This window comes from Phalacrocorax carbo, chromosome 7, assembly GCF_963921805.1.
Source record: "Phalacrocorax carbo chromosome 7, bPhaCar2.1, whole genome shotgun sequence".
Classification (NCBI taxonomy): domain Eukaryota; kingdom Metazoa; phylum Chordata; class Aves; order Suliformes; family Phalacrocoracidae; genus Phalacrocorax; species Phalacrocorax carbo.
This window is the reverse complement of record NC_087519.1, coordinates 32,688,074-32,832,252: the sequence shown is the minus strand read 5'-3', so window position 1 is coordinate 32,832,252 and position 144,179 is coordinate 32,688,074. Positions and strand designations below refer to the sequence as shown.

The 144,179-nt window shown below is 39.8% G+C and overlaps 1 protein-coding gene and 1 long non-coding RNA gene across 2 annotated transcripts; one reads left to right on the top strand and one right to left on the bottom strand.

The window, feature by feature from the left end:
• Window positions 1-41,708: 41,708 nt before the first annotated feature.
• LOC135314197 (uncharacterized) lies at window positions 41,709-51,968 on the bottom strand. The gene is made up of 3 exons (XR_010373645.1): window positions 51,525-51,968; window positions 50,155-50,244; window positions 41,709-42,143 (listed from the first exon to the last, which is right to left on the bottom strand). It is a non-coding gene; the product is annotated as an uncharacterized LOC135314197 (long non-coding RNA).
• A 178-nt stretch (window positions 51,969-52,146) lies between these two features.
• Window positions 52,147-85,540, top strand: SLC25A36 (solute carrier family 25 member 36). The gene is made up of 7 exons (XM_064457353.1): window positions 52,147-52,329; window positions 62,603-62,773; window positions 67,330-67,407; window positions 70,193-70,293; window positions 77,734-77,800; window positions 80,335-80,624; window positions 81,263-85,540. Exons 1-7 carry the CDS (start codon window positions 52,289-52,291, stop codon window positions 81,454-81,456), a joined length of 942 nt encoding a protein of 313 aa, XP_064313423.1. The 5' UTR covers window positions 52,147-52,288; the 3' UTR covers window positions 81,457-85,540.
• Window positions 85,541-144,179: the final 58,639 nt, after the last annotated feature.

The window sequence follows — 144,179 nt, the reverse complement described above, 5'->3', positions numbered from 1 at the left end:
CATAGTCCTTTTTTAAGGCTCCCCTTCTTTCCTCTGAAAATACAATTTTGTAGCACTTCTTACATAGGGGGATAGTTCCACTACCTTCAAAAGAGTTACTGCTGATTTAAAGCCATATAAGTGATATCAGAAGATGACCTACTTACCTCAGGCTTTTGAAACCCTAGAGTCAAGTACCTTTGATACTGATGACTTCATTTGGTGCACAGCTCATTCATACTGCCTCTAAACTGCAGCTGCATACTGTGGGGCAGTGAAAGGGCAGGGAGCAATAACAGGGGCAGCAGGCAGGGGCCTCGCCACCCGGGGCCAGCTCACAGTACCAAGCCAGGGGAGCAGGGCAGACCCAGAGGCAGGGGCCAGCTTCAACAAACAGCCCAGGTCCTCAGGGGAGCTCGTGGTGAGGAAGCAGGTCAAGCCAGGAAGTAAATCCACAGATCAGAATCAGACCAACTGATTGACAGGTAGGTTCATAGTGACAAGACACACCCAAAGTCAAGCCAGAAAGTCAACCCACAGATCAGTGGTGTCCATAGCAAGGCAGACCTTAGCTGAACTAGAGACCAGCACAGTTCATGTCAGGCCTGAAGGTCCCAGACCGAGCTTAAATGGACTCCTGTGCCCACAGCCAGGGGTTTGGATGGGGCAGCAAGTGAGGCTGGTCAGGACCATTAAGGCTCGTTAGCGCCCTCAGGACCATAACACAGATTTCCTTTCCATATGAGACTCTGGCAACATTTCTTGTTTACACCTGTGCCCAGTGACACCTTCCTCGGTGAACTGTGTTGTGTATTAATCAGTTCTTTTAATATTCTGCAAATAGCATCGCTGTCTCTCAACAATCAGCTCTTCAGATATTTCCACCATCAGTTCAGATACACATGAAATGTGGCAAACATGGGCAAAAGAAGCAAAGGGCCAGGATACTAAGCTGAAATGCAATAGTAGTTCAGGAGAATGATTCCTTCCCGTGGCTGAAGATCTAGGACATGCAATGGATGGTAACAAAATCTACTTCAGTGCGTCTGACGATTGCTTGAAAAAGAACGGAGCTTTTGAAGTTCTCTGTAAAATGATAGATAATAAAAGGCCTACTTGGACATCATCCTTTATTGTATATGTTGTAAGAGGAAAGCTAATACTTTTATTTTTAGTATATTAAAGACAGCCTAATTTTTCTAGGTTAAACAAACAAATAACAGGCAAAATAATGGCCCTAGAGGTCACCACTATCTAGCATGAATGCAGACTGTGTCAGCATTCAGTGTTCATGAAGAGTGTCTGCCAGTATAAATCATTTGTCATTGTCACTCTGAGAACTCATGGGGGTTTGTTTGGTTTGGTTTTTTTTTTTCTTTTCAAAAAATCTATTACTTCTTTGTCTTGTTAGTTTTTGCATACAGCTAACAAGGATGTTTCAAGGGCAGGACAAGACCAAGAAAAGATGGGGGGGTACTGAGTCAGGAATGTGAGAGACAAATGAGTTATGCACTGTGTGATGATAAAAAAAGACCATTTGATAATAGTCACTGCAAAGAATACCTAAATAACACAGATTGTATGCACGAGCATCATATTGCCCATAATGGAAAGAATCAACCAAGCAACAGCCCAAATGCTTATTAGCTCAAGTACGTGTCTGAAAATAAACATATTCATATGAATGGAGCTGTCAGTAAGAAACTGATTAATCCCACGATCCCAAATGATGAGTGACCCAGCTGCAGCAGTCTTAAGAGCTTCATTTTCAGATATAGGAAAAATAGGAAGAATTTTACTACTGCTTCCCAGAAAAAGCTGCAGGCCCCCTCAAATATGCATTAGGGATCATACCTGAGGGATCACAAGTCCTACCTAGGGATCAAGGCCTGAGGGATCCATCAAGCTACTTATTTATGTATAGCAAGTAAGGAATACATGCCATGGACCTTACCAACCAGACAGACAGGCAGAACATGAACACTCTCAGTCTGTCACTTGTTCAAAGGCCTACAGACAGCTCCTGATCTGGAACCTCCTCTCCACATCTGTGATATGGGAGGACTGGGGTTCCAATCTGTATCCCAGCACCAAACATTTGTACACATTGTGAGCTGTAGCCCAAGTGTGGAGAAAACAGAGCACCTTGCCTCTCTCTCACTGATAGTCATTAAAGTGAGCTCTCTCTGCTTTCACAGCTGCAGGAAACCAGGGGGCTATTTTCCTGACAGCTTTCAAGTGAAAAGAGGTTTCTATTTTGAGACTTTCATTACCCTTCCCCACTTCCAATAGTTTGATGTTCCTCTCCAGAAGCTTGAAAATAATATTAGCCGCTGAAATTTATCCTTCATTTTTTTTCTCAGAAACTGATGTTCTAAAATTGAATTTGAAATTGAAACAGCATTTAAGTGATTTTTTTTTTCCTGTATGCAATGGCACTTTTAGTAGATTCTCAGAGCTTTTAAAGTAGCCTGTATTGGTTGTGCTTACTTTTTAGGCTGATTTCAGTTACACAGAGGACTCTGCCATTTCCTCAGTGACCCGGTGGGGTTATTTCAGGTTTACATCAGCATGACTAAGAGGAGAATTAGCCCTTTTTAAAAGTCAGATAGCAATGAATGCCTCTTGCCCACAGCCAAGTGCAAGTGCTGAATGAGGAAAGCATTCTTACATTTAATAGGTATTTGAGCTCCACTGAACTGCTGCTAATATTAGGTACATGATTAAAGACTGCTTAAAAAAACCAAATTTCCTTTAAATTGGTACGGATACAAAGCAAGCCGCCTCTTAAATTCTTATCTCAGCTACACTGGTGTCATGTCAGATTTACTTCACCTCCCTGCATGAGAAGTAAAACCAAGCGAGATGGGAATTATGAAGATGAGCTGAGGTGTGTCAAAGAAACAATCAAAACCAGACAGGCTAACTATGCCAGGTAACTCAGGTAAATCCTTTTAAGACTTTATGGCCCTTTAGGGGGGACCATGTGCAATTGGGGAAAAGGACAAGTAAAACCAGACCTACACAGGATGTTCTATGAAACTTAAATGTCTTTTTTTCCATCTGCCTGCTCTTAAAATAGTGAAACCACCATATAGGTCTCAGTCAGATCCATGGGTTAAACCTTCTGTGAGTAAAGTGAGATTTTACTGTTCATATGTGTTTGTTTATTTGATATCTTGCACGTGAGGAACAAATGCTTGTTTCTTAACAGATTATACAACAACCTGCGTTTCTCTCAGGGTACTGTCTAACTTTCACAGGCCCCTATTTATAATGCATTGAAAGTGTGTTTTCTTGTGGATTTTTCTACTCTGGCAAATTAGAAATCCCCTGCAGAGGGGAAAATATTTAACTGTAGACTTTTAGCATGCCTTCAAACCCTTACACTGAATAATTTCTTGATTAAGTGTAGTAGCCTTCAGCCTCTTAACAGCTTTCTTACTGAAAATGGTGAGTAGGCAGCAGAACTGGTAAAATATATCTTTTCCCAAAAAGTCTAGCACCAGCAGTCTTGGGCATATTTTTTCCTCTCTCTCAAGAACATAATTCCTTACTCTTATGACAAATGTGCAGTTCATAGTCCAGTCAGTATAGGGTTCGATAGACTTTAGGCCTTTGTGATACTGGCTCTCATAATACTCTCTTTTAAGATCTAATTCATCACAGCACTTGTCACAGCAGGCAATACTGTGTTAAGTCATGTTTTGTTCTCAGCCAATAGATGGGTGGGGTATTAAACCACATATAGATAAGAAAGTTAATTTAACACCCTGGGTGCTTAAACAAATAAGCTTATTAAAACAGACAATGATTTTGTATGGCTTTCCTACTGCTGATAAATAAAAAATGACAGCTTTCCTCTCTGGTTTTAAAGTTAAACATTTCAGTTCTGAACAAAGGAGGTGGGTAAACAAGTGGCTTTGAGGACAGGAGGAAAACACTGCTATTCTTTGCAATGAATGCCCTAAAGCGTGAAAGCAGAATACTCTGCATTGTATCTGTGATACTGCTGTCTCCCTAATGCACAAAGGGATGGCACATGGGCTCACACATCTTTGACTGCAGCAAAGTAGCAGCGATCCCAATGGTGTTCCCATGGAGCTTTCATTAGAAATGGAGACTCATGGTGTGTTTAATCTCATCCCTTGAAAGACTTTGCTATGTGTCAGCTGGCAGCAGTGCATAAAGATTAGAACAGCAGTCTGGCAAAGTGGGTTTAAAGTTGCACATTTTAGTGTAAACAAGCATCCCCACAAAAAAAAAACCAAACAGCACACACAAACACAAGAGAAATGGAAGAAGGACCAGACTTCAATCTACCAAATATAAAGAGTCTGGATTATGATGCCTCTGCCTTTCCTCAACATAACATTGTTATTACAGGACAAACTCCTGTTGGAGCTGCAGCCCATATGTCCCGTGTAATTATATACTGTTCTTGCCCTCAAAGTCAACAGCACCTAGGCACAAAGGCATTCATTAGTGAGCACCCCAGTAAAACACAGATGAAACTTCAGACCCGAATGAGCTGAAACAGTAGTTGTATATTGAGGAATTTCTTGCCTGAAGAGGAAGAGACAATGTCATTTTCTGTCTGCTCTAAAATCTGAAAATGATTAGGTCAGGCAGATCTACCCAAAGGTTGTTGTTTTATCTTATATGATCCCAAGTAGTGCCTCTGAAACAGCTGTTCTACAAATTTTCTCTCCAAAAAGGTGGTGTAAAAAAAAAGACTGCAACTAGTATCTCAGCCTTGCCCCCAATTATTTCTGTTTCTCTTTGTATGTTTCTCTCTTCTGATACAGGTTACAGGTATAGCTGAGAAATTATTTTGTTAACCCACAATCCTGCAGGGTTAGCAAACTCCCCGTAACTATGTCATCTTGCAGAGTGTGAATGGATGAAGAGCAGAAATATTACTTAGCATCAAATATGGGTTAGTTTGACTACTTCTTCAAGTTAAAGAGTATTTTAAGGAAAGAATTGAACTCAGTCTTTATTTCTGTATATTTTAAACATCTTTTAACACATTTGAGGGTGACAGAGCAGTGGAACAGGCTTCTCAGGGAGGTTGTGGAGTCTCCTTCCCTGGAGACATTCAAAACCTGCCTGGACGCGTTCCTGTGCCCCCTGCTCTAGGTGTCCCTGCTCAAGCAGGGGGGTTGGACAAGATGATCTCCAGAGGTCCCTTCCAACCCCTGCCATTCTGTGATAACCCAGTCTGGCGCCATACAGAGTTGTAACTTGAAGGCTTTTCAAATAAAAATGATGGCAAACGTGTTTCAGCTCTATAATTGCTTTCTCCTCTTTGTCAGAACTAGTGACAAGTCCCATATCTAATAATGCTGGTATTGAAATGTGCTGTAAAAAATTTTTTTAAGCTAATGATTCTTGTTAGTCTGGCAAGTGAATATTTCAGCATCAGTGAGTTATTCTGGCTCTGAGAAAAATGCTCAAAGGTTCCCTAAGTGTCCATAATGGTATAATATTCTCTGCTTTCAGTTTTTGCTTCTTCCTTTTTGTCTTTTGGACTTCCTTCATGAGACAATGGTATAAAGGATCATTTAGTATTACCAATTACAAAAATATTTTGTTTTCAGTCCACTGCTATATTTTATTTTGACGTTCTTTTCAATTATCTCAATATACATCTTTTGTTTGAAAAAAAAAAACATTAATATGTAGAATATGAGAAATCATTATTGGAAAGGGTTCTTCAGTCTTGAGTCCTTCAGTTTTAGCCAATGTTTTACATTTTATAATCTAAATGGTGTTCCCTGAACTTTGTACTCAAACTAAGCTCCACTGGGAAACTGCTAGTAAAGTAATCAGTGTCTTTTGTAGACTATATCTGCCTTGGTGATCTCATTACAAGGCTGAATAAGATACATGAACCTCTCTCAGATCTGCTGGCTTCTGGAATGTTGAAAGAGAAATCATAAAAGATCAGTAATTTTATTACCTGAGGTAATAAAATGGACTGTTCTGTGATGTAAATAAGTGGGGTGTACAACAGAAGTTCTGCTCATAACCTGAAGCAAGAAGATCAAAAACACAGCCATGCCAAAGATATTTTCCACTGCTTCCACTGGTTGATTTTCACAGAATCACAGAATGGTAGGGGTTGGAAGGGACCTCTGGAGATCATCTTGTCCAACCCCCCTGCTTGATCAGGGACACCCAGAGCAGGGGGCACAGGAACACGTCCAGGCGCATTTTTAATGTCTCCAGCGAAGGAGACTCCACACCCTCCCTGGGCAGCCTGTGCCGCTGCTATGTCACCCTCACAGGAAAGAAGTTTTTTCTCATGTTTAGCTGGAACTTCCTGTGTTCCAACTTGTACCCATTGCCCCTTGTCCTGTCACTGGGCACTATTGAAAAGAGCCTAGTCCCATCATCCTGATGCTCTCCCTTTAGATATGTATAGGTATTTATGAAATCCCCCTTTAGTCTTCTCCAGGCTAAACAAACCCAAGCCTCTCAGCCTTTCCTGATAAGGGAGATGCTCCAGTCCCCTGATCACCTTGGTAGCTCTCCGGTGGACTTGCTCAAGCAGTTCCCTGTCCTTCTTAAACTGGGGGCCCCGAAACTGGACACAGTACTCCAAATATGGTTTCATCAGGGCAGAGTAGAGGGGGAAGATAACCTCTCTCGATCTGCTGGCCACACTCCTTTTAATGCACCCTGGATGCCCTTGCCCCTCTTGGCCACAAGGGCACACTGCTGGCTCATGGCCAACTCACTGTCCACCAGCACTCCCTGGTGCTTCTCAACAGAGCCGCTTCCCAGTAGTTCAGCCCCCAGCCTGTGCAGGTGCATGGGGTTGTCCCTCCCCAGGTGCAGGACCTTGCACTTGCTTTTGTTGAATTCCATCAAGTTCCCCTCGGCCCAGCTCTCCAGCCTGTCCAGGTCTCGCTGGATGGCAGCCCAGCCTTCTGGTGTATCAGCCACTCCTCCCAGCTTGGTATCATCAGTGAACTTGCTGAGGTTACACTCTGTCCCTTTGTCCAGGTCATTGATGAATATGTTGAACAGGGCTGGACCCAGCACAGACCCCTGGGGAACACCACTAGTGACAGACCTCCATCCAGGTTCTGCCCCATTGATCATGACCCTCTGAGCTCTGTCGCTGAGCCAGATCTCTGTCCACCTCACTGTCCACTCATCCAGCCCACACTTCCTTAGCTTGCCTGTGAGGAGCTTATGGGAGAGAGTGTCGAATGCCTTACTGAGTCAAGATAGACAACATCTGCTGCTCTCCCTTTGTCGACCCAGCCAGTCATTTTGTTTGTTTTCTGCTGATTGATTTAAAGATCTTGTACTATCAGTCTTAATCCATTAAGGATATAATAGATATTAAATGAAATTGGTAACTTGATCAGCAGCTGTCAGGTTACAGCAGCCATTGTGTTTACAGTTTTACTTCTGGGAAAAATAGAGGAACTGCTGTGTCCTACTTCCCAAAAGTGGCAGAAGACAAGGTAGAACACCTTAATATCAGGCATGTGTAGGCTGGCTGCATTTGAACAGTTAAATAGCAACAGACAGAAGCAGCCATGGTGTTTCTATTCAGCAAAATAAGGATATCGTTACATTGGCACTTACCTTGCTGACTCTGCTATTGCTTGCCATGAAGATGTGGCATCCAGCTCTGAAAATAGCAAGCTCTAATATGGCTGCTGTTCTGTGCTGGAGAGCATGCCACCAAATCTCTGCTGCATTCTTACTGCTGTTAGCTACATGAAAGTTATCATGGATACAGCAGTCATGCCGTGATCACTGTAATATGTTTTACTATACTCTGAGAGTATGTGCAGAGAGAAATAACCCAGTACAAACAGCCCCTACGCACTGAATACTGGCCTAGACTTGATTTGCCAAAAACCAAGCTGAGTGCTTTGGGTATTATCTGAAAAGCCACATGAATATTGCCTCAGCTTTCAGTAATGTCTATAATAAAGGACACAGAGGAAAAGGTAGAATTGATCAGAAGTCCTCTCTGGTAACTGCCAGTTTACACATTTGCAGCGGAATCAAAACTTAAATTGCTCAAAGCACATACAGGGCTTTGATAATACCTATTTATGCTAAGTCTACCTGGTGGTCAGTAACTACTGGTCCCCTCAGGGATTATTGCTGGGATCAGTCTGATGTCTTCATGAACAATTTGGATGATGGGACAGAGTGCACTCTCAGCAAGTTTGCAGGCAACACAAAATTGGAAGGAGCTGTCAACATGCTGGATGGCAGGGCTGCTCCTCAAAGGGACCTGAACAGGCTAGCGATACAGGCTGACAGGAACTTTGGGGACTACAATAAAAGCAAATGCAAATTCCTGCATACGTGATGGAATAACCCCTGCAACCCAGGCCGGCTGGGGCCAACTCTTTGGGAAGCAGCTCTGCAGAATAAGATCTGTAGTTGCAGCTAGACAAGTTCATATGAACCAGCAGTGTACTCTTGGATCAAAGAAGGCTAGCTTCAACCTGGTCTGTATTAGCGTAGCCAGCAGGTCAAGGGAAGTAATCATTCCCTCTATTTGGCACTTGCGAGACCTCTCTGGGATATAATGTCAAGTACTGGGCTCTCCAGAACAAGAAAGACATTGACATACGTGAGTCAGTCCAGTGGGTGGCCACTGAGATGGTTAGGGCGCTGGAGAACATGATGTAAGAGGAAAGGCACAGAAAAGTGGGCCTGTTCAGCCTAGAAGAGAAAATGCTTGCAGGGAGTCCTTACTGCTGTCTATGGCTACGTTATGGGAGGGTACAGAGAAGATGGACCTAGATTCTTCTTGGAAGTGCACAGTGGTAGGACGATAGGCAACAGACACGAGTTGGAACATGAGAAAGTGATTAGGTGCAAAGAAAATATTTTTACCATGAAAGTGGTCAAATGCTGGTGCAGGCTGCCCAGGAGATTGTGAAATCTCCCTCCCTCCTTAGAGGTGTTTAAGACTCAACTGGACACATGCCAGCACAACCTGATTTTATTAGACGAGCTTTGAGCAGGGAGTTCGACTAGATGACCTCTTGAAGTCCCATGCAACCCAAATTATTGTATGACACTATGATCCTAGATATAGAAAGAAATGCTACAGGGAGCTGTTGACAGCTAAAACGCACATGGCTGGAAAATAACAGGAAGAAAAGCAATCTGAGGCTGTTGGTCTATCTGCAAAAGGTTTTAAGAATTTAGGATACATTTTAAAGGCAAGAAATACTGAAAACCAAGTGATGAATGGACACTGAGATAACATTCCATATCGGATTACCGGCCGCACATCCTTCAGGTTATCCTAGTATCTTCTTTGATAAGAAATTCCAGGTAGTTTAGACATGCTGTGTTTATATAGCACTTTATGTTGGAAGTTTTTCAGTCTGAGGAAAACATTTAGTACAATAAGTATAAACCAGCAAGGGATCTGATTATACTGAGGAACTGATAATTTGTGCCAAAAAGAGAAGGCTGAAAATTGGTCCCTAGCTGGTCTTTTCAAGGTCTGAAATTGGGACTACCTCTCTCTTTAATATTTAATTTTGCCATTGTCATTAAAAAGATGTGGGAGGTAATATTTGTCAATGTGAAAGATGAGCCATGTTATCAATATCAGAGGGGACTGAAATAACCTACAGAATGAAATGAAAGATCTTGGGGATGAGAGCATAGGAACTGGATGATATTTAATTACACTGCTTGCAAAGCCACGTATTTAAGGAATTGCAGACAGCTGGAAATGACTAAGGAAAAAGGCCTGGACATACTGGCAAATCACCCACGCTCTGTGTGGCGAGTCAAAGGGGTATGATGCAGCTGCACAAGAAATACAACTCAACAAAAGCCTGTAATTTTTGCTGACTCTTTTGATGTTTCTAGCTTTCCTACCAGAGAGTGACCCTGAATATTGTACAGTTTTTCAGAACCAGCTTTTGAATTTTTAGAAAACTTTTGGTTTCCCATACAGAGAACAGCAAATGAGAAGTGTGTGTGTGTGTACAGAAGGAACGTGATGGAAAAAGAGAAAAGACAGAGTAAACACTGACGCAAAGATATTATTTTTAGGGGCTGTGATTTTCTGTTGAATAAACAGCCATTAATTCCAGAAATATGTCCAAAGACTGCTTTTGAAAGCTTTTGGCAACATCAGGTCCACTAAGTAAGATACTACTACAATAAGTGATTTTAGAGGATATGAATGCAGAAATAACAGGTGATGTCTACCAGCTTCTTTTTTAGCAATGTTGTTATTTCTATGCTAGACCTCCAGCAAAAATTCTGCATGCTTCAAGTATTCAGACAATGTTATTCATAGGCTGTGAAAGCCAGAAGTAACAATTTTCTTAACCTGAATCATATTAATAAGTTCTCTTATTCTGCTCTGATAGTTTCTTATTTTATTATTGTATACATTATTAACTATGCTAGCAGCAGGACATAACAAATGCAAAATACTTGTTCAAGAACACTACTGTTTTCAGCAGGGAATAATTAAGAACACATTTCAATAACATTTAGGATTCTAATGAATAAAAGATAACTCATGCAGGCAACTCAGAGGCCTGCATAATTTTCTCCTAGGAGGTTAAAATGCATGATGAGTGTCTAATTCATAAGGAAGCACTTTTGGGTCATATATTTCAATAGCAGAAAAGATGTGATCAAGGTTTAGGTAACATATAGGTTTGAAATGTCGTCTTTCCTGCAGGAAGCCTTCAAAAGGATGTCAGAATTCTTCGGTGTAATTCACCTGAAAAGCCGAAAATACCTCCGAGAGGTGGAACTTTAGAGCTTCAGCACTTTGCAAACAGGACGTATATCAAAACCAGAAACTTTACTTCTCATTCATGGAAGCACTGATTGCATTTTCCCAGCTGGATCTGAGTTGGTAAACAAGCACTACACGCAACTGTGCTCCCATCCCCATAACAGCGACATAATGAAAGCAGTAAAGAATATGACCATCAAACTGACTTTCTTTCAGACCCTCCACCATTCCTCTAATTCTCCTAATTGCCAGATGCAGCTATTTAGTTTTGTATCCCAAAATTGCCTTGATTTTACTTCTTCTAGAAAAATAACAAAGGACAAAATGTGTTTATGTGGCTCAGTCCATTCAGACAGCCTGTCTAATGTGGTTTAAACTTTGCTGTCTACAGCAAGCGTAGGCTGTAGCAGTGTCATCTTAATCCTCTTGGATTCCACACCACAATACAGTAACAGCCCACCTAAATATCACTCCTACCTCTTTATTACTCTTCATTTCAGCTGCCATTCTGCATGCATTTTGGGTAGCAGGGGCCAAGATGGGGGCTGCAAGGGCTGCGATTGTACACAACCGAGGCTTTAGATAACCAGGACTGAAAAGGCAGGCATTTGTACATGGATCCACACAGAGTGCTGCCCTTAAAACAGCAGATCTGAAAATTATCGGAAATTTCTAACAAACAAACACAAACAAGATTAATTTGTTCACTTGGGAGTTTTTAGATGCCTGTTTCTCAGTCACTGATAAAAGCAAATGCTGAAGTTCTGTTGCTGTCTTTGTACTCTCTTGGCACAGCCTCCTCCCTTACGCAACTCCAGCTGAATGGTTTTTCTGATTTTTCAAAAATTCCTCTTAAAGCTGCACCAAACCTGGACAATATATTTTTTTTTCTGACAGGTTACAACTTCCCATCCCTATCAAGTGAGCAGACAGTAGCTCGGACTCCCTGTGAGGCACTCTGGGGTTTTCAGACTCACTTTAGCATCTGTGAGGTAACCAGGCACAGCCAGGCCCCTGGTGTAGACTGACACTGTTCAGGGCTGGTGCAAGTCATGCAGGAAGTAAGAGGCTTTGTGTGGCCAATTTTATTGCCTATAGAATGAGAACAAGGATTTTTCTGACTCTTATTGTCAGTGTTGTGCAAAATGCTTTTCAACTCATAAATCTGCTTGTCTGGCAGCCTGCTTTGTCTGTATACATGCAGAGATTGCAACTAACTAGGTTTTTTTTCATATTCCAAGTTGGGATAAGCTACCACAGAGCTAGATTTAAGGCAACTTTATCCTTCTACCTCTGTGCTGTTGCCAGGACTACAGAAGGCAGACTGGGTTTTGGCTAGGTTGGTCCCTATGATGGATGGGTACAATGAGAACTCTTCTGCCCCTCTGGGTGCTTCTTTCCCCTTTCAGCATAGCTCCCTCCCTAAATCAAGGCCTTGCCCTTAGTCTGCTATCATATCATATGTAAATAGCTTGTTTTCCTTTGTTTTATTCTTGCCAACCCATTTCTTTCTCTTTCAACCCAATTTCTTCCTGTTAAGATGAGACTAAATTTCTGTGTCTGATTCTGCAAGCTGTATTTTTCTAAAAGGTTATGACTATTTCATCCATGGGCGGTGATGTGAATTTGAGCTACTGATCTCCTTGTTCCAGATTTCTAGAGCTAGGTGATGCATTTCTAAACTTTTCAAGATTTCATGGATTTTCCAAGCAAAACTTGGAAACGTTATCATAGCAAACCCTATGCTTAAAAGCCAGAAAACAAGCCAAAATGGACTTACAAACATTAGTTTTAAACCCTCAATTGGTATGTTTGTTTAAAGTCAGTATTCTAGGTGCTGCTTGGCCACAGGAGATGTAATTAAAATCGTGTTTGTGAGAAGGAAAACAAAACCCTAGAAGTTGGTCTTCCTCTCCCACAGTCACTGACTGGAATGATTCAGCCCAAGGAGTATGTGGTGACCCTTTTACATCAGCGCTTTTGAGGGTAATTTTTAAAAAGCAAGCATGTGGTGGAGGCCTATCAGGCAATTTGACATTGTAATATTGTCTCATCTCCACCAGCCAGACTCTGCAACCAGCAGTGGGAAATGGGGCATCAGCTGGCCGCTCTAAGTTCATATTCTAAAGGCTGAGGTACATCTTGCAAGCCATCTGTGGCCTTGTCTCAGGGGGACAGAGAACACACAGGAGTGCTTTGAATTCTAATGTATGCATTGACTTCCCAGTGCCCTCTGCACTGGCACCCTATTTCCCTTCACATTCAATGTCATTTACCTCATACTTGCAAATATAGCCAAGGATCTACGCTAAGTCACCACAGTTCAGCTGAGGCACAGTGCTTTGTAATATCCTGATCATATATCTGCAACTCTCCCTTTTCCTCCTGTTCTCTGAGCAGACAGTTTCTTGCTTGGAAATAAGAATCTAATGAGGATGAGGAAGGAGCCTCTTTGCTAAAAATTGAGTTAGCTAGGCACAAGATAATATTTCTCCAGTTTCTGAGAAATGCTAAATAGCACAGATCTTGAGATATCGGATGCCAGAGGCCAAGCTATAACTTACTTGATGTATCTGTCTTTTCATTGTCCAATCTAGGGAAATCATGTGAGATTTGCCACTCACTGACCATTTCCTGGAGATATTTTCATGAGAAATTGTTACTATTCCTGATAAATGTTATGCAAATCCCAAACAGGGAGAGGATGACAAGAGAGAAGGTTCCGCTACAAGTAGAATACTTATATTAAAACTACTGTGGTGCAAAAGAAGTCAGTATTTGGCCCTAAGCCTTTATTTTAAGGTTGTAAGTCTAAATGTCTTTCTGAAAAGAGCAGTTACAGTACTTTCCAGCAAATTAGGCAACATTCCAGGGGTATACTTGAGTTTACTGGAAATTATCCTTTAATTCATGGTAAATGAAGGACTGAAAATTATGATCAGGTCAAGAGACAGAAGGTCTGAGATGCACTTCAGAATGTAGATCAATAGTCAAAAAAATCCAAAATAGACTCCCAGCTAAGTGTCAGTGCAGATTTTCCTCATGAAATTAATAAAGTGCTGCTCTATTGGCAACCTCATTATTCACTACTTAGCAGATGCAGTAATGACTTTAGGCAAATGTGAATATTGAACCTGAAAGGTCCTAGTACCATAAGCAGGAAATGAGCACAAATGACAGTTGCGTTATGTTGTGGCCCCTCAGAGGGCCAACAGAGCAGAAAACAAGAACTCAGAATTTGAGCAAACTGTTTTTCTAAAGCAGAGCTGCTCTGAGAGTAGAGGGATGGAAAGTGAAGCAGAAAACACCCCGTGAAGTTCCTTTCCTTGTTTAGCATGTCTTTCTTCCTTTGAGAGAGTAGGGGCCCTGTGAACATGACACATGTCTAGTAATACGCAGGGTTGGATGGATCGCATAGACTCCTACTTCCCTAGTACACCACTGATGGAGAAAAACATGAACCATAGCCTCCTCCATAGGAACGCCAAGCTAAGGAAGGAATAGAGTATGGGAAACACACATAGGAAGTCTGCATGAAACATGTATGTATATAACGGAAAATTGTATTTCATCAGCCGATGACCGCTATTTTAACAGCCTTCGTAGCTATCTAGGCAGAGCTGGGTTATTCCAAGAGGCAATGCGGTGCCTGCTCTGGTTCTGTCAGGTCAGAGCAGGTTCAAAGCTCCCCAGAAGAACAGACCAGACTAAATTGTGGGGGCCCAAAACCCCTTTGAGCAGCAAACCCTCGGTGCTGTGATAAAGTGGGTTTGAGGTGGTAGTGAGACAAGACCAATGGTATCTTGTGGAACAGAAATGTTCAGTAGGGTTTAAGAAGAAAGGGAAAATGACAAGGAGTCATTTGGGATCTTGGGATAAGCCCGAGGACAGTTGTGAATTGCAGAGTCAGTCAGTAACGTTTCAGAAAAGAGCTCTCACATCAGCAAGTTTTGGGAGCTTTGTAAAAGGCTTTGAAAGACTCGAGTAAGATAGCTGCTTCTCCTGGAGATGCAGCTCCTTGCTCTTCATTGCCAGTTCTGCGAGGAACAATAACTGCTCCACCAGCAATGCCCTGAGAGGAGCTGGGGCTTGCTCTGTAGGCTGAGAAAGAAACGGGCCTAGGAGGAAGATGCCTGCCCGTTTCCCAAAGTACCCTCTCCCTCAGCAGGGGCAAGGATTGTCTGTCTGGTTTGTGCTAATCCCAGTCTCCTTCAGTACAGGTACAGGAGACAATGTCCCACCACCTTACACTGCCAGCTAGTACTTTAAACTGTTGAAGTGGTAAATTACTCAGTCTGATACCCTCTCCTCTCCTCAAAAGTAGAAGCCATTCTGCTGTGTTTCAACCAAGAAAAATATTTCTCAGGAAGATGAGAATGTGAGTAACAGTTATTCTTTTTCAAGATTAGACGAAGGAAGGAGCAAGGTCTTTGTGAGGAAGCTGGCTCTGGAAGACACAGAAATGTCCTATTGCACTATGGATATTTTAATGAGCTGTATCACATATGTATAAAAGAGATGTCAGGATAAATTAGATGGGGCATATTGGTACTTTTTTAAGAAGACGAAGGCACCATTGTCCTTTTCCTTCAAGGAAAAAGAATAGACAAAGTGATAACAACTTGCACTTATTTGAGGCAGGTAACGAATGTCTCACCGTAACAAGGTGCAGTCTGTTTAAACGATTATGTACATGGTGCTTTTTCCTGCTCCTGAAAGCTTAGAAAGGGCTATTAAAATTACAGGATGTTATGAAGTTTAAGAATAACTATGGCTATGGTTAAGGATACTGCTGCGATTTAAAGTGCATGTGTATGACCAAAACCATTTTAGAGCTCCCAGAGTCTCAGATCTCTCTGCAGGGTAAATGCTACCTTTATAGTGATGAGGCAGTAGTTTGCTGTCTCGAACAATTGTCTTAAGCAGTTACTCAGGAAGCCATTTCAATCAATTGGCTCTAATATTTCAACCACCACCTAAAGTTTGTATAAAATTATCCTTAAATCTTTCCCACAAAAGTGGTAATTTATAAAGAATTCATAGCTTTTTGGATGTGGTGCCTAGTGCAGGCTGCGCTGTAACAAGATTGCAGGCTTCAATTAATTGGTGTTTCTTGTGGTTCCTTAGACCCTAACAAGACTCGGCTTGATTCTTTCACAAGATCATCTGGTAGTACTTACAGTTCTAATACTATCTAGGTTTCTTAAATCCCTCTGGCACCTTTGAAATGAATGTGATTGTAATAAACTGAGATTTATCTCACTATTTATTATATACTGAATACTCCACAAAGGGCTGGATGAAAGGGGAATGTAGTAGGCCAAGCTCTTCTTTAACAAGACCAGTTTGCATAGATAGAAACCCAGAAAAGGAAGTGAGAACTGGAATTCTGTCAATTTTCCTTACTATTTCTCTTCTCTGAAGTCGGAAAAAACTTTTTTTTTAGGAGTTGGCAAGTCTATGGACACTTAATGGCATTCATACTCATCAGACAAGGAAAGGTAAGGAAAACTCTTTTCTGAGGCCCTCTGCAATACACTGTTAATTCATTGTAAAATAAATGTTACTCACAAAACAACCCTATTTTATATTCTATGCCATAAACAAAAGTAGCTGTGAAGAAACATTTCTAGAATTAAATGATGCAGCATAGAAAGGCTTAAAATTACTATTTACTGTAAACATATATTGAAAAATCTACCAGTCAGTGTAAATTAATTTAGAAGAATAACATTAACTGGCTAGTGAGATAAAAATCTCAGTTCTTCAAGTGCCACAACTTGAGCATGTTATATTTCAAGCCTGGGAAAAAAGCGAACAATGAATTTCAATGGCATTAACATAGGTGGAAGGACCTGTCACAACCACCAGCACTGATTCTCAAAAGCAACTTTCCTCTGCCAAACACTTATGTATTCTCAGACCAACAAACAAATTAAAGCAGAAATTACAGCAGCTGAGGACCACTCCCAGTTCTGTCCAATTCTTACTTGGTTGCAAGTGAAAACCCTTGTTGCAATATGGTACAGAACTGTCCTCAGAAATGCTAGATGGAGGTGTGATTTCACAATAGATTGACGGAGGCTGCTCTGGAAAAAGCCGTTGGTTTTATGGCGTCTGATTTAGTGTCATGAACGGAATGTGTTACAGATCTTGGCTTGTGTTCAATTTAAAACTGGAAACACAAGGACTATAATTTAGCTAAGGGGAAGCCATAGTAAACTGTAACTTCTAAAAGTAGTATTTTGTATGATGTGTGAGGGTGAACCTTGCTGTTTGCTTCAACCCTCCTGAGCAGAGAGTTTCAAAAATGAAAAAAGCGCATGGGGAGGAACTCCCCGCAGCCTCCAGCTCCCTTTGTAATTGCCTATCCTTGCATGCAAAATTTAAATGCCTTTTGTAGGTCATGGCATGGAAATTACTAAATGGGGCTGCTTATGTAGTCTCCTAAAAACCATGATGTACATCACCATTGTTTCACCTGTGTCATTTCTTTTGCATGCCAGCTGTTCAGCTATGCTTAAAAAAGTCAAGCAACCCCACCCCATCTCTCACTGTTTCAGTGGACATCTGATCACTTTTTTACACCCTTTTTCTGTGTCTTTCTTACACGCACAAGCAATGTATGCCTTTAATAGGAGCAGGGGCGACGTTTTGCGTTTTTACGATGTAGTAAGTCCAGAAACTTGGCATTTGGAAAGGTTTCCCCGATAACTAAAGATTGCCTGCCCTGCCTCCCTGCGGTTAGTGCGCTCCATAGCACACCGCAGGGCTGAAGACCACGGCGTGTCCCGCGAACCCCTGCCAGGTTCAAAGCAAAACCCCTCCTGCAAGGGCTGCCCGACCAGCTTTTTTAAAAGGTTGCAGTTTTAGCTGCTCTGCTCTGTGCAAATGGCCCATGATTTCTTTGCAGATTCTCTTCAGGGAGGGCTGGCTTAGCAGGATCCGGTGCTGGATAGAGACAACTTGAACTGAACTAATGGCCTGTACACATCTTGAAAAGGCAGACACCTAACATGGCAATCAAGCTGCCAGGCCTGTAAATGGAAATTACTTACGTGACCGCATATGTGGTCCCCTACAACCACTTCATGCATTGTCAATGCTCCATCTGCACCCTTTCTTTTACACACTAGGGAGTGCTCAGCTGTGCATAAAAGCAGCACACATCATCCCACCGCCCCTGGCCCACCCCCCCACCCGCCCGCCATTTGTAAAGAGCTCTCTAGACACAGCTCCTCTCTCTATGCTGGCATGGCCCTACCAAGGGGCTGGGTAGCGGACAGCTTGCCAGCAGCTCAGCAACTCATTTCTCTGTCCTGTTTAAGCCTGAAAGCATTCTATGTGCTGTGGAAGTCAAAAGCATCATCAGTGGTGTATTAGGTTTGCACAGCAAGGTTTTGGCAGCAGGGGGACTACAGGCACAGCTTCTGTGAGAAGCTGCTAGAAGCTTCCCCCATGTCCAATAGAGGCATTGCCAGATGGCTCCAAGATGGACCCACTGCTGGCCAAGGCCAAGCCACTCAGCGACGGTGGTAGCGCCTTTGGGATAACATATTGAAGAAGGGGGAAAAAACCCTGCACAATGGAAACTGCAGCGAGAGAGAGACGTGAGAGTATGTGAGAGGAACAGCTCTGCAGACCTCAAGATCAGTGAAGAAGGAGGGGAGGAGGTGCTCCAGGCACCCAAGCAGATATCCCCCTGCAGCCCGTGGTGAAGACCATGGTGAGGCAGGCTGTCCCTCTGCAGCCCAGGGAGGTTAGCGGTGGAGCAGATATCCACCTGCAGCCCGTGGAGGACCCCATGGCAGAGCAGGTGGATGTGCCTGAAGGAGGCTGTGACCCCATGGGAAGCCCACACTGGAGCAGGCTCCTGGCAGGACCTGTGGATGCATGGAGAGAGGAGCTGACGCTGGAGCAGGTTTGCTGGCAGGACTTGTGACCCCATGGGGGACCCACACTGGAGCAGTCTGTTCCCAAAGGACTGCACCCTGTGGGAAGGCTCCACGTTGGAGAATTTTGTGGAGGACTGTCTCCCATGGGAGGCATCCCACGCTGGAGCAGGGAAAGAGTGTGAGGAGTCCTCCCCATGAGGAGGAAGGAGCGGCAGAGACAACGTGTGTTGAACTGACCACAACCCCCCTTCCCTGTCCCCCTGCCCTGCTTGAGGGAGGAGGTAGAGAAAATCAGGAGTGAAGTTGAGCCCAGGAAGAAGGGATTGGTTGGGGGGAAGGTGTTTTCAAGATTTGGTTTTATTTCTCATTATTCTACTCTGATTTGATGGGTAATAATTGTTTTTTTTTGTTCTCAGTCGAGTCTGTTTTGTCTGTGAGGGCGATTGGTGAGTGATCTCTCCCTGTCCTTATCTTGACCCACAAGCTGGTCATTATATTTTCTCTGCCCTGCCCATTTGAGGACGGGGAGTGATAGAGCGGCTTTGGTGGGTGCCTGGTGTTAAGCCAGGGTCAATCTTCCACAAGTGGTGAACTAGCATGTCAGTAATTCTGGAGTTTCTCCAATGCCTCTGTGATTCTGAAGAGATAATAAAAAATACCAAGTAAAATAAGACACATTCTAGTGTAAATTAGCTGAACTCTTGAGTTTGACCAAGTGAATTAAAATTATTCTAGATTAACATATTAATCTCACAGAGTCAGGCTTTTCAAATGAATCTTTCATAAATCTCTTGGCTAGAATTTGGTTAAAGTTCTCTTTTTTCCAGTGTGAAGCCTGATTATTACACTGGTATAGTATGTTTGTTTGCTTTCTGGAATAGGTTAAAGGGCATTTGTTATTATTGGCCTTTCCCTTTGTTTTACAGCAAAGAACACTAACGAAATTACTATGAATACTGAAACATTTGCTTGGACACTTTAAAACAATTTCCATTATTTGCACGAAATAATAACTTGTATTTGGAACATTTTCAAAAATCATTAATTCTGTTGGCTCACTGACCCTTGAAGCATAGCTCACAAAGGGTGATGATCTATGCCGCTGATTTTTCAGTGTTTAAATACTGCAGATTGCTTTTAATATTTTTAACAGCTCTTGGAAGGTCTGGGCCTAGTTTTACTTCTCTCCACCACTAGAGGGCGAGATAGTCTAATATAACTGCTTAACAAAAACCACAACAAAAACGTGTAAAAGACGTTCATTTTAAGGGTACATAAACTTTCCTGAAAACAAGAGGATTACACAAATAAGAAAAGGAAAGAACAAATATAGTCCCCAAAACTTAGACAATACTGAATTAAAAAAAAAAAAAAAGAATGTCTCTTGGGAGACTATATAATCTCTTCTTTAGCCTGAGATCCTGTTTGCATTTTTCAGTACTCTACAGTTATCAAACTAGAACAAAATTATTCTATAACTACAAATAAATAACAATTCCCTGTGGGATGTATGTCTGTGCCTGAACTTCAGGAAAATGGTTTTAGTATACTATTTTTTTATTCTTTAGTAATGAATTCATGCCCACAATATCAATAGGTCATGAAAAAACATCTTCTATGCACAACCTCCTATCTGTTAATGCAGTGTGATGAGTCTAACTCAGATCTGCGCAGATGTACGGAGATTGGTTTTTACCTATGTTTTTATTAAGCATCTGCTTAAAGGCCACAATAAATGAAGAAAAGGTTTTCCCCCACTCCAGATTCCCATACCCCCTGCCCTGCCCCAGTATTTGGACAACCTCACTTTCACCAAGCATCACCTTCAAGGGTTCTCTCACCACTGCAGTCTGAGAACGACTGTCCCCTGAACAAGCACTTTAAGGGTCTAACACTGTGAATGTCATATTGGTTTTGGTATTTGGGGATGTTTTGACGGACCTGTGCTGGCACCAGCTTGCTTATTCCAGTCCTTTCCATGTAGGAGCTATCAGCCAGCTACTTGCTCTGAGAGACAGGTGTCATTAGGATCACCATTTTCAGGTCTTTCCCAGAGGCCATTTTCTAGTGGATTGCCATTTTAAACCACAGTTAAAGTACAACACTTCCAGCAGACCCTCAGAGGAAAGGCAAGCAGGAAGACTGTGTCACAGACAGGTCTAAAGCACGCGCAGGCCGAAGTGCAACGTTGAGCCAAGGGGTACGCTTAGCACTGGGGGATGCATTCTGTTATTGGTCACGCCATTCTCTTGCATTGATGATCCTTCCCAGACAGAAGTTTTTAAAAACACTATTATCTCACTTCCAGAGAGATAATTTAATATTACTTCTCAGAATAAATCATACATACAGTTTCTGGGGAAAAGTGTTATCTCTGCTTTCATAACATTCTAGATAAATACTAGATGGCACTCAAAATTGCTGCAAAAAGTAACAAGTTGCAGAAAGTTTTTAAAACCAAAGAAACATTAGCTCACACAGTAATATCCTCACTGAACAGTTCTTCTATAAATTAGTAGGAAATGAATGAAATGTGGCATTTTTGTACTACATTACCTTCAGCACCGACTAGTTTTGAGTTTGTTTTCAATTAAAAAATGAACACAAAATGACAATATTTTTCTTTCTAGGACTTTATAATAATTTCCTAGAAACTGATTGCTTGCCACAGAATGATGAGGCTTAGACATCATAGCAAGGGACACAGTCTGAGAGCTGCAATAGAACCGGGAGATCTGAAACGTTTAACAATACTGACAAGTCTCAGTGGTGAATCTACTTTCCAGCTAGGGAAAGAGTCTGCTCTCCCCGGCAAAGCAGCTCGTTCCTACCATTTGTTTACGTATTTCACCTAAATTTTAATGTGTTAACCTGAACTCTGAAGCAGAAAATGTGAATGAAGACTGAGCAGTATAAGGATCTAAGTATAAGGATCTAAGGGTTTATTTTCAAGTAACTCAATTCAGAATCAATGAGAACAATTAGAAGTGCCACCCTTAAACAGTTCATAATCTGAGTCTATCTAGTAACCAAGTAAGACCAAGGGACTGCTTCAGTGTTTTGTATAAGGACTTGAGGACCCAGTAAGACATTCAAATATCTCTATATGCCCCTTATCACGTTTATGTCGGTAGTAGAAAAATAAAACAGATAGACTTTCTGTGTAGGACCATCTATACCATTAGTACAGATGGTGCAACTGGGAACTGACACGGGCTTAGAGGAATGACAGGGAAAGACACAAAAAGAAACAAGGAGTGGAAAGAATGTTCTTTTCTGTCTTGCCATTCAGTGGCCTGTGACGGCATTTTGCTGAAATCAACAATGGGGCCAAGAGCTTGGCAATGTGGTGTGAAGATAAAACTGGGTGAGGAACAAGGCATTGCAATACCACAGCCAAACACTTGTCAGCTTGGTTATCGCTCTCTTCCATCAAGGTGATAAAAGCATTCATGATTTCTAACTCATCCACAAGTCATCCAGGATCCTGAGTATTTTTAACAAAGGTACATACCATATTGTAGAGTAAAAAAATATTATTTAATTTTTTCATTAATAACTCCTGAAGGCATAAGATTAAATACTTGCAAACTTACAATCTATTTTTCAAACAGGTTTGCTTTTTGAATTCTTGTAACAAAAACTTTAAATATACACCCACATTCATAGATGCAGATACGGCAAAATCTTGTAAACCTTTTATAACTAAAACATCTGGCTATCCTAACTAAAATAAATTCATACAATAAAGGAGCCAAACAATTAGCTGTTCCATGTGGAACTGGAAACACAGAGTAGTAGTTTCAAATATTTCCCCTGCAAATGTATCTTAACCAAACCAAATTGCCCTTTTTTAGAGCTCTCTTTTTCCCATGCACACACCACTAGCAATGAGGAAACATACCTCTTCAGTGAAAGTTTAGTACCTGTGGCAAGAGGAAGGAAATATGCAACAACTTGTTGCTATGATCTATATCCACCCACCAGCTGTGCACATAGAGGAAGATATATTGCATACTTCATAAGATATAGATGCAAAAAACAGCCTGTCTAAAAGTAAGCTTTAAATTATAAAAGGCATGTGCAGTGAATAATGTTCAGATAACATCTCATGCTGAAGGCCAGAATGCTCTCATTCCTTTTATGGGTAACTCAAAATAGAAAGAGAATAGGAGGAACTCTCCTCACAGCATATCCCAAAAGGCCAGAGACCTTTCTAGGCCAGTCCCAGGTTTTCTAAAAGCACAGAAATCATGTGAGAAGTGGGCAGAAGTCACCTAGATCATCATGAGGCACTGGACCTCTGAGGAGCTCACTTCTTGCCCTTAATTCTGCTGGACTGGAGTGAGTTCACACCACTCCAAATCACTGCTGAAAATATTGTAACTGGAGGAGCCTAATGGAGTAAACGGAAGTGCGTTACAGAAATCGGCATGCAGGCAGATTAAGAGTTCAGTTTTCTAAAATTTGTTTATTCAATCTAAAAATAACTTGCTTTCTAGTCTTGGTTTATTTCTGTCTGTGGTTTACTCTGGCCGTGGTTCAACTTGTCATGCTTCAGTTCACCAGTCTGTAAAGCAGGTTTTGAAAATGCATCACAGCTAGCTAGTGGGCCTTTTTCAGGGTTCGGTAAGCACCCAGTTACTTTGAGAAAATGTTGATGTGTTAATTAAAAATAGTGCTCTTGTGCACACCTTACTTGGGATATTTAAAGGGTCCATTCGTTCACAGAGTTTCTAAAGCTGTAAGAAAAAAGGGGGAAGTGAAACCACTAAAATAACAGTTTCAAATAATATTGAAAATGAGAGTTAGGAAATGTTGAAACCTGCATAAACTCATTCATGTTCCAAACCCAATTTTCAGGAAACAAATTGCCTCTGCTGCAATTAGCATTAATGTGTGGCATTTTGGCAGTATCAAAAGGTGGACAAATACTTGAGTGAAAATGTGAATTCACCTATATTTTCACCTCAAAAAGAGTTCTCCCCACATGAAGACAGGCCAATAAATATTTATGGATAGAAGTGAAGTAGTGAGAAATCAGCAACACAATTGGTAACTCAATACATGTCACCTATCCTGGAAATTTTTCCTCCAGTGCTACCTAAAAGTATTTTTCATGATCTTTTTCATGGCTTGAGTCCTCATTGAATAGTTTCTTCATTCCTTTTCTATAATCAGTGTAAAAACAATACAGGGATTTTAGTCATTAGTCTGAATTTCCTTTCTTAAACTTTTAGTTTCTCTGTGCCCACACATGATGTTCTATATAGACTTTGAGCATGTAAATGTAAATCCAGAGCTGTAGATTAGGTGCAATCTTTCTTCTTTATCCATCCTAAAGCTGGAAAAAAGATAGCAGGAAGAATTTGAACACATATAAATGTATAGCATCTGAAAAAAAAAATGATAGAAGAATTGTAAATACATAACAATAAAAAACCTGTGTATAGTAGTCATTGGAAGGTCTTAGAGATAATGGAACATCTACCAGTTTTTACTCAGTCAGACTGTACCATCAGTTTTTCAAGTGTAACTTCCAATATCCTTTCAGAGGAAATTTTGCTGCAGAAAACTCTCTCTCAGTAAATCACTGGTCTGTAACTGTGGAATCCTTACTGGAATCTGTGTAGGCAGAGCAGAGATGCAGCTCAAATCCTGAAAGATTAAGTTAGCCATGATCAATGTCATTGTATGGAATAAGTATCTTTGGAAAGTAGGAGGGAAAGGAATGAGTGATCTTCTAGATTTGTATCGAGAATTAGGATGTGAATTTAGAAAATCCTCTTTTTAAAATTATATTATTATTTAATAAAAAAATACTTTATTTAACAGAGATATGCATTGATCTCTGCTCAGTGGGAAGTGGCCTGGTACTGATACAGATGTTCTCTCACGTGTTCACTGGGCAGTCAATTTGTGTAAAAGAGTGAGTTAGAACACTGAGTTAGAACAAAGTTGTAGGTGTGGGCAATATAGGTAGGAGAAGGACTGGATTGAGATGAAGTCCTATTTCATCCATCTTAGTAAAGTTTTCCATTTAAGTTGTTTTCCTGTAGCAATAGTAAAGGAAAAATAAAACATATCTGTGACAATATGATGTATGTTGCTCCCATGAAAGTGTCAAACAGTTTTCAGCAGTTGCTAAACAACAGGCCCTGCATTGGTAAGAACAAATGGGATTTCTTTCTCTTTACAAAGCAGCATGTCTAGAATAATTCCGCTTCCAATGCTTTTGTGAGTGGTACTCTGAACAAACTGGTCTTAACATGTTCTTGCCCATTCAGGTGGCCTACACTGAGCTTCTCTAGCCATGAGATTGAATGGATCTTTTAATTAAATACTCGTTGTTGTAATTCACTGACCGATTTCTCAGGAACTGCAGGTACTAAGCTCCTTTCTAGTGTATTACTTATACCTAGATCAGAGAGATGTTCGATCCACAGCTCCATCATGACAGACTGTTCAAACAGAGATGACTTGCAGCTTTAGTTGTCCAAGATCTAGTTCTTCACGCTAAAAGTTCTGGATGCTACTTCAACACCACAAAACAGCCATAAACCTCTACATCCTATTTATGTGAGATAGATGCTTTTTGGTAAAAGTATACTATCTTCCAGATACCCCATCAGACAGACTGTCCTGCAGGGTAATAGTGAGATAGAAAATGTGTCTCACCACTGGCACTCATGAGGAATTGGTCACTTCAAGTACAGCAACAATGCAGCTGACAACTACTGATATAAGGGTCTATAATACATGAGGCATAACTGCTGCTTAATTCAATACCAGTAAATCTGTAGATGCATTTTTGCTTCCTATATCTGAATCAGAGGAAGTAAAGCTGTGTGAACAACTGCTTTTCCAGGACACTGCTTTCTGAACAGAATGTAAAGAAGAATAAGGTGGAAAATATTTTGTTTTGGGAAAAAAAAAAACCCACAACATTTTAAAAGTATCATTTTGGTGCTATATAAATCCTTGCTTTGCTCACATCTTAAGTATGTCATGGAGGTCTGGTCTCTGCATCCCAAAGACATAGATGAATTAAGAAAAGATAAATAAAAGGGAAACTAAACAGAGCAGAAGGATGCACGGTATCGTTTCCTAGATGTGCATAATTTCCTAAAGCTACATTGTTCACATACAGTTTTTACAACCAATACCACAGCCCTCTGTTCTTTAGCAAGGCAGGGAGGATGGTTTACTACTTTACTTGATATAAGAAAAGTATTCCCATGAGCATAAGATTGACTTTATATTTTAACTTCCCAATTCCTTCCTTTTCTATGTCCTATTTGTTTTTGTATGGTTTTCCTAAGGCAGCATATCTCCAAGAATGGTGACTGAGAAATGTCTGCCTGTGAGTGATTCAAACTGGTGTGGTTACTTCCTGAAAATTAGTTGTTCTGCTTAGCTTAAATCAACTAAAAATAGGAGGGGGTTCTAAAACTTTTCCTATACAGTCTCCCTGAGAGTATTTTCTCTTTAGGGAAGTTGAGGACTATCTGCCTCAGTCTGTGCTTCCTCCATGTTTCTGTGTGGAGAAATCCCAGCAAAATGAATGGAAGTTGTCTAGAAACAATTCTTCCAAACATAAAATAAACAGAAATCTTAGACTGTTTGCTCTAACCCTCATAACCTACTCTACCTTTGGGGGAAGGGGGGATAATGAAAATGTTGGACTAATGTGGTTTTTTTCCCCTGAACGAACAGTGTCCCTTTTGTTTCTATTTCCAAATAAATAATATTAATGACTCAGATCAAAAAAGGACAGAGGACTACAACTGGTTGGTCTGACAGCCACTCCCATGGCAGTGATACTGACTGTCACGGACTTGATTTTGAAGAGATTTGCTCTCACTTTCTCTAGAACATGCATTTTTTTCATGTTTCTGCATATTTGAGCAGTTCTGACTCTGCTTTCAAGAAGCTGGATAGAAGAAATCAAAAATTCACCTGCACAGAGGGGATACTGTCTGGATAAGTGTGAGATCCAGTTCCAAGACTTTCTCAATGCCTCGCGCTTGCAGCACTACCAACTGCTGTTTCCATTCTTCCATATTGCACCCAAGCATGTGGCTTTCCTCAGAGCCGGCATGAACCCTTCACTGATGAACGTTTTTCACAGAAAGGAACTGTTCTGCCAAAGTTACAATCTTTCTTAAAGACACATCTACTTTACTTTAAGAAAAAAAAATTACAAGGAAGTTTTTGAGAGTAAGTATGAAAGGCCTGATGAACTCTGAGGGTCACATAACTAATTTTCTTGAGCCAAAAGTGGTGACCACAATAAATTAAAATACCTGTAAAGTTTTGGGGTCTTTATCAAGGAAGCAGGAAAAGAAAATTCTGGAAAGTTGTCAAGTGAATTGTCCAGAGATTCTCCAGCCAGGACTGGATTTATGAACACTGGAGGAAATTCTGCTGTCCCTTAGGCAACAGCTCAGGTGCAAGAAGTGAAGCATGAAATCTAATTACCCTGTGCTTGCAGTACCCATAGCATCAGTCATAAAATTATCCAGCCTTTTTGAATATTCATCCTCCTAACTGGATTGATTAATTCCAGTGACTTCATTTTTAAGCCTCCCTTCAACAGTATGCAAATTCATATGTACAACTGTGTGTTACACGAGTAGGCCAAATTCACCACAGTGAACTGAGCATAACTTCTAAAGTTGGTAGAAATCTTCAGCAGCTGAGAATGTGGCTGACTAACTGTCCTCCATTAATTTAATATTATAAACCAGATATTACAATATTGAAAAAGGAACTTCAACATTTTGGGGGTTTGTTTGGTTTGTGGGGGTTTTTTCTTAATGTGTTAGCTTTCTTTACCTCAGGGGAAGAGGATCAGCACTGGTCCTACCCTGAGACAAAAGTGTTTTGACACAAAGGACTGGACATCACACCTGAATTAATAAAGTCACTTAAATGAGCATCACTGCACAGAGTACTAAATGCACACTGGCTACTCAGGTGTGGTATTGCAACTGTGAAGCCAACTTCAGTAACACAAACCTCAGCATCTGGGAACACTGGAAACTATTGCAAAGGAAGTAAAGAAGGTTCAGGGGTTGCACACACACCTTGTTTCTCTCAAAGTCCATAGATTGCTAGTTGATTTCATTCATACCATTTATGCCACTGTACATATTCTGGAATGAGACTTGTTGATCAGAGCAAGTGAAAGAGAACCTTGCCCCAAACTAAACATACTTTCTGTTTTCTAGCAGAACAGAGCAAGGAATTAGAGTGAAAATTTTCTTTTAGAAATGAAACTGAAATAATACCATTCTTCCCATACCTACTTTCTATCAAGGTTTGCTTTCTTTCCCAGTCTGGAGGTCAGGTGATGCCATCACAGCAGCACATTTTGTGCACAAAGTGCCTTTGTAATATAAATAAAACCAGGTATCAGTGAGATTAGATTATACCAGAAAGCAGAACTGCTGTTGTCAGAGCAACTTCAGTGTGCCCTTGGGATCAGTGAAGCATGGGTCTTATTTTGTTAACACTTTGAGAACCAGCTACACTATTATATTTCCTTCCCTTTTTGGTCAGCAAACAGTCCCACCATATACACTGCCTGCATACCTCAATATTACTAACCTATTTCTCTCTGCCTATTCCCTATAGAACTGGAGGGAAGTAGCACAAGTTGCTGATCACTGAATCACCAAAATTAATCTTTTTCCTTGTCTTGCTCTTAACTCATTCAAAGAGCTGAGCGAGACAGGCTGTTCTCAGGCTGAGTCAAGGGAAGTTTTCAACAAACAGTTGCATCCGCCTCAGTTAGTATGCCTCTAGGTAAACACCTGCAATAACATCTGTCTTGTAAATGCTGGTTTTAATCCAAGTAAAGGCAAAGAATTTATGTAGTTTTGCTGTATACTTTTAGACATTTGGAGACTCATGCTGTGGGGCATGCTTTGAGTCAGAAATTGGCCCCTGTAAGCTCTGTGAATATGATTGCCTGATTTCAAATGCCTCTTCTAGGCTATCTTCTTTTGCAGAAAGGGGAGGGTCAAAGCTAAGTTGTGAGCAGCTGGAAGTAATTCCACTTATATACTTACAAATATTTATTCATCCTCTATAATAAGATAAGTAGGTTGATGCTACTTAGCCTTACCAATTACATTTGTCCTAAAGTATTCTTGGTCCGTTTAACTGTGACCAGGGCTATCTGCTTAGATATAGCATCACACAGACTAGCATAAACCTGCAGCATGAGGTCGCCCAGGATGTGGGCACACACATTTCTCTATTTCACCTACTCCTACCCAGTGTACGCAGCACCCCCTAGTGATGGAGCCTCATAAGCTTCAACCTATCTGCTCCTGAGATGCAGCAAACTTCTACATTAATGTTGGCATTATTCAATGCTGGCAGAGTGATTTTTGCTTCGTCCACACATTCCAGAGACTAGGGACTCTTCTGCATCCCAATGCTATTGTAAAATGATTCTGTTCTCCATGACCAGTGTGATCCTCTTTTAAAAGAAATAATGAACTTTCATCTCTGATGAAAATGCTTCATGTTTCACATTAGTAACCCTTGGACATCACTTTTAGATGCACTTTTAATTATTGCAGCTAACTGGAAAACTCTCAATACCCACCAAGCACTATTGCATTGGGATCTGAATGCACCCATAGAGGCAAAAGAACCAGGCAAACAGTAAGCCTTGTACACACCTAGAATAAAATCTATATTTGTCTGAAGTATTTCTAGCTTATGAACTGCCTTTTTGTTTTCCTTCCGAGCGACTCAAATAAGCTTGGTCAGCAGAAGTGATATGGTCAGTTTTTCCTGTGCTGCCATGCATATTTTTAACTCTATTTGAGGAGCACTTGAGAAACTGAGCTCTGTGGTTAAACTAAACAGACTGTGAGTGACTACAACTGCTTGGGTGTGTGTGGATTTGGCACCCTGGCAGAGAGTGTGACAGACAGCTACCCCAAACATCTGTGCCAACACACATCATTATTAGAAAACAGTAATCCTGCTGCTGTTGTCCTGCTTGCTGCTGCACTGGGGCAAAGACAAGACAAAGAGTGTAATAGTTTTCTGGGACTAGAGTAGGTAAAGCACTTCATCCTCTGGGAATACAAATCAACCCTAGGCTTCAGAAAAGCATCCAAAAAACTGCACATCATTCCCTTGTCCTATTTTTTCCCCTTGCTAAAAGATGTTTCATCTCATCCCAGCCACTACTAAATCTATTTGATGTTTGAACCTCTTTGGGACATCTGATTATTCCAATATTAAGTTCACATTGCTTGAGCCAAAATCTGCAGAAAAACATGGGTAACATATGAATGGAAGTTTTCTGAGCAGCTATTATTTGGAAAATGACATCTCTGATCCAGATTTCTTTATGACTCACATAACAGGGGTTATATAATTTGTTACTAATTTTAGAAATGAACTGTGGGATTATTTTAAAAACCCGCCTGTTTCCATCTTTACATAAACAATAATCTGTTAGACTATCAGAAGGTGTGTATTTCTGCAAATTCCTTGTAGAGCTAATTTTGTATCTAATGCTAACTGCTATGTGAAAGCCCCATGAAGTCAGCAGAAACAATCCTGTTGACTACATGGGCTCCAGATGGACTTCAGAAAGCACAGTTTTCAAGTCCCTTCAAAGGGACCTTTGCTGGAACAAGAAAGAATATAGATAAAACTACTGTTTTTCCAGATTATAATGTGCATTATGTCTCAGGTTTCATAAAATATTCTGTCAAATACCTTATGTCTACCCACATATTTAGACATCAGCAGAAATAAATGGCAACTTTCCAAAAGCTACAGTGTTGTTAGGCCCTCAAGATAAGATCAGCTTAGAGGTGGTAGTAGTAGAAATAGTACAGAAGCAGTAAGTTTTTAATTACGCAATGCATATTTGGTAGATAGAAAGTACTGTTACAATGCTTTTCTATCTATCTGACCAACATGTGCCTTACAGACCAGTCTCAGTGATGGTGCTGTTTGTTGCTGTTTTACTCACCCCAGTGCTGAGGAGCCTTGAAATGTACCATTTTGTGCTTTTACACTGCCTTCCCCAGCACTGCTGCTGCTAACAGAAGTGGCTGGTTTTCACTAAATGATTTTTAAAGCATTTATAAAACACATAGTTGCATTACTTCTTTTAAAGGGGCTACAGTTTTCAGCTCTGCCTTGCTGGAAGGCAGAATGAAAGCCTAACACTTAATAAAGCATGTCCTTGTCTGCTTCTAGTCAAATACATCTCTGCTACAACAAATTGGTTTTAAGCCCTTTCTGCAACAGGTTGGGCCTGCTCCCAGCTGAAGCTGGATTCAAAGAGAATTGGTAAGCACAGGTCGAAGCTTGGCAGATAGTAACTTGAAAGCAAGATGGAATACAAGAAAAAGAGGTGGAGGGTAGGAAATTTACATTACAATTAAATAACAGCATCAGCCATAGTGCTTATGTGGGTGTCTTTATGCTGGTTGGGTTTTAAGCATTCAGGATCAACTACCATGTTCCATAGATATTGTTGTGTATTCAGTTGCTTTGACGGGAAGCTGCAAGGACTTTGATAAAAGCCTGAAAAAGAGAACATTTCCAGTACAAGTTCTGCTTTGCCTTATCACGAGTTGTCGATGCAACAATTTTCTTCAGAGCTGTTGCATGTCAGATAGGAGGCTGAACATAAGTCTGCTACATGTTAAAAGGAGGGGAAGGCTACATTATAGCTTTAAAATTACTTCTGGCCTAAACTAGGACTTCTGGTTTCCCATTTTGCAATTTTTTGAAGAACTGATTATTCCCCATAACTTCTGTGTGCTTTTCCTAGATAAGCTCAAAGATATAACTCCTGCTGAGAAGTGTACTATTTAACTTCAGAATGAAATACAAGCTTTCCATAAAGATGCAATCTAACTCTTAAGGAAACTCACCACACCACAGGGCAATCAAATCCAAGTGCTCAATCTTAATCTTAACTTCATCCACATCAGACCAGAACACTGCTTCCTTCATCTCTGTTATTTTTCTAGGCAGACCATACAATAACTCTTTCTCTCTCCTCTTTTATTCACAGCAGTGATATTTTCAGCAAAGCTTTTGTCAATGAAGATGAAAGCACTGGGCTTGTTTTGCACTGATACCAAGGATTTTCCTCTCAAGGACATCAGCAGGCTGTTAGTATTAGTAAATCCAAAGTTCAAACAACTGTCTCAATAGCATTATAATTCTCCATAAATTCCTTTTCGTTCTTGAAATCAAACAAATTAACCAAAATAAAGCCTCTAGCCACTCATTCCATTGCAGAGTTCTCCATTTACTCTGTTTTACTTGTTCTCAGGATTTGCAGGTAAGGAAAATACTTTAATATATACTGGCCATGGCTCCATAAAACAAGTTCTCTTTATTCTAAAATTTTTGAGTTCTCCCACTGCTTTCCATAACAAAAAAAAAAGATTTAGCTTGCCTAAAAAGCAAACAGTGCAGGAATAATTTGCCAACAGAGAATAAACCACTGAAAGAAAGTGAAAGTGCTCAATGCTCATGAACAATAAACCCAAGCAATAACACAGTGTCTTGGGATTCAAGCTGTCTGACTTTCTGTCCATCCACTACTTGACTTTTTCTCTCTCCCTGCTTTTGTTATACCAAACTTTAGCCAAGCCAGCCTCTTCATTGTCGTGTGTTCTGGCAATTCTGTCACTTAGAAATGACTACAGACTATAAAGGTTCAGCGTTCTCAGCAGAAATAGTACTTGCAGAGAAAAACTGCCTTTCAGAAAAGCAATGCAGCACAGATAGTACTGAACAAATGCGACATGACGTCATGGCAATGACTGTGTGCAGCTAGGAGAGGGGAAAGTGGCAAGGGTTGGGGAAGAAAAAATACAGAATCAATCTTTTATCAATGTCCTGCTGAAACACCTACCAAGCTTGGTACCTTCTTTCTCTGAATAAATAAAGGGCTGAACTGTAACTAGTCTGCTGGTCTAGCACAGCAGTGCAGCGACTGTTCCCATGTTGCTGTGTACTCTTCCTCCAAAGCAATAAAGTAACTGACTGACAAGCCAGGGGACAGAGTTTCCAAGCACCCACTTGTCCTCTGCCCCCACTCCCATCCAATTCAAATGCTCCCCTGAAGAATGGCTGACGGTTTGTAGCATGGCCACAGTCAGCAGCCAAGTAGGAGAACAAAAAGACAGGAAAGGGAAAAGTCTTAGCTCATCTGTCTTCTTGGAAGTGCAAGATGGGTGCCTGTGTTTAATTGGGTTTTAAATATTTCTCAGGAAAGCAGTGTCTTTTAACTGAAACTAAGCCTTATGAATTTTGCTGACAACAAAAATAGTTTTTCACATTTTTAATTCTTCGAAGTACATTTCAATATAACTCATGGTACAACACTAATCCTTCTCTCCCTTGGCATTCATACCATCAGAGATTTATTGACAGTGTATTTACATCCAGTACTGCACTACAACTTAGCCAAACTTGGACTTAGCTCTTTACTATTCCTTACTATCCTATAAGAATTATAATAAGAATAGCTACTTTTCATTTAAATTTCCAAATATCAGACTGGCAGTTTTAATAGTACAATTACAGATCACTAATGCTTTATTCTGTTAGATTTATTTATATTATAAATTCAGGCATACTGGATGCAAATGCATGCCTGCAAAAATAAAAGGTTATCACAACCTGGTTGAAAAGCTAGTCCTGTATATTTTAATAATAGTTTGGAGACATACCTTTAATGCTGATCAACGTGCACGTCTGACTATACAAGTGCCCGTAGTATGTCTTATTCAAAATGCATGTTTTATAGGACTTTATAAAAAGGGCATCAAGCAATAGATAGAAATGTAGAAACTGGCTGAATTTGCTCTGAATCTTCAGGAATAACTCACCATGCCTTCCCCAAAAGCACCTGCATAGTTATGGCTTTGGGGTCAGCAGGTGTGTTTGAACCACTTTCTTAAAGCTTGCTGGTAGGAATAAGCTTAATAGTAGGAATGTTCTAAAAAGGAAAATGGGAAAAATATCCTATGCACTGAGCTATTCTCTTCCAATATAGCCACACATTGATACTGCTTTTGCAATATGCAGGTATCTACTATATGCAGGTATCAATTGTAGTGGACTACAAACAATAACTTAAGTAAATTAATATTATGATAGAAACAAAAGTTCATGCAGTTATTGAACTGTAACAGTAGAGAGCAGCCATTTCACAGTCTCGCTGCAGTTTTCTCCATGGTCTGGATTGTGGCTAGCATAGAGTTAAAACAAGGAGTGTGGACAGAACTCCAAGCACTAGAAAGCCAGTTTGCACTGCTAATTCGTCTGGGGACTCCGCAGAAACAGTTCCATCTTCTGCTATAATATGTTAATATAAATGGATGTGTCAGACATTAAATATAATCTGGCTGCTTGCTGTAGGCAGTTCCACTTGTGGAGCTCTAACAGAAATGTTATTGCAGTGGGACTCCATTTGCTCCAAAGCTTGCCTCCATCACTGACTAGGCACAAGAACAAGAAGCTTTCTTGCTTTGCGTACTTGGTGTGAGTTCACAGGAAGGGACAGACAGGAAGAGAAGAAACATCAGTACAGAGATAGGAAGGCTTTTATTGGCTTAGCGCTTACAAAAACGCAGCCTGTCTCTTTGCTCCTGCCAGGAGGCTGGAACAAGAGCTTCTGCCAACCTCTGTACAATCAGTAAGTTTCCACTCTCTAGCAGCATGAACATGCATTTTTGCCTCCAGGAGGAATGTGAGAGCATCATGTGAATAGGGGTGGTGCAGAGTCCAAAGGGCTCCATCAGACAAACAGTCACTGATATTGATGAGAGCAACATACCCAGATAAGTTGAAAACATCATTGAAAGGAAAAGGATTTTGTTTATCAAGGCGAATACAAGAAAGGGAACTGTTGTCAATTATAAATGCTCCAGTTCCAGGTCATGGAAGCACTCAGCACTGAACCACTTTTTTGAATCCAGCTGCTTTTATCTGAGAATAAATGCCAAGAAAGGAGGCCAGGCAGTGTCAGCCCTGAGCTTAGCTGTCCCATTTCTCCCTGAATTTTCTGTGAATTTAGAACCTCCTAAAAACTGTCCTTTTCCTCTTGTATAAGGTTTAGTAAGTTCTTTGCTTTTCTGTACGGCAAAACTGAAAATTAACTGGTTGGACTCCCTGCATAACATCTAATCCTCAGTATCACGTTCTCTTTTTTTTTTTTTTTCATGTTAGAGCTCCTGAAAATGATACAAAATGGTTATGGAAGCCACTGCAGTCTGTCTTGAACCAGCTAAAGCTTTTTAATTTCCTGCACTGGTCTTCCTATAGGAGCAAGAAGCTTTCAGCTACACCAGACACAAAGTCTTGTCCAGCAGAACTGGTCTTATGGTGGATGGCTCAGTTGACCTGCACTATGGCACGATAAGTATTTCACATACTTTGCCAAAAGTATATTTCATATACAAATACCAAATGCATTTTTTGGTGACAATTTAATTACTCCAAAGTTTACCACCCATTTCCTTCTTAAGTTCATCTTGACAGTATTAGCAATATCATTCCAACCTGCTAGTCTGAAACACTGCTAGTGAGAAGCAAGCTTTAACTCTTAAGCATTCCCTGATGCCCACAATGAACTGTTACTATAGTATAGGAAAAAGGCCATTTTGGCCTTGTTTCTTGAACGCCCCTTCGGTAACAGAAGATGAATAACTGGGCATTCTGATGGTGATTTGAAAGACTCTCATCAGCCCTGAATATTTAATCTCTAATGGCATTACTGACTTGGCTAATTGTGGTGAATGCCATCACGCTTGATTGATGACACTGTTTCTTTTAAAGATGCTGGGGTTAAGCTGCTGAGCAAGATTTTTGAGGCATTGCCAACATCAGCTTCATGTAGGCCCCTCTAACTGAATATAGATGGTTTAGCATCTCACCAGCATGCATTAGGACAGGCAGAAAGGTGGCTAAGGTTCTGCTCAGTTGAGATGGAGGCACCCTGTTTGGCATAATGAAAGCTCTAACAAGAATCACAGTGGTGTTCCCTCAGCTACTAGAGTTTACTAACTATCCACAGTGCTTTTTTCCCCTCCATATGCAACATGAAGACTGCAAGGACTTGTTTCTGTTCTGGGCCTTGCCCTAGTTATCTGTGGTTAAAAACTGAAGAGCTACCTCACAGTTTATGTGGGGTGATAGCACACATATTAGAAATTATGGGTGGCAACAAACTAAGCAGCCAGTCTATGGAGAGGTGTTATGCGGGAGCATGCTACATTGGTGTTACTGGCGTTCTCTGCTGTCGGTGTCTGCACACTCACAAAAGGACAGAGTAATTTCCAAAGTAAAGAACTAGTTTCTTCCACTGCCTCTATGCAGTTTGGTCACTTAGTTGGCCTTCAGAGTATGGTTCTGTCGAACATATTTCTGTTGAAGCTTTCGAAGAGTACTGCAGATGACCTAACTGCTGACTGCAAATCTCCACGTTCCTTGAATTCAACTACATCATTAAGCACAATTAAAAAACTCCCATGACATTGTGGCAAATCTATTGCGATACATTTAGGCTGAAATATATTGCTCAGTATTTTGAAGATGTTTCTTACTCTACTTCTAGTATCTGTAGTTGCTCTGCCTTTCCCATTTGTCTAGGCAGGCTCCAAGAAGGGGGACTTGCTGCTGGTGAAACAGCTACTCAGCTGGGCTACCAGAAAGGCTAGGGGGGAGTAAATATGGCAGCTCTTCCAGCTCCTACTGTCACCACAGGACCACAGCAAGTAACAAAAAGGAAGCCAAAGAGTAGAAAACAAGAGTGAAGACAGTTGCAGAATATCAGGTGTTCAGCCTCCTATTTTTCTGTTACAGGATGGAGTAAAGGGAATCATATCTTTTGGGTAAGTACTTTTCTACCAGCTCATCCTGAAGCAGGCAGAACTTCATGTATCTAGAGAGCTTATAGTAAAGTGTCTGTCTAATATGAAGCAATTTAAACAGTGCTTGACCCATCCTAATTAGAAATCAAGTGAGCTAATCTACCACAGGGGTAATGCAGCATTATATTTGGTCTCTCATCCTCAGAAGTACTTAATAAATCATGTTACAGAATATAGTGAAAAAAAGACACTCTAGCTGGCTGTTTCTCTAGCACTACACTGCAAAAGGAAGGACCCTTACACCTCCCAAATCATCTAAAACACCTAGTGTGTAATGTCACATAGCAGAATCTGTATTCCCGTATTTGTTAATTGGTTGTTGTTTGCAGTAGGACTGTGGCTGGAAGGAAGTGCACAGCTAAACTGGGACACCATTACCTAATTCATCTTCCTGAATTGTGCCTCCACTTTTCAATAGTGATTCACTAATAAGTATAATATTTACAGCCCACCTCAAATAATTTTCAACCTTTTATTTGGCCAGTAAGTTTTCCTGAAGATGTTTTACAATACAAGAAGAAAACCTCAGCCTATAGGATCCCTACTTTCAAGAATTACTTTTGTTGACAGCATTAATATGTATCCCTTACACACTCACCTTAGCCAAGGCAATACGGCCTGCTTTTTAGCAGTGCCACTTATCTGCAGCTCTCCAATTTCAGCTTGAATTGAAGATATGTTTAGTATTTCTAAAGACTAACATCTCTTCAAGGAAGCATGTGTGATACATAATAGAGAAATAAAGCCAAATGATAGATCATATGCATGTGATTTGTTCTAGGATGAATTAAAAACAATATAAAACATCTGTCCTCAATGTTATATTCTTTTCAAAAGTCACTTTGGAAACGACTGAATAGCCTAAGAATGGAAATTTTACAATTATGATTACTGACAACATTTGGCTTTGCAAACTTTACTGTCTTCTCCCTCATCTGAAATTCTCTGTGCTTGCTTTAATCCCAGCAGTGATTTTTCTTACTCATAAAAGGAAGATATAGTAGTCCAGTACCTTAGACTGACTGTAACAGGGGAGAGGGTTTTTTTAGGAAGATCCAGATATCCATCTGCAAATTACCTTTGGTGCATTCACTCAGCCCTCCACAGTTCCCCACTGTATGCATTCTGGGAGATCAGTTCTCTACAGCACTGTTCTAATTTTATGTTGGCATGAGAGGCTGTTAATAGGGCTGAAACACGGACAAATCTTTTTAATCCTGTTGTTTCCAAAAAGGCAAAAGATTAGAGAGGAAGTTGTAACAGAGAATAACAATCTGTACACTTAAAAAAAAAATCTATTTTATCTAGTTTACACTGAAGACAGCGCTCCTTTCACACATGTTGGGTATGAGAAGGCATGTACTGGCACACCCTGATCTGCCTGCTTATAGCCCTGAGCAGTGCCCAGGGGTACTGCTGACTGGAATCAGAACACTGTTGAATAATTTTTTTTTCCCTGTACTTGAGGCTACAGCAAACAAGCAGGAGCCTGGGGGGTAACTATTCTCTGCTTTCTTTCCTCTGCAATTCTTCTGTGCTCTGACTGATCTAGTGGAGAAATGAAGGCCCCACAAATAAAAAAAGAATTAGTCCTCACATTCAGCCAATCCTGAAGGCTCAGTAAGGCAGCAGCTCAACCCTCATTTTGCAGAGCTTTTCAGTGTTGCAGAAATTGAAAGAAGAAAAGAACATGGAATTTTTTTTCACATTAGACTCTTCTAGGTAGTGGTGGTGTTGGCAAGGTGCTATTGGTTTGGGGGATAAGGAGAAAGGTGGCACAGCCACTCCCAGTTTGGGAAACAGACCACATGCACAAGTTGTACAATATTCTTGAATTCAGGCTGCCATCTGGAATCATCTGCAAGTACTTCTTCACTATTTACTGCTTTATAGACTTCAATGCAAGAAAAACATGTTATAATCAGAAAGTTAACGCAAAAACAACCAATCACGCGTACAATACAAGTTAATTTATCTCCAGTTCCAGACATCTCTGTATGAATAACCTTTGGTGTCATTCACTCGGCCTTGTTCCTGACTGTATCTCTGTACACAAACCTCACTGTTGGATGTGGAAACATATGTGGCTCCATCTGTCTCACAGCTGGCTATGCCTTCTTGCCTAACGATTGTGCAGTATCAAAAACAGTGTAAGAAATCACCGTCAACTACCAGAAAGTGTTGCATTTTGGCTTACTTTTCTAATAAGACGCCTGTAAATTTTCTGAGCTACAGCCAAATGACCACACCTATTGTGGAGCAGGGCACAACCCCATAAAGCTCCTCATGTACTTCTCTCTCCTCTGCAAGCCCAAGACTACAGGCCCTTAGAATTAGAAAAGCCAACCTACTTTCTACCCACTTCTCAACAGACTTTCTGATTCAGCGTATACTTTTCCTGTTAATCAAAATCTCAGTGATGGCACCTATGACTACATCATTGTTTGGGGCCTATAAAAAAAGGCTGGTAACCCAAATATCCCCTTTGCCCTGAAAAAAGATACGTACAACATCACCACATCCGAGCAAGATGAAACTATGGTATTTACCAAGTCTATTGGATTACTAGGCTGTAGAGGAAAAAAGGATATTCACAAGAAACAGTCTGGAAAATAAAGGTCAATGGATAAATATTGTAGTTTCACCCCACAGAAGAAATGATCATTGTTGACAGACACCTACGACATAGCACCCTTGGGTTCCATTTAGAGCCTGAGGAACTGGAAGCGGCACAGTTTGAGGTTTGCTCAGTTTTATTCAAATTGAAGTATTTCATTCACATATACGTGGATCACAACCAACTTTCATTCTGAATATTAAAGTCACGCTGATATAATTGGAACAAACACCGGAAAGTGAATAAGGTTGAAAAAACCCACTGCTTTCTATAAAGCAAGTTTGAACATTGATTTTTTTTTTCACTCAAAATCTACACTATGCTTTCTGTAAAACAAGTTTGAACACCAAAATTTTCCCTGGCTATGTTTGTGATATATTGGATAAAAACATAACCAATGATTCAGCAGCTTGCTCTAAAGCTAAATTCACACTCCCATTTAAGAAAGGAAACAGCTATTGCACTAGAAGAAGCCTGATGTTTGTCCTGCTTTTAATTGATGTCTCCATTATCTGACCTCTCAAAGACTATGAAAGCAAACATCACAGTACATGTTTCTGAGTTGCCTAATCTCTCCCTGTCCGGGCTGATTTATTGATTTCGGTTGAAGATTAGCCAACACTGAACTGTAACTGATTACATTCAGTGTGAATTAGGTACCACGTAGAGTCCGAGGAACTGGAAGTGTCACATTGTTTGAGGATTGCTCAGTTTTATTCAAGCTGAGGTATTTCCTTCACATGCATATGCATCACCTCCCATTCAGTGTGCAAAGTCACTGGATATAGCCAAAATCTGTGGTGTTTAGCATCTGGCCAAAGATCATTAAAGTCAGTTAAGTCAAGCCTCTATTGACATTGCAGCCCAAATTCCAACTATTGAAGTTCTTGGAAACTGTAGTCAAAATAGTGGATATGCTTATCTGACCTAGTGAAACATAAGCTCTTTTTTTTTTATTTTACAGACTGCTGCCTAATTGCATATAGTTGACATCATGGTACATGCTGCTTTGCAGCATTATATACCAGTGTTTTTTAAACATATATAAGCAACATACTGCTTAAGCAATAATTTTGTTTGTTCTAAGCAGTGACAAAAATGAGGAAAAAATTTGATCTATATTTCTAAGTTATTACTCTATCTATTTCTTTTCAGAACTAGGCTGAGATTGAAAATTAACTTCCACAGCAACCCATTCTGATATTACAAGCAAAACTAAGTGTGTTTCTGAAATGACATCAGCAGCTGGCAATGCTGGAAAATTCTTCATATTTAAAGGTTTCAGGATATATTTGTCATCTGATTTTGAAAACACAGTTCCTCCTTTTGGACAAACTCATTAATAACCACAAGCAGAAGAATCCGAAAAGTGCAGAAGAGTTTTCAAGTGAGTATATGTTAATATTTGCCATGATGTATCAACAACCCTTTGTTAGTTCCTCTATATACTGTCTTTTAAGAGAGACAGGAAAAGTCAAGTCTATCATATTCATTCACTAGAAATCCAGCACTTTGTGATTTATTTTCTATAGTATTTCATTATGTTTATAGAAGAAAGTTGCACATGCATAGTATAATTTATTTGCTGTTCTGTGAAATTCTTTAAGGAATAGTATCAGCATATCCTCAGATCTCCAGTCCCTTCTAATATGAGACTAAGTCACAGGGAAGAAAAAAAAAAAGTGTTTTGGACTCGCTGTAGAATGAAATTCTTAAACGCAACTCATAGAATTAGGAAACAAAAATCCCATCTGTTCACCCTAAATATAAGTTAGGTGAAACTGAAAGTATCACTTCTAACATTTAACATATGTTCAGATCTCAGGATTCCCACCCTCCACCCCCCAAACAATTTAAATATATGACTGCAATTGGTTTTGGTAACTCTCTTGCATAATACGGAATGACTGTTTCCTGTAAATGCCACATGTTTGGGTTTTTTTTCTTGTAATACTTACCAGTATCTTTTGAACTGGTTTTCACACAGATATTTCAAAGGTGGTTTGGACATACTCTTTTCGAGGGTTACATCAATAGCTCTTTTATAGGGTCTCAGCCTAATAATTGTACGAGGGTTGGATTATAGCCACGAGGGTTTTTTTCGTCTTTTTTTTAAATGACAGGCAATTAGTGTTGTTACTGTGATAGGTCCTTGTTACTTGCCAAGGTGTGAGAATAATACATTCTTAAATTAAGTGTATGTTTACCTTAAGGAAGCAGCTGCAGATATCATAATCTTAGATCCAACTCACCATTAGCTTACTGTTCTGGAAATAGTTGTTGCAGAGTAGACAGTAACTTTTCCTCTAAACATTATGAATTCTGTTTTGTAAGAAGAAAGTCAACTACCTGAGTATCAGGTATATATTGAACTGTTGTTCAGTGCTTGTTCTTTAAAAAAGAACACTAGAAGATAAAGCCATTCAAGAGAGATCTTTACACATTGCTAAAATACAAACTCTCATTTTATTAATGTTTCTCTTAGAACAAAGTTAAAATGAGAGTCCACTGTTAATAACTTCATCACCATCCAAGAGATGCAGGGTCTACATATATACATAAATTTGACAGTTACTTGAACAAAGCTGTATGCTTCCCCCCTCCATCCTCCTTTAAGTATCAGAATGGACCATATCAATTTCTGAGGATGATTCTAACATCCAGAATGATTACTTTGGTAATTTGATTATTCTTATTATTGACACCATAAAAATCAGTAAAAGCCTGTGAAGGACAGTAGGATGGAGCAGTAAGAGCTGGGCTGCTCCCTAAGGGAAGGCTAACGGGGAGCTGAGAACAATCATGACACTGGCTGGGCAGTGAGCTTACCCTCAGGGCACAGTCCCAGAGCACCCAAGCTGGGTGATGACAACAGGTCCTGTCAACGGTCCAGTGATCATCAGGCAAAAGCAAGGTAACAATTCAGATCCAAGGTCAAACTGGAAAACACAAACAATAACTCATGAACAGGACTGGGAACAGGTACAGCAGCTGTGATATAGCTCAGGCCAGGACTGAAGGCACAGGCCTAAGCTTAAATAAGGCTTTTGGACCCATGGGTAGGTGGCGGGTATGCCCTACATTTAGATCCATGCCGTCTCTTCTAGGACCTACTGCTGAAAACTCAAACTCATACTGGGTTCTCCATACTTCAGCCTTTTTTCTTTGACATTCTTCCCCACCTCTAAAGAAAATAAAGTTGCAATACAGAAGCTCATCTCACCCTCTCCCTTAGGTCTATCACATTATTACAGTGGGGCTGTCCCTTCCTTTCTTTGCAATGACAGGTGGTGGTTAGTAACTGGAGTGCGATTTACAGTAACTGTTAGTAACTCATTAAAAAAAAATCATTCAAAACATCTGCTCTAACAGAAGACGAACATAAGCCTCAAGTTGCACAGCAAACATCCCATCAGACTCCACTTCATGTAAAAATGTGGCCCAATATCTCAGAACTTCAATCTTGCACTCTAGTCTGGATAAAGAATAGTAACAGAAAAAGGAATAAAAATTCTAGTGATATATCATCAGAACTTGAATGACAACAGGAAACAAAGTCAGTATTGTATTACACAGCTGGATTTAGGAACATGAATTCTGTTTGGAGGTACTTGAAATGTGTATTACATAATCACACTCAGACTTGGCTTTGTGAATACATAATAGACTGCTGCTTTGCTCACATGGCAAACTAAAATTAAGATAGATTCAAATATAACTGGAAGAACATTGTGGGAATGAATAAAGAGTATATTCTTAGCCAGAAATTCTTGTCTTTTGAGAGATGGTAATTAAAAAGATTATTTTTAAAAAGAGAGACAGAAAAGTTTATAATATGATTAAAAATAAGGGTTTTGAAATGTAAGTCATCAATCATGCTGGGTTATACAGAATTTCTCTTTCATTTTTGGGGAGAAATACATCCTGTTAGACATATGTTTTATCATGAAATAAAGATAATAAATGAAATTTCCTCATCACTTTATGTCATAGATACAAATTAAATATAGTTCTTCCCTTCCACAGTTACTAACAACCTAACTCCAAATCCAGTCAAGACTTGAAAGATGAACCTGTCAAAACCATCTCCATCAGATCTCACTGGTATCATGTCACAAAACCCACTGCTGTTTCCACAAGACTGATAAGACCAAATTCATCCAAGCTGCAATTTCACCAAGATTAAGGGACTTACAGCATGATATGAATGCAATTACTTGAGGTTCATGGGTCTAAACTTACAAAAAATGTGCAGAAGATTTTCCAGAGTATTTTCAAAGAACTAGGGGAACATAAGTCATTTGATTGGGGTGTGTTTGATTAGAGAACAGGTTTGAGAAAAAAGTGAGTTTGTGCTCCACAGAAGAGTAAATTAAAGCTCTGAGAAAGTAAGAGTTATTCGGGCTTTATATCTGGGGCTGTGATGTATCCCCAGAACTTACATGAACCTGTGTTTGTTATATAAACTCCAGAACAAGTGAGGATTTCATCTGTTTGACCTGAAGCCTTGTCCCAGAGTTACCGTTAATTGCTCATCTTAATCTTGTTAAGATGTTCTCAAAGGTCAGGTAAATCAGTATTCCATAAAGTCTTGAATAAAATAGATCAACCTGTAAACATCTTTTAAACTGGCATTATTTACTGTAAGTAGTTTCTCTCCATTTCTTGTAAGTGCCTTTTCTAGGCAAAGGAATCACTCCCACAGGTTGTTCAGGGGCAGAAAATCAACTACAATCTGATGACCTACCACCCTTTAAAAACAAAACAAAACAAACAAACAAAAACCCCCAAAAACCAAAATTTGTCCTGCCCCTATTTCTGGAAGTAAATGAAGAGACTGTCAGAAGACTCTGGAACATGACAAGACAATTCCACAGCCTACAGAAAATAATGAGGACTACATACATTGAAAATAAAATGTGAAACAATATTTTCCTCGCTAGGATAAACAACATATTAACAATGCTCAACATTCTCCATTTGTAGCAACAGCTGATCTACTGGTTTTCTTTTAGGTTATGGTTGCTACACTTCAAAACTGAGGCTCTAAATGAGCTTTGTGTCATATGCATAATATCCAGGGTCCAATCCAGGAAATAAAAACTATACTGTATGGCTACATACCAAAACTTCAGATGCATTACCCCTTGAAAAAAGCAAAGCCTCCTTGCAATACATCTTTGATTGGTTCATTAGCAATAATGAAGCTTAGCTCCCTAATGTACACCCGAGTCAGCAAATTCCTTGTCCAGGCTTAGACAAACTAGAGAAGTAACATCTCCTCCAGGCGGAAATTAATTATTAAGCCACATTTATCAAGTGAAAGCAGCAAGGTGGCTGACTCCCTAGGCAACTGCTAGTGGCCTGAAAACACTTCTATAATCTTCATGCACATCTAAGATTGTTGGATTTGCTCAGTTGTCCAAATCAGGCTGCTTACATTGTACCCTGAAGGCCAACACACCACAGAGAGCAACACGCACTGCTGTGATCCGTCCTCTCCACTTACACACAGCCTTTTCTGATAAACACAACAGTGAGGTGCAATCACTACTACTGCAACCACACTACTACTAAGCTCCCTGGTTTTGCTTATCCCAGCTGTGCAAAACTTATGAAGTCACACATTCACCTTTTCTAAATGAGTTGCTATTCCTCCTGGATTTTGATGAAAAACTGCAGACTTTCTGCTTCATTCTATTTAGGAGTGAGTAAATTTCTCAAATCTTTGAAAATTTTCACATCAGATTTCCAATCCATGAGACATTGTTTACATACTGGTCTAAAAGCAAGCTAAGGACAGAAGCCAATGCTTTAGAGATGGCCTGAAACAGAATTGCATGATGGATTAACATCTTTCAAAAGAGGGACACCTTGACAGGGTGATGTACCCATTTTCTCACAATTTGAGACTCGTCTGAGCATAGGGTGCATACAGTACTTAAAACCTTCCATTCTAGACTTCAGGTACTGTAGAAAACCACATCACAGTCTCTCACTCCTTTTTCTCAACCTGAATTTCTTCATGACCTCTGGTAACTCTGCTAATATTGACCTTTAGCTTATGTACTATTTTACTTTTCTGGTCCCTGTAGTTTATTCCCTTGATATATTTACAGGCAGCAATCATATCTTGTCTTAGCCTTTATTTACCCAGGCTAAACAAACCAAATCTTTTAAGTGTTCTCTGATATGATAAGCCATCCATTTTCCAGATAACCTGAGTGGCTCTTCTGTACACCTGATTCAGTTTAAAAACACCTGTCTTGAAAACTGACAGCTTAAGTCGTGCAAAGTATTCTCCACAGCTCTTACAAGGGCCAAGTACAATAGAATTAGCTACTTCCTTGTATCTCTGGTATATGGATGTTCCCAATTCTAAAATCCAATTTTCAATACATAGGGCTTACACTTTCCATAATGAGACCTATCCTGCCTTCTGTTCTTTCTCAGTCATACATACACCACACTCCCAGTCCTCACTGTCATGCTATGGATACCCCTACCCCTTTTTTAAAGAAGATCAGCTGCTCCTCTTTTCTTCTTTCCCTACTTAATGCCCTTTTTCCCTGTCCTCTTCTGCTTTATCTTCTGGATATTTCCAAAAATATTCTGTAAGCTATAAACTTCAGATAAACAAGCCATGAGCAATGGGCATACAAATGTACGTGTCCTCAAGGAACGGTGGCTGCTCCATTCTCAGGAAAAAGACGACCTACACAGAGTATAGAGGAAATCGTTTACCACAGTCTCGCTGCTGGTTTCTACGTCAAAATGTTATTTCTAAATCCATCAGTGATGGATTTGGTTTCGGTTAAACATCTGACTTTTCTCATTCTTCTTCATTATTTGTCAATTGGAGTTAAAAATATATTTATTCACAGATTGATAAAAGAGTATTAATAAAAATCACAGCATTTTAAAAATTTCTCAGAGTTAAGAGGCCAGCTTTTGCTAGGATGGAGTAGAGGTCCTCCAAATATTGTACTTTACACCACGACACCAATTCACCTCTACCATTTCAAAAGAGTGGTACAAACACACTCATTTTATTCACTTTCAGAATCAGCACACTTTATGAGCTAAAAACATTCCTTGTAATGTCTTGCTACAGTTCCAGACCCGCAATTTAAAATATGCACAATTCATGGTGACAAAAACCTAACCCTGTCATTTATGCTGATGGTATTTATCACTCAAGTTTGAGTCGCGCAAGTCAAAAAACAAGTTGTTTATTGGATGATCTTAAGATTTTGTTTGTTGTATGTCTAAAGTTCTTTTCATTGAAAGGGTCTCTGACCATATTAACAGAGAGAAAGGAACATTGTATGTGAAAGCACAACCATCATCTCCCTGCGTTTTGAGCAGTTTATGGAAACAAATGAGATCAAACATCAGGAAAATGGTATTTTAAATAAAAAAAAAAAGGCAAAAAACCACAAAACCACCAACAAAAATCCCTGTCTTGATCTCATATACCCCATACTAAAGAAACCCACCCAGTTTCTTCCCAGAGGTTTAGTTTACATCTAAATTTAACCCTTCTGTCAGCGCTTCATTAGCGGTAATGAAGCAGTTCAATTTCTCAGTGTCATTAAAAAACACCAAGTCAAGCCTCATTTCTCAGTCAGACTTACAGGGAAATTAATTCTGTCTAACAAGCTGTACTTCATCCTCTCACAAGTGTTGAATCAAATTACTTTTTAAAATGAGCTTCATAGAACACAGAAAAGAATATGAAAACATGAAGCTTTAGTCACCCACTATTCCTTTTCCAAAGCACAAAAGTTGTAATTTAAAGTCTCCTTTCTGACTTCCTTGTGAGAGCAGCTCACTGTTTTCCCCCTTGGAGTAACACACCACTTACCCTTTGTTGCTGCCAAGTCCTAGGGCTTTATCTCACTTAGTGTACTTGCAATAAGGCCTCGTCTGAGCTGCCATTTTTGTTCCTCCTACCAGTTTCCTCATTTGGCTCTTAAGTAACTTCTACTATGTAGCATTTTACCACACAGAACCATCTACAGTCTCTGCCACCTTACTTGTGGCTGAACTGTCTCCTGCACCTCCCTCTCCTCTTTGGTCTAGGACTTTTGCGCTCTAAGGCTCCAAGTTTACACTTAACTTAGTGTGGATCCTTCCTCCACAAAGGAACGACTCAATTTTTAAGTTCTGATACAAAGCTAACAAATCCTTTGTAGAAGTTGATGAAACCGTGCTCAAAGAGACCTCCATGGAAAACTCATGAACACAATGCTTGTCTTTCATCTTCTCCTTATAATTAATCTAGCTTGTAATCTTTACCTCATGCTTTGCAATTCTTTACCTTACAGCTGACTACTATTCACTTTAAATTACTTCACACAAAAGCAGGAAGGTAGCTGTTAAACATGCAGCTGATAAGCAGGTGATAAGCATAAAAAGGACCCCATCAGCTCAAGGGACCACTGGAAACTCACTGGATAGAAAAATCCATTCCTAACTTGCACAATGTCTGTGCAAGAAAACAAGTTCTCTGTTATTTTCACCGAGGTAGTGAAAACAGACTTGAATGTATATAAACCTTCAAGCCCATCGTAGTTCTCGGTGATACATACTTTCATCCAACAAGATACAGGCATTTTGCTTTGCCTAGCTGCTTTAAAGGGCAGCTGGAGGAGGCAAGTAACTCAGTAAGGTGCTGGGGAATACCTTTTGGACATGCCTGTTCTGTTCTATGTATGTTATAGTGAAAGGCAGGAGAATACCTCTGGGCCCAGAAATGCTATACACGATTGAAATTAAAATCTGTTGCACTCAGATGAAGAACAAATATGTCAGAAATAACATTCCTAATGATATTACCGCTGAAAGCAGTGGAAATTCAGGCATAGCCTCGTGTAACGACATGCACAAGAGGGGAACGTTACAAAAGTTCAAATGCGAGGTTTCCCTAATGGGATATCTTCCCGACACTCAATCCCTTGGAAATGCCAAAGCATGTATCTGTGACAGCTCCTCAGGCATAGACACATTGTAACTCTGTGCTAACTCTGGCCCTGCAACAGAGTAGCTAGGGGGGCGAGCCCTGGAAAAATGTGCCTTCCAGCGGGCATGTTTCCTCCCCACTCCCACCTCACTCCCTGTGCAGTGCATGATACACTCGATCTTATTCCTTTTGAAAGAAATAAAGGAGAACCTCATATATTCTCAGTACAGCCCACACTGAGTGCGATTACACTACATATTAGTTAATGAAATTTAAAGAAAATACTCGGTATTCTACCAAATGAGAAGTGCTCTGACAATTTCTCAAATCATACGGGTTGAGTTCCTAGAAATAAAAAATACAGCATTAAGTTAGTAGCCACAATTTTGTGAACACTCTCATTCATTCTTCTATATGCTCTTGAACTGTTAGGAAGACTAAAGGAATTTAATAAAAACTTCATAGTCTTGAATTCTGAGTATTCATAATTTTTAATTCTATACATATTATCATTCCTGAATACATGCACTTAAATTGAATACCTTAAGACATCTCCTGTAGCTTTTCATGATGATTGGAGAGAAACAGAGCACAGTGGATGGGATGGTCATGTGAAGAAGGCATAAAAGAGATTACGGAACAGTAGTTCCTAGGAAGAAGAAATGTAGCATACCACAACAGTGCCTCTTGCTGTGTTTTGAGCAACTTCTGTAGATTGCCTTGGTCAAGGGAAGTTCGTTTACTTCCATCTCACTACTCAGCAGCTCAGGGCTGGCAAGTTGATAACATATGTTGTGCTTCACTAGGCGAAAGTGTGGCTGGCCTCTGCCTCCAGTTCACAGGAGCACCACAGGCCATACACAGCATGCTTTTTTCACATGCGATTCCCTGAGCCAGGGCATTCAGTGAGCTCTGTGTCACCGTCTTCTGTTCCCCAACCTCAGCTCTCCATTCATCAACATGAAAGGGGTTTTGTTTTCAGGTTTGTTATTTTTTTTAATTCATGCCAGCCTGAGGAATTTGTCAGACACTGAAGGATTCTACCTATTTTTTGAGTCCCCCAGGGATACAAATTTCCTTCTCTCCACATGAGGATGTAATCCGTACATCCATTACAGCATGACATCAATAAATAATTTTATCCCACAGCAGGAGAATTTCATAGGAGAAAGAAGTGGATTAAAATGGCTCAGAATCAAAAATCCCAACTGCATGCACCTTATTTTTATGTGTCTTGAAGGGAGAAAATATATTTTTGTGAGCTTAATCAGGAAAGGGAATAATCTATCACTTCAATAAACAGAGCACCTAAGAATGTTAAATATTTTAAAATAGCCTGTTTAGTACAAATATTATTTCACAGGGGAATTGTTTTCTATTGTTTGATGAGAGTTAACCTTGGCACTGTCAAAAGATAGCAAGTGCTTGTTTAAAGAACACTAAAGGGCAAACAAAGCCATGACTGCACTAAATCTGTGTTTCAAATGCAGAGTTATGATCTCAATTCCTGTATATTCTAAACTTGTGTAATGTGATCATATAAATATTAGAAAAATAGAGGTCATTATAACCCTAATAAGAGCAAGAATCTTACACAGTAGGGCAGAATAAAGACAAATGCAATTTTTAGAAACCTGATTGAAAAATAGCAGCAGAAATTCTGCTGCATGGGAAAAATATATTATCCCACCTTAAACTGCCATAAAAAAAGCAGGAAAAAACAGCTGTATCAGGAAAGGTAGGGAAGTTTTTCTATTGCTCCATTTTACACAGCCAGCCATTGATGAAATTTAAGAAAGGGTGTTTTCTGTTCAGAGACTACAAGAGGAAAAGTGGAGCACATGCTATGTGGGTGGTATCCCAAGAAGAATTCAGAGCTAGAAAACATAGAAACAATAGCTTAATTTTTTGTCACATATTTTTCTCCTTGTAGCAACTTTGTTGAGTCCTATTACACGCCTTTGTGACAGTTCCTCTCCACTTACCTCTCCATGATGGATGAAAGGGGAAATGCATTGTAAGAATCCATAGGCATAAAACATTATGGGATATGGAATCCAGCCAGAAAGTCTAGCCTAGCAAGGAGAATAAGAATAAAAAGTTGTGTTAAAGACAGCTCTCAAGAGTGCTGCAAAATAATTTTGAATCAGAGGGCTTCAGACTTCTAATAAAAATTGAAAATATTTCAGTCTGGGCCTTTAAAATATGTCAATGGAAAATCTAAAGTTTCTTTAAAAAGGCACTTTTTAAAAAAATTACAAAAGATCTAATCATGTAAATAAAAAGTTTCAATAGCTCTGCTTGTTCTTACTATACCATAAGCATATAAAAATGATCAAATTACAGTTTTTTATTTGTCACAGTGCAGGCCATAAGTGCCAGACAAAGATAATAGCTCCTAGACCAGGGGTTCACCTATACAGAGACAGAATGAAGCAGTGTCTTTGGCTGTTATTTAATCTTATTCTGAGTTTACCAGGACACGTGGTATACTGAAAGGCATTACATGTCACATGGCCTGCAGAAAACCCATCTTCTTTTCCCTCTTAAGCTACTGAGAGAATTGGAAAAAATTTGGACTCATGACTCCTAACGAAGTATTTGGCATATGACTATCTTTAATGCAGCATTTGATAAAACCACTGGTAGAATTTTCCAATAGTTTCAAATTAATTTAACTGCTCTAATTAACCTGAATGTATTTACTCTTTCCTGTATGACATCTTTTGCCAAGCTGCATATGATCCTTTCTTGTTTCTTGGATGTTAACTTCTCTTATATATATACACTACACCTTTCTGAAAGTCTTGCCCATCTTTCTATTTTGGAGCAATTCTCAACTGATTTTTCACTAGCTTCAAATACATACTGCATGGAGTAGCAATGCAAAAATAATTGTCCTACTTTCACTTGTCACAGTTCACTGTAACTACTTTTTCCCCCAGCATCTCCACATCTCACATGTTTTTTCAACCTTTCTTGCACCCAACCACCTACCTCCTCAGCTTCCACCACTCTTTCAAAACTCCACATTAAATGTCTAGCTGATTTATGTCTTCCACATCAGCTCACCGACACAGAAGTTTTTTAAGAAACTACTGTTTCAAAACACATGCTTGTTTTATTAAAAAAAGATTAAAAACCCTTGCACTATTATGAATTAGCTCTTCATTTATTGAAAATATTCATTATGTGGACATTCATAAAGATTTTAGCTAGTCATTTATTTGCTTTCAGGTACTTGGATTAAAGTGCTGACCAAGACAAGAATTTTCCTGTGTAGCATTGTTTGTTTTCTCTTAGCTGTATATTTTTGAAGAAAAACAAAAGTCATCCAATGAGCCATGGTACTCACTTCAGAAGCACTCCCAAGGAACCAGTGCTTGTATGCCTCTTTGGGGAGATGTGTTGCTTCAGAAGCTAAGGATATGACCAATAATGCAAAAGCAAGAGGAAAAAAGACTAAGACCACTACATGCCTTGCTAATATCACTGCTTTTGGACGCTGAGGGTACAGGGGTAGTTTTCCACATTCCTCTTCCCTATAGTTTCTGTGGCTGCTGTGCATGACCTTCCCTGAAGGCCAGCACACACACACCTCAGGAGAGTGGCCCATCACCGTGGTGGGCCACAGCCCCCAGAGCGCTGCGCTGAAAGCCCACAAGAAGGAAGGAAGGAAAAAAGGCCCCTGAGGGAAACGTTTACAGCGGGAATCCCAGAGAAACCCCTCACACGCCGGCGGGGCGGGCCGAGCCCAGCAAGGCGGCGAAGGCAGCTGCTGCCCCAGGGATACAGGTAACAGCCGCCTCGGCCCGCTTATGGGACAGGGACCGCTGGTGACGTCACACTCCATCAGCCAATAGCGGCCTCTGTTTACTTCGGGGCGGGCACTTGTCGCATATTCGTGAGAAAGGCCCTCGCGCCCGGCGGTTGCCGCAGCGGCTCCGAGGGGGAGCTGGAGCGAGGCTGCCGGCCCCGCCCCCCACCCCGCCCCTCCGCCGCAGGAAGGCGCGCGGCCGCGGTGCGTATTTATGCTGAGCGTCGCGGCCCAGCGCGGGGCGGAAGCGCCCGGCAGTGCGTCCTCCCCGCCCGCCTTCCCGCCGGGTGTAGGCGACGAGGATGAGCCAGAGAGACACCCTGGTGCATCTCTTTGCTGGCGGGTAGGTGAGGCCGCCGCCCGGTGGGGGAGCGGCGTGGCCTTAAGCCCGGTTTTACCTCTAGCCCTGGTACTTATCCTGGCCTTTCCGCGCGGGCTGCCAGGCGAGGCCGCCCGCTCGCCCCTCACTTCTTCCCCGCGGGGTGGGATGGGCAGTGGGTGCCGCCCTGTAGCGCCCCCCCTCCTCCCCCGGCCTTGCCGCCTTAACCCCGGAAACAGCTCTTGCGGCGTTTCCCTGTCCCCCCCGCCCCAGCCCGCGGGGGTCCTGTCCCGCCGCAGAGTCCTCACGTCACGTCGCGGCCCGGCCTGGGAGGGGCCGGGAGCTCGGCTGCGGCCTGGGGCGGGGGCCCCGCCGGGGTGGGAGGGCTGCCGGAGCGCTGTGAAGGGCTGTCGACCCCGTGCTGTGCCCGAGGGGGTCCTTTGGGTCCTGAGCGCCCCCGGTGCGCCGCTCCCGCCCGGGCCCCGAGGCCCTCCCGGGCCTGTCGCGGGGAGCCCCGGCTGCCCGGGCCTCGCTGGGAGCCTGGGCGGGCCTGCGGTGCCTAGCAGGCCCGGCCCGGCCCCGACTGCGGGTGGGTTGTGGGCCCGTGCGGGGGTGAGTGATTCGCTTAAAACAGCCTCTGGTCGCCACTCCAGGAGTTTGTCCCTTGTCTGGCGTTTCTGTGGAGAAACGCGCCGAGCCGCCTGTGCCTGGGGTCCCCCCGCGCTGCAGAGGCTGCCCAAGTATGCCTGTCCCCTCAGCACTCTGCAGATGGCTGGATGGTAGTGCCAGTATGGAAGGGCTGCTCTGTTACCTGAATGCATTTCAACGCTCTGGTGTGTACTGCTTTTGCTTGTGGGGCTTGACACAGTTGTGCAGCTTTCTGCCCATGAAGACAGAAGAAATCAGAGGGAAGATTTTAGCTAGAAGTAGAGATGTGGCCCTTGTAGCCTTGGTTAGATTTGAGGTAACTCCTGTACCTTTGCAGATATTAGTCTGTCTTCATCTTTTTAAGCTTTATAATGCTTGGGATATCTGCGGTTACATAGCCTGTGGTCCCTGCAGGGATAAAGTGGGAAGAGCACATAGCTTGAAAGAGAAAGCTGGAGATCCTGTTTAGTGTAACGATAAAAGTGCATGCGGGTAGTGAGTGGGAAAAGTGACAGACTGGGAACATACTTCACATCCTTAGAGGGCTTGAAGATTGGATTTCCATTTGTACTTGTTGACTCTGGACTGGGGTGTTTGAGGTGGAGAAGACTATAGTGTTTCCTTTGAGCAGGTCTGGGTGAGTTGGCTACACATCAGCATGTTCTATGTTTCTGGCACACTTTGCAGATTTTCACTGTTACACACCTGATTTAGTGCTTATGTAGGTGCTTTTTCACCCCCCTGATTTTTGGCACTCTAAGAGGAGATGGATTATGCAGCAGGGTGGCCAAGATATGGTAGTGTGTGCTTTTTTCTTCAGATTTCACATCCTTGTAAACATTCAGAAAAGCAGTAGGAGGAATGCTGCCTTATTGTAGCACTTTAAGTTGATAGCTCTGCACAAGGAAGAACTGTGTGTAATGATAGAGACAGGTTTATAAACCTGGAACTTAAGACTGGATGAAGATTGCTCAGCTCAGCGTGTTCATTCCTATTTTTTTGCAGAGAATTCTTGGTCTACAGTTAGCTGCTGGCCAGTTGGGTCAAGGGTTATACTGTGAGGAAAAGGCTGAATGACGTTTTCTCATGTGCAAGCCACACATTTCCTGTAACCTTAGTTCAGCAAAGTTAATGGTGTATATTTGGTCGTATTTAGCAGTTGAAAAGTTATTCAGGGTCATCTCATGACTTCTTTATGAGCGTGGTGGTCTACAGATTGCCTGAGTGATCTTTAGTCTTCAGTGAAACCTAAAGGAAGCTTTGTTTTCCTTTAGGTTTCACTGGTGACTGTATGGAAATAGCATGATTATCTCAATCTGCTGGCCTTTTTCTGTAATGTTTAAGTTGAGTCTTCAATTCCTGCTTTCTGTAATGAAACTAACTGATGACACTGCTGTTTTAGTAATGTAGGTGGGGCAATCCTGGGATTTGTTTTTGTAGCTGCCTAACTTGTTTCATGACCAATTCAAAACTGTCAAACTGCAGTACTCTGGGCCATTTTGAGTTTATTTTGGGAGTTAGTTTTGTATTTCTAATAATTTTTTCCTGTTATTCCTTTCTTCCTATCTCTGTATCCTTATCCCTTTCCAACAGGTTTGATAGATTTTTTTTTTAGCAGTGCTGGCCACTGGGGCAGGGGTGGTGAGGGAATTACTCAGCAGTTGCTACTTGCTTTGTTTTTATGAAGTAATTTTTACTCAAGTAGTTTAATTTTTAAGAATCCCATCTCTGTTTCATAATTGCATGTTAATTGTAAATACAACAAATATTTTGTGATAGAAATACTAATTCTAAGTCTAAAAATAAATTAGTACTCATTTTGGAATGGCTTTAATGTAGTTTCTAGCACCATCATTGAACTGAAGTGGTGTTTTTTTTTTTTCTAGGAAAGGAAGCTAATCTAAATGATGTTGTTGGACTGGTTCATGCATTAGCCAGTACATCAACAAAGTACTACTTCATGTATGTGCAGCCCTCACTGCCTTGGGTATTACTTGGATCTTCTTGACTTTTTTAAATAGGATGTTCTCTGAAGTTCTATATGTAAAAATAACAGCAATCACATTCTGAAGTAGAAAATACATGGCATGAGAAGAGCCTCATATTTACAGGCAATGAGATACGGTAGAAAAATAAGGAATCCCTTTTTAATAAAAAAAAGGTTACTGACTTAAGAACACAATCCTTAAAGAAAAGCAGTCTTAACTCGTAGGATTTGTGAGCAACTGGTTCCATGCAGTAACTTTGCTGTCACCTAAAGACACTTAAGTATAGTTTTCTAGGTTATATTCAAAACTGCCATTGTGCACTTTATACTGAAGAGGAATTGCAGGGAGAATACCTGAATGGATCGACAGTGTACCTGGAGTTGTGTCATGCTGTGACACATGTGAAACCATGTACTTGGCTCATATTTTGTCATGATGCCCCTATTTGCCAGGTTCTGTTTCTGCAAACCATGTAGTTACCACAGCTCCTTTTGCTAATAGTATTTTGTCCTTCAGGTGAAACTTAACTTTTTTTTTCCCTTCTGTTTCAGGAATCAAACTGTAGATTTTTTGCATATCTTCTGTCTTTCCATCTCCTAGTCAAATAGCAACTGTTGTCACTGTAGGCAGCATTTGGTAGTACAAACTTGGGTGCTTTTATTCCAAACCAAGAAGAATCAATTAAACATACTGCATCCTTAAATTATGAAGTGTTGTGATTGAAGTGTAGACTGTAGATGAACATTTTAGTTCAAGTATGTGAGTTACACAGTTACATGCTTTTCTAGTTGCCAGACTACTTAAAACAACAACAAAAAAGTAGTAGAAAGCCCTTAATGTTTTGCTTTATAGGGAAGATTAATATGTTTTGGATGTATCTGCTTGCAGTCTTAATTGGTATGTCAAATGAATATTCAGGTGTTGGCTACAAAAATAATTTCCAGGTTTTCATAATTTATTCTTCATTGCCAGAAAGCTTATGACGGTAATTATCGTACAGACTTCTGTCAGGGCATGGGAGCTTGCCTGGGCTTTGTTTCCTCAGCAAAACGGGGGACTGGTTTGGGTTAGGAGGTGGACAGCGGCTTTTCTGAGTTCAGGGTTGGGCAGTCTCAGGTTTACATCTTCATTCTTTCTTTAGTCTTGGTGTTTCATGCAGAAAGTTGGCTGTTTTTTAATTTAATGTGTGAGGATTAAATAGAGAGGAGTCTCTTATTTGCCCTGATTATAGAACTGTCTCAAATTGATCTGTAATTTAAATCACTCTTAGTCTGACAGAGGTTCTTGGCAAATCCCTGCACTGGCTGAAATAGTTAAGACTCAGAAAAATATATTTAAGGTAAATGTTTGAATTCTTCAGAAAGATCAGACACTGTTAAAATGTATGAAGTAAAGGTGAAAGACCCTTGGGGTTTTTTTGATTTAGGAAGATATTAGTTAATAATGTAGCAGGTAGTGTGATGATAGGGGCTTTTTACTCCCTTTCAGAAAATAGCCACTTGAGCCATAACTGAGTTACCAAGCACTTGGGTTCCCCTCTACCCTAAAATATATTCCTGGCATAACCGTGGATGTTTTTCAGAATGAGTCCTTCCTGTTGTAAGGCATAGGAGAAGGTTAGTACCTTCCTGTCCAAACTTTGTTATTTTTGTGTTCAGATACTCTTCTGTAGGGAATAAGGTAGTGTTTGTTTAAAACATTGAGTAGCTTGGGTTTTGCTCCATGAGGTTACCAAATAGCATGAAAACTGCTGTTAGTATTTGAGAAACTATGAAGCTGGTGTGTTTTGTATTTCCTTCTAGATGACCGGTGTTTTCAGCTGTTTTTACTTAATACAAGTGTACTTGTAAATATTTATTTACCTGGTTCCTAATAGAAGCTACACTGTACATGTTGATGTTTGGTTTGGATAATGGAATCCAGTGATGCTTGTTCCCCTTGTGGTGTTTTTCCTGTTTTCACTTGTAGGTTTCTATATGTCAGTACATCAGGGGATTTTTATTTTTACACTGTTAATTCCAAATAGCAGGTTTGATTAGTGTTTTTAGTTCAAGGATGTTAGCTTAACTTACACTTTCCAAGTTTCAGCACAGAAACAATCTGTGAATAAGGGGGTGAAGAGTTTCTGGCTGCCAGTACTCCTAGCGGTCACATTAATAGTGAAGATGGAAAGGTGTGTAATAAACAAGTGTAGCAGTTTAATAACAGGAAAACTCTGAAAATTCAGGATTAATGGGATACATTCTTTCTGTTTGAGAGCTGTATTTGTTAAAGCCCTTAAATACCCAAAGAGGGATACTATAAACTTAATATCCAATCCTGCAACTTTATCTGGTGATGTGAAAGTTACTGGTGTTCTAAGACAGCTCTGTGAAGTTGCTGATAGATTTGGGACCTCAGCTTGCAATAAGAGGTGAAGAGATTAGAAGGAACTCTGTTTGCAAGTGGCTTGGGTTTTGTTGCTTTTGACAGAGTTCTGAGCTCAATTTTCTTGCTGTTTTTCTTGGCAGCTAGTATTTGTATGGAACTTTCGTTTTCTTACAGGAAAGAAACAGCTGGTGAAATACATGAATGAATGTAGACTGAAGATAACAAGGTCAAGGGTTATCTTTGAGTCTTTGAGGCAGTGGTTACAAATACTGTGAAAGGTGAATCTGAGACTAGCACTATGACTAGCCTCATCTTTTATTTGTTTAAAATACATAATTATCTGAAGGAATAAAAAAATTCTTGCACTGACAGTTTCAATTCTAAGTCAGCCAACACTGGCATTGGGAATATTGATCTGCTTTGGAGCATTTATAGATGGGCCAGTGGCTGAAGTTGAGACCATGGTCCATGCTGGAGCTCTCTGCTTTTACTTCCTGTGGTGTCAGGTAACAGTAGAAGATACTCAACTACTCTGGACAAAGGCAGTGATTCCTTAGCAGGTACCCTCAAGTTGCAATAATAGAAGGTTTTCTTGTGCAGCCATCTCTGGAAATAGAACCTGGGATTTGAATGCCAAACAGGATTAGGTGTTTGAAGTATGGTCATATTTCTTTCCTTGCAGTGTCTCACAAATACTACAGGTATTATCTGGAGTAAATGGTTGTTAATACTGTATCTGTGTTGAATTCCTAGCAGGGTTTAAAGCCTAGATAGGTTTATGTTAATCTGGTGAGGTGATGGACTTCTAAATGCACCTTAGGGATGAAATTAAATGGGGTTTGTTTTTTCTTTTTATGGGTGCTCTCTGGAATCAGCTTCAGTTTCCGAGAACATTGCCATCTTCCTAGATACTTCTGTCCAAGAGATGTCAAGTAGATAACTGTTCTTAGTTTTACTGTTGTTTTAAGTTTATCATAATCCTGCAGGTTAGATAACTACACACCTCTGTTTCACTGACTGCAGTGTCTCTTGTGCCTTCTTGTACAGTTTAAGCTGCAGATTTCTCTGTCTTGACTGTGTTAATAGCAGTGGGATTTTAGTCTTCCTTTTTTACATGTGTGTTTATTTCTGTGGATTTACTTACTGATTTGTGCTCTTCTGCCCTTCAAATTACTTGGGACCTACAGGTGAATTCTCATGCTCTTGTATGATCAGGTGTTTTTGATGAAAGTCAGCTTTGCAAGTTTTTCTTACACTTGCTTGGCAAAGCCAAAAAAGGCTTAGTAAACATTTATTAGAGGCAAATGACAAATTTAGGATAGGAAAGATGAGCAAGTGGTCTTCTGAGATGTTCGTTAGAAACTGCTATAAACATTCAGACACAGGAGTGTCTCAGGGTTTTGCCCTTTTTCACTTCCAGTTTGTCAGCAGGAGTGTCTTTGTATACCTAATCGCTCTGCCAGGTGAAACTCATTTATTTCTGGAGAAAGTTACACATTAGTAAGTGTTCTCACAAGTCCCAGTTGTTGGGGCCTAGTACATGGCTGGAGATGCTGAAGCCCAGAGGGGTTTTAGGTAGTAGAAATTTCTTTAGTTTACAAAATCCCACCTGTGCTCTTGAGGACAAGAAATCTAATAACTTTCTAACTCTTAAAAATGTTTTTCCAAACGGTGCTACTCTCTAATTTGTGTTAAGCTACAAACTAAAAAGCTTGTCATTAACTTGACCTGGTGAGGAGGGTAGCAGGAGTGGTGGTGGCAGCCTGCTGGTGATTTATAGAACACTTGCAAAGCTGCAGCTGGTGGCTGGCTGTTAGTGGCTGGCCAGGACTTGGAGCACAAAGAAGTAGCTGTCTCCTTCACAGTATTTCTAGCAGTGTGTTAAATAAGCAAGGCCGGAAATATATTTCTAAGTAAAATACACTGTCATTGATGCTGGTGACAAACAGCTGGCATGCTTGTTAGAATTGCTTATTTGTACAGGGTGGGTAGCTATTGAATTGTCTGTCTTTGTTTACCTACAAGCTATATTTACTGACAGTTTCTCATAAACAGATTCTTGTCAAGCCTTGCAGTGTTTATCTTCAAGTGACCTAGATAAATCAGTGTAGTTCCTGGTTTATGCTTTTATTTAACTCAGTGGATCTTGTGACTACTGAGCAAGGTCTGGTTCCTCAACATTTGGGGACTTTTTCTTTCAGTGCTTCAATTCCAGATGCTTTCTCTATTATATGGGGCTTTTTGAGGGCTGTGAGTGTGACGTAGTACATTTGACAGAAGTAGAAATTGGAATTTTGCAAAGATTGTTTGTGAGCAGTACAGAACCACATAGCACTATAAAACTTTTCTTCACTTGTGAGTAGTAATTTAAGACTTTGAAGATAGGGGACAGAAGAAAATTTTAATCCAAAGTATCAATAGTTAGTGGAAAACATGAAATATTCTCAGGTTCAGCTGAGACATCTCTAAACTGTTTAAGGGGAGGGGGAACCAAACAAACCACCCAACAACACAACAGTAAAACTGCCAAGAATGCATGTTACTTGAAATTACTTGAATGGCAGAATACAGTGCAGGTAAGGGGTGCACAGTTCTTAAAGGGAGGCAGGTGATCTGCTGCTTCCTTATGATGCATGTAAAAACAGCTGGCTATCACTGAACAATGCTTGCTGCAGGCAAATGTAAAAAGAACAAGCATTGAGTAGCTGTATGTCTGTGTTCTTCCCTAGTAATCCATTGCTGAATGCAGTATTTCCAGCTCATCCATAGTGGATGTCTGACAAGTGCTGTTGCAGTCAGGCATCCCTTGTGGTGATTTGGGTGTGGTGCAGGGGAGCATGCAGGATACAAGCTCCAGGTCGGTGTTAATCTTCAACTTTGGAAAACTTTTCAAGTGTGATGTAGTTGTGGAGCCAGTAGTATTAAAGGCTCCAAATTCCAAGCCCTGTTGAAGAATGCAGACCAAGTTTTTTCTTCCTCCTTTCTTTCCCCTTCCATAGCATTTATCTCATTAATATAAACCATACCACATGCTTTCTCTTGCTATTACTGTTGTTTGAAAAAAAGTCCTCATGTAACCTGTCCAAAATTAAATGCGGAAAGATCTTAAAGGGAGTAGACTCAAGTTGATCAGAAGCAGGGGTTGCAAGAAAGGAAATAAACTCTAAAGCCAGCTGCATGCATTGCCTGCACAGGCACATTACCATACAGCAGTGTCTGCTGTTGAACTGCAGGAAACACAGTAACTTGCTATCTGTCTTGAAGATGCTTGAGCTCTAAAGCTCCATGTCAAGTTGTTTTGAGGGCTGGCCTATGTGTGGTTCTTGTGTGGTATTCATGTCATGAACTGTAACATGTTACAGGCTCCTACAGCTTCCAGCACTGACTAAAATAAATATTAGCACATCTAGTCTGTCTCTTCCTGCAAAGTCTCATTTTAAAAAGTCTGTTTTTAGCTTACTATTAGAAGAGTAAGCTCATCCAGAGATTTTTAAGCATGCTGCTCTAAAAGCCGTGTCAGCCTGTTACTGTGTGTGGACAGCACACACTAGAAGACTGTCATCCATCTTCCTGTGAGGACACTTTTTTTGCAGACTGACAGATAAACCTGATTTCTTTCCTCAGTTATGACTTGGAAGAGTAGACTTCAGTCTAATGTTGGAGTTAGGGGTGGCACAAGATGCCTTTAGGCTTAGTAACGGGATACCTTTAGGTCACTAGGTTTAAATGGAGCATTAAGTAAACATCAACCATTATCCTACTTTGCAGCTGTTTAGTATTGTCAGTTCAGTTCATACAGACAGATTAGTCTTTTTAGGATGCAGTTCTGTGCTAACAACTGCTATTATTTCTGGTACTCTCTTCAGTAGAAGAGAGTCAAGAAATGAAAAGCTACCTTCCTATGAAAGGTCATAGGAGACCTTGAGACTTGGCTATTACTCCTAACTTGTACTGAACTATCCTTTGCATTTTGGAAGACGTTATTTTAAAAATACTATTTAACAAATATTACAGCTTTTTAAAGGTTTTGGGGGTGTTTGAGACTTTCATATTACAAGAAAATAGCTGATACGTATTTTGTCAGAATCAACACCAGCTCTAGTTATTGCATCATAGCAGTGAATGTTAGCCCTTTTGAATTTAGTATAAAGTGTACTTGTGTGTTAGTGGATTTCAGACTGAGTTGTTAGTAGCATTAATTAATACCCTAATTTAAATCTGGGTTTGGTTTTTTGTTTTGTGGGGTTTGTTGGGGTTTTGTTTGGTTTTTTTGTCTTACTTTTTTCTTTGTTAAAAGGGTACATATAGTGTCCTGGTCATAGTTTTAAGAAGGGTATTTGGCAAAGTTAAGAATACAGATCTCAGAAAAGCTTCAAGGGAAGCCCAAGAAATTTGGGCTTGTCTTTGCAATCAGAATTTGTGGATTTGATATTTTTCCTTCAGAGGCTGTATACGATCATAGTTAAACGGGTGGGAATGTAGATACTAATAAATCGGCTATGAACAAGCACTAGAAGAATCCTCTGAGCAGAGCTGCTAAAAGGCAGTATGTTCTTGGCTGTGCTCTGCTTTAGCAGAATGGGAGTAACTCCACTGTTGGCACAGATCATGCACGGCTTGCCTTGGCTTGCTCACAGAAATGAGTGGCAGACTGAAGCAAAATCTTCAAGTCTTTACCTGGTTAGCCACTTTAAACTCTCTTGTCTTCCCAGGTTCTACTCTACAGTATCTAGTCTGTCTTGCTGTAATGGGCAGAACTCAGGAAACAGAGAATCATTGCTTTCGTGATACATTGGCCAAAATACAAATAGGGTTTTGAAGATGCCTTTACGTATTTTAATTTTATTAAATTGTCACACCAGTTTTTATATGTAGCCCTGTGTGCATAATGCACAATTTTTCTACCCTTAAGGATTTTTGGCACCTTGTTTGTGCTCAGGAACACACTAAACATTCAAAAAAAAAAAAACCAGTTAAAATTTACCATAAGAAGTTAAACATTTCAGATACTGAGCTACTTTCCAGAACTGATTTGAACAGCATGTACTGAAGACTGTGCACCTTCACTACTTTGGGTAACTTTATTTGTCTGTTTAAATTTTCACTCCAAGTTGTGGGATTAACAAACTGACTTAACAGTTTGCCTTCAAGGGCAAATAACTGCAGCATAGTCACGCATGTTCCAGTTTCTTCACCTTTTGCAATTTGAATGTTGAGTGTGATGTTAAATGTGAAGGTATCCTTCAGTTTCTTTGCAGTTAAGAATGTGATGATCCTATTTCTTTCTGCAGATGTGGAGGTACTGTTGGTGCAATTCTGACATGTCCACTGGAAGTTGTGAAAACACGATTGCAGTCCTCCTCTGTGACTCTCTACATCTCTGAAGTCCATCTCAATACTGTGAATGGTGCTAGTGTCAATCGAGTAACTAGAGTTTCTCCTGGACCCCTCCACTGTTTGAAGTGAGTGTACACATTAGTAGATTTTTGGTTCATTTTTGGGAGGGAGGAGGAGAGAGGTGTGTTGGACAAATCCGTATGAAAGATTCAGACTCTTATGTCTGTCACGATTCTACCAAGAGATGACTCTCCATATTTTGCCTTTTAACTGTAATTAAGTTTCACATTCCACTTTTCTGAATGTCCTTCATGCTTGAGTTTGTACCTTACATTAGCCAGAGTGTACATACCCTGTACAATTCACAGCTCCAAACTAAGTCCCCAAAACTCACTGCGACCACTGTAATGCTCAAGTGCAAAACTCTATTTTAATCCTGAAAAAGTGTTAGTATCAGACTTTTTAAACTTCTGTGTCCAAATCATAGATGTTGCTGAATATGGAGGCAAGAAGCCTATGAAAGTTAGCTCGGCTTCTTAATATCTGTTTTTACCACTCCATAGCCTCCCTGCCTTCTGGTATCTTCTGGTGGATGTGGGACTAGTAACACTTTTTTTAGAGCTAGTAACATACAGGTAAGGCCAGATTTTGCCATGATCTGGGACATTTTGTTTGTGTAGCACTTCACTGACCAGGGACTGCCTTTCCTCTCCTTGCCACCAGTAGCCAGCAGTAAAGTTGTATGGCTGCAGTTAAACTGCTGGTACAGATCACAGGCAGGGTTCACTTCACTTCACTCTGGGGGACTCAAGCTAGCCAGTTAGGGGAGGTGCCTTCAGTATTTGGGAACAAAGGGAGTTTTGTTCCAGAAAGGACCTGCTACTGCTTCTTGCATTAGAAAGAATTTGCCGAGACTCAAACTAGCTGTATTCTATCCCCAATTAATCAGCAAGAAGTCGTTCGTAGAGAGCCCATTCTGGCCGTTGCAGTGTAGGATTTAGGCTTGATCTGGTTGGAGGATAGGATTTGCTTAAATTGAGGTTGTACCTAAATAGCTCCTTGAATGGAAGAGAGTTGTCACTGTGAGAGTTTTGATTCAGAGTCTTTTTATGTATAAGGGTCTGATGGGTGAACATGTTGGGAACAGTTATGTGGGAAGGAAGGGCTCAGATAAGGAAGGAGAGCTCTATCCAAAACACTTGCCTTACTGGCTGCTTTTGATGAAAGTTGAGCCCTTCAGCTTTTTCTCTGAATGCTTGGTAATGAATTTATCTTCTGTTTAGAAATGTATCTGAACAAATAGCAGGATGAACAGATGTTTGTTTCATATACCCCCTCTGCTAGATGCCTGCTATGCTTTAAACCCATCCCTAAAACAACTTCATCTTTCCAAGAAGCAAACTCAGATTGAGGTAGAGATAGTCCAGGATGAACTTCATTGGTAGGACTTGCTTGTTTGTTTTTAAATCTGCTTCTTAGACATGTTTCTTAGACTTGTATCTGTGATACAAGAAAGTGTACCTTCTGCTGTTTTTGTTCTTTGTGTTTTCTTCCATACAGTAGCTGGAAGTCCATCATATGGTAGATATGAAAAAATCCCAAATGACATGGAAAGGGACTGTGACAATAAAAATACATAGGTGCAGGATGTAATTATTCTTGTTTGAGGGACTAGGGCTGTTTAATGGGGAAATCAAACTGGATCCCTCTGTCACTCATGCCTTTACTGTCACTTGATATTTGCTGACTTGTAGGTGTCAGGGACTGATTGTCTCTTTTCAACTAGTTGTCACTTCTCATACCAAATTCAGTGCAGTGCTCCAAGGCTCAAAATACTCAGTCTAAAAGCAAGGTGAGTCAGGCAAATTATGTCAGAATTTCAGTTAACTGACTGCTGTGGAATCACTTCCGCATCTTAAGCATCAACAGAGGTGACTTCAAAGGCACCTCTGTCAGGAAGCAAATTCAGAAGAACCGGTACAGGTGACTGTGTCCTCTGGCAACAAAAGCGAATTCCCTTATTCATAAGTATCTGGTGTATTTTATATTGTGGATGCCTCTCATAACTGACCTTGCTGAGTTTAAACCTGAGGTCTTGATAATGGAAATCTGACCTGTCTCCCAAATCAGGCTTTTCCACGTGACACAAGCAGGTCAGCTGAGGCTATATGGAGCATTTGTGCTGCTCGTCCAACCATGGATTTGCCTTTTTCTACTTTCAATAAACAGCGCAGGCTCTGGGATCTGCTCTTTAATGCAAAAAGTTTGTCTTTCAGTGTAGGCTCTAGAACTCTTCCACCTGGTGTCTGTGAATGCAGGAGTGTTAGTAACTACCACCATTATAAATTCTGCTGCATCCTCTCTCTAACTCTTTGTTGCTTTTTCAAGTCTTGGGACACTGCAGACCCAGAGAAATAGACCTGGTACACTTCATTCCTAAATTTCTCTTAAGAAACTGAGGTTCCTGCTGCTTTGTATATGTGCATATAATACATAGGTGTAGCACATGTGGTGGTAGTGATTTTTAAGTAGTGTTTTAAGTGGACACAGATCATGTTAATTGGGTTCAGATTTGCTGTAATCTGATGCTGTGCCCATGCTGAGCTCTGGAGTATGGTAAGATTCCATAAGTGTTAGAAATGCTTTCAGGATGAGACATGTCTAAGTAACTTGTATTTCCAAAGTGCTTTTGAGTATGTGTTCAATAGTCCAGTGATTGCTGTGGAACAATGCTACCCACATAGTGAAATCATATCTAACTGTTGTGGACATGAAGCTAAGATGTTGCTGGACACATATTCCAGCATTCCTAAATAGTGATGGTAACTGTGCAGAACCACCATTTTGTTTTTGCTTACTGAAAACAAATGTAAACTTTCAGTTTGATTTATCAGCAGAACTCTGGTGAATCAGCTGCTGGAAATCAGAATAGGTTTGGAATCTCCTTCAGTGCTATAGATGGCTTTCACCTGTTTGTTCTGATAGTAAGTTCCAAACAAAATAGCCGTTTATACAAGGGTAGTTTGCTTTATTGAGTAATTGACTTGTCATTAACCTGCATGTCTCTTTGAAGAAGAAACATATAGGAGAACTATTTGTGTGTATTGGCCAGTGTCTCTAAATCAATAAGCACAGAGTTCTGTTTTGCAACATCCAGTGAAATAGTTAATTCTTAACCTTAAATCTGGTTCTAAAGCAATTACTAGAGCAATTTCCAGTGATGGGATGCAGGTAGTCCTTGTTTGTCCTCCCTTGTCCTCCCATACTTAAGATACCATATCTGATGGGCATCTAGGTAGTCAGACAGGTTGATTTCTGTAAAACCGAATATTAATAGATATCCTATTACTGTGCCTGTATGCCTTGCTGCATAATGGTTTTCAACTCTTTCTAAAAACCACAGTTACGTGGGAAAGGTATTCTAAGCACTTAAGTACTAGTAATGCTTCATTTGAGATCTCAATTCACTGCTCGTATCCTTATGTTTCTCTGCAAACTCCACAAAAATGGAAGGTGACAGCCCCCTGCCACCCAAGCTGTCTTTCCAGAGCTGTGTATAGTGGACCTGGTACTGTAAGATGGTAGCGCTGTACTGTGGCTATGATTCTTTGCATGGGTTATACTCCTTTTTCAGTTAATCTCAAACTTGAGTTATCTTGCCTGAGTAGGTAAGGATTGTCCTTTTCTGGAAGGAGCTGAAAGGAAAAAACACTGGTTCTGCAGCCCAGGAGCAGTGCTTGGGCATGAGCACACAGCCAGCAGTTCAGAACCGATAGGAGGGAATCCCTGCCAGCCTCAAGGAAGGGCTGCTTCTCACATCAGAGGTTTCAATTTCCTTTTACTGTAGTCAAATCCACCAAGCATTCCACTAGGAATACATTCTTAGCTTTATTCTTTCTGATAAGATATGGTGATTATTTTAAATCACTTATGGGGATGGGCAAGGCAGGACTTTGTATCTGAAAGGGTGCTTTCCTCTAACTTCTGACATGTAACTTAGTGTACTGTTAGGAGTCTTGTAGAATCAAACCAGGGTAGCACATGCAAGCCATGTTGATATTTCAGTCTTTCTGAAAAGAGTACATTAGAGATTGCAGATGATGTCCCTGGCTGGGCATGATAAGCAGTAGAACTGCTCTCAGAAGGCATATGACTTGCTGAAACTGAGCCTTTGTCTCTCCTCTTCTCTTCCGTTGCCCTTCACCTGCTGTCCCTCCCACCCAAAAAAAAACCCAACCTGTCAAACATTGGGAACTAAAGGGTGATGAAAGGAATGTAGAATAGAGTAAATATTTTTCTCCTGAACAATCTATGTCCTATGAGGGCGTGAACATTTCCATGCTTAGTATTTTCTCCCTGATCAAAGGACACTTTCTTTAACTTCCTAATGACAGATAACTCATGCATGTATGTGTTCCTATCTTTGAGGGAAGTCTATATTGACATCATAAGGCTGTACTTCTGCATTTAGTTCCTGGATTTCTATGGCATGTAAAGCAATAATGGAATTGTATTTTATGCTGATTCTAGGAAATTACTAATTTTTTTGTGGTCAGCACTGCATTGTCAGTTATTATGAAAGTAACTACATTATTTTCAGCTTTACTCTGTGTAAAAATGGTCAGTGCATTCCTTAATTTTGATGTGAATGTTACAGTATTGTCGCTTTTTTGTTTTCTAGGATGATCTTGCAGAAGGAAGGACCTCGCTCTCTATTTAGAGGGCTGGGTCCTAATCTTGTAGGCGTTGCTCCTTCCAGGTAAATAAAAATGTATACAGTAAATGAAATAATTTTGAAATTTAGGTTGCTGTACATTAAAGGATTTAAGGTTTATTTGAAGTGAGTTTTTTCATCTGCAGTTTTGAATACTTAATAGCAAATAACCTTTGGTCCCTGGGGTAATTCCACTGTCTGAGAAATTGAGCCACTCATGGGCTCCAACTGTCTTAGCCGTTACTATCCAATATGCTACTATAATAGTACATATGATTGTGTGCTATCCCTTATGCAGAGTTTTCTCCAGTTGAGAAGGAAAACGCTTAAGGGATTGCACATGTAAAAAAGAAGTTTGTACCTTTGAAAATACAAAAGTAGATTTAGCCTTTGGTTAACCCATCATCTTCAGGAAGCAATTGTGTGACTGTAGCCTCAAAATGCTGGGTCTTTCTTCCTGAATTCTGCTGAAGCACAGGCTACAGTCTTCCAGCAGTAGGAAGCCTGTTCTGAAACTTCTAAAAGGGTGAGACTGGGTAGGATGACACACTTAACAGCTGTCCCAGAGAAAGCAGATCCAGCAGTGGGCTGGACTCTAAAGGGTACTGGGGCAGTGTCAGAGAGTGCAGCGGACAAGGATGTAAATCTGAGATAACTGGCAGTGATACTGCTACTGTCAGTTGCTCTGCATCAGCACAAATATTCTAGCTACTCAGCTGGTGCTGGCAGTGAGAGCGAGGTGCAGATTATGCCAGAGTTTGAATTGGTCCTTACATATAAATGTTAGCCTAAGTTCAGTCCAAGTATAGGAGAATACCTGAGGAGCATGGAAACAAAACTGTGTAAAACTAATACAACTACTTAATCCTGGATGAGGCTATAGTAATTTTCTGGCCCATTTTAATTCCCTTCTATTCTGTATAAGAGAAGAGTCTTTATGCAGAGGGAATATATTCCACAAAGGTTTTATTATTCCCTTGACTTAGTGCCCTGCTTTTGAGGTTTCTGAAGTTTTTTATCATTTGTTTTGGGTTCTCTTGGGTGTGATTTTTTTTTTTGGTCTTGTCTGAAGAGAAGACATTTCTGTGTCCTGCACATCCAGTTGGAGAGTACTGTAACTTTTCTGGTTTAAGGTCTTTGGATGCTTCTGGAAAATTTTATTAAACTGGTCTTTCCATTCAGCATCAATGTCTTCTACATAGGTCTGACAGATGAGGTGTGGTTCTGTAGATCCTCTGCATAAATAAGAGAAAAACATAATTCAAGAATTGGAGTATTTTATTTAGCAGATTCTTTTAAGGAATTGGGAATACTTGAGGTATTTTCTAATCACGAACTTAGCATTGCTGTTTGGAGATGCTGAAGTAATTCCAGTAGCTTCCTTTGTTCTTGACACCTGTCGGGTATCAGCGCTTCCTTATCTGAAGAACCTGTACTTTACTTTGATAGTCTAGCCTGGTCTGAACATTCAACAATGATGTTACTTTTTTAACAGCAATTTTTATACAGCAATGAATTCCATGTTGTAAGTGACTATCCTCAATGAAAACTATCCTCAATTGCAAAAACCTATTTCTTTTCAGTAAGAAGTTTTATGTTAAATCCCGTTCCCTTCCCTTCTTCCCCCAGGTGAAATACTTGGCTTGTTCTACCACAACCACCCCCATACTAAAAATGTCCACTTGATATAGTGTGTGAAGCCTTATAAATAAGCACATCCTCATTCCCCTCTGGCTGACTCTGTCTTTATCCAGTACTTCATTTCAATTAAGCATTAGCTAAGTGGATTTAACAGCAGCTCTTTGTTTAAATAAGCTGTAGAGAAGCATATTTCATAACACATTCAGTATACTTAACTGAGTTGAGATTCCATTTTAGAAATTACACCCATGAAGCCAGCACTTTTTCTTTATTATAAAAAAAGATAAACATGTTTGCTCAGCTAACGAGGTTAATGTTCTGTTCATGAAAACTTGCATGTTCATTTTTTCTCTTGTAGAGGGGGGTCTGTAAGTTTAAAGAACTGAGCTATAAGCTTAAATGTGAGTTTTAGGTGTGCCTAAAATAAGCTTTTTTAGCTTTAATGAGAGAAAAGAAGCATTTTTCATAATATATTGCATTGTCTGCTTACTTCTATTTCTAGCTTTGATTTGATACCAGCTCAGACTTGAACGTAGTAGTAGTTTACAAGTTTTTTTTGTAACTTATTCGGATGAAAAAAAAATCTGTCTATTCTAAATACAGAACTAACATGAAATGTGGATCCCAGCTTCACACTTGTACTAGCATTTAAAATATAAATATAATGAAATTTTTATAAGGTATAACTACAAGTTATCAATATTTACATCTTAAATGCTAGAATATTATAAATATTAAGTGTGCTGTTCGGTTTAAATGAGCTACATACTTGCTAGTTTTCTTAAACTCCTTTCAATAGCATTACAGTTTCAGGTCCATTAGAACACACCTGATCTGTTATTAAAGAAATACAGAATACTGCAACTTCAGTTCTTAGTTCAGCAGTGTTTTGCTTCCCTGGTTAAACTTTCTAGTGTCAAAAATCACTGCTGTATTTCTAATTACTATCTTTCCCATCACTAACTGTTAGTGCGAGCTGTTGTAGAAGAGAAAGTGGTAAAGTATGATCTTTTTTCTTTTCCACTCCTAGAATAGTCCCACTACTTTGCAAGAGTTATTCCTTGAATAGCTCTATGCTGAGGAAGCGACTTGAACCACAGTCATCTTGAGTTAGTGAAGTTAGTGGCACTTCGTTTAAGGGTATCAACACACAAAATGTAACATAACTTGGATTTTGTTCTAATTTTAGAGCAATATATTTTGCTGCTTACTCAAACTGCAAGGAAAAGTTGAACAGTATTTTCAACCCAGATTCTACCCAGGTACACATGATTTCAGCTGGTGTGGCAGGTAAGGATCTGTAACTTTTTAGCTTCATTCTAGAGGCATATCTACAAATTAGAGGTGGCAATAAATGTGGAAAAAAAACAAAACAAAAGAAGTTCAGTGATTGATCTCTTTGTAGTGGTTACCTTCTTTGGCCTGTCACAAAACCAGCTGTCTGGAGAATGTGTGTGCAAAACTTTGCATAGTGTTAACGAAGACCTCTAACTGTGTGTGTGTGAATAGTCTTTTCTAGGAAAGCTTGCATGCCAGCTTTTTCAATTGTAAATTTGTGAAATGTAAAACGAAAACTTTCAAAACAGTAACTTTTTGCTCTGCAAGCTATAAACAACATTGTTTGCACTGAACTCTGGTTTAATGCTTCTTAATCTGTTTTTAACAATCACTTTCTGTTACAATTTTGTATATCTGACTTATTTTTGTCTTTCTGAAATGTGCCTGCAGATACTTGTATAAATTATATGTAATATTCCCTCCTCCTTTGTTCAAATACCAGTCTGTGTGAAGTTTGCTCTACCGCTAAAGTGACACAGAAGAGCTGATTTCCATAGTTTTCAAGTATTTTAATCTCTGGAAATAAATTCCTGTTTTATATCTGCAGTATAACTTTGGCATATTTTTGCAGTTACCAGTATTTGTTGTGTGATTTGTATGTTCTGTGCATTGGGATCATTAACAAGGGGAGTTAAAATCAACTGAGCTGAGTTATGGTCATGGACTTGTGCCAGGGAAATCAAAACTTGGGCTGGCAACACTTTACCTATTGTTGCCTGTATCTTTCCTACAGAACAACAAATTTTCAAAAGTTTTTTTTCTGTATAGGCCATAGACTACATAGATGAACTGTGACAATTTTATGGTAGCCTGCTGAAGCTTTTAATTCTTGTCAAATTTTACAACCAGAGTGATAGGAATCTGGAATGGACTGCCAAAGGTGATGTCAGAATAATGAATAAGATTAGTTTTCTATTAAATACTTGCTAATAATCTGATATGAAGAAATTGTTATATAGCATAGAAAATTTAAGTGACATTAACTTTGTACTTAAATAACATCTCTAGCACATGCTCCTTAGATGTCAGGAGATCTGTTTTGTCTTAAATGGGCAAAATAAAAGTGCTCTGGTGATGCAGTATTTTTGAGCACCTGGAAATGCGTGTTTTGTAGGTGAACAGCATGGGGAATGAGCTGGAAGGGGATTTCCTGAAAAGTTAATCCAAATCAGTTAATTGCTCCAAGAAAAATGAATTGTCTTCAGCCCTTTGTCAAGGGGATAAAACATGTCTTTAAACTGGGGGGCGGGGTGGGGAGTATGGGTAGTAGAAACAAGTCTGTCCTCAGTTGAAGACAACTTGTGCAGTGCTGCAGACAAAGGAAGGTTCAGAGTGTTCCTTATCTTTGGAAGTTACTGCCTTCATTTTGGAGTGAAAAAAATCACAACATTTATGCAGATATGTTGTAGTGACTTTTCCCAAGTGCTTGCAGACACAGGCTGTAGTTTGTCAAGGGGTTCTGTATCTGCTTATTAACTTGCTTACCTTCCAGAAAGTTGGTATTATGCATTTATACTTATGACTGCAGGAGGCTGGGGTAAATGTATTTGAGCCTTAATTGCTGTTTGCCTTTTTTACACTTGTATACGAGTTCTAATATTGAACAACTTCTGTGGCTGTTATCTTTCTCACACTTATCTAATCCCGCAGTTGTATTTCTAAACCACGTAGCCAGTGAGACTGAATGCCCGGTGCAGGTTCACGCAACAGGTCACAACTTTCTTTCTCTCTTGAAATGTCTTGGCACTGTGTACTACAGCCATTCTCTGGAAGACCTTTAAAAGAAGCTTCTTTGACAAATGATTTCTCGATACTCAGTACTGGCAGTATTCTGATTTATATGAAAAGGACTGTAGTTAAAATGAACAGTGCTTTCTTGGGAACGTGCTAACCTTTTTAATTCTAATATATTTCAGAAAATGCACTTAAACCAGCTATTAACAGTTTTACCTGCAAGGTTTGTATTGCTGTATGATACAAATCAACGTAAGGAAATGGCAAAATAACAGGGACAAGATCAAATGTGTGGTCTTAATTGGTTTACTTAAACTGGTTAACACAGAATATCACTGTAATATTTACTTTGGAACTTAAGGTTTCAAAATTGGCAAGGTGGATAAACACTTCTAATAATTAGCAAAAAATAATTGGTACTGGTCTTTTTTTTTTGCAGCTGCCATTGGTTTCAGTAAGGAATTGAGTAACTTAGTCTTAAATGAGGGGTTTTCTTTTGTTTCGATGTGACCTTTCTGTTACGTAAAGGCTTCTAATACCTAATGAGCATGAGGTGGTGTTTGCACTTACAAAGCTTTTCCTGTAGGTTGCAAAAGTACAATTTAAAAATCTATTTTATGAAAGGACTCTAAGCACTGAACTGTAGTCAGCTTTAAATACTGTTCAATTATATCATATGTTAATACATAATATCTCAGGTTAGACTGATGTCATTGTTAAATAAGGATTATTTTATGCACATAGCACTTTTGGGATCAAGAAACTGAGGTATGGTATTTTAAGCATTTTTGGTTTTAGGCCTGATTCTTCCTTCTCAGGATAAAACATGTTTTTGTTAAGATTCTTTGAGTAAGTTTGTTTTATCCCAAGGAGGATGAATTATGCTACGTATTAGTAACTGATGCATTATGCAATTAGAAATTAATGTTTTTCTCTTGCTGTGTGCTAGCTTCCAGCATATAATTCACATCACCTTCATACATAAAATATCTGTGTGTTGACATGAAGAAGTACTTGGCAATGTTTTTGCTTACTGTTTGGCATATCACATGGTTCTCTTTTTGCAAACTTGGACAGTGAATATATCTGAAGCATACTACGAGAATAAAAGCGTTTGCTTATGTGAAGATAGTTTATCTCTGTACATATGAAAGTTAGGCTAAATTCTCCAATTCACTATAAACTCTGCCTTCTCATTGCACTTACTCAGCCTCTTTTGCCACAGAATAAAAACTGTAGAGAACTGAATGAGATACTTGATTCCTGTATGGCTTCCTGATTTGCCTTTTTAATATTCATAGCCTCATTCAGACAACATGGTTGCAAATCTGCTGCAAAACTACTTTGCCTTTTATGCTATTGCTGTTCTTTCCAGAACTCTACTGGGTAACCAATCCAAATGTATGTGTTTTAGTTAAAAAAAAAAAAAAAAAAAAAAAAAAAAATTGGGACCCCTTTATTACTTACAGAGATAAAATATTTTTGTAACTTTTTAGTAGTATGTATGCAGTTACTTAATACCAAGTAAAATGCATATTTAGCTCATTGATTACTGATATGAGGAAGTTTGATTTCATAAGGCATCTAACTTGCTTTTTCAGTCCTAAGACAAGGCTAGCTTTTCTGAATGATATTTGGGAGGGAGTGAATGATATTTGGGAGGAAGGTTCACTTGTAAATTCGATATGTAGGTAAGTATTTGGAGATATAAAATTGAACTGCTGCAAATGAGCAGAAATTTCAGTACTCAGTGCATTTTACACAACTACTTTAATATCTGTGGCCTGTTCTGATTATTTTTCTTTCTTTTTTCCTAAACTTTTACCTGAAAACAGTTAGATCTCACAATAACTAATTCACAAATCCTTCCAATGGGATTCGATTTGTACACATGTGTCTGATGAGGTCACTGCTTGTTGTTATGATACAGAAAAGCCTGTGTCTATTTTAGGCATTTACTGTACATTTCTCCCGTGAAAAGAGTGAGATCGTGTCATCTCATGCTCCCCATCCGCAGGTCACTTCCTGCAGAAATATGGACTAACTTAAACCTCGTGAGTACTGAACTGAGCGTCTCTTGCAGCCTCTAGTGTAAGAACCACACATTGGGTTTGTAATATCTATTAAATAAACAAAATAAGGGGAATTCACTTTCATTATCTTGAACTCAGATGTGCATTGCGCAAAGACATCACTTCTCCTTAACTCTGTTAAGAGTTATTTTTTTTCTGTGCTGTTCAGGGAAAGGTAGGAAATACCTTTCACTGACAGCTGCTACTCTACTTAGCTCTGGCTAATTGAAAGTCCCTACTGGGTTAAACAAGACTGGGTTTTTCTTCAGTGTCCCAGAGCTGCCTTTAAAATGCTGCAGCTGATATTGTGTTGTCACATTATTTCAAAGCCCTCTTTTCTTTTTCTTTTTTAATATATATATAATCTCCTTTCTGTCTCTTTCTGTTTTCTCTTTTGGTTTGTTTTTATTTTACTACTTTGGATATTTAAGCATTCCATATTCACATGCGTCTGTATCAATTACATTGGCTTATAGATTAAAAAAGAAACCCTAACCTTTGAAATATGATGCATAATAGGAATACCTGGGATCTTACCTGTCAGTACCTGGTATAGCTGAAAATGTAGATCGAGATAATTCTTTCTGTCTGAAACTGGGATACAATTTCATAGACGAAAATAAAACATAGAAAAGTACAGGAGTTACTGGTATTGCCAGATCGATCTACACTTCTAATGAATCTGGAATCTTTCTTCAGGATACAACACATTGATAAGCATTACAAAGGTCACTGAGACTCCTAAAAAGAAAAAAAGGAAAAGGAAACAACTGGTAGAGCTTCATAGTAGTTGTTGAAAGCCCCTCACCTTGTTTAACACGTGCTTTTGCTCCAAATTTCCTGTATTTCAGAAGAAAAGCTTATCTTATCAAAGATCCCAAATGGTATGTTTCATGTTTTGGAGTGCTTTCCTTGGTGTCAGCATCACTCAACTCTTAATTTATTTTTCTTCTTCCACTAACTGTATTTACTATGTTACCTGTAAGAATTGAGCTGTAGCTGTTTCATCTTGAAACCTGAATTATTGAAGGCTCTTTGATTTGAAAGCTTTGGTTCAAACCATCATGCAATTTAGGCTTAGGTCAGCCCTAAGGAAAAAAAATTGGCTATGCTGCTATGCGTCTGATCCTCCTGTTAAGTGTGCTGTGCTTAAATAATGTTTAGAGCAACCCAGGGAGCGCAAGTTTGGACAGAATAGGCTGCGTGCTGTGCCAGCCACTCTTCACTGGCAATTTCCAATATACTCTTCCCAGCCTGCCTACAAGTATCAGGCTGCTGCTGTGGGTGAATACAGTCACTACTGCCACTCAGACACTGCCTCTGATCTCACCTATGTGTTTCCTGTTCCAGATTTAGGATCTACAGAGACCCTTTTTGGGTTGAAAAGGAAGGAGAAAGGGCTGAGCAGATAATGCTGTAACAAACAGTCTAGTAGTAACAAAATTCCAAAGGATGCAACTTAAATAGGAATGCAAAAGATTTTTGTCTTGTTCACGTGTCATTAAGAACTAGGAGAGACTTAAGAACTAATTTTGTTTTTTGGAGAGAAGCCTTTCTGAAAAATGTGTTTTAGGGAAGTCAGTGATTTCCCCCCGCTTTATTTCAGGGCCTTTGTGGCAGTCCTGATGCCTTTCACTGCACTATAGATATGGAAAGATTCTAATTTGAAGTAAAAGAAAATGAAAGCTTTCTTAGTGCTAGTATAAAGAAATAAAAAATGCAAGAACAATGTTTCCTTTCAGTTTAGTTCAACCCAGGGTCAAATGCTGTTGGAGTCAGTGGATTTTCTATGGCATTAGGTGACAGGTCAGAAGGGCTCTGGCTCATTGAACTACAGAACCCTTTTTTGCAGATGTGGTATGTTTCAAAAATATCCCATGCCTTGTTATGGGATATAGCAGAGTAGTTCCCTGATGCTTTGAGTCTTTAGGTCATTATTTACCTATGTGAAATGCAGATATAAACTACTTTTGGCTTGTTAGGATTACATTCCATTGTATGAAGGGCTATATATGTACCTGAGCATAGGAAAATGAGTAGTATATCAAAAAAACCCAGATCTTATCTATCACAGGAAGTTATTTAGTTAAGAGGTTTGAGTCAGTTTAAAAATCTATTTAACCAAAAGATTAAACTGAAATCTGTAATGTGGTTTTGCTATTTTGGCATGGAAATATAGCTAAATCTTTAGCAGCTGCTAAACCTTGTAGACTGTCTTTAGAACTACAACTGAAAATCATAATGACCTATTTAAGATTTGGGGGTGGGGTAGAAACAAAACAGTTAAGATCCCCTGGCATTTCTCTGAGTATTGCAGTCATTTGTGTGCAATGTAAACCTAGATTGTGATTGAACAGAAGTCAAAATGTATGCAAGCAGTTCTGCTAAATATATAAAATGTAAGCTGTTAATGATCTCCATAAACAAGCTTATTGATAGTCTGTTCTTTGTATAAGTATTGTGCACCAGATATGCACTAAATAAGGTAACTTTTTGTTGCTTTCCCACAACCCCAGTCCATTCCCTTGCAGGAGGGCAGCATGTCTTTGTAGTGATATACAAGTGATGTGTGTGTCACTTAGAAAGCAAGTGTCTAAATTTATCATCTCTTGCCTGGCCATGTTCCAGCTCTTCCTTTTTCCTCTTCTCTCCTGCAGACATGACACCTCATTAATGGTGCATGTGTGATAGTACAACTCTAGATGGTTTTTTTATTTTACTTTTTTTTAAGAGCTGCCTTTCACTCTGCTCTTTTCCTCTCCACGGTTGTGCAGAAGTAAGAGTGATTCTTACTTCTTTTCTTTATTTTTTTTTAGTTTGTTTCCTTTTCTCTTTCTTTTCTTTTTCTTTAGTGGACTGAAAATTAAAGCTTTAACCCTTAGCCTTTATGCAAGCCTGAATAGCTGCTGTCTGGATAGTTAGAAGTCATAGTATTTACTTTAACAATTCAAACACTCATATACTTGTAAAAGTATTTGTAGGCCAACCAACAATCTCTGCTTTGAATACTAAATAAAACATTAGTACTCAAATTTAACTGCTCCTTATAGTTCAGTATTAAAAGGTCTCTTAACTTACAGTAATACATGCCTTTTAACTGCACCAAAAGTAGTATTTATTCAGTCTGCATGCTTTTAAACTCGGATTGTATTTCAGGCAGCTAATTAAATAGACACAATGGTTTATACCCTCTCAAATTGCTCTAGCTGTATCTGCAATGCATTCTTATTGACATGTTTGCTAAATTGGCTAATATTAGTCTAGCTAGCTTTCCTGTTCTATGGTGTCAAAACAGGGTTGGTATGACTAGGCAGAGAAGTGTACATAATTGGGCTTATTTTACATGGGGTGTCTCCTGTTAAGTATCAAACTTACTCAATATTAATGTAAAACTAAAAAATAAGCTAAATGTTTATTGGCTGTATGGATTCATAAAATATCAGTAAAGGGCTACAATGGGTACTTTCTAAAAAGCAGTATAGTCCGAGTTTTTGCATCCACTGTACCTTACTGTGTGCATTTTGAACTTAGATGCGGTTGCTCTTGTGGTATTATCACATCTAACTTTTCTTTTTAAATATTTTAGGTTTTACTGCGATCACAACAACTAATCCCATTTGGCTAGTAAAGACACGATTACAGCTTGATGCAAGGTATAGTGTCAATGGGAAGTCTCACTGCTGTGATAAGATTTTGCTTAAATGTTCTGAATCTGTTCTGCACCCCAAAATGGGATGAATCTTTAAATATCCAATATTTCAAATTAGAAAGTTGATGCTGATCTATCTGCAAGTTACACTATCATTTTTCTCTCTTTTAATCTGTGTTCTGAGGCGTGCTTGAGGCCCTGTAGACTGGCCAGCAAATTTGGAATTAATTCCAAAGTTAACATCCCATTAAAATAATGTTCTACCAGCCATATGCTTACATTATCCTTCAGTTTTAGCTGTTGAGCTAAACATTTCTGAAATCAGGATTTAAGTATTTTAGCAAAAGTTTAGAAAAATGCCTGAAACATCCTGGTTTTCATCTTTTATATACAATGAACTCTTGTCTTCCTCTTTTTATAGACTACTTTAGTGCACTGAAACACAGGATAGTCAATAGTTGGTTGGACTTCAACAGTTTCTGTAATCGATTCTATATTATTATTACAAAATTTGTAATAAAGTAGAATTTTATGTAAACAGGGAGGAATAAAGACCTTTATATTCCCATCTATTTAAAACCGTAAGGGTGAACTGATATGATGCAAGTCTCTTAATGCAACTGTGCTGCTCACTTTATACACTTTATTACTGAAGATTTAGCATGCAATATAAAATTCTTTCTTCAGCCATCCTACATACATTAATGAGCCACATATCCCTGTTTTGGAGCTCTGTTGGACTTCCTGTATTAAGTGCATGTTAGCATTTTTCCCCTCTTAGCAGGCACACTGTCAGCTGCAAGGTGACCCTAGCAGATATATCCCAGAACTAGTTTTACCACAAGACTTTCTTGTGATGCCATTGTAGGATTGGGGTGATAATTCCATGACTAATTCCAAGGGCTTTTGGGTGCTGTGTGCAACCTGATGGCATCTTGTGCCTCTGCTTGTTTTTTTACTGATTAATCAGAAAAATTGTTTACGCTATAGGGCTTTAAGGAAATAACAGATTTCTATTTCCTAACAGAATAAGGAAAATCAGATTTCTTGTGCACATTATTTCTTTACATTGTATCAAGCACAGTAGGAGATCTGGAGAAGGATCTCCTAACTTTGTGTAGGACACTGCAATTGTGTGGGCATTCTCAGCTCTAATTCAGTTGTTGTTAGAGGCATAAAAACGCTTGGCCTGCAGGATTATCCTGACCTGATCTTGTTTCTGTTGAAGTTCTCAAAAATCCCTCTCTCTGATCCCAGTAAGAGCTGGAGAAGCATGTGGGTTTCTCCCAAAGTGAAATTGTTTTGGCCTTTAAGACAATGTTGTGTATCTTGCACATCAGAAGAACAAACTCCTACAGCAGTCTCAGTGCACCTGTCCAGATGTACCAGGCACAGATGGGTCTGGGGTGCCCCTGGAGCTGCAGCTGTAGGTCCACCTGCTCTTCTCACCAGTTGTTCTTTGACATGCTTATCTTGCCTGTCAGCAAATCAGTGCCAGGTGCCTATTTCTCTGTAGTATCTACCACCCAGTTTACTCAGATCTTGAGTTGCAGCTGTGTGCTCACTCTCTTAATTGTGCTTGGTACCTTGTTTCATTGCTGTCTGACATTGTGGGTTCAAACCATTGGGACTTAAATTCTGTCATCTAGTGATGCCTCATTCTGCTTGTATAATAGCTGCTGCCACTGTCTGTCCTGCTTTGACAGTATCCATATGAGTTACCATAACTTCTTACAAGGTTATTTGCCGTTTTATTCGATGACTTGCTCACTCGGGAGACCTCTGCTGGCAGAATCCATATCCTTCAAGTGCCTGCACTCACTGCTGCAGTGAAGCATATTAGGCAGTGTGGTAATGGTTTTGCATAGCTGTACACAGTATGCTAAGTATTTCAACATGCACAACCTAATTTAGTAAGCAAGCTAAAAATGGGAATAAGGTTTTATTTACCAAAAATTGCTTGATGCAATCATGTCTAATGAGCATTTTTCCTTTACATCAGCAGTGGCTTAGTTGAATCAAATAATAGCTACCTGTGTTGTCTTGGTATGCTCCCTTTGGATATGATAATTTGCTGATAGCTGCGATGCTGTGAGACCTGATGCTTGAACTCTTAGCCACTATAATTACCATTCGATGGAGCTGTTTGTTTGAGACAAAATTTCAAGAAAAACCATTCATCTAGAAGAAAATCATCATTTTTTTTCATGAGTCACTGATATCAGCAGTTCATTTTGGGAGTCTGTTTTCAGGCAATTTAGTCCTTTAATCGGTAAGACTTGGGGAGGCCTAGAGCTGTTGAGCTTGTCTAAGTGATACTTTGTAGTCACCATATGAAGTTTGGCTGTGTTTAGTGCTGAAGGCCTTTGAGACTTTCACTTCAAGTTATGCATGTTCTTAAATGTGTCTGGATTGGAGCCCCCCAGTATCGGTGTGAGATGTTTCCAAAGTCCTCTTGTCACTCAAGTGAAACGGTTTAATTCTTTTCCAGTCTCAAGTTGCACCAGCTTGATGTTTGTCTCGTTCTCTCCTTTTCAGGAATCGTGGAGAAAAGCGAATGAGTGCTTTTGAATGTGTCCGAAAAGTTTATCGGTCAGATGGTATTAAAGGCTTCTACAGAGGAATGTCGGCATCCTACGCAGGCATATCTGAGACTGTTATTCATTTTGTTATATATGAGAGTATTAAGAGAAAACTACTGGAGTATAAGACTGCTTCTGCCATGGACAATGAGGATGAATTGGCAAAAGAAGCTTCAGACTTTGTTGGAATGATGATGGCTGCTGCCACTTCCAAAACTTGTGCAACATCAATAGCATATCCCCATGGTAAGCAGGGCATGTACAGCTGAAAGCCTCAATCAAATTGATCAAAGGGAGTCTTTTCAGTGATATTTGTAGCAGACTCTGGGTCACTTTCTCAAGAGTTATTTCTTTGTCTAAGGCTTTTCATGTCAGATTCAGCAAGTCAACACGAGTATAGTATCTAGAAATTGAAGTATTTTTAAATGGATATATAGCATTGTCTCTTCTTTGGCAATGTTTACTTTTCCAAAGGCTTAGCCAGGGTATGGCCCAAAGCACTTAAGGAGAGAAGGTCCTTTTTCACTTGGAATACCTCTATATACTCAGCAATTACACATAACTTGTCAGCAAGTTGTTGTCCCCCTTCTAGGAAAACAGGCTGTCTACTTTTGCTTTGAGTTGCACTTAATTTTGCTGCAAAGTAGATGTGTATTATGTTAAGTTTGTTAGTGGATCGAGTACTTCGTTAGTGGCAAATTCCAAGCTAAAATGTAAGCTTGAACAGTCCTTTTCTGGATTTTAACTAAGAAAATGAACTTTCCTTGCTTAGTTAGGTATCTAATATTGACAAAAACTTAATTTGGTTTTCTCTTATGCATACTTGGTATGTTTCTCTGTCTGAAAAGTGGTGAATGTAACCACATGTGGTTTTCTTTGTACAGAGGTTGTACGAACAAGACTAAGAGAAGAAGGAACAAAATACAGATCTTTCTTCCAGACACTGTCTTTGCTTGTGCGAGAAGAAGGGTATGGATCCCTCTACCGAGGTTTAACTACACATCTGATCAGACAGATTCCAAACACAGCTATCATGATGTCAACCTATGAAGTGGTAGTCTACTTGCTTGATGGATAGCAGCATGACGAGGCTTCCTAGAAGAAGGTGGAAGATTGAAAGACTGGAGTGGACCACTGAATGTCATTGCCAATGTGGTGGGCAAAAGGAAAGTTACATCAGGAACATGTAGCTGTGGACAAAACAGAAGGTTGATTGTGGGCAACTATGAATAATTTTGCTGCCTTATTTCATGGTCTCTTGGCAATGTGACAAATGGGAACTGCCCCTTAAGGAATGCCTTTATACATTCCTTAATTAAAAATTGTTACTTTCTTTTCATCTGATAATCTAGACGAGGCCAATCAGTCATCTTCAGAGACATGATGGGTGAGGTAGGGGGGTGTAAAATGTATTCCTGGGCACCCTTAGTAACTTCTTGTAGTGATTGCTCTCAACTACATCCTTTTTGTTCTGTTTTTACTGCACAGTAACCTGTTGGAAGAGTGGGGAAGACAGTACTTTCATACCTTTCCATACCCAAAACTTCCATTCAGTTGCTCTGAAGAGTCATAGAGACTGAGGTAGTAGTCAGTATGTAAAGTTTTCCATGTTGCTACCTCAAGACAAAATATGGCGCAGGGACCCAGAACAGAGTTATTTCTTCACTACGAAAGGTGATACTTGGATGGTTTGGGTTTTTTGTTTTGTTTTGGTGTTTTGTTTGCTTTTTGTTTGTGTTTTGTTTTGTATTTTTAAGTTTAAGCAGTGTTGTAGGTTAGCGAGAGAGGATCTGATTCTTGAACTCTTCAGGTTATCAATCTGTTAATACTGATGTATGTGGATTTCTAGTTCTGCTGCATCATCCTTTTTCTTTTCTGGAGTTTTCCTTCCTTAAGAGACCTATGAAATGTTCTCCTGTATTATCAGTTTTCCTTGCTAACCTGTCAGCTCACTCACACAGCTAAGGAAGAACTTGCTGAATGCTACTTCATAGCCTTTTTAAGGATTTGTAATGTGATCAGAAATCTCAACTATTCCAGCATACCATTTGTGAAGGCAGGATTCACTCAAATAGTTTCATGCTACCTAAGAACCAAGCTGTATTACCCTAAAATGTCTGGCAAATCCTGACTTGGATTACCAGTATCTATATGAGAGTACAGGGGGAGAACACATATCACCATGGCTACGGTAACCAGAAAGCAGAAAACAATTGAACCTGTGACAGATTGTTTTAGTGCAGGCAGCCTCTGTCCAGAATGATGGAGAAAACTGTAACTGATATTTTCTTGTAAGCATTCCCCTTGATAATTGCTGTATCACTTCTTCCAACTTGAGCCTGTGTACTGAACTGCAGCTGACAGTATAACCTTGTCCTCCAAATTGTCTCAATATTCAGGCATTGTTTTTGTTGTTCTAGAAGTCAGTTACAAAACAATGTGTTGCATTCAGTAGTGAGGCTTAGCTAGTTTATTTTGTCTTAATTTATAAGGATTTTCCAAAACCGTATAGCTGGCGTGTCAAAATTAGAAGCTTAACGTTACAAGAACTTGTACAGCTTTCCAAACATATCTTATCTGCACCACGAGTACTTCTCAGTCTGTGTCCATGATCTGTATGAGGAAGATGATCGTTATAAATTGGAGGCAATAGCTTTCTACATATAAATGCTGCTACACTGGTGTAGACAGAACTGTCCTATCAACTCTTCCAGTGTGGTACGTCAGTATACTTAAACTGTGCATTGTGTGCAATGGCTTTATTTTATTAATGACTCCTTATGCACTTTGTGGCCTTTTATGGCTTGTGACTTTTATTCCTCTTACTGGTTACTTGTAGTCAAACTGTTTAAAACATGCAGTTTGGTTTTAAACAAAGGATACAGTTTGATTTCCATGTAAGCTGTGCAGGATAAAGTATTTTATGCTGTGGATCCATAGTATCTCTGCTGCAGTAGTTCTGTAGGCGGTATTTAAAAGCTTGAAGCTTACAGAACAACCAGTCTGGGTTTTTCTCATTTGCTGTCCTTTATTTTGACCCTTATGTTCTCCACAGTGTCAAAGTATTTGAGTACTTAATGTAATTTTCTGTACTAATTGGTCATCCTTCTAAAAGTCACCTATAGTATGTACAGTGACCTTGCAGTGGAGGCTTAGCTGTATTGGCTTCCTTCTCCTTTGAAAATGTCATTTTACATTTTTAAAGACAGTGTGGTCTGATGTGACCAAAGGTGAACTTGATTGTTTTAAAAGAAGGGAGGGGAGTGCTTAAATAGGTGCTTAAAGTGGGCTTTTTTTAGTGACCTCTCCAGGAAATGTCTGGAGTATTCCTGACTCTGACCTAAGTCTTGCTGCGATGCCATTGTTCAGGTAACTCTACTGTTATCAAAAGCAGGCAAAACTACTTACTGTAATTTTTGTTCTATAGAAAGTGGATTACTCTTCAGGCTATCCAGATTATTCAGTCATAGCCGAAATTTAAATTTGCAAGGATGGTATTCAGCTTTGGAGTTCCTGAATACAGTTAACATTTGGATTAGCCCTAGGATTCATGAGAGTTACTCTACTCTGTTGATTGGATAGTTCTCCCTTGGTTACATGTTCATCTCCCGTTAATTTACTGGGTACCATGTGTGTGCCTTGTCTGGGTGGATAACACGGACAGTTGAATATGGGAGACAACAGCTAAAAACAGACAATCAGCTTATATGCCGCCTTTTCAGTGGATGTTTAAGCAATGTTTTAAACTTCAGGGGTGATCTTCTTTTTGGCTTGCTTTACATGACAAAACATAAATGCAAAGTTTCTTGGGATTTTTTGTTATTTTTAAACTACCAGTACATACAAAGTTACCTCTGAAATATTTCCCAAAGATCTCTAAATTATTTATATAGTTTCGCTGATATTTATTATAAAAACTAAAAGGGAATAAGATGATGCTACGTTCAGTGATAACCTTAACTACAGAACTGAAAGGAGTGCATTTAAACTTCTTTGTAACTTAGATGGTCATCTTGATTTGTATTGGAATGTAGTGTATTTGTCACGCTTTCCTGTGCTAGAGGCAAAGGTCTTGGATATCTGAAAAAACTCTCAGTAATCAGTTTCCTCAAATTTCCCTTGTCTAGAGGAACCTTAATTGTGTTTGCGATCGGTTGCTTTTGGGCTCGGCAGCCAGTTAGGTTTGGGAAGCTCGGTGAGGCTGCAGCTCCCACAACCGGTCGAAAGATGGCACCGGAGCACGGGTTCGTCAGAGGGAAGGGGGCGCCTCTGCCAGGGCCTGGCAGCGCCGTGCGTGACGGGGCCCTGGTTGTCGCCGAGGGCCTGGCACGTTGCGGGGACGTGGCAACGGTGGCCTGAGTTTGGAAAGCCCTTTAAAAAAAAAAAAAATTCAGTGAATGCAGTCACATTTCACAGCCCCTCTATTTCACATTCGGTCCCTGTAGTGCCCTGTGAAAACAGGTGAGTTGTGTGTTGCAGAGGGCTGAGCCCAGCCTTCAAACTGACTGATAGAGCTGCTCTTTCCGTCTGAATTTCTGATCTGCTAGCCTGTTTTAAGTAGGTTTATGTTATGGATTTATGGAGCTTATTTTAATTGTAATTGAAACACCAACCTGTCCACTTGTATGTTGACATTGCATCTGTCTAGTTCCCTGTTTACATAATGCACTCCATGTATTTCCTTTCTGATTGAGATGTTTATTATTGACAGTTTCTGCAGTTCTGTTTTTGTTCTTACAATGACAATTGTTACATTCCTCAGACTGTAGCATTTAAAAGAATGCTTCCAGAGACAAAAGATTGAACAGCCTTTATAAATGTTGCTTCCTGTTTAAGCTGTTTAATTTTGGAAAACAAGCTGAATGCTGAAGTGTGCCTAGGTAAAACTTTTCAACTTTCTGTCTGTTAAGACTCAGTTATGTAAGTTTTCAGTTTGCCTACCCTGCATATGTGAACGTAGTTATGCCCTCTGAGTACATAGCTAAACGCTCACAAATGACAGTTTGCAAATACTTCAATGCTCATGTGAGGTTTGCTATTATTCTTGCATACATGTAATTGGCTGTTAACTATGTGCATTTACTCTGTATTTATATAGTTAACTTTTTGTTTGGATTGCTTTAAACTTCAAAGCAGATTAAAATGATGTGCTTCTATTCAAATATTGCCTTCTGTGCTACACTGTTTTAACCTTTCAATTTTTTTATTGATATATACCAGTGCCTGGACAGTTGCGATTAAAAATGAACAATCCATTAGGAGACCCCAGTAAATAGTTCTATCTTGTGCCATTTTATAGTAGCTGAAGATAATGTGTCTGTATTGTACCTATAATATGTTATTTTTGGAGAGGTTCAGGATGACAAATGAGTTGGATGTCTTCTTGCAGTTGGATTTGAATACCGTTACCCCTGCAGAACTAAATGTTTGTGTCTGTCAACTGAGATCCAGTAACTAGTGATGAGAACTCATGCCCATTTAAAGTGCCAGCTAGCACAAACAGCTGCTGACAAAAATGAAGGGCAGTAGTTCCTGAAAATGTTCAGAATGAATCACATGTGCAGTTATAACCAAGTCCTTGAATTTGAAACATTATTAGATACCGTTTCTCTTAACAGTAAGAGTTTGGTCTGAAGTCTGTCCTCAGAACTTCCTCATAAATCATTCTGCATATGTATTATGTAGGTTTTGTGTGGTGATCTTGTGCTGCGTTTTTCCCCTTGGTGTGTGTTCTGGAGCTGAAAGCATTGCTGCCTTTAATATGGTGCCAGGCTTGATGTCTCTGATTTGAGTCTTTCAGCTATTCAGAACTACTTCAAAAATTGCATTAAAACAGCACATCTATGACAATTTTCTTTTTTCCTTTTATTTCAGTAAGCGTTAATGTGAGTTGACCTACCTTGCTCTGCTTCTAAGACTTTCTGGCTTCCAGGTCAGCCAGGCTTAGAGGTGATCAGTCTTCTGGAATCAGTACAAGCAACCAGTGTGCTTATCCCTGACACATCTGAAATTATGCCTCTAAGTGGCATAACTGTAACTGCCTGTAATTAGTCTTTCACTTTAACTCTCCAAAAGAGGCAGAGCAGGGCAGAGCTCAGGTGACGTGTTTGGGGATGTTTTGACATTCATGTTGCTTTACAACCTCTTCTGCTGGAGGGGCTGTATTAAGCTTGACCTGGACAAAAAGCGAATATGTAAAATGAAGGTATATTTAAAGCCCTAATTGAGTTACGGCTTGGCATTAATGCATTAGTGTGTAGCCTGACATAGATGTAACCTAAAAGCATGTGATGTATAGCAAGGATCTCTTTCACAAAAGAAACTCCTTGCATTCAATAATGCAGTTAACCGTGAAATAAAAAGGTACTTCCGAAGACAAATACTCCTCATCTTCAATATGCTGTTGCCAGCCAGTGTGCTTTGTGCTGACTCAGAACATCATTATCTTCTTGCACAGCTTCTGTCAAAGGCAGGAAATGCCAGGACTGGAATCCTAGTTGTTATGAGCAAATTGATGCAAACAAAATGGTGTATTTAACTGGGGAAGATATATTGGAGAGGAGGAGCTTCTATTTTTGTAGATGGAATGTTTCAAGGGATGCTCTTAAGACTGGTTTCACTACTGCAAAGATACTTGTTAACAACAGAATTGTGTGAAGTTGACTACAAGCTCTCAAAGACAAGCTCCAGATGGTGAAACTTACTGCTAATTCTGGATAGATTTCTACCCAAGGAGTGTTTCCTCTCAACTGTGGCTGTTTAGAAGTAGGTAGCTTTTCCTAATCCTGCTCCTGAAGCAGACACTTGGGATGGGACTGAGGATGTAAATGTTGAAATTGTCTGGAGTATAAACAAAATTCAATGCAGTGTGTTCTGACACTTGATCATCCATCCAGAATTCTGAAAACAGGTATACAGTGTGTAGGTGTGCCAGAAAATATTTTAAGGATCATGTTAATTTAGGACTTTCACTATGTAATTAGAGGCTAGATAACATAGTACAAATATTTAAAAGGGAAAACAATTAAATGAGGAAACTACAGGCTCATGTGTTTGTAGCAAGCAGAGCTATATCCTTCTTGTGCAAAGCATGTTACAGACATCCAGGTAACTGGATAGTAAGGAAGACTTGATGTTAAAATAGCTGATTATTTGTGATCCATCTGTATTTTAGATGAAGTAAATGCTGGAGATACAATCCATATGGTTTTTGTGGAACTATCTGATGTGGAGCCACAAAGGAAGTCTCTAGATTACTCCAGCATGGGTAAGATTTTGCTAAAGTGTTTTGAAATGGGAACTGTGGATTGGTGGTGAATATACAAGCACTTGATGACCTCTGAAGACAACCTTTGCAAGAATTGGTCTTGGTGTTGTATTTAGTATGTCCGTCACTGGTTTTGGCAGAAAGACTTGGGCTACATTAGTGTGATTTTTTCAATGACCAATTTGAAACACTTTGCAGTACACTAAGTTTTGACTCTTTTTCTTAAAGATTGCTATGACCAGCAAAGTGAGATTAAATAACAGTGCAAAATGCATATTCAATCATTTACAAAATACTAATGAGAATTTTTGCTTTAGGCCAGGAGTGCCACTTTCTCAGTTGGAAAGGAGAGAATATGACGACTACAGGCACAATCTGTTCAACAATGATCACTGTTACTCAACTATTAAAAAACAAACAAACAAAAAACCAAACCAAAACCAACAGTTCCAGGATGCTAAAGGGAAGTATGAACTCTATGTACAAATCTTGGGCTGGCCTACCCTGGGCCATATGCACATATGCACAGCTCTGGTTCATCACAGCTAAAAAAAAGGTTATAAAAAATGATCAGGGAGTGAAGTGCGTATCCTGTCAGAGCACAAAGCTTTGGCTTAACCTGACAGAATCTGAAGAGGGATACAGTGGTTTTACATAAGAAAAAACTCAGATGGATAAGTATTATGGGATAAAGTATTAAGTTACAAGACCTGCTGCTATGAACTGAAGAACTATTTGCTGGCTGTTACTATACCTAGCCTGAATGTAAGAAAGCTTTTAATGATCAATGCAAACCAGACTTAAATAGCAGTGAGAACAGGAAGCAAGGCACTTCAGAGTACCTGAACAGCATGTGAAAGGAATGCATGATCTGGTGACCTGTGATAGCACAGACCTAAATGGTATCTTCAATGTGTTTAATAGGGATTAGGATCTCTGTTTATGATGGACTTAGTCACCCTGTGCTTGCAGGGTGCATGTGTCTTCTTTCAGGAGGATTTATAGAAAAGATGAACCAGGGCTCATCTTTTTCTCCTCTTCCCTTCTCCCTTAGAATCAACCAATCCCAAGGACTTGTCTTTCCAATGTCCCCCTTCATACATTTATCTTTAAGCAGTTTATCACTCCAACTGAACAATATCATATATTTTATTGCTGATCTGAACTTTTCCCAGGTCTTATACCACATGTTGCTTTTTGCAAGTGTTAGATTTTGGTCAGTTGACGCTGTTGACACTGTCGTATGCTAAGATGATAGGAAAGAATACATTGCTTTCTAACAGAGCATGCAAGGAATCTAGGAGATTCCTGGTATAAATCTACTTCAGTTGACCTAAACCAGGACTGAAATTTGCCAATTCTTATACTAATAGGAATAATTTTTATCCTTGCTTTTCACTCTGTTCCTGCTACCTTTGATTGTGTTGGTTCCTGGTCCCTACTGCAGTATGAGTTCATACAGTATGTTCCAAACTAATCAGTTAAATACAAATCACCTATTGGTCTGTCCACTTTTCCATTTCTCTTAATATTCTTGATTACTGTTTTGACTTGGGATAAATGTTACAGGGAACATCCTTCTGGGCTGGTTCAGCTTAGTGTATTCTTGCTGCATACAGTTTTCCTCTAGTTTCCTGGGGAAAGGATTTCATAGAGGTAAAATAGACTGTGACAATGAGCATGCTACGTCCTCTTTAGAAGCAGCCATCCCACATCCATAAGATCCAGCAAGACTCCCATGAAATCACTCTGTGGTCACTCAGGTTAGGCTTTGGTTGAAGGTAAAATGAGGGAGTGTTGCAGCAGCAGGGACAGAAAAATCCAGCACTTCCAAGGTGACATCTAACTCAGCCTGTGTGCAATCTGTATACGTAGTGAAGGCAAGCTTCTGTGTTAAGCAAGGATTTGGGAATATTGAATGGAGGGTGAGTGGAGGTGTTGTAAAGAAAACTTGTTGGTGAGATGCTGTCTTTTCCAAGTTACAAGTTAAGAATTTCTCCGGAAAGCATAAAAATCTGGAAGTTACTTTGACACATCTGAGTTACAGTTAAAGTAGTGTCCTTGCCATAACAAGAAGCAACGTGAAAGTAGACCAGAATGAATGAGAAGTCAATGTGGTTGGCTTAATTTTATTGTCTTCGTAATCTGAAGCAATAACATAATCTGAGGTATAACAGTATTTTTAAAATACTGGAAAAAGTGATCCCCTTTGCCAGCAGTTCCCATCTAAGGGAATAAAGGTCTCCAAGTACAGCTTTCCAGAATTTTCTCCCAATTTAGCTGTGCCAGATTCTTCCACTGAGAAGGCGATAGTATGAATACTTTTCAGGGCCACATTTGTGCTGTGTCTAGGTCCTCAACAGAATCTTCAGGAAAATGTCCAACAGAAACGTTTTGTGGACTCAAATTGCCCTCTTTAGCGAGAAAAGACCAGTTCTCCTAGGACTGTTTAATATTCACTCAGGGCAGACTTTGGTTAAAATGAGTATCAGTGAGAGCCTTGTGGATACAGATACCAAAGGGAGAGAGAACATTCACCCCTCTGGAGAGAAGGTTCTCCCAGTTTCTATAGTTTATCCTTTGGAGAGGAAAAGGAAGTGAATGCTGAAAAAATAACAACTCTGTTCTTACTAAGAAACCTCAGTCAGTTGTATCTTCCCAGAGGCAGGACATTCTGTGAGGAATTCTGTGGGAAGTCAGTGAGTTTCCCTAGGCATTCCCTATATTCAGCCAAATCCAAGAGCAAGGTCTTCTGGGGAAGAAATCAGGGTTTCCTTCCCCATCGTCTGGAAATAGCTAAAGACACGTATCCTGTTGTTAATCCTTTCACTGTCCACATATATTGCTTCCTACAGGAAATAATTCTTAATGATGGGCAAATAACTTTTTTCCTCTGGCTGCTAAAGGCAGGCAAGCAGAATTAGTTTCTAAGCTGGTAAATTTTCCTGGTAGTTCTAAGGTACTTTCATTCTGTCATTCCTCGAGGTGTTTGTTTCCCTTCTGTTCCTCTTCTGAAATGTAGCTATCAGTAAAAGTTTACAGAGTTTATATTATCTTGCTCTGCCATTACAAATGTTTCCTGGCCTTCACAGTGATTGAATGACTTGCAAGTTGCTTTGGGGAGTTCCAGCTGGATTCGTTCTGGATATTTTTAAAGACTTGGGAATATGGTTTGAATTACTTGAAACAAGAATGATCTATTATCATTCACACATTTTCCTAAGAGACTAGTTGAGGGAAAATACTGAAAAATGACAAGCATCTAGCTATGCTTGTAGGGTGGTCCAATATTATTTCGTAATTCATTCAAGCAACAGACAAAGATTTAAAGTGCTTTCTTTGCAATACTTAAAAAAAAATAATTGCAAAACCAGTATAAAAATATTGACCTTTCCCCATTAGAGAGAAGAATATCTGCCCTAGTCTCTAACTGATGTAAACCAAGGGGACTATTGCCAAAACTTTATAGCTTGGATGTAAATGGAATATTACCTCTCAAGCAACAGCAGCTTAGAGCTGTTAAAACCACACACACTGAAAAACCTTAACCACACAGGGGTGAACCAGTTTGAGCTTGCAGTTCCCCAGAGCTCAGTTCAGCCAGAACTATACTTACTTCCCATCACCTCCTTTCCCAGGGTAAAAAATCCTTTTCTTATGGCAGGGCAGGGACACTGGAGTGGTCATCAGACATGATGGGATATTTCTGTGGGACAGCATTCTGATAATTCTCAGGACTTGAGCTTTGTGTCACACACACACACCCCACACACACCCACCCCCAAAAAGGTGTGCAGAATTAATTTGAGAAGGATTGTTTTTTTAGAGATGATAGACATGAAAAGACACTGAAAGATGAATTACTGAGTGGTTTGGATTTCTCAAAGACCAAAAGACATAACCACCCTTTCTTCCCAAATATCTCAAAGACAAATCTTTGAGAAACTTAGAGCTTTATTCCTCCCTAGCTATGAAAGACACCTCTCATTATTCAAATTGAGGGTTGGCAACATGTGGTGGCAGTGTCTGCCAGGGTTCCTGTTCCTTCCTAAAGTTGAAATAGCATTGGGATTCAGCACTGTAAATCCTTTCCGAAAGAGAAAATGGGTTGTTGGTATGGATTTGAACTGCTATTTTGGGTCCCTGGGATGAATGAGGCTCTGAACTGAAATCTGCATTCAGTGTTACATGCTATATGCATCTTACTCAACTTTAACCAGTCTTTCTAGTTTGCATGTTTTAGGGAATGAGTAGAGGAACTTTCCTAATACCTGATTTCTCCCTAGCCTTGTGTCCAAATGCAACTTCAAAGGGAGATGGAATAAAGCTGCAGCAATTCCTAAGCATGTTTGTGTACTCAGTGTCACCCCTCTTTTCTGAAGCCAGATATAAGTAAGCTGGAGAAGGGGGGTGGGCTTAAAGTGTTACCAAAGAACAAAGCCCCTAGCTTTCTTCCTGGTTTGACTTTGTATCTATTTACTAGATGCTTATTTCCTTGTGTGTGGTTGTACAGTTTTTCTTTAAGTTGCAGACGCCTAGTGTTAAGAGGGGTAATGGATGGAGAAAACAAGATTATCTAAGTACATCAGGTTTTTCTACAAGATAACTACAGTCAGCATTGCAAAAAAAGCTGCTAGAACAGTGACATCTACAAACATCCAGAGCTGACAGACTAAACAGCATTCTTGTGACTGAGCAAGAAGCCTGGTAGTCTCTGCTAAAGGCAGGGTAAGAGTGCAATGGCAGCAGTCACCCTGAAAAAAATGAGGTGGGCTATATGTAAGAGAAGGCTGAATGATTTTCATACTGAACCTGGCTAACTCACTCTTACATGACATTAAGGCCAAGAAAAAAGGAAATAAAATCAAGGTATTAGTTGGAGGAGCTTTGCATAAGGAAAAATGAACTATCTTTCAGCTCACTACAGAGCAAGGAATAGTCTTTAACAGTAGTATTCTCAAAATGGCTGCTTATGCCAAAGTGGGTTTAGAGATAAAGTTGTATGTTGTTTATTTGGATGTCAAAGAGAAACTTGCACTGAAATGAGAATACTGCTGTATCTGGTAAGCCCTAGTATGTAGACCAGAGCTTTTTCACTTGCAATATGTCAGTATTAGCAGTCTACTGGAATGTTTGGATGAAGGCATCACTGAATAGATTGATTAATGTTGCAGTTTTTCTTGAGCTGTGATGGATGATTGCATTCAGGCTTCAGCATGTACTAAATGTGCGCCATTTGTTACCAGCTTGGTGATACTGCAGCATAACATGATGATACAGCATTAAGTCCTTGTGATATAGTGTCTCTTTCCTGGAAGACTGAAATTGAGAAACTTTAGACTCACAGAATGCTTTGGATTGAAAGGGACTTTTAGAGGTCATCTAGTCCACACCCCACATACCCCCCACATGAGCAGGGACATCTGCAACTAGATCAGGTTGCTCAGAGCCCCATCCAACCTGACCTAGGGATGGGGCCTCCACAACTTCTCTGGGCAACCTGTTCCAGTGTTTCACCACCCTTATTGTTTACAGTTTCTTCCTAATATCTAGTCTGAATCTACCATCTTCTGGTTCCAAATCATTATCCCCTGTCCTAACACAACAGGCCCTGCTTTACTTGCACTCTTCTCCCCATGTCTGAAGTTGCCTGTACTACACAAAAATGATAGTGTAACTTCTAATGGTTAAGAATCCCTTATTCTTCCATTTTATATCAAAATGAAGAGTTTGGTTAACTTAGCTTTATGCAATTTGTATGCCCAGGTTCCCTTGTACTTGATGGAGTAAGATGCAGAAGGTGGAGGAACCTTGCCTTGCTATTCTGATACACTTGGAAACAGCTTGTTTCTCAAAGGAGCATGTCAGCCCTAAGTAACTTGGAAGTTGGAAAGCTTCATTTGTAGTATAAGCACTGAAGCTGAGATATTTCCAGGCATTACAGACCAGAGAGAAGATAGCTTTGCAAAAGCATAAGCCTTTGTAGTTGATGGATTTCAGATGGTTAAACGCCTGGTGCTGTAACCAAAGCTGAAACTTTACTGACAAACACCTTTGAAAAGTGTTATGTACTCTGTAAGTTGTTGCTATTAGCACATCATTCAACGTGAGTAGAAAGTACAGCACTAATTGTGCAAAACCAGAGATACCTCCTTATGATACAGCACAAGTAAAATCTACAGTTAATCCCTCTTCTACTCTAATCTTAAAATTTAAGGATTGAAGAGGACTTATCTGGACTCTTGATACAATAGACTAAAATGGACTTAGGTGTCTAAAGTGACACCTAGACACTTAAGTTTTGGCAAAGACCCCTTGCTGCTTCGTCTTGATGGTAGATGAACTGCAGAAATCCCCACATTTTATTTTGTCAAACATCTGGAAATCATTCTCTGCTCATATCCATGAATGCCTCAGTGGGACAGGAACATGCAGCTCAGCCCAAAGCTCAACTGAGATCCTGAAATTTAGCATTCCTTTCTTCAGGTTCCTTAACAAGCTTCGCCTGGAAATAGGTATGAAATAAAATGCAAGGAATGCTGCTTTCCTTACTGATATGGCTGGTGTCATTCTACTTGAGAGTTGTTTTTTTTTCTTTACAAAAATAAAATAAAGGTAAGAGTGCTTAGGAAAGACAGAGGAGACCCAGATGTAAATTGCTTCCCTGTCCAGAATTGTTGCCTCTGAAAAGTGTGTCACAGCCTGTTCCTGGCTCAGAGGAACCTTTCCTGCTTCTCTTTCCAGCATGCATCACAGCTGTAAAGAATTCAGGAAACCTGAAGAAAAGAAAGGAGGGAGAAGACAGGTATTGTGCTGGCTGGTTCTGGCCTCTTAAGTCACTGGCAAAAATGGAGAACAAAGAACAAAATCATGGCTTTGCTTCCAAAGAGTGATTTGTCTTCTGCTGTGGAGTTTATTTTCCTCCTTATGCACACCTTTTTACTTCCATTCTCCAAAGACTACTTGTTTTCTGTGCAGCAACTCCACCTTAGCATGGAAGTTGAGGCTGTTTCTTCCAAGATAAATGAGTTTATATGTATTTGAATGTCCTCTAGTGAAGGAGAGACTTTGATTTGCTGTGCCACTTCACATAACAGAAAGCAGTCTGCCTTGCTTGGTATTCTTTGAAAGAAAGTGAATCCAATCACCCAGGTGAGTTCTTGGCTGTTATCTTGACTGGACAGATAGTGCTCACCATATCAATAGTCTCCTAAGGTTTGGAGGTTAAGGCCTTGCTTCAGTATTTGCTCTTCCTTTGCTTTATAAAGATATATGTGAATATCGATAATTCTGATGGGTTTAGTCTACATCAGGATTATGAAATCTTGTACTGTCCATACCTGTATGCTGACCACATGGGCCCTCAGGAGCTTCTCTTTGAAATCACGGTCTTTTCTCGGGACCTGAAACCAGCAAAGCAGCCAATGAACTTACCAGCACTGAAGTCCTTTACTGTGCCTGATAAAAGTAGTTTGTCCTTCTGTTAGCTTTGGTCAATAGTAATGTTCTGTCAAGACAAGTTTAAGATCTTGATATTGCTACATTTTCTCTGGTTCTTTATACTGTGGTCTTAAATACTTCTGCAGGTATAGGATGTGGTGTATGTGAAAACACCAGCTAAAGGGGACTCTACATAAAGAAAAGACTATATTGCAGTGGGAAAACAGCAGCACCGAGTCCAACTCTCTTCTGCCTGAGGGCTTTGTCAGCATTTATTAAGATTGTGCTGAAGTGCTTAAAGCTAGTACACAACAGAAAGAAATAAGTAGGGGCAGGGAGGACATGGTAAGACTGCTACTTGTGTGTTTTACTTTGTGCAAAGCTTCATTTACTCTTTTCCTGGCATTATTGATTGAATTTGTAGGTAGAAATTGCTGCAGCATGCAGGGCTACAGCTGCATCTCTATCAGCCTCTGTAAAGAAATAATTGTTTGCTATCCCCAAATCAAAAAGCCCTGAACTGCCACCGGTCAAAAGAACATTAAATTAGAATCATAGAATCATTAAGGTTGGAAAAGACCTCTAGGATCATCAAGTACAACTGTCAACCCAACACCATCAGACCTCCTAAATCAAGTCCTGAAGTGCCATGTCTACACATCTTTTGAACACCTCCAGGGATGGTGACTCTACCACCTCTCTGGGCAGCCTGTTCCAATGTCTGACCACTCTTTCAGTGAAGAAATTTATCATAATATCCAATCTAAACCTCCCAATGCATCTTGAAGCCATTTCCTCTAGTTCTATTGCTAGTGACCTGGCAGAAGAGACCAACACCCACCTCACCAGAACCTCCTTTCAGCTAGCTGTAGAGAGTGATAAGGTCTCCCTTCAGCCTCCTCTTTTCCACACTAAACAATCTCAGTTCCCTCAACCTCTCCTCACAAGACCTGCTCTCCAGATCATTCACCAGCTTTGTTGCCCTTTTCTGGACACACTCCAGCAACTCAATGTCCTTCTTGTAGTGAGGGGCCAAAAACTGAACACAATATTCAAGCCGGGATGCTGTTGGCCTTGGCCACCTAGGCACGCTGCTGGCTCATGTTCAGCTGGCTGTTGACCAACACCCCCAGGTCCTTCTTCACTGGGCAGCTTTCCAGCCACGCTTCCCCAAGCCTGTAGCATCGCATGGGGTTGTGACCAGAGTGCAGGACCCAGCACCCGGCCTTGTTAAACCTCATACAATGGCCTTGGCCCATTGATCCTGCCTGTCCAGGTCCCTCTGAAGAGCCTTCCTACCATCAGGTAGATCAGCACTCCCACCCAACTTGGTGTTGTCTGCAAACTTAATGAGGGTGCACTCAGTCCCTTCATCTAGATCATTGACTGGCCCCAACGCTGAGCCCTGGGGAACCCCACTTGTGACTGGTTGCCAACTGGTGTTTTAACTCCATTCACCACAACTCTCTGGGCTCAGCCAGCTAGTTTTTTACCCAGCAAAGGGTACACCTGTCCGAGCTGTGAGCCACCACCTTTTCCAGGAGGATGCTGTGGGAGACAGTGTCAAAGGCTTTGCTAAAGTCCAGGTAGACAACATCCACAGCCTTTCCCTCATCCACTAGGTGGGTCACCGGGTCATAGAAGGAGATGAGGTTGGTCAGGCAGGACCTGCCTTTCATGAACCCCTGCTGGCTGGGCCTGATCCCCTGGTTGTCCTGCACATGCCTGGTGAGCTCACTCAGGGTGTATCCCTCCATAACCTTCCCCAGTACCGAGGTCAGACTGACTGGCCTGTAGTTCCCTGGATCCTCCTTCCAGACCTTCTTGTAGATGGGTGTCGAATCGGCAAGCCTCCAGTCATCTGGGACCTCCCCTGTTAACCAGGACTGCTGATAGATGATGGAGAGCGGCTTAGCAAGCTCCTCTGCCAGCTCCCTCAGCACTCTTGGGTGGATCCCATCTGGCCCCATCGACTTGAGTGTGCACGTGGAGCAGCAGGTCGTAAACTGCTTCCTCCTGGATTATGGGGTGGTTTATTCTGCTCCTCATCCCTGCCTTCCAGCTCAGGGGGCTGATTACTCTGGGGATAAGTGGTCTGACTGTTAAAGACTGAGGCAAAGAAGGCATTTAGTACCTCAGCCTTTTCCTCATCTTCGGTGGTAATATTCCCCTCTGCATCCAATAGAGGATGAAGATTCTCTTTGGTTCGCCTTTTGTTATTAATGTAGTTGTAAAAACATGTTTTGTTATCCCTTACAGCAGTGGCCACCTGAGATCTAGCTGGGCTTTCATTTGTCTAATTTTCTCTCTGCAAGACCTAATGAGGTCTCTGTACTATTCTTGTGTTGCCAATTACTACTGTAGTTCAGGAACACAACTGTCAATCTAATAGTTAACATTTTCAGATTATAAAGTTTTTGATTTCACAAATCACATTTTAAAAAAAAAAAGTCCAAACCACTGAGGTATTTTGGAACCTGTGAGAGCCTTACCGAGGTGGCCTGTTAGAGTTAATGTTGGTGGTTCAGCTCCATTTTTTTTTTTTCAGTTCAGTTTCTACAAAAAAGACTGATGAGGTGACCATAATATGAGAAGATTTAAAAACTCACTAAGTCAGCTAGAGTCTCTTATTGAATTGTGTTGAGGGATTTTGGATTATCTTAACATTGAGGAGTGTTAGTCATGGATTGGGACCTCTTTGTGTAAGCTACAGATGCACACCTTTTGAGAGGAATGTCAGTTGCCTTATAAGCAGGCCCCAATTAATGCAGAGTATTTTAGGTTATTTAATAATAGATGCAAATTAATTTTCTGCAAACTAAGTCAGGTGAATGGTATATTCAAACGGATTCTTGGTTTAGTGTCCTCTTGGTTTAGTTTTCAAAGATTTAGAAGTCTTAGTGGGAAGAAAAGCGTTTCCACCTGTAATACCTGATTTTATTTAACACAGCTGTTATTCAGCCTGTTAATTTGAAGTGTTACAAAGTGGTTCATTGTGAAAAAGCAATGTAACTCCAGGAGACCTAGGGGGACTAGTGAAAAGGTGCCTATTTTTGTAAAAGGTCATTCTGAACTTTTGACTCTGAAAGTGGGGGCTTGTTCTTGACCTTGGGATTTCTGGTCCCTGGACTGATGGTGATTGAGAATATTGAAAACAGCTATAGAAAATGACCAATTTTCACTTAATATGAAAACTGATAGTTTTGCAAGTATGTGAAAATTTGATCCAGTGTACAGTTTGCTCTTTCTGCCAGCCAGCGCTCCTATTCATGGTGTAAATGACTGAACTTCTCCCTCTGGGCAAAATGGTGAATTTGTTCAGGCACAAATATGTCTTTTAATGATGAAATTTTATCCTCCTTCTATCAAAAGCAGCTTTTTATACAGAAACATGATTTCCCCACTGTTTTTCTAGTCATAAGAGTTTCTGTGCAGAAACAGTAGTATGGTCTTAGGGAATTTCATACCAGCTAAAGCAATTCCAGTCATTGTTCTCTAGGCAATATTCTCACCCCTCCACGTACCCCCACTTAAACTTTTCCAGGTTAGTAGGAAGTCAGTGAGACAGAATTAACAGAAGCAAAATTACATGAATGCCTAAAAGATTGATTTACTCTATTTCCTTGTTTACAGGCAGTCCAATATCTCCTCACATGAATATAAGGTATATAACAGGATGAAAAGCCCAAGACTGTCTAAGAAAGCACTTGGAAGGTGAAAGACAATGGTAATATCACAGTCAATATTACAGTCAAAATTATATGCAGCACAGGTAGGGTCACCAAACAGTAAATCATGAATGTGTCATAACACTTAGTAAACAGAAGTACCACACTTCACATTCATAAATCATCACAATTTCACATTCATAAATAATCTTTCCTGTCCTACGAAACTGAAAGAAGTATGTTTGAGCTTTTTCATCTTTTCCCTCAGTATGTGAAACACTATGGGAATTATTTCTTTAGGGTGACTGACTGTAAAGAGATGTATGTATAAACTAGTAAGTTCAAGTTCTTAGTGTTGGATTTTAACTTTTTATTGAGCTTTTTATGGTGGAGGGTGTATTCTGTATTTGTAGTTTCTGACTGCCAGTTAGGTTGACATAATCAAAAAGGCTTGACCCACGCTTTGTTTTTTTCTTCCTTAAGGGAAAAAAAAACCAAACCATTATAGGTATTTGGCACTAAACAGCAAGTTTTAGAATTAACAAATCAAGTGAACTATCTACTCTACTTCCTGCTGAATCAATTTGCAGAGCTACCTCTCTGAAATGTCCCTGCTCTCCAGAGATGAGGGCATACGACTAGAAAGAGATGAAGTTGTTTAATATAACTTCAATATGCAGGCACGATGCAGACTGGGAATTCTAACAAAAGGCAACAAAGCCAAGACCCAGATCTCAGTGGAGCTGAGGTATCAACATAGTGTGATATTATACATTGGCTTGAATAGCCTGGATAGGGCTTGAATACATCAGTGTATAAAGATGTTAGTGCTTTTTTTTTTTAGGTGCCTGTTGTGCATCCATTTCCAAATGTTTCAGCTGAAAGAGAAAATCCCTAGAAGGAGCCCTGATATAGGTGCAGAAGAGAAGAATTTGCCTTTTTTTTTTTTTTAATGTCATACGTTACTGAAGTTTCATTGTTGATATTTTGCAACAGGTTGATATTAAGGAGAATTTTTGTGCTTGGTACACCTAGTAGGTTCTAGTAAGTCAGTAAGTTGCTTATGAGATTAAACCATCTAACATCTGTCATCCTGTCCTTAGGAACTGCTGTTTATATATATCATAATACATGTCCCAAGGACTTTCAGAAATGGGACCTTAACGTGTAGGTGTAGTATTACTACCAAAAGAGAGTGTGATTTGCAGGCTTTTTATGGTTTTGGAGTGGCCTGGGAATGGTGACAGCAGACTACCTAGTAAGAGCTTAGAAAAGAACATTGAAAAGGTAAATAATTTGTGCAGTCCAGAAGGGGCTTGCCACTCTGTTAGCCTGGTATAAACCTGCACTACTACTGTTTCGTGACCTTTGTGGAAGGGCTGAGTAGCAGCCATGTCACTCTACAGGCACATAACAAGAAACTAGTCCTCGCTTGCTTCACAATGCAGGACCAAAAGGGGATTCTTGTGTGTTTAAATCCAGGTCCTTGTTATGGGAACTTGTGGCCTATAATACCATTCATAAATCTACCAGAGTTCATCTTTAAGCTAATTAGGTTACTTGTTCTACTGGGAGGTTGCCTCAAAACCTGAGTTTCTTGTGTTGAAACAGTGCTCTAATTTACTGTCCTAGCAACAGTACATATAAATTGGTTTAACTGGTAACAGTAAGTAACTGGTAACAGTAAGTGCAGACAGCTCTCTAAAGAGTCACTTGTCATACGCTGTTCATATTTGAGACAAGCAGTTTCTTTGCCCCTATTTTTTTACTGGGTTTCTTCTGCATTTGAGTAGCATGGGGAAGTATCTTACATTTGGAAAAGAGACTTAGGTTGCCTTGTTCTTTTATTTGCATAGTAGTGATGCTGTCTTTTTTATTATTATTTTAAAGTAGTTCATATTTCTACAAATAATCTTGAATAATCAGTCAACTATTGTGTCTTGTAGTTAATGAATAGCACAGCTGGCTCAGCTTTTATGCATCCACAGCAATTACTTCAGACTCTTGGATTGTTTTAGCTGTATCTTCTTTCTAAATTGCTCGTTTGCAGCAGTGACACATACATTTTGTAGAAGTTTTTCTACTACTGTATAGACAGTAAATTTCCTTTTGGTTAAAGGTGAAATTATAATACCATTGAAATATAACCTTGTAATAATTTTACTTGCATCCTCCTGTAGACCCAATTCTGTTATCCTAACGTGCCTAAGTAAATCTTATTCATTTGATCCCTTTTGATTGAGGAATACCACTGGGTTCATGCTAGCCTACCATCACACAGTATGATCTCCAGCTTTTTCAGTAATACAGTATAAGGCTATCCTGAAGTAAGTGCCAAACACCCCAGTGTGTTTTAGCTCTCCTTCCTCATTGCTGTATGCTTACAACTGCTCCTGTAATGTTGGGGAAAACTGTTGTTCTAACGTTATTGCACAGTGTCTGCCTGACCTTCAAGACTACAAAGTACTTCAGTGGTTCCCTTGTTTAAAAGTCATGAGAGAGTCGGTACTTCCATTCCTGAATGTGCAGCTGTGCCACATACATCAGTGAGCCAAGTAAATCGTGTTGCCATCTGAAGAAATTAGCCGTATACTAACAGGCAGCAGATATAAATAATATATGTGGATAAGGTGGAGTCAACTGATCAGTCTGATAATAAAAGAATTCAGTGGCAGTGATCTTTATTACAAATTTCATCACTGTTACTGAAAAAGCTGGCTTTTATGTTCCCATTTTTTCTAAGAAAGTTTTCCCTTTCACATTATTTGCTGCTGGGAGCTACGTCATTCATAATACGGGTGACTGCACTGTATTGATTGAGGTTAATGCCAACAGCAAAAGACTGTCTTTCGGGGGTGAAGAAAGAACTTCCTGTAGAGAATTAAATTACCAATTCTTATTTTGTTAAAAAATAGATGTACAAGCTGTCTTCATTTGCACTACTCTTGATGCTGAAGAGAAAAAATATAAATAATTAAAATATCTGTATATTTATCATATTTATATGAACTACATAAAAAGCTGTCTCTTACTTTTCCCTTTGACAGAGATATCTTTCTACTGATTTCAGAAGGGCCTTCTGTAGACACTATGCTTTTGTTTCTAACCTTAGACTGTTTTCTTGGACTCAGCTAGATGAGAATTTGTTACATTTAAAAGGGATTATACATCTTGGGCTCAAAAGCCTTTAAATTAGAGCCACCTAAGTATAGCTTAATTTATGCTAGCTTCGTCTGTCCTTCAGGCTATTATCTTGTGACCTAATGTAGGATACTTTTACCCAACCATAAGTCCTAACACTGGTAAGAGAAAGCGAATGTGAAGGCACTGCAGTTAAGTGTTGTTAAGCTCTTTATTGAGGCTGCATCCTGCCTACTGACACTTCCAATGGCTACATGTTTTGCTGACGTTTCTCCTCCCTGCATCACAGAAAATGGTTGGGACCACTCTGTCTTGCACCTGCTTGTATATGCTATGAATGAGATGGAGACCTGAGCAATGGGTATCTTTCAGTGTGGCCAAGAGGAAAGCTGATGTGCTCCACCTTTTAGGTAAACAGACAATGCAGTGGCTCCTCTTGCCGTGCTCCGTGTCATGTGAGGACTGTACAGATGTGCTGAAGGGGTCTGCTGTGGTGCCCAGTGGGAGCAGCTCAAGCCTTTACCGTGAACATTTTGAGCAACTGGCTTGAGTTGGGAGGTTTGAGCTTGGCTTTTCCTCTCCTTTTATCACATAGTTGACTTCCTAGAACTGTCTTAGACACTCTTCAACCTTCTCAATATAAGCTGCTTTTTCCCTTATTTTTCATGCTAGTTTTTAACATTTTATTAGGGAGGACATGCTGCTTTTGACAAAGTAGCAGTAGAATAGGCAAAAAACTATGCAGAAATCCAGTTATGATCTCCGAAATCTCCAAGTGATGTGCTCAAAATAACTTGTGTCTCTTCTATCTTGCCTAAGTGAAACCATTAAACTAACATGACCCAATGGGAAAAATATTACAGATGCATAGCAGTCAAATTATAGACTTAAATGAGCCAATTCATAGTTAATTTTCCTTTTTATTATTATCATTTTCTTTGTATTATCTGTGGGATTTGGGGAATCCTATGAAACTGAGGTGAATGGTGAATCATTTGATATTTAACAGTTTATGAACGTTTTCACTGTGAAACTAATCACTATACTCATGCTTTGGGTTTATTTTTGTGTTCATGATGTGAAGTTAGTTTATCATTGAAAGAGTACAAAAAACAAATTACAGAGTCTGTGATTCTAGTGCTGGAATGCTTTCAGTAAGGGTTTCGGTTTTTATAATTCAGTTGAGATTTTGCAGATGAAAACCTTTGGTATTTTTGCCCCTATTCTGAGACAGAGGGGTATTTTGATATAACCACGAATTGCTTCAGTGTCTGTGGTAAGTGAGTACAATCATACCATAATCTTTGTTTTCTCTAAGTAGTGCACTTCAGAGTAGGGCTGGCTTTTGTCTCAAGCAATACATGTCATCAGCTCTCAGCACACTTCCCTGTTATGTTTCTGTAGGTCAGACACTGTTTTAACGACATGTGCTGTGCAGGAAGATGAATTGGTATGTGGTTGAGGTATCTGAGAATGAGAAACAATCAGAAATATTTGAAAGACACAATGCCTGGTCTTGAGATAGGACAGCTTGGCAGCTTCATGGGATTCACTTCCAGGGACTGGGGGAACAGCTGAATTTATTAGTATTTAGACCATTTATAGGCTTGCTTCCAAATCTTAGTTGGAAGCCTGGCTTTCTTCCTAAATCTTAGTAAAGCTATCTGATCAGCTGTATTACTTGTAAGGATTTTTATTAATGAACTTCTGGAAAGATTTTTGGTTTCTTGTGTCAAAATGTAAAGAACTGTCACCACAGCGTAAAATGAAAAGCAGGTGCTTTTAAAATCACTACACAAAACCCAAATGGTTCCAAAATGAAAATATAAGTAGACCCTGATAATAAATACAAAAAAGCATAAGTTTAGTTTCATCACGCATGCTGTTCTGAAGGGGAGTTGTGAATTCAGCTTTGAATATTGTCTTGTCGTAGGGGTTGTCGTGCCCTTCGCAGTAATGAAGGGGCATGAACTGTAGATTTAAACGAACAGGGATTTTTATTTTTTTTTCTCGCATGAGGGTCTCAAGTTCTCCAGCTCTCTAGTTTTCAGACTTGGAGGCTGCGTTTGACCATTCTGCACACAGCTCTGACTGCTCTGGAAGAGATGTTCCTGGAGCTGACCCTTCCACTGGCCTGGAAGCATCTGTGCAGAAATAAAGCTGTATTTGGATGTACTTCTTCCTGGGCCAGCTTGAAGAGATTATTGTCCAGTATGGTTCATCTGCTTGTTACCATTCCCTGTTAGAGGCAGTTTTCCTCTTGGGTATGCTGGCATGCCCATCTAGATGAAGCTGCTTTCTAACACAAATCATTCAGAATAGTCTCAACGATGCCTTTAGTACAGTGGGGTTTTTAATTTATTATTTTGTCAGGAAAATATTAGAGTACTATTATGTGGTGTTGTGCTGCAGCAAAAGCAAAGGGATGGGGCAAGCAGCTGAGAAGGGACTTGGAGTAATAATGTGTTTCTGTGGTCCAGACAGAACCATCTGACCACCTCCTGAGGCAAGAGCTACCACAGCTGCAGGAGGGTATCTTTTAGCTGTGCTTTGCTGTACATTTTACAGTTTCTTTTTCCTACATAAAGAGTAGTTAAATACTTGGTTCCCATTGAAAGTCATCCTGAAGGTCAGGAGCTGGATGTTTAACTTCCATTTGTGTCTTTGAAAATCTCCCCTTTTATTTTGCCAGCGTGCAACAGCATTAAAGTCCAGCAGGCCTAGCTAATTTTGGGATACTTAACATAAGAAAAAAAATTTATGATGTGAAAACATTGTTAAATTTTACAAACCTGCTTTGCAATGCAAAACTCATTCATAGCAAAGAAGTTGAATCAAAGGCTCACCACTGCCAACTAATTATTTAATGTTCTCTAGCTAATGTTGTTACACTGCCAAAAATGTGCTCTCCCATCTCTTTTACTTTTCTCATTAGGAGGATAAGCTGATAAATTATTTTTCTGCTTGAGTTGTTTGACTTGTGCTAAGTTTTCTTCCGTGAAACTAAATGTCTGTTCCCTTTCTTCATCAGCAAATTTGCAAAAACAGCATATTCTCTTTGTTGCTGAACCTAGAAGTAAATACATTTTAATTAGTTTTTTTCACACTTCTCAAACAAAAGATATTAAAATATTTTACTAATGTATGAGAATCCAAAAACCAAAATGAATGTGTGACTCGTTGTCTCTGCAAGGCTTTGAATAAAGTGATATAAAATAAGTTGCTTGCCAAAGATTTGAGAGATTTGCCTTCAGTTCACTCCTGTTGTAAACCATTACAGGTCCTGTAAGATTGCTGGCAGGTGGTTTTATCTTTGATCATCATCTCTAAAAAGGCTTTTCTTAACTAAAACAAGTGTCGAGACAAACACGTTGGAATTCAGGTGCTGTTCAAAGGTGTTCAGATATCGGGGTAAAGCAGGTCGTTTAAAAACCTAACACAGCACCCCACAATGCCACCCCCCACCAACTCAGTGCAATTTTCTGTACACCATTGCTAAATAAAGATTGGCATTCTGTCCATTTAAGTCAGTGGGAGGCTTGCTATTGATGTGAGTGCAGGTAGGATCCCCAGGCTAATTCTTTAGTTCTTCAGTAAGTTCACACAAAATATTTACATTTCCTTGTTGCAATATCTGAAAGTAAGCATTTTTTTAGTACAAGTTTATTTTTCGGATACAGCAGCTCATAGCTGGATCCAGCTGCCGTCTGGAGCTATGACTTCATCAGCTCTTGCAAACAAAGCGTATTTCAGTCTGGTTCAGAGGCTGAGAAGGAAAACCCAGGATGTTAGTGTTCTGATTTAGAAAATAGTGCTATCCTTCTGTTTCAGTGCTAAATTGTGCTTCCACCAAAATGGACAGAATATTTGTTGGATTAGAGACTTGGTTTCCTGACGGGATGTATTCTGTTGTATGTATGAGTTGAGATCTTGATGGGATTTGTGAAGGATAGGTACCCCACAAGGCACTGTGGTGAAGCTTGCCAGCCAAGCCATTCTGTACAAGAATTCAAGAAAGCCTTGCTGACCAGATTCCCAGCTTTAATTATCACTGCACACTGGATTTGTCCTCTGAGTCTTGCAACCAGATACTGGCTAGCCCCCGTGTGTTAAGATTATAGGCTCTCTGGAGATCACAGATGAGAAGAATACATCTGTAAAGGTGTATGTGTTTACAGGCTGCTTGTGCAATATTTAAGTGGCAACAGGGCACAAGAGTGCAATGGTTGTAAACAAGGGCAGATTACCCAGGGGAAGATAAGAGAAACTTCTGTTTTATCAACACACGTAGTGATCTCTTATGTACTCTTAGTGCAGAAGCAGCATGCAATTACCATTTGAAAGTAATACCACAGTTTGGCTAAAGCAAACCTGAATTTATTGAAATAGAGCTGTTTCCACAAATATGAAGCATTTGTATTTGTTTTGTGGAGAAGTAAAGCCAGCAGGAGGTCCCTTTGGGCTTAGAGTCAAGGTCTGAGATCTTCAAACTGAGGCCTCATGACAATGCACTTCTAAAAATGTGTAAATAATCAATCTGGCAGTGTTTTGGCAGAGCTTTTGCTGTATCTCCATAGTGATCCTGACAACCTTAGTGCATGGAACTGGTCAGTCAGAGGAGTAATTGAGACATTAAACTATTGTACCCCAAGACACCTCAGATCTCTTATAGCTGCATTCTTACTGGCTAAACTTAATGAAGCAGAAAACAGGCTATGGAAATAAGTGTCTTTAAAGCCATCCTGGAAAATGGAACTAAGAGAGGGGAGAGTTGGGGGTTTTGGTAATGGTTAAAGAATTTGAAAACAGAAGCTGGCAAAGCTGCATTAAAAGCAGGTAGATTTCAGCAAATGGATGTGTGAGACAGTCCTCTAAATGCTAGAATTTCATTAGGGATAGGGGAGAAAAGTGACTACTTAATGCTGAATTTCTGTAGACAGGGAGGGAGAATCCTTCAGGTCTCAGCTAACTTCACATATTGTAGCGATCCAGTAGCAGTCTAAAGTGTGGCAGGGAATATCAGATTATGAGCTAAATCCCAGTACTAATGAAGGCAAGAGTAAGTTTTTTAGGTTGGTTTTACTGGGTTTTGGATTTACCCGTTTTATGGCTTCTGAACAATTCATTTACACAATATGCTTGACCTCATACTCTGTAGAATTTGTAAATCATGTTCCTAAGAGTCCTTGCCCTCCAATGTGGATGCTCTGTTGGTGTTCGTTGTAGTACAAAAGGATAAAAAAAAAAGTTAGACATTTAAATGGTAAGCTAACTTTTATATGAAACTCTCACTGTGTATCATGGGCAACCTTAAATGCTCACACATCACCTGTTTAGTGCCTTACTCAGGCCTCAAAACCATGGTGTCATGATGGTGTTCCGATGGCCTTTGCCTAAGCCTGTTGATTTCTGGCTCTCAAGGGTCATTACAAAAGCACTCACAGCACCCAGGAGAGGAGCTTGTGTTGAATAGCCTGAGTGCAGTCCTAAATCATCATAAAAGCCTCCTGGCAACGTGGCACAGATCTGGGGTCTTGATCTCTTGTTCTGAAGTCTCCATATCCAACATCCTGTGCTATCTTCTCAGCCGGAACTACACAGGCTTTTTAATAGAGAAAAACAACAGAAAATACTCAAAGTGGTAAAAAAAGTTTAGCTGCTTTCAGAGATAGCTGAGCTTCCATGTGTATAGCCGCCACCTTTAACCATGGTCCTGCAGGCATCTAAGTATGCCTGGCTGGTCAGGAGGGATTGATCAGTGCCTGCATATAGACTTGCTTCTACTTGGGTTCCTGGCATTATGAGGTTTTGTGCAAGTTCTGATCTTAATCAAGCTTGTGGAAGTTGAGGTGACTTGTATGGCTAAGCAGTTGGGAAGTTTGGCTCAGTAGAACAACTGCATCTTCTCCTACACTTGTCAGCATAGATGTGTCACTAAAAGCACTGAAAGTATAACTTGAGAAGAGAGAATAGCAATCTAGTATGTACAAAAGAAGAGACAAATTCCTTTTGGGTCCTTTCAGGTCACTTGTCGGAGTTTAACTGCTATGTTCTTCCTCTGCATCTCCATGACAACATTTCCATTGCAGTGTTCATCCAACAAGCTGGTGAATGAATCAAAAAGTCTCTATAGAGTGTATATTGTACAGTCTGTGCTCCATGCAGTAAGTACCCATTTAACCACTCCTCAGAAGGTGTGGTTTTTAGAGGAGCTACAGTAAATCATTCTCAAGTCAGAGCTGTCATATTTGCTGTCCCAAGGTTTTCCTGCTGCAGCTCAGATACTCTAGTTGCTCTAAGAAGAAGTAAGAGTGAGGACAGTTAAGAAGCCAAGATGAAGTCAAGATGAAGTTATGAAAATGTGCCTATGAGATGATGTCACTTCTGGTGGCCTACACAGTGCCTGGCATTGTTTTCTCACTGCTAGTCCAGCTTGCAGCATCTGTTTCTCTGAGCTGGTGCTCCTTCCTGGATGGTGACTGATGAAATAGTACCATGAGTAGTACCACAGTATGGCTCAGTGATGCTGTCTTCGTGATAGGACCCATCATATGGGTCAGTAACTGTTCAAAAGTAGCTAAGAATATAACAAGGCATTTCCTATCAGTGTGAGTAGTACTCACCTAACTATCTCTAATAAGCTGCTGTGAACATACTCCCCATACTGAGTTGTGATTTAAACTGACAGAAGCATTGAAATTTGTAATGAAGAATGACAATCTGTCTTCCATTCATTTTACTACATTACTGTGTCCCATCTGTCTACCTGCCTCCCAACTGCAAGGCCAGCACAATCCCTAGATTGCTTCCATGCATGCTAATTCTTAAGGGCAAAAATTCACACTGTTAAAGAGAGCTAACATGAAATTCAGACATGCCCAGCACAAAACAATCTTCCAGGTCAGGCTGAGACACTTGTGGCACTTGGTCCTCAACTGAAACGAAAGATTTCCAAGTAAGTGGGTGAAAATACTGAGTTACTCTATCAGTTAAAGTCTTGTGTTTGTTTGCCGTAGCTCAGAAGTAGGCTTGTGGAGTTTATTGCTAGACTTACTTTTTGTTTGCAAATGCCATCTGCGTAGAAAAAGCCAGTTTGAAAATGCAGAAAATGAAACATGCTTTAAAAAAGTTCAGAAATCACTGCAGAAATAAAGACAAGAATTTTAATTTATAAACTGCATGTCTTATTGTAAAATGCAGCCAAATATTGATTATGGTCTTAGAAAAACCAAAGGACAGTAGAACCTAAGTCAGGGACAGGATATTAATAGGTATGTCATCAGGTAAATATAAAACTAATGTTTGGGGAGGGAGGGCATTTTCCTGTTAGTTCACAAAATGCCCTATAAGCAATACGTTAGACTTGTCTCTTCTGTTCTTTTGGCTTTCTGTTTTGCCGGGTGTTTCCCTGCTGCAGCCTTGGAAGACAATGTAAGGCAGAAATAGCTGCAGGCTTTGCACCAAACTCTTTTGTACCCTTGACATCTTTTGTTTGAAATCTGTGCTGTAGTATTTGCCAGATATGAGAGCCTGCTTCCAGGTAACGTAATAACGCATGTTGTACTTAAAGGTAAATTTATCTGCTGTCTGTGTCATTTACAGTCAGTTAGCATGAGAGCCTCAGACTGTGCAGGCAGTTTCAAGTTGTTTAATAGTGTGGCTTGCATTGTGAGACATTGTCCCGTTGGCATCTCCCAGTGAACCTGCCCCACTGCAGTTGCTTACATGGAGGAGGGTTTAGCCTAGTTTTCAGCTCTCCCTTGATGTATACTAACAGCAGATACTACAAAGAGATTCAGTGTCATTGACTGTCCATTCTCTGTAGCCACCAACTGGCTTCTGATCACAAAATGGGAACCTCTGCTAAAATTGTTGTGGTTAACGTAACAAGTTAGTGCAGGTGCAGATCTTTCCCTTGTAGCCTTTTTAATGTGTGTATCAGTGTTCAGTCTTGTGAAGGCGTACAGCATAGCTTAGTTCTCTTATGCAAAGATTTGTAAGGAAGCAGTGCTTCTTTGAAAGAGAGCTATGTGGACAGTTTGTTCTCTGGTCTCCTAATTCGCCCTTTCCTCAGGTAGCCTTGCTTTCTGGCAGGTGTTTGCATGTGCCAAGCAGAGATTTTTATGGAAGGTCTCATATATCCTGATGCACTGAGCACAATCACTTCAAATTGAAAGATACCACACTTGAGGTTTCATTTAACTGAATGTAATTTGAAGCATAATCCAAAACTTACATGAGCCAAGTTAGGATGGTGCCATAGACTAAAGCATCATGGTCAAGAGCAGAGTGGGTCCATTAAAGGGCTGTGAGAACTTGCAGATGGCTTTTTCCCTGCTGATAACACAGATTGTGCTACTTTAAAATTATTCTGTTTGAGAATACTGCAATGGATGGTGATGAAAGGATTATGCTAAAACCAAGGGCATATGTTATCTAATTAACATAATATATATTTTTTTATTCTCTGGATTTCCAGTGATTGAAAAGTTTGGCACCATTTTCAAGTTCTTTTTATGTTAAATTAGCTGTAGCTATCTTACTCTAGAATTAACCACGTTCATTTTTACTTACAAAGCTTGTGCATTGTCTTAGCCAAGAAAAATATATTTGTACAGATTGAAAACTCTTTCTGAACTGAATGGGAGTTTTATCTTTGGAATGACAGTGCGTCACGCAGAGAGCATTTTTGCGGGGAAGATGCCAGAATGTTTCATTTATGTGTGCATTCTTTCATGGAAATGTATCCTGGATAATGTTTTTGCTTAGGTTGAAATCTGGAGCTTAGAATGGGCTTTCAGAAAAGGACTGAAAATCTGCAGACTTTAGTTGCCTGTACCAGCGTGCACCCGTAACTTACACTTACCCAGTTAATACCAGAGGTAAAATTTTTATCGTTGTGGTTGCAGTTTCACAGCATGGAGATACATGACACACAATTGTGGCTAGATTGTGTACTGATTAAGTTCTGTGCTAGGATGAGTAGATGATTTCATGACAGGTCCTACCTTACATTGAGATTTAGGTCTGGAGTTTGTTCAGGGCTGGGGTTTTTATCGGCAAAAGCATTTTTAAGAACTTCAGTTTTACTGGACTACACTTTTTCCTAAATTTAGGGAATGGTGCTGGGTCTACATGGAATTTTAGGGCAGTATTTGCTGTCTGGGTAGTTAAGTCTACAGTAAGGGTTAGGACTTAAGGAAGAAAAGGGTAGAATCTCCTAGGTTGCAGCTGAATCTTTTGTGTTCCTCTAGTGTTGAATAAGCTCAGGGTATTAAGCCTATGCCTTGCCTCATAGTTTTACTGTAGATATTGGTCACAAGGGAAGGGGGTTTGGGTTAGGGTTAGGCTTTTAAAAATGAAGGAACAATTAGCCCAGTCTTAGATGGGCTTGGAGACCCAGGATGAGGGCTGGTGTCAGCACAGTTCAGCTGTGATGAAAGGAGTGCCTATGTGCTTTTATTTCCAGCTAAGGTTTATTGAAAGTTAGTTTCAGAAAAAGACTGAAAACTCTTGCTACTTTTTGCTCAATTCTATTTGATTCAGAGATTAAGAGCAACAGCTGGAAGTCAGCAGGGTCCCTGTCCTTGTCTTCTTTCAGTACTAGTGACATGGCTTTATCAGTGGCTGGCGTTAGTTTTGAGTAAGGGTTAGGACTTCAAGTGCCTGTAAGGATTAAGATTTTGCTTTATTTCATATGATCTTTGGAGACTAGGATGGGATCTCTGGTCTCCACTGTTTGATGACTAACATTGAGTTTAAGCATTAACCTGCATATTAAAGAACTCTGAAAACTGGCTGCTTTGTTACTAGGCCCAGGTTACAAGGTAAGTAGGGAGTGACACAGTAATAATTCTTTGTAGCACATGAACTGTATGCTCCCTCCATAGGATGCTTTTACTTTTTTTTTTCTTCCAGCTGACAAACAGCCTCTTGTGACCTCAGAAAGGAGAAAAATCAAACCCTGAAAGAGTTTCATTTTCTTGCCTTCAAAACTTGCCAGCTGATATGTTAGATAGCCAGAGATATCCGTCCTGAGACACTCTCATTCCAGGTGCCTCTCTGTAAGTCTTCCTTATCCACCGGTAGAGAGGGAAATGTCTGTGCAATCAAAGCGTAAGGCTCACTCAAGCAGCTGGATTTTAAAAAAGAGCATTTATCTTCAAGCAGTATTCTTATATTTAGGTATGTACAGAGGCACTGGTTCCAACACATAGCAGACTGCATAAATGTACATTTCATGGACCTGAATAACAGATAAGACGGGGAAGTGATGATAAAGCCACCAATATTCTTGTCTAAACAGAGGCAGATGATCTTTTAATCTGACAAATAATTGGAAAAGAATGTGTGTTAATAGTGATGTTACAAGTGGTACCGTGGAAAGCATGGGACTTTGTTGCAAAGAATCACTAATGTTGGTGCTCGTTTCATTGTAGAACTGACTGATGCAGTCAAGCTGCCACTATTTTGCTGAGAGCAAATCAAGAGAAAATGAAATAGTGCATGTGGGATATTGTTGTCCATTATGCTAGAGGAATTGTCCTGCTTTCCGCTGGTTTTAGCCTGTCTTCTGAAGGGAAAAGACTATTGAATTCCCATTATCCTTGACAGCGTCTGTCCTGTGTCTCTCAAATTACCTCTACCAATCTATTTCTCTCCCTGTTGGCTAATTTCAAGTCAAATTTGTCTGAGACAACAGAAAAAAATATGGTCAAACAAGTTTCTTCAAAATAGATGGTGTTTGGGCAATGAATCTCAATGAAGTGCTCTTATAGTGGGGAACACCACAGCTTGAGTTTGCACTTTACTAGGCATCAGAGGAGCCACCAGGGAGTGAGATCTCATCCCAAGCTTCAGTTAAATCTCTCAGTCAGTTGTGGGAGATGAATGTGTAGGAAAGCAAATTTAGCTTTGCTTCTCACAAAGGAAACTTTCATCACTGTGAATTGTGACTGGATAACACTGGATGTTCAGATGTCTCTGTAGGTTACTTAGGGCCATAAGACTTACTACTCCAGTAGCTCTCCTATGGAGCTGAATGTTACAGTAATTAAATGCATAAGTAAGATGGTGCCATTGGCATGATACCAACAAATGTCTTTCACCAGAAGAAACCTTGTTTTCCAAGTTTGTAGTTTATTGGCTTTAATGGTAACGTGGTTCCTTAACTTCTTTTTGAGCACTTAGTCAGAAAAAGTGTCTTGAGACTATCAAGGAGCTGCTTCTTTTTTGGTGTGCATTAGACTATGCATTAGACTCGTTGCGTTAGATTATGAGAAATTTCATCTGGATTAACAATGATTAATCTTGAGTAACAGCTGAAGTAATGCAGGAAGCACTCGTTATGCAAAAGTCTGCAAACAAATGACAAGTACAGCTCTTTGCTTCAGTTCCCACAGTTGAAAATGAGAAAGCTTTTGCAAAGTCATGGAAACAAAATACTGTGCTAATCTGAAAACATCAGCCCTGCATAAGTTTTCAAGGAGAATAGAGGGTAAAAGAAACCTGATGCCTGTGAATGGCTGAGTCTGTCATGTATCTGTCTTGGACTGGAAATTTTCACTTTTGCACCTCTTTCCCTAAGACTCACAGATGAGCTGATGTTCCATCAAAAATAGCCCGCCTTACTGTCTGAAAGGCATCTATGCTATCATTTGAGGGGAGGAGTTCAAACACACTTGTTTGCATGTTTTTATGCATCTGAAGAATATTCCAGAATCAGGCTTGCTATTATATTAAGAAAATCACACTGTAGAAACAGTACCACAGCAATCCCTCGTACAGAAATACATACTTGTAGTTATTTTGGATCTGGTAGAATATAAACTAGTTATCTCCAAGAATCTGCTGCTCAACTGCATGAGGGAGAGATAATTTTGCCCTCGGATTTCCTTAACGATAGCACATCATGGATGGCTTAATAGCTATTAAGGTTTCCAGCTGGGTTCATCAAAGCATTAGGCAAATTTCAATATACATCTCCTGTTAGTCCTTTCACACCACAGAAAGGTACATGTGAATAGAGATCAGTAGCACATAATGAACATGCAAACAGTGTGGTAAGAACAAGTTCATCATGGTTATTGTTATAAGAGGGATTCTGTTTTCTGATTCTCCATGTAACTTACACATAAGTTCTCATAACATCACTGGATTTATGCTAAAAATTATTCTTTCCATCTACAAATCATGGTCAGTAAGTTTATATAGACCAGTTATACTAGATGTGGGCTCAGCTCTCTACTTCTACATAGAGGTAATAGGGGAAAAATATAACTATTAAGACTTCCACAGTGAAGAAGGCATTTCTAACACCATATAGTAAGCTAGGACTCAAACCAGGGAATAAATACTATTTTATCTTTCTGCAATGGGTATTATAACTTGAACCATGGCAATAATTGAGGTCACATTTAGTTGGTCTCTGAAGGAATTAACAGAAAGCCTGTCTTCTGAAGAGCTCAATCTGCTGTGATTTTTGTAACCATCTTCCCACTTCCTCCTTAAATTATTTTTGACATATATCAAATGCTGAGAGATTCAGTCTCACTAATGAAATGTGTTCTTAATGGGGGAAATAATAATGCTGACTAATGTTATTCCTTTTTTTGATATAAAGGGAAATTGAAAATGGTGCAACATATATTATGCTTCAACTTGAAGACTTCTTTATACTTTTACAGCCCTGTTAAGTGTCCCAGTTGCACATGAGAATCCCCAAAAGAGAAGAACTGAAAGCATATGATGAGAGAAGTTGAAAGTTCCTTTGAAAGTTCCAGTGTCAGTGATGGAGTAAATTTGGAGATGAAATCTGGGCTTGGATGTGCACTATTGCAGATATATTTTGAGAGCGCTGCTTTGTCACCTGGTGTAACATCTGTAGACTGGCTAGTCTGATGCACCTCAACTTCTTAGTTTCATTTTTCTGGAATTCTGCTTTGCTCAAATGCTGTCAGATGACACCATAGAAAACCAGAACAAACATTTAAAATGTTACAAAATGTCCCTGTTGCTTTTGCCCTTGTCTTAGAAAGTGACTTTGCTTCTGCATCAGACTGAAGTGTTCGCATCTACTATTTCCCCTTTAAGAACTAAATAGGTCAGTTTTCTGCAACAGGCTGGAAAGAGCCAGCTCTGTTAGTGGTATTGCCACCACCATGTGATTACATAGAAAATGTGGTTATTTACCAAGTCATTTTGTGTTTCTCTACAACCATTTTCCTGTGCATGTCTTGTTCAGTAATCTGTTGGAAATGTGCCTAGTACAGCATAAAGAAATGCATTGACAACGAGGTTCCCTGCTTAGTGATTCAGTCCTTTACAGTTTTCCTTAAGGTCACCTTCAGCAGCCCCCTTGTTCATGCCTCAGTTGCTCCCTGTTCCATTTCAGTGCTCTGTGCAATAACAGGTTGCAGAATTCAGTTTCTTAAATTGGCATCTTTAAAAAGCTCCACTTAGAAATAAACACTTTAATGATCATGTGTGTCCACTCTGCAGGCTTTTATATAATAATTTTGGTTTTCGTCTTGTTGACGTTCAAGAACTAAAGCAGTGTCCTGTGCTCCGAAAATCCCAGAAACAGAAGCAGCACATTCTTCTTGTTCTGAAAGATGTTCAGCAACAGCTACTTCACTCTAGGAGCTTTCTTTTATGATACACTTGGAGCACTGCCCAATTTTTTTAAATGGCATTTAAAACCTGATGATCAAATGAATTTAATGTGTCCCCCATGTCTAGAGAAGTGAGAACTATGAAAGGAGCCAAACTATGTGATACAAGTAGCTGAATAACCCCTACAAGTTGCCTCAGAGGAAGCGTGCATAAGTCTAGTTGAAGTCAGCTGTTTTCATGATTACATTTTCTTTTAAAATTATGCTTATTTAATAAATATGTAATAGTGAAGGAAGGAAAAGAGTAGGAAAATAACCATTTCAAGACTTTTGGTATTCATCAAAACTGCAGGTTTTATACACTCCAATTTGGACAGTTGGGCAGCTGCTTGATATACTGCTCACAACTGAACAGCCTTTGGTGATCAGCCTGAGAGAGCATGCCTATACCCCAGCTTGCCTCACATCGATATGGTTTAGACAGATGCTTATGCATAATATATGTTATGGCTTAGGTCTAGCACTTATGAACTAGATATTAAATGTGCATGTTATCCTTTCTATTTATCCCGTGTGAGTGGATTGGGTAAATCACAGCCATGCCTGCCTGTGGAATTCCATCACGTAACCTGCAACTCTTCTAGTGGCATCACGTTGCTGACCTTGGCACTGATGGCACTGAGCCTCTCCTGGAACAGGCTTGTTCATAGATGACACCAGACCAGGATATGTAGTTAGCCAAAGTAGAGATTTCTAGTGAAGTGATTGCTCAAAGCTTGCAGTCAGGAAGTACTTCAGGCTACTGCTTCATCTCTGGCCTGTTTGCAGGTGGACACTACAGAGAGGTAGCCTTAGTTTCTCTTTTACTGGTTTCTTCAGAAAAACAGGTATCTTTGGCTTCTGTGAAGAATTTTGTTTAAGGAGGTACTGAAAATTTGTAACTACTATAACAAAAATAAAGACACTTTACTGTTAATATTCACTAAAGGATTCACCAAGGATGACATTTTCAAAATACGTAGTTGGCAACCTCATACACCTTTGTGTGCTTTACATGTAGAAACCATGTTTAGAGAGACAGATTTGAACGTGGCAGTGTGCCATGTGCTTATTAAAATGTAAGTCCCTGAAGTCAGCCATAAGCTTTGTGATTTATTTGCAAATATGATAGTAAACTTGGAGTTTTTCTAAAACAATAGTTACTCTCTGAGATATTTATAATAAGCCTACCTAAATGGTTTTCTGCTTGCTTACATGGGTACTATGTCTCTCCAACTTTTGCTGTCTTGTCTTAGGACTATGTATCTATACCCTCGGCACAAGGCTTTCATGTCATTACTACATATACCACAATGCTGTGTTTTTTCTGGGGCAAAGTTTTTCAATATTTCAGATGGCTCACACCAGTTTAAAGAAACTGTAGGGGAGGGGAAGAAGAGAGATCCAACTACTGTATTTGGGTAACCATTCTGCTATTTGTTGTCTTTGCCAGCATAAGCTGGGCAATCAGTAAGATTACAGCTGCAGTAGTCATTCTGGTAACACCAAAAAAAGGAGAGTGACAGAGTTACAGGAGGCGGCACCTTGGCAGTGTCGTATAGGGAGCATAACTTCACTGATACCTGTTCCAGAAAATGGAAACACTCATGTCTTCTGGGTCACATGTTAAATCATAAAGAACATTTGCCTGAAGTGGAAATCAGATCCAAGTGCTAGCATGACAGTATGTGACAATTTCATACAGTCAGAGAGCCCAGAAATGGTCCGAGCCAGTGGTAGAGACTGAACGGCAGGCTGTTACATGCTCCAAGGCTCTCAGAAGCAGCGATAATCAGTACCCTGTTACAAGCAATGCAATAGCCTAATAGTGCTTCAGGTCTCTTGATGGAGCAGCACCTCCAACAAGCAATAGAGAGAGAGGAACACTGTAGAAAGCTTCTCCCCTCACCCCTATTTTAATTGATGAGAGGTATTTCTTATCTGCCTCAGGTATTCTCTCAGTCTGCTAACTAGGGATTTTGAGAGAAGCCATAATGAAGACAGTGCTGGTTCAGCTGTGGCATCTTTTGGACTTACTTCAAGACCTGATGTTTTGGGGAAACAGAACATCAGGCCTTCTGGAGACCTAGACTATGTGGGCCATCTCAGCTGAAAATTTAGAATTGGCACCGTGGATTTGTCCACTTTAGACCTATCTTTTGACTGATTTAACTAGCATTTCTCATCTGACATGTATTAACATTTTTTCTTTACCTGATAAAACTGGAAACAGCAATTTGGATAACTTGCTGTAGATGCTTAGAGCTTTAATTTCAAGCTATCTTCTTAAAATGCTTAAAAAGACCTAAAGCCATTTATATACCTTGTTTAAAGTTAGCTCTGATTTTTTTCTGTGCTACACTATTATCTGCATTATAAATGTAACTGAAGTTGTGCGCTTCTCTAGGTTTGCTGTGCTTCCTGACCTCTAAGAATTTGCATCATGATTCCTTGCCTAAATCATGCACTAATATATTTTCTCTTTTTATGTTATAGTTCTGTCCGGTCTTTGGGCAGACACTGTAGCAAGATGCCAATGGGGATTGAAACAAGAACTGCCCGCCAGGAGCGTACAAAGAACGCTGTACGGCAGTGGCTGTGCCAGGCTGCTGACTGCGCCTGTCTGCTCAAAGTCTGTAGGACAAACTCTTGAGTCTCTGACCTCCAACAAAGTAGAAACCTATTAGAGCTGAACAAACACCTGAGCTGACAGTTACACGTAAGCTGTTCAGTGATTTTGTTCTGTTTTTGTATTTGCCTCTCATAAAGGTTTGAGACACAAGCTCAACACTACCTGGGTGTGCTGTGTTTAAGATAAATGAGTGTTTAACTACCTCACCGAACAAGAGTGATGTTACTGACAGAAATGTTTGCGAAATAGTAAATGTTAGGGAATACTCTGGCAAACTGACATCTTAATGTATACCTGTTTGAATCCTAAAGCTCTTTAGTCATATACAGGAGAAAGGCATCCAGAATGAATTGCTCAGTAACGATTTGGAGACTTTGAAGCTCCAGACTCTTCCTGTACCGCAAAACAAGAGCATTTCTCTGACAAAAGACAGGAACAAGGTAAGTAAAATGAAAAGTACAGAACACTGCATAGTAGTTGTGGAAGAGAAACAGCAGGAGAAATATCAGAAGTATAAAAAAATAATTTGCCAACAAGCAGCTTTTAAAGCACGTATACGTTGGGGTGAGATGCTGACCTTATTAAATTATCAGGAGTGATTCTGTTGGCATTATTAGCATAATTTTGCCTGATAAAATGAGGAGGACTGCATGGGGGTGGGCTGCATTCAACTGATATTGCCTTTTTTTCTCAGGTTGCTCTAAGGCCTGGGTGGCCTTATTGGAAGAACCAAGGAAGGACCAGTGATAAACTCAGAAGGGTGTGAATTCTTAAAGTGCATCACTCAGCCAAGGTGCTGGAGCTTGGGCTGTTTGTATCACTGCTGTGCAAGTATCTCCTTGTATACAGTCATACTTCAATTTCCCCATGAGGTTCTGTGATTCCTGAAGCGTACAAGGGCTTAGGTTAGTGAATCTCTGTAAAGGACTGGAAACCTGATTTTTCTTGACTCTGAGTACTTTGTGATGTTACTGATGCAAACTCAATGCAAATCAAAACACTAAATCTACTTCTGGGAATAATTTTCATGTATCTATAATCAGAGTTTAAATTATTTTTTAAATTATCAATTTAATAGATATTGCTTAATATATCTTTTTCTAGTTATTAAAAAAAACCTCCTTCAATTACCAAATTAATATTTCCAAAGTAAAATCTGGTCAGTCCCAAGTAAAAAGTGAATTGCTGCCCACAGTCAATAGTTTAATAGTGGAAATGCTATTTAATTTTATTATTATTCAAATTTATGTTCCATTTTCTCAATTGGCACATAAATACTATAAATCACTTTTATGGAAAAAGCCTTATTCTGGAATATTTCTAATATAGATGTCTGGGTAAGGCAAAACCTTAGCTTACACATAGCAGTGAACAAAAATCAGGCAGAACAGGGTTATGGTACAATGAAAATTATTTGGGTTTTTTCCAACTTAGTTGCTGTACAAGACCTTGTGGACCCTTATGTAGGGATCAGAATCTTTCCTTCTTTAATATGCTCATGTAAATGAGTAACTATTTTATGTGTATGTATTTATTTGGAGCTGGTTTGCCCACCCGTTCTTTTAACAGCAGCCTTTTTTCAAGAATCGGTTCAAGCTCCTCTTTGGCATCTATGAAAAACTGCTGCTGAAAGTATGCTATTCCTGTAGCCACCTTTTGCCCAGCATATGTATAAATTAGTAATTCAGCTGAAGAAATATGCCAAATCATTCTGCTCTCTCACTAGAGGGCCAGAGTAAGGAAATTAATTCAGCAGCATGGAATTTTATAAATGGCCACTATTTTAGATCAATGGAAAAGGAAGTAACAAAGCTAATCATTGATTAAGAAAAATCTGTTTTCATCCTCATTTTGTGTGTGTGGACTCAAAGGCTGACACCTTCAGTTATAACAGTAGAGGTAGGTAGCTTTCAGGCCATTTAGTGTTTTTTAGGTTAAAATTAATGCCCTAATCTTTTCTTCATTCTTAATAGAGTGCCAGAGCAGACAAAGAAATATCAGTTTAATTTCCTCCCAGAAAAATACTCAACGCAAGAAGTGACCTATTGATATCATGTGTAACATTTGACAAGAACGTATCAACTTTTGTAAAGTTCATTGCAGTTATCGAATCTGAAAGCCAAGTCAGCCTTGACCATGTCAGGTGTCTTATTTCAGAGGTGTGAAATTAAGCCTCAGGGTAGACTTGAAAGCCAACCCCAAACCCCTGCTGCAGAGGCACGTGCCTGTTTTGACTGACAGAGGAGCCACAAGCCACCTCATTCCTTTGGATATTCTTGCCCCTGCAGGTGAAGGATATTTTTACAAGAGCCTCCCCTTCTAGACTCAGGTGGACTCTTGCCCTTTGCATCTGCAGGTGACACACAGATGAATCATGCTTCACATCCAAAAAAGGGACAACTGGGACTTTAGTGCTCACTGTTCTGGTTGTATTGGCCAGTGTTTTTCGAACAGATGCTAGGAACTAACCAATTTCCAGAAGGTGCACCAGTCCCATAGGCAAGGCCTCCTAGTAAAAAAACAAGTACTCTCTCTGCCATCTCTTCTGGCTGTTTCATCAGCTACCAGCCTTGCTTCTGTGGTTTTTTAAACCGACTCTCAGGAAATAAGGGTGAGAATCCACACCCTCACTATTCTCCAAACACAGTTAATTGGTTTGTTCCAAGACACTCTTCCACTGTTGGAACTGAGAAACGGGGTATTAGTACTGATTTCACTGGGGTAACATGAAAGCTCACAAGTTATTTTTCAAGTAGTATGTATGGCAGTTGCCATTTAAACAGCTCTGAATTTGGCAGTATCTGCTTCACAACTGCCATTCCTATGTCTGGTTTTAAAGGAACATTAAATATTCCATCAACAGCTGAGAACTAGATGTTGTTCGTTCGCATACATATAAAAAATGTACTGGCTAACCATCCAGTGCACAGTGTTGCTGGGTTCCTGCCAGGCAATAGTTTGAAGGTGTCTGAATATTTTGAACTAAGGTTTATTCTTCAGGTGCATTCTTAATTGGCCAAATGATCCCAAATGTCCACTCTACCTGTTAAACCTACTTAGGCATCAATTGTTTCTTTTTTTTTTCAATCTAATTATTCAGGGGTTTATAATTAGTAACTTATATTTCTGCATAAATTATTAACACGAGATTGGACAAGGACTATTACCTAGGCAATCTAGTAGAGCAAATACATCTTTTTAACCTCTCTTTCTCAAAGAAAAACAGAAATCAAAGTATCTGTGATTCCAGTTTTCCAGCCCAGCACAAACACGTTTTGTCATTGTGTCTCAACTGCATTAACAGCATTATACCCCTGCATTCCAGATACTTTTGCCAGGAATTGTAGTTGGACGTGCTTTAAGTTGCTTTGGTTATTGGGAGTTCAACCAAACAAATCACACAGTCATATTAACGTAGGAATTTAATGGTCTTATGTCATTTCCCTGGTTGGTGTTTGTCTGGCATGCACCATGAAGTTAGCACTGAGTGTTTCTATTGGAAAAGAGTAAAACAAATGCGGTGTTTGATCTGGCTGAATGCAGAATATCAATGGGAATTATTATGGATGTGTGAAGCTGGGAACATGTGCTCAGCTGAGCTGCCACTGTCAGAGGGGTGAAACTTCTGTCTCTCTAAAAGCACCAATACTGTTCAGCCAAAGTCAGATCAGGACACATTCAGATTTTCCTCATGCTTTTTAACCAACTGAATTTGGAAGGAGAGCTAATTAAAGATGTACAAAGCTTCACGTCTATCTTTATAATAAATGCAGCTGTCACACAATTTTTCAGGTGAAACCTACAATGGAAGGGAAGGAAACATGCGTTTCAAGTTAAGTAGCCTGCACTCATGATGAAAAGCAGGCAAGATCTTGACTAGGCAAATTAACCTACCTACCCACCTATTGTGTGCTGAGAAATTATTTTTAGCATGCCTGTGACACATTTGATGATTACTTTTCTATGTAATCAAAGGCTGTATTTTAACAAAACAGAGGTGACATGGGGAATTCAGCATGAAAGGCGAGATGTCTATGTAATCACCTTTATCTTGCTCATATTAATAACTTGGGAAAGCACTGCTACAAAACCTACAGTTACCTTCTGAAAGCAGAGCAGAAATAATTACCTGTATTGAGTGCTCATTAATATCCAGTGTAATACATTTAAAAATCACTCGTGAAGGATCTGGTCCCAACAGGTGCTTAGTAGGCTACAGAATCCTAAAAATAGTATGTAAATGTAGCTACCTGCTTTCACAGGTAGCTTCTCCTTCTTTTCTAGGCAGACATCACCTAATATTAAGGTATTGAGGAATTTTGATGAGTTGAGTCAGTTGCTTTGTGGCCTATGCCTGTTGGGCAGTTCAGCCTTGATTGCCTCCAGAACCCGAAGGGTAAGATTTCCAAGAAGAGAATTGTTAAAATATCTAGCAATGTGAAAGCCAGTTTCCGCGTTAAGCTAGCACTGTGCTGAAAGCTATCGTAGTAACCAAGTGCCATTCGGAGCATCTTCTCACATTTGGTTGCTTGCAAAAGAAATGATCAGCTTGAGGAGGGGGTGTGGGGAAACAAACAAAATCCAAAACTGGATAAAACCCAATAATTCACAAAAAACTATCAAATTAATGGAACCTCTTTTAAAAATCAGCATGAATTTTATTTCGTTCCATATGCCTTGTCCATTTAACTGTTTTTTAATTAACAGCTTTCAGATAAGGTACTGAAATAGACTTTATCACTGGATGGTTTTGGAATGAAATGACAAATTTAATGTGTAGTTTGTCAGCAATTGGGAATAGAATTTCTCCAGTCCCATTTTGCTGAGGGCCTTTTCGCTATTGTTGGTCTCTTTCTGATCATCTGTACTGCCTGACAAAGCAAAAATCTGTTTTATTAGCTTCACTGAAGAAATTGGATGACTGTTTTTTCCATGACTGACTGCTGAGTCAAAAAAGATATTATGGCTAGCTTATGATTATCTTGTCATCCTGTGATGAGATTAGAAAAATTTGAAGTCAGCACCTGGTTGTGGATAGCCATCAATAAAGATGATATACAATAAAAATGGAATCTAGTATTTCATTCACAATTCGAGCAGCAGCTCAGTTTCTGTGCTCACTTCCTCATTAAGAAACTTCTTTTCAAAGAACCATCATTAAATTACATTTCCCTTCCTCTCAGGGTGATGTGTACTTCCTAACTTAGCTCTTACACAGTAGGAAAGAACTAATTAATTTTAAGCATGTCAGTTCTCTCCATTGACTTGCACGAGGAAAAAAATAATGGAATAATTCCTTTCAGGCCTGAAAAGAGGATGAGATGTATATTTTTCATCAATATACTTGGATGGGATGACCCTTCATCATGAAGATCTATTGCGCTTTTCAAAAGTTTGCCACAAACTGGTAAAGTTATAATGTAAGTTCAGTTGCGAGTTAAAATATTCCTCACATCTTCATCTTTTTTGTGGACTTAGGTTGCTATGTTGGGAATGATCCAGGAGTGGATTTCATCTGAAAAGTAAACATAGTTATTTAAACTGTATTTTTAAATACCTGAAGTGAAAAGTTTTGGAAGGCACTGGAGTCCAGTAAATTCCCTCCACTGTGTTTGAAATTTGGCACTTTTCACAGGAAATATTTTTTAGAACTATTAAAAAATTGCATCTATGTTGGAAGGCCTTACAAGCCAAGCTTCAGCTTCAGATGACATTTTATAATTGGAATCTAATTTTCTAAAAACAATTTGAGCACAACACCTCACCATGAAGCACTGAACATGGATGCTCTCTGTTGCACATAGTGACCTGTACTGGTCCAAGCTGTTGAAACCATATGGCTGCAATGTTGTAGGATGGTAGAGAAAGCTTAATTAATAGTTAAGCTTCCTATTTTTAATGTTAATGTTGAATATTGAGTCATTCACAAGCTATCAAAATATGTACTGTTACCTTACTCATTTTATCCTGATTTTAAGTTAATGTTTATTATCTGAATAACACTCCTAATCCAGAGGAAAGTGGAGGTCAGCTGATTCTGTTACTCTGTGAGGAATTTACTGGGGAGATTTCACTAGAGGCATCAGGTATTTTATTAACTACACATTTGAGCAAATTAATTTTCTTGATCTCATTTCTTGAGAATAGGCAACTGTGCAGCAAAGAACCTATTGGTGTTACCTCTCCATAATCCAAATGTTTCTCTGGTGTGTACTTGCTAGCCTACAGATTTGTCAGTAAACCGTTCTGTTCTGCTCCACTGTTTTTTCTAATTATACTATATATTCCTCTTCCCATAACTTCCATCCCATACAAACAATATATTTATATTTTCATCATTTGAAGGAACATTATTTCGATAGCTTATTCGTAAATTTTGATTGTCAGTATTGTTTCACGACACAGAGTTGGTTCAGTTATATGTGTCAACTTTGATTAGTAGTTCTGCTTTTCTTAGTTGTACAAAAGACAGCTACTATATTTCAGCTGGGCTTGCATCTGCTTTGATAGCTGGGCTTACTACTAAGGTATACAGAAATTGAGAATATAACAAATATGAGCATGACAAGCTAAATTTCTGCTTATTACATTAACACTGGGATGTTGTGTTGGAGTTTGGTTGCTATTTATTCATGGCAATAATCCATCTTTTCCTCAGCAGTTGAAGCATATCTAATACCAATTACAGCTATTACCCTGATTCAGACTAATTTAAAATTCATGTTGTCATATTTACTCTTGACTATTTATATGGCAGGCACAGGGATTTGGAAAAAAAAGTGTAGGTCAAGAAAGGAGAGAAAAAAAAAATATACCTGTTGAATTAGAGGGGTCAGTTGTTTCTGACGTAAATTGAAAAATTGCAAAGTGTTACAGAGTCACCTAATTGCTATCCATCAATATTAATGTCCAATTTACTCCAAGTAGACATGAACAACCTTGTGGAAAGAGCAATTAACAAGTGGAACCATATACCCCAAATTCTTAGGGTTTAGGCCATTTCATTATAACCCAGTGACGGTTACCACACAGACTTTACTTTCCATTCAGATAATCTAGTTTACAAGCTGTTTGGAAACTCATCTTTAGTTTATACCTGATTGTTCCATATCTGAACAATATTACTTTGCTATTTTTGGATTTGGCTTAATTTATGATTGTTACATAATGACATCAAGAAAATTAAATCACTATGACAGGATCTGTTTCAAATTTCCTAGTGAAACTTCTCAACATGAGCCCTCTGCCTGTTGTGTTACTCCATGCAGCGGATTCAAACTCTGTCGTCAGTGTTTCCTCACTAAAAAAAAAAAAAGTAACTTTCACTGAGTGAAGACCATGTAATATCAGAAAGAGCAAATTACATACCTTGCATTCTCTTAATTTCTCAGTGTGTTGGAGCGGATGAACTTGTCAGTCCTGCCTCCCTCAACAGCCCCAAAGATGTCTTAGGCCTCAGAAAGATAAAGAGAAAATCCATACAGCAAAAGTGCCAAGGAAGGGTTTAATTACGTTAGCCATCAGCTGTCCAGGCTTTATGGTACTGGCATCTGTAGATGGCATTCATGGGTGTGCACAGGTTTGTAGTTTGTGCTAGGCTAGCGTAATTAAATCCAGCAGGGGTTTGCTGGTAGTCACTGTTAGGTCCCCCTTACCTGTGGTGTGGTTGAAGGACATTCAAACTCTCCTTAGAAACCTCTTCTGATAAAAATACAGCCAAGCCTGAAATTGTCCTAGAGATTGGTGTACGGTATGCCCTTGATGAGTCCTCAGCCTCCCCGCTCCCTCGCCTACATGTCTTGCAGCTTCACTCCTGGGAGATGTCTGAACCCACAAAATGTTCTCTGGAAGAACACAGAAGGGGCTGAACCATTCTCCATACACAGCCAGCACACAGAGGTTATCTTATCTCACAGATACAGGAATAGATTTGGCTGCAGGTAAGGTGCCCGGGGCATTATGTCCTATAATGAGGTGGTGAACAGAACATTTTCATCTCCTACTCCTTCCTTTCTAAGTGAATTTACAGGTGGCAGACTCCTGCTTCTATTTTCAGTAATTTATTCTTTTACTTAAACCAGCAAATTAAAATAGGAGTTATCTTCCTGGCTGACATTTACATATTCATTAAACATTTCATTAAATTATTTCACAACGTTTTTAATGATTGCTCACTGACAACTCAGGATGTACTTATCTTAAGGCAATCTAAATTGGCAGAGCCATACCGTGGCTGACGTGAAAGGGCACGATCATTCTTACCCATTGGTAAAATGCATCAGTGTCAGAGGCTGAACTTTGAATAGGCAATTTACCGTTGCAAGCTGTCTCCCCTACATTCCCAAATTCTTTTAAAATATTTGCATGTTCAGCACCAAAATTATCTCTGCATACAGGCATAATAGGAATGCTTGTAGGTCCTGACATTTCATATTCTGATTTGTATTCATGGTTTCAACATCAAGGTTTATTTTGTGTTTGTATTCAAAGACAGCATGAATAGGAAATTAGCACAAAATAAAGACAAATAATAGGAAGAATACAAACTGGTGGATTAACTGCCTTTTTAAAATCTGACTTGAACCCCTTTGCCGAAGTCAACATTTTTTAGAAAATATCCCCATTGAATGCACTGGATTATATTATACAATTCTGGATTTTTAAGGATGTCTGTGGTAGCTGGAAGATTAATCCATTCAGATGACAAAGCATGAATTCTCCCCACTATGGAACTAACACTAGTAATTAATTGGTTTTGGCAAACTATGCAAAAGACTGCCTTTTCTTGGATGTTTTGTAGAAATACACATTGACTGTGTGCAAGTCAAGAGCTGCAAGGTGAGATTTGCGTAATTACAAGGTAGTTGCTAAATCAAAAAAAGAAAGCATACTGATAAAACTTGATTCGTTCACTCAAATGCTCATTGACTGATGTTTATTTTCTCATTTCAGCTTGATATGCATTTTGTGAAAGAGCTAACTCGTGACAGGATAGTGTGTATGATTTGGCAGTAAATAAAAGTTTGTTTGGCACCAAACAGGAAACTTGGCATTGAACAGAATTTACCTCTTCAAGTTTAGATATGACACAGAAAATGAGGTTGGAGCTATGCAGTTGAAAATTGAAAAGCTATTTGTTTAAATTCACTGGGGATTCAATTTTTATCTAGGTTCCTAAGTCCCCTACGGATTTGCAACTCTGGCCCCCTCTCTTAGAAATTTAGTAAGTTATACTCAAGTGAAAAACTAGTACCTTATAATCGAAGTATTTGAAAACCTTAACAAAAGGTAGCTCTATCTGATCTTAATAGTAGTAATAAAATAGATGGCAGTAGAAGAAATGTGTTAATATATGTTTATAAGTCATATGCATAAAACAAGGTTCTTGTGATAAGTTGCACATAGTTTTTTTTCCAGTGGGATTTACTGACTCTGAATATATATGGCCATGCTGGAAAGCACAGATGAAAACTGTAGGAATGTGAATTCTTTCCTCCCTCAGTTAAAATGCACAAAAACTTAAGCTGTCAAGAATTTGTAAAAAACCCAATACTTTACAGGAGGCTTTTTTCATACTTCTTTGACACATCTCTAATTTTGTTAAAACGCTTTAAAGAAACATTGCAGGAAGTAGTTTCTAGTGTTGGAAAGCAAATATTTAGCATTTCTAAGAATCATACATAAAAATATTGAAAAGTCATCTGCAATAATGTTACTTGGATTGGAAATAGATTCCAGGATTTTCTCTCTTACATTAGTCACATGCATAAACCTGATTTTTAGTGATGATTGTGGAAATATAAATCGAAAGAAATGGATCAGTAACACCATCAAAGTTGACTTCGGAAGGATCTCTACAGCTTTTAATAACTTGGACAAAAAGCATGTGCTCCTGGGGATGATCTGGTTTCCTAATGCCTTTTCTATTTAGTAAGTGACTAATGGGGAAATTATAATAGATTTACTATGCAAAATCAGTAACGAACAGTGGTATAATTTGCGAGAAGGCTTACCAGTGCTTTAAAGTTTGTTACTAACAAAACTTTGCTCAGGTTCAATAAAAAGTCTTTATTGTATCTTTAATGTGGCAATGGAATATTGTGCTAAACTTACAATTGTATTTATTCTTTTTTATTATGTGCAGAAACTACTGTGACACAAGCATTTTCTAGAATTGGGAAATTAAACAGGTTATTACTTTCTTTTTGAAGAAAATTATTATTGTGATTGCAAGGCTATTGTTTCTTTGCAACAAATTAGTTTTGCAAGATCACAGCATCACAGAATCACAGGTTGGAAGGGACCTCAGGATTATCCAGTCCAACCTTTCTAGGAAGAGCACAGTCTAGACAAGATGGCCCAGCACCCTGTCCAGACGACACTTGAAGGTGTCCAATGTGGCAGAGACAACCACTTCCCTGGGGAGATTATTCCAATGGTGACTGTCCTCACTGTGAAAAATTTCCCTCTGGTGTCCAATCGGAATCTCCCCAAGAGCAACTTGTGTCCATTCCCCCTTGTCCTCTCCATGTGACTCCTTGTAAAAAGGGAGTCTCCGTCTTCTTTGTAGCTGCCCCTTAAGTACAGGTACATGGTGATGAGATCCCCTCTAAGCCTCCTTTTCTCAGGGCTGAACAAACCCAGTTCTCCCAGCCTCTTCCTCCCCAACCCCAAATCTATCTTGTCTCCTGCTAAGTTGAGGTTCATGAAGGGCCAAATGCATTTTGCCTATGTAGAAAATATACAGATCTCTCTTTGTTCTCAGAAATAAATTTTCTTACAAAGCATATCAATTATACTATTAATCACACAGAGCCCTCATAACTTTTTGACATGCTAACTATCTTATTTGATTATTACTCTTATGCTAGTACGCTTAATTATTTTTTGAATAACAGGCAAAATTATGCATACACTTATTCATTCATTATATTGGAAGGCTTCTGTTTCCTAATGCAGATATACATGGTTGTTTTTTACAAACTTTTATTTCTGTGAATGAACAGTGTCATAATTATTATTAAATAACAGGCAAAAAGCCCCATCAGTAAGACTTTCCTCCAGATGAGCCTTCTGTGTGTCACTAATCTGCAAATCTGTGTTGAAGAATAAAGGATGTTAATTTGCTCTGATAAATGCATTGCATAACTGTAAGAGAGCAAATATGAAAATAAACTGGCATGCATCTTTGATAACAATGGAAGAGTTTGTTATTTCTGGTTTCATTTCTGTTCTCTATTGCTCTTTCCAAGATCAACTGAGTGTTTTCCTGGTTAAGTGAGACGCTCTTGACTCTTCTTACTCTTGGTTGTGCATAAGGAAGCTTTTCATCATCTTGGATAGCGTTTTAAATAGTATTTCTTCTGAAGTGTTTAGCTGTTTTATGGTGTGTGGCTGGTTAGGGTGCATAGTGTGCACCCTTGAATACAGTTTTGAAAATCCCTCTGACTCGGCCTCTGCTCAGTGGCTGCACTGAATGCAGAGGTTGGAACTGGCTGAGCCAGGTAGACTCTTCCTTTGTTTTCCTCCATTATTTACTGAACCTAGCCAGTACATACAGCACTGCCTGCAGGTGCCTTGTGTGGCCCTGCACTAACGCATGGTGCGTCTCCCCTTCTGGTCACGCAAACCACATACGGCGATCTGCAACTGTGGTTATCAACAGCTTTACAGATCTTGCTCTATGTGTGCGTAATGTACACATACACACCGAGGTATACATCGTGCTTCCAGATTTGTTCTCTGCATGTAACTTATCCGTTGGTACCGTTACACTGCTGCAGCATGAGATTTCCCAGTGTCAGGTTTTGGGCCGAGGGGTCACAGAACTTGCTGGTTTCTGCCACTATGACCCATGTAATAAATCAACTGGGAGGAACGGTTATTTGGTGTGGATTTCATAGCATTGTGAAACAGTAATTTTTGAGAGGATACTTCTATACAGCTGCTAGTGAAAGGAAACTATAACAGCTATTAGGTATGAGTTAGCTCTTTAAATGAATCTCTAGGGTAGGCAAGACTCCACTAAAAAAGTTGAGTTCTGTTTAAAATACATTATCATGTCAGGAGTGGCAATTGAAATACATCATGAAGTTGATTGACTTTAATACAGTACTGCAAGCTTTTAAATTCTGTAATTGTACGTGTATTGTGTACTAATGTGAATTGGCTATGCAGTGCTTGGCTTCTAAATTTACGACATCCCCATGGTAATTCTTAACGTGAAGTTATGAGCAAATTTTCTGCCTTAACTCCCCTATAAAGTAGCTCGTTGGAAATGTATCCTGCTTCCTAACTTGGACTATGAAAAATTAATCAGGAATTGGAATATTTGATTCTTTTAAATGCTAATAAGATATTAAAAAAAGGCAAAGATCAATATTATTTGCCTTTCTTGTGAATACTTTGCCACTTATGCTACTTGCTGCCCTCTGGGCCACTTCTAGTACAGTATCGTTAGCATTTCAAACTAGTGAAAGTTTCAAGCCATCATTATGTGTTAATAAAAATAAATGAGACTTTTTTCTAGGTTTTTTTTTTTATTTATTCCAAATATGGAGTTTCCCCTTCAGATGGGTGAGGTTCAGGACAGAAATATTCAGCATTTGATCAGTGAAATTCTTAGGTTCTGGTATGTCATGATTCATCAGAATTAGAATTATTTATTACCATTTCATAAAACAGATATATTCACACTTCCCAAACATCAAATCCCTCTTTCCCCACACTGTAGTCCTGGTATGAAGCATCACAGCATTTTCAAAGTTAAAAGCACAACATTATTTATATGTATAAAAGCTATTTTGGGCAAGTTTTATAATATTCTAATAAAACTGATTGGATGTAACTCGTTCCTACTTTCCAGGACAGTATCATTGGATTTATAATACCAAATGGGCCAGGATTTACTGTCTCAGGGGACACAAACACTAAAAATCTCAAAAATTGTAAATCAACAAAGTAGTTTATGTGTAAAAGATAGAACTTCCATGGTAATATGCAGTTGTTTTATTGTGCCTAATTTGGAATGCACACAACCCACTTCTATCCTCACACAGTTCATTTATGCAGAACTGAACTCAAAACCCAAACTTCAAGCATCAAATGTCACTACAGAGCTGGGGTGAAGTGGTTTCGGTATTTTGTGTCTCTCTGTGGTTCAGCATATAAACAATGGATTAATTTCACCAAACATTAACTATCTAAAAGAGACCCATCTTAACATAGGACAGTTGTCCAGCTTTCCCATGCAGGTGAAGCAGAGACCCACAGTGTCTGCCCAAGGTGGGATGAATTACCCTCCGAAGGTCCTTCTTCCTCTTTGTTGCCTTAGCGGGAGGGCTGCATGTCTGGCATAGCCCCACACCTCATTTATCTTGCTAAATAGGGCACAGCTTGCAGCAGGTGTGTGGGCATGCTTGCACGAATTCACAGACTCCTTGTGCTTTTGAAAAAAGAGCATTTTTATAACAGTTTAGAATGCAAGCTCCCAGTGCTTATTCAAAAACCAGGAATAACTTAAGCAGCTTCATAACAGCAGTATATAAAATACACATAACCCGCATCTACTTCCCTTTAGTGTGCATTCCAATACCTGTGCCCCTTCTGCTTCCGTGTACAAGAGGAATGCATTTTCATGCCAATCTACGACAAATTATTCAGTAAAATTCTCTACAGTCCGTAACTGAAAACTTTACAAGCTTTATAAGAAAGTTTGTAAAAGTTTTAAGGGAAACTTCAGCAAGAAGGAGAAATTCAGAGAAGCTGAGAATTTGTGCACGATCCATGAGGAAAATGCTTATTTGGGATTAAATGGTGCCTGTCCCGATGTGCTGAGCCGTGACAGCTCTAAGGGAAGAGCTGCTGAGCAGCAGCACTGACTTTGCCTCGCCCTTGGGCTGCGCCCTGCGCTTCCCAGCCCGGTGACCGAGGGGAGTCTCACCAAGCCGCTACCGCGTCTGAAAGCGGGCGTCCCTCACGCCGGGGCCGCCGAGCACCTGCGGCCGGCGGGAGGGCGGCGGGCGGCGGCTGCCCTCAGCGGGAGGCGGCCGGGCCGGGGCTGGGGCCGGGCTGCCGGGCGGGACCCCTCGCTCCGCGGGAGGCGCTAGGGCCCTAGTTTTACCGAGGTGAATAAAACACCGTGCCCGGCGCGGCCCGGTGCCAGGCGCCGCTTGCGGCCTGTCAGTAGCTCCAGCGTGGCTGGAAGGGGCACGCAGCCGCGCTGACCGGCGGGGGGCGGGGCTGCCGGGACTCCCCGCGCCTCCCTCGCTGCAGGCGGCTTTACGGCGGCCCCAGGGGCAGCTCGGCGCTGCCCCGGGGGTGAGGACGGGGCAGCCTGGCCTGCTGCCCGGCGGCGCCTCGCTGGAGGGGAAGGGGTCCCCGCCGCCCCTCAGGGCGTTTGCCGCCACCTCAGGCACGGCCGCCCCTCCCGGGCGGCCCCGCGCAGGCGGGAACCGCTGTCCTCCTCAGCGCTGCCCCCGCGGGGGACGCCGCTCTGCGAGCGCCCCTCTGCGGGCTTTGAATGCGAAGGGGTGAGGGGGCGATAGAGGGCGATGGGCGGCAGGGCGGGCTCCGTGACACCACGGTCCTGTCAGGCCACGGCCCGGGGGCCGCTGGCTGCGCCGCCGCCGGCGCCAGAAGCAGTCGCTGGCGGCCGCAGGCGGGGCCCGCCCCGGCCCGGCCGGGCGCTGCTCGCTGCGCCGGCTGCGATTGCAGATTTCCTCTTTCCGTCACTGGGGAGAAAAAAACCCCGAAATTTTCCTGTTCCAAAGCCTTGACAGTTGTGTGCTAAGTGCCTTCAGTATCGGGATGAAGACATTTGGTACTGCCTATTTAACTACCTTTTTTTAAACTGCCCTTTATCAACATTACCTGATCTATTTTCTTCCTGTTTTGCTTTTATTGCTGATGTTTGTTATCTTTCACATATTAAACAACGTCTGTGATATCCGAAGCAGCAGAGGAGGGTGACAATTTTACGTCCTGATGGAAATCAAGCCTGGTAAGGCCACAGCTGGAGTGATGTGGAAGCATCGTTTGGCAAGCACAGGATTGCTCAAGGAAGTAACGAGTTCTGCAGTGAATTGCTTAAATAATGCTAATGAGGAGGTTGTGTAGCATCGCCTCTTAGTATCATGCGTGACCTCCTTTCAAATGGCCGGTAGCGCCTCTCTGGGACGGTGTTTTAATGTTCATTCACGCTTGTGGCAAAATGGTATTTTTGCCACCCCATTTTTCACGTAGAGTTATATGTTCCACTGTCGACACAGCGCAGCTCCACACTTCCTTTAGCATACTGAAGAGAGGAACAATTCATTTAATAATTTTCTTCAATCTGCCATCTCCTTAGCTTTTTTTGAGTGCTGGACAAGGAAGTTAAATATTTTAAACTTGTATTTTTACATTGTTTTTCAAGACGCAGAACACAAAGGCCTTTAAAGAGGATATACATGATAAAAGCAAACATTTGTCTCCAGTGTGTTGCAGATTAATTTTAATTAACAATCCTGGTTTTCATTCTCCTTTTGTGACAAATCATCGGATTTGTCATGAGATCTTGGAGGATCTGCAAGAAGCAGAGGCCTCCACGTCAAGTTGCCTGATCTTGCATTAACTGCCCGTAGCGCCCAGATGACTCTTGAACTGTTGAACCCTCTCTGGAGAGGGTTTTGTGGTGCAAAGAAATAAGTCTTTTGGATTTTTGCCTTTCTGCTCCCCTGTGGGTAAGAGTCCATGTGCCCATTGCAATGAATGATTGGCACTGACACCAGGTGTGTCAAAGTAAGTTTCCTCTGTGGACAGATTCTAATGTTTATTACAACATGAGTGTATTAAAACCTACATACAACTTACTATTCTGTGGAAGTAAATGTGAAAATCATGTATTTCAGTAAACACCTCTTTTAATAAATGAAAATTAGTGAATCTTCCTCAAACAATGCCTTATAATAGTTTAGATGCCTTCGGACCATTAGGACAAAGAGGCTGGTGTCACTGAAGATTTATTCAGACTTATGCTTACATCTGCATTTGACGTTAGCGGCATTTAATCCTTATTTAAATCTGGAAGGCTTTAGAAGTTAAATGCTGTCACAGAAGAATTTGTAGAGAAGCTCAATGTTTGGGTTGTGTTCATGTTTTCATCCTGAGCTTGTCAAATGAAAAGTGAGCTCTGTCATTCTTCATTCTGGCAGCAGGATCAAACCTGAAGAGGAGAGAGCTGGACTTACTGTGTGCTTATCAAGGATGTTTTACAACCCGTATTCATTATGATGCAATGATTGTTTACTAAAAGGAAAAAAAGCAGCAGAGAAGTAGGCAGGAATTCTGTTGCTGTTCTGTTATGTTGCAGCGTTTTCATGTGAGCAATTTTGTAGTTGTGCAATATATGAAAAAAACCCTGAACTGTACGGTATTGCACTGCTAGTTTCTAGCTTTTTTTAGCATGTGAGACTGCAAATTCTACTTTTTTGCTGCCATAATTTCATAAGGACACATAGTGAATTTTCTAAACTAAGACTAATTTATTTTCCAGATGCAAACTTGGGACTGGGGTTTGCTAAATGTTAACTGGTCCTGGAAGATTTTGAACTGACTAATCAAAGTGGCAGATTAGGGGGTGTCAGGCCATAAACCTCTCTATTTCAATTGGCATTTTGCTTTTCCTTGTGCTTCAATCCCTTGCTTTGGTTCATAAGGTTAAGTGTGGCATATAGGCTTGTTTTATTGTATGAGTTTACCAATTGCGTATAAAATAAATTGAACTCAAATATTAAACCAGGGTAAAGCAAAATATTTCAGCTTTTCATCAGAACAAAGTATTTGATTGTGTCTCTGAACATTTGTGAGTTATCACAGAATGGCAGGGGTTGGAAAGGACCTCTGGAGATCATCTTGTCCAACCCCCACTGCTTGAGCAGGGACACCCAGAGCAGGGGGCACAGGAACACATCCAGGTGGGTTTTGAATGTCTCCAGGGAAGGAGACTCCACACCCTCCCTGGGCAGCCTGTGCCGCTGCTATGTCACCCTCACAGGAAAGAAGTTTTTTCCCATGTTTAGCTGGAACTTCCTGTGTTCCAACTTGTGCCCATTGCCCCTTGTCCTGTCGTTGGGCACTACTGAAAAGAGACTGGCCCTATCCTCTTGACACCCACCCTTTAGATATTTATAAGTATTGATAAGATTCCCCCTCAGTCTTCTCTTCTCCAGGCTAAACAAACCCAGCTCTCTCAGCCTTTCCTGATAAGGGAGATGCTCCAGTCCCCTGATCACCTCTGCAGCTCTCCACTGGACTCTCTCCAGTAATTCCCTGTCCTTCTTAAACTGGGGGCCCCAAAATAGGACACAGTACTCTAGATGTGGCCTCACTAGGGCAGAGTAGAGGGGGAGGATAACCTCCCTTGACCTGCTGGCCACAGTCCTTTTAATGCATCCCAGGACACCATTGGCCTTCTTGGCCACAAGGGCACAGTGCTGGCTCGTGGCCAACTCACTGTCCACCAGCACTTCCAGGTGCTTCTCAGCGGAGCCACATTCCAGCAGGTCAGCCCCCAACCTGTACTGGTGCATGGAGTTGTTCCTCCCCAGGGGCAGGACCTTGTATTTGCCCTTGCTGAATTTCATCGGGTTTCCCTTGGCCCAGCTCTCCAGCCTCTGTCCAGGTCTCGCTGGATGGCAGCCCAGCCTTCTGGTGTATCAGCCGCTCCTCCCAGCTTGGTGTCATCAGCGAACTTGCTGAGGTTACACTCTGTCCCTTTGTCCAGGTCATTGACGAATATGTTGAACAGGACTGGACCCAGCACAGACCCCTGGGGAACACTGCTAGTTACGGGCCTCCAACCAGACTCTGCAATATTGATCACAGCCCTCTGAGCTCTGCCGTTCAGCCAGGTCTCTGTCCACCTCACTGTCCTCTCATCTAACCCACACTTCCTAAGCTTACCTATGAGGATGTTATGGCAGACAGTGTCAAAAGCCTTGCTGAAGTCGAGATAGACAACAGCCACTGCTCACCATTCATCAACCCAGCCAGTCATGCCATCATAGAAGGCTATCGGGTTGGTCAACTTTAAAAATACCAGTGCTATATCCATTTATCTTTGGGACTTCTTTGCACTGGAGATACATGATCCTTGATTTTAGACCAATACAATTTCTTAATATCCACAGAGAAACTTTACATGCATTTCTGAATGCCCGTTCCAGATGCTAAAGTAGGTGAGAGAGAGATCTCTCCAGTAGTGCAGAGGTAGCTTCTGGGAGGGTCGATTCTGAACAGGATGCATCCATCGTGGGGTTTTAGATTATTTAAGTGAATTGCTTTAAGTTCCCGTTAATTTTGACTAATTAAAAGCTCTGTCCCTTTGGTTTGTATTAATTTTAAAAGTGCAAGCTACTTTAATTCTAAATGAGAGTAACCACATTGGGATTTAACAAGCTTACTGTTAAGTGTTTTTGCCTAATCAAAAATGTTGGAAGTTTGTCAATCCAGACAAATCTGCAGATTCTGATGGTGAAAAGACTGACCCCTGTTAAAACAACTGACAAAGCTTCTAGCAACTTCCCAAAGTCTCCATCACAAAGCCTGTTCATTGACCATATGTTAAGCAGCCGTAAGACAGAATTACATAAGCAATAGGAAGTGTAAATGACAGTTGATTTTACTCGGAACAGGGGCAATGTAACTCAGCTCTCAGTGCAAGTATTCTGATTATATATTGTGGTTTTGCTTCCTGAAATAAATATTGCTTGTGTTTAAGGCCCTGATTTTGAATATTTTACTGGGCATTGTTCTCATTTCTTTTGTATTTGTCTTGTAATAGTTGTATGAATTATGTCCTTTCAGTGAAGTTACTCTGATCTTAAGAGAATTCTTAAGAGAACTTCTATCTCAGATCCCTTACCTGTGAGGCAGACTCTGACAAAATGTACACAGATCTGTCTCTGCGATCCCAGTTAAGTATGGTGTATGCCTGCAATTTGGTCCTGTCTCACTTTTGTTTTGGGCATAGCTTCTTATACATGTGATCTGACAAATACAGTAAGAGCAAATATTCACTCTGCTCTTCCTGCACGTCCTGTGGGCATAATAAGCCTGAGCAACAGCTGAACTAATATCCGACAGTGTGCACAGCGGACATGTTCATGCTTGGGCTTACCATTTTCATCACTGCAGTAAAGGAGAGATTACTTCAGAGCTGCTCCAAAGATGTATGTGACTGGACCCTTTGGGTTACATGGGCTTATAGGAAAAATTAGGCCTGTCCAACTTAATTTAAACATTCCTTATTCTCAAAAGAGTGTTAAAACCAGGAGTTGGTAAGTCTTCATTTAATTTTTTGACCTTTCACTTTCAAAGTTTTGGTGGAGCTACAGCAAAAAACAAAGGTTACAGCAGATGTTTCCTAAATTATTCTAGACACACATTCTGGTACGTTCCAGTAGTCTTGCAATGTTAGTTGAATGTCTTTTGATTTTTTTGGCATGCTCTATTATATGCCTTTTAAACCCAAAAGTGTAATTTCTTGGTAAGAATCTTCTATTGTCTATTTATAAAACTGTCTTTTAAAACTCTGCTGAGAAATGACCTGGTCACAGAGTACTAGTGAATAATCAGCTTTATAGTCTGCAAGAGCATATCAAACATTTGTTGAACAAAGTAAGTGTGAAACTTATCAGTTATGGCCAAATATGCCTAAGATGCTTCTGTTTTGCTCCTGAAGGAAGCTAGCATTTTTAGTCTTTCAGCTTTCAGACAAAGGAACAAAATCACTTTATTGGACTACATTTGTATCTTATTTTAGCAAATACTATGAGTTCCTGAAAGACCAATTAACCTTAATATAAACTGGCTGTGCTGCGTTGTGTATTGCCCTTTGGAAGCTCTGTTGAAGTTCGCTGATGTTTAGAGTGTCTGTTCATAATGATAATTAGATGTTAAAGTGATGATCCTTGGATAGACAAGAGGCTGTAAAGCATTCTCAAGGGATCAAGGCCCTGCAGAAGAAAAGATTATAATCTGCAAGCTGAAGGTGAGGTAGAGCAGTACTTAACCAATACCCTTCATTTTTATTTTGTTGGCTGAGAATAATATCCACTTTAGAAATAGCTGAATGCTTGATAAGTAGAGGCTGCATTTTTAAAAGCTGATTAATTAATCATAGGTTGTTTCTTTGTACATAACTGCTTCTCCTAGAAGAATGAAAGCAGGGAAAAGATGGGAGACTTCCAGAGAGACTTCTTAAATCCTGACCAAAACAAAGATTATCTAAAATCTGTATAAATTGCTCTTTCAAAGCAAACTCCCAGCTGATTAAAAAGCAGTACTCAGGTGGATTTAGTGTGAATTTTTTTACACTTGCAACTTAACTTGACTGTTTTACCAGCCTGTCTTTGTTGTCAACCCTTAGTTGAAAACATGGTAGAAGTAACGTTTTTTTTTTGTGCGTGTGTTAAATGAAAACCATATCAGTAATTCTGTTGCACTAAGAATTACCAAATTTCATGGTAGATGATATTGAGTCTACCTGAATTAAGTTATTCGGGAAAAGGCTAATTGATAGAAGTTCTGTGACGTCGTTATCATAAAATGGTTATATATGAGAGCAGGGTAAAACTCAGTGTGGGGTGAAGTTGGAATGAAGTGCTGGGTTTTTTACTTTCTTCAAGGTAGGATTCTGCATGGCATGCTGGTAGTCTGTTCATTACTGTGTAAATCCTTCGTCTGGAGTTAGCCTCCTCTTACGCAGGTCATTTGCAGTGAGCCTATTTTTGAGGTGTCTTGAGAAGGGTAAGATGATGGGTGCCCTGACCCCTCGCAGAAGGCTGTTAATGCGGTTTGAGATATCAGCTTATCTTCCATGTCAGCTATGGTAGAGCAGCAATGGGTGTATCATCATGAGGACTCTCTCTCAGGTCTGTCATGGGGGATTTAGTGGGCAAATGTACTTCAAGTGAAAAGCCATCTTGTCTGCCTAGTCACATTTTTATATAAGTGATGACTAGTGTCAGAAGTCAGATGCTACAGATATGAAGTAGCTATGATTTTTAATATATTTTCATCCACTTCTCATTCATTGCCCAGTTCATTATGTGTGCTCAAAAGTATTAGTGTTTTCTTGTCCCTCAGACTTTTCTTACTGTTCCTTTTTTTAATTTTTGTATTAACAAGTCAGACAATCCTATGTCAGCCCTGTTAACAAGTCTTTCTGCTACTTAACTAGCCTAGTTTAGTCAGTGCTTATTTTTTCTCCCTTTTGCATAAATAGCATAGATAAGTTTGTCCTTCCTTTAAGAACTATTCTAACATTTTTGGTATATGCATACCTGTGTGTTTGTTTGGAGCCCGGAGAATGTGGGTGAAAGGCAATTGGATGAGTAATGAGACTGTTGTCTGTTCACGCAGGGAGCCTGATCAGCAGTTCACAAATACTGTCAAGGAAGACTGGGTTTAATATTGCGGGGTAGAGGTTCCTGCGACAGCAAATCCTATGCAAATTGGGTTTATCCAAAATGCTGCATTAATTCAATTACAGCTTGAATGATATTTACTTCTGCCTGTAAAGCCCAATAACATATTATTGACTCTTCCTGTGTAATTTCATGGCTTCTTCTTCCTTCTCTGTATCTCACCTGGACAGCTGAAACAGGTTTGACATTTCATCTGGTTATTTGTTCCATTGCAAGCAGAGGTGACACTTGCAGAAAAAAACTACCTGTGTGCACAGTCATCACAGAGAAAGACCATAGTTGTCTTCTCCTTCCTCTGATTTCTTATGCAAGTGGGTGGTTATTTTTTTTTTTTCAAATAAGAAATTATTTGATGCAAGTTTATCTGTTTAGATGTTAATTGGAAGAAAACTGCCTGTGAATTGTCACGTTTCAGGTGCTTTTCTTCAGCACAGTCCTAGCTATTTATGACTATGTGAGCAAATGTAATTTGTCCCCTACAGCGAATTGTGCTGTCAGTGAACCGCATCTGCAACTTTCAACCTGTAATTTCTTAATTTTTTTATGTTGTACTTTGTTACTGAAGTGTTCTGTGAGTGGACATTTTAATTAGACATGGACATACCCATCTAATTATCCTTTATTTAGATACAAATGTGTTGGATGTGTACGCACACAGAGCGTGTGTATCATGTTTATTATAGAAGCTTTCAAAGTATGTCTTTTATTCTTCTAGGATATGTCTGCAAAGTGTGTGCTTTTGTGAAATAATGCCATTTTTTGAGCCATTCCAATACTCCTATTCCTTTTAAAAGTTAGATTGTTCAAAAACAATATATGCTTGCAGTTATGAACACTGAGATGGCCTTACTGGCTCTGGTGGCTTTATCCATGAGTGATTGCTCAGAGCATGTGGATGTAGAGTTAAGCAAGTATAAATTTTGTAGTAATGAAGACAGTGTAGTAATATCACATATCCATTTATGTCAGGGGGATTTCCTGCACAGTAAGTGTACCAAGTTATTAGTCTATATGAATAAAGCTACTAAAATTTTGTCTGTTAAGTGCAAGATATAAGAATTATGAGTCAATATTCGCAGATCAAAATATGTGAAGGTTCTGGGGTTCAAACAAATTACCTCCTGGTGCATTTAGATGATTACAATGCATTTATTTCCTCCAGAAATATCTGAGTGTTCAGATTTAAAAGACCTTTGGAAACCAGAATATAGGAAAAGTTAATGAAAATAAAACACTCTGAAAACTGTACATCATGAAATATTCATAGTTCTTCTACAGATAGGATATAGTTTGTGGAGAGGAATAAAACATTTGTTGCAGACTTTGCAGCTTGATGTCTGCTGATTAACACGGGAATGTAATTATTTTACATAATCAGATAGCATAATCCTTTGGGGTAGAAGATATGTGTGGTTTTGACTGAAAAGGTAATTTCATAAAGATGAGGATGTCCTGCCAGCATCCTGTGGGGTCTCTGCTGATGGCCTAGGATGAAAATTGGGGAAGTACATTACTGTTTCATTTCTTTTACAGATATTTTCATCATGAGAAACATTTGCTACATTAAATACTCTGAATATACTCAGTATCCCACCCTAGTTTTTACTCTGTTTCTTGCTAAAAATCTTTTTAATGAGTGGTATTAAGATTAATTATCATGTTTAAAAAACTAGTAATCGTCTTTAATTTTTTTTCTGGAAAGAATGCCCAACTTCAGATGCAACTGCTACTTTAGACTGCTCTTAAATAGAGCCATTAGTCCTACCTGGCTTCTTTTCTCTGCTTGTCAGCTCAATTACAGGTTGTCAGTACCAAAGAATACACTCTTGTCAGTGGAGTAGAAAAGAGGGACGTGTTAGCACCTGCTCTAAACAGAGTCCCTGACCTCTTCTTACTGCTGCACAAACCCACTTGGTTTTAGAGAAGAGGTTGATCTATATCAAAGATGTCTTATCCCCACTTCTGTAAAATTGTGTTCACTATATGTTAGAATAGAATATTGTGTCACTTCAGGCGGGGAAATTAGATGTTTAATCACACTTTCTTGTATCTTGCATGGTTGTTCACTGATGTAGTTATTTTTCCTCATATAATCTGGATTGGTAACAAACTGTACTGAAACAAATGTTCTAAGAATGCATTTATTTTGCCACTCTAAAGGAAAGTGCAATACAGCTAGCTTGCAAATGAATATATTTTCAAATTCTTCTGTTCAAATCTTGTAGTATTGATCTCATAAGCCAGTCTAAGAGCCAAATCCTTGTTCAAGGCATTCTTTTGAACAAGGAGGAAAAGTGAAGACACAGTAACTGCAACAGTGATTATCTGTAGTTAATTTGAAACGCTTCCAAAAACACCTTTTAAAAGGCTTCTGAAAATCAGGGCCAATTAGGGCTAAAGTACCAAAGTTCCTTGTGAAAACAGCACTTAGGAACCTGGAACATCTGGAATGCAGACTTCTGAGTATGCTTGTATAACCTTCAAAAAGGTTTTGGCACAGAGTTGTAACACCAGAATTAATTTCCCTAACTGTGGACTCTAAAATCATTTGTACATACCTAAAAAAAAAGATGTGTAAAATGTAAACTCTGTCTTCTTTTTGCCTTTCTTTGTTTCAGAGCTATCTAGGGTCTGATCACAGATGCATATGGAGTTACCAGAGTTTATTGGACTGTAGGGTATTTGCAGCAGAAGGAAAAGAGAAAGAAGTCTGTATTTTTTTGTCATGTCCTTTTGTTTCTCACTAAGCTTCCTTCTCTTCATATCTTCTGACAAGCATCTTAAATTGAACATTCCTAGTGAACTGACTGAGCCTCAGGTGCTAGACGTTCCTATGGTTGCTGGTGAGCCTGGTTCCTTTAAGTAGTCTGAAAGAGATAAGTAATGCAGTCTGCTGACTCTGGTAAGACTGCCATGTAAGTTCATGCTGAGTTCATGCAGTTCATTCAGTTAAGTTCATTCAACGGAAGTTAGGGCACTCAGTAAGAAATAGTTCTGAGCTGTCTGTGGCTCAGCACTGGAAAAACACTCCGTTATTAATTTTTAAAGTAAATTTCAAACATGTATTATTTTATCAGATAAACAATAACGTCCTTAGCAACGTGAGTGTGTGTTTATTGGGAATTAATACATATGTGAAACTAAAGCTACCTCTGTTTAGGATTGTTAGTCTAGCAAATTTTTAGTTACCATATACGCTCCCTGTGGTAGAAAGAAAAGCAGTGCATATGGTGAGTTCCCGTTACCTTGAGGTGCATTTTAAAATTAATGGTTATTTTCATGGAAGTATAAAGTTTTATAATCCCTATATTTGATCATTTATTTTTAATGAAACAGATGTGCTGTTAATACTTTGCTGTGAATGTGGTGATAGTAAGACAGCAATAGGCATGGTGAGTTGTGTGTGTGTGTGTTGGGGCAGAAGATACGTTCAGAGTATGTTGTATTCGTTCCTTCTTGGTTACCTGCCTCAGATTACTTTCATTTTTAAATGTCCCCTTGGTCAACCACCTTTTCACAAAATTATATTCTGTATGCTCCTTGCTTCTTTGTATTGTATCATTCCTGTTCACCTGTTGACTATTGACTTTGAAGAACATGAAGTAAGGGGACCTTGCTCAGTTACTTTAGAAAGTAATTGCTGATTTTGGTCTTTCCTTTTTTTAGGGCACAGATGATACCTTGTGCACCGCCTGGCTTGTTTCTTTCTTGTGGGCCTCTTTTTGTCAGCTTTAAAAACTTCATTGGGAGTTTGAGGTTATCCCAAGGACTTATGGGGGGAATTTGAGGAGGTGTATACTCAGTTGCATGTGGAAGGACTACTTATCCAATTGGACAATCTGGCCTCAAATATTACAGGCTTTATAAAATTATATATTTGTTAATGAAAGTAAGTATTTTGTTTCATAGACTTGTCCATCAAATCTCCTGTTTTTCATTCTGTGCCCTGTGAAAACTTGACCAAGGCATACACTACACGCATCATTAAGGCATAAAATATCCATCTTCTCTGCCCTTTTCTCCTTTTGTTGAAGTTACTTATGTGTGGTCATAAAGTCACAGGGTGGATTGCAAAATAATTATAAATAATTTTGTAAGTAGTTCAAAATCAGTTTTTTCCACGACAGTAATAAAGTGCTCTCAACCCATTGGGCTGACAACTATTGATCCTGACTTTTAAATGTAACTCAGTTTTACCTCTTATTTTGAGGACTTGGAATTTGAGGACTTTGGAATCTGCAATCATTTGCAGGTCCAAACAGCACTTATGCAGGATTTTTTTTTTCAGCTGCACTTCGATATGTAGGCTTTATCTCAACCCTGCTGAAATCAATAGGACCTTTTTTTGTTGGCGTTAGTAAGTGTTAGATTGGGCCCGTAATTTACACTTGCAAATAATCACGTCTGCAGAAATAGAGGCAATTCCTCAAAACTAGGCTAACTAACTTCTGCTTGCGAGGTTTTTTGGAAGGGAATTCTGAATTAGTTGTGTTTTTTTTTTTCCCTTATCCTCTGGGGCTATCAGAAACAC

What these genes read in the sequence shown, in the direction of transcription:
- SLC25A36 (XM_064457353.1), top strand. Translation starts at nt 52,289, where the DNA reads ATGAGCCAGAGAGACACCCTGGTGCATCTCTTTGCTGGCGG. An exon ending in GTGCATCTCTTTGCTGGCGG is followed by an intron (nt 52,330 to 62,602) that starts GTAGGTGAGGCC and finishes TTCTTTCTGCAG; the next exon opens with ATGTGGAGGTACTGTTGGTG. An exon ending in GGACCCCTCCACTGTTTGAA is followed by an intron (nt 62,774 to 67,329) that starts GTGAGTGTACAC and finishes TTTGTTTTCTAG; the next exon opens with GATGATCTTGCAGAAGGAAG.